We start from the raw sequence: 127,148 nt of genomic DNA on the forward strand, positions 1-127,148 counted from the left end.
GAATTCCCCTATCTCCTTTCATTTGCCCCACAATCCCCCTAATTCTCAGAGCAAATGACATTGCAAGGCATACTCAATTCTTCCATTTTTTATGCATTCCATTACCAGTAATTATACACCTCCATGTGAAAAAATAAGGTCAATAACACCACTCTAAATCCTCTATCCCATATGAAAACAATGAGGTTAAAAACACAAATCTAAAGCTCACAACACATATAGCATTCACAGAGCAATAATTGTTCCAAAACTACATCAATTCTCAACGAAATTCGCTTCCAACCCTCTTTATAACTATTCGGTATTAAAACTTTGCTATTTAGAGTTCAAACTTTACAACTATCAATACAATAAAAATAAAAAAAAGATTTTATAATCGATATAATTTAAGAACAAAACCAGCTCAGTTTTGCTCAAACAAATCGATTAACGGCACAATGCTCCTGATCCAAGAAATTTGGAAGGAGTAAAATAGTTGAGAAATTTAACTTAGATATGTGCCCAAAAACGAACATCAAGATTGGAGCGTTGGATTTTTATTTCTCTTGGCTAATTTTCTCGGAAACCAAACGGAGTATAAGAAAAGGGGAGTTAGGGCAGAGGATAAACTCACGAGCTGTCTGGCGCGGAGAGCCTGGAGAGATTTCCGAGCTAGGATCGCAGCCATTGCCGGTGACGGCTGAGTCGATGGGTCTTCTTCGACGCGACTGGGGTTCGATTTGGGGACGTTGGGAAGGAGCAGGCCAGTGCCGATCAGATGGAAATGGGAATTTGATGTCCGGGTTATGGTACCAAACGGTGCGTTTTGCAAGGGAATGAGCACTGTGCTCTGCGACCCGACCACTCAAAGTAGTCCAATGAGGCGAGGGCAGAGAATAACTTGACCCGGCCCATCGGGCCAAATTTGGCCCAATACCGAAATTAGATGAAGAGCCCAAATCAAGAAAATGGTGCCTTGAGAAACGAGTAGGGTTGAGGCTCTCGGCTGCCTCTCTCTGCTTCCTCGACCTGCGGATTCGTTCAAACTCCATATCCTCCGAACAAGAAATGGCTTCCTTCTGCAGATCAGCTCTAATGGCGGGCTCAAGGTCCATAGCTCGCTCAAGAGCCCTCACCCAAACCTCCCTTAACTCCTTAAACCCCGCAGCCATGGCGTCCCCGTTTGCTTCCGCCACCAGAACAATTCCTTGCGCTACAAGGTACAGTCTTCTCAAATCCCTCCCACTCATTCAATTTTCACAATTACTATGGCTTCTGAAACCCATTTTTAACAAATATCTGTTATTGTTATTGTGGTTAGATTCGTTTCGGTATTGGGATTCATGGAGTCAATGATGCCGCTTCACAGCGCCATTGCTTCTGCTCGGCTTACATCCAACATTGCCGTCGATTCCACCTGCTGGAGCTCCCTTTCTCTTGGTAACCCACTTACCCAATTTTTCTACTTTTCACTGAATTTTTTTCTTGTTGAATTGTTTTGTTAGTTGCACGTATATAGCTATATCGGTAATGAGGTATGGGGAGTGTTTTCTAGTTCTTTATTGTGTGAAATAAATTGGGATTTGTTGGCTTTTTTGAATGGTTGAGTGGACAAAATGAAGAGCTAAATCTCAACAAAGTTGTCCCTTTTCTCCATTATCCGTCTTTTCTGTCATTCATTTCGAGAATCAAAACTCGGATCGGTGTCAAATTTGGGTAATAATTTGAAGTTTCTAGTGGACAAATGTGATTAATTCATTCTGGTCATTAACAAGCAGCTCCTAAGCCAGTCGTTTCTTCTCTAGTGGCGCACTGATTACCGCTTCTATCTGCATTGGGTGCCTATTTCTGACTCATTTTTTCTACATCGTGGTATAGGTCTTGCATCACCGTTGTGACAAGGCCCACTGGCTTGTAAAAGAGGTAATCGGTGCATAGGGTTTCCCTTCCGAGTCATGTCTTGACATTTTGGACACCGTATTGCATAGCTTATGCCAGCTCATTTGGTTCAGCTATTTAGTTTCTGCTGTTAAACTTCCGTTAGATTGTTCAGCGGTACCTTTGAGAATCGTTCTTATTCTGCTCTTTTGTTTTCAAAATAAGTAATGCATGGAATTGCAGTTTCTTATTGTGGTATAAATGATCCACATGCATGCATTGATTTTTTTTTTGGCAACTAAATATTTTTTTCATGGGTGCTTATTGTGTGTATTTTGTAATGTGAATGTGAAACAACTAGATTACTGTTTAAGGCTTGAGTTATTTGATAATTGATATTTTGAGCAATATAATACACTACATATGGTTGTCAAAAAGAAAATAATACATAAATAAATGTGTAAGGCTGGTTGTAAGTCGATAGGGATGGAGAAATTTAAGCCTATTTTAGGTGACAGCGTTGTTTGTGTTCGTTCTATTTCTTATTACCTATATCCACTTACCTTTGGCTTGCATATTGGTTCCTCCATCCTTGGTTCTTTTACTTTTCCCATTGCTTTCTGGCAATTGCATAGTGTAAGACCCTAGACGTTCCTGAAAAATAGTTTCACTGTCTTGAATGTTTACATGCTAGTGTGCACATTGATATTTACTTCAATACCTTTCTAAGGTAGACGGCCAAGGACATTTTCTGTGTTTTTTGTTCAATCAGACAACTTGTGTCAGTAAGTGATTTCGGTTAGTTTGAATGACGCTAAACTTGGGATTTGCCTAACCTTCAATTTAGGACATAGGGATAGTTAAAATCAGGAGTTTACAAACAAATAGCTCTTCGTGGGTTCCAAAGTGACCAATGACTAATAGAGAGAATTGAGATAGTCCCTTGGGGATCACCCTGATGTCTAGGAAATCGGTTTTCTTCAAGGTGGTTCTAACTTCTAGCCACATTAGTGGCTCTTGTACTCTCTGGTTGTTGCCAGTTATTTATAAGTACAAAATGTCCCCACCGATGATGGTTGGACGAGAATATCTTATTGTGCTGTCTGTTTTGAATGATGCAAATTGCTTAATTACCTTATTCTTTCTGCTATTACTGCATGGTATGATCACTTGTGAAGTTTATGTTCAAATACTCTCCAATAAAACCAAACGACGGGGTTAAAGCACCTCCACCCAAACTACTCAAACTTTTGATACTTCAATTGTGTGATCTTTTACCTGTGCTTATTTGGTAAATAGCAATAGCATGATTTCTGTTAAATGAGTTCAAGCTCGGCTAATCATAAATTATTCTTGGATAGGGCTTCTCGACCGAAGCTGAGTATGACCCAAATTTAACCAGGCAACCTCATCCCGGCTTGTTCAAGTTGTACTGTACTGCTCTCCTCCAACTCCAATGGCATATAAGTTTCTATTTGATAAACGATATCAGTGACCAATTTTGTTTTTGCTTAAACTGTGGTATACATTGATTGTGATGGCGTACAATGTAATGCTTGGCCTGAAGAATCAATGGACTATCAACCTAGAACAATAGGAATGATACATGTGATGCATGAGCTTATTAATTATTTGGGTTGAGGGCCTTCTATTTGGTCATTGGAAGTGTGACGGCAGAGTTATTTTCATTAAGTGCCGTTAAGGCGGAAAGAGTGGCCTTCGAGCATATATATTACACCACCGCATCTATTGCTCATAGAGAAATTGTGTTGATATAATTGCTGGTAACAAAACGGAGTGGCATGTCATTTATAGACCTATTTTTTACAATATTGGTGATCTTCCTTATTGTTCTGCACATAATTTATGTTTCTCAATTAAGTGATCAAGTGCACGGCATAGAGTAGTGTGATATAATGTGAGTATTCAATCCGTTTCAATCGAGCACAAAATAAGAACGAGAAAAGGGAGCCTCGTTCTTCTAGTAAAAAAATTTAAAATTACTTACGGCTGGATTTGATATCAAGGATTGTGACTAAAACGTTAAAGACACATTGATTTATTTGTCATCCTTGATATCAAATCAAAGAGTAAATGACTGAATATTATGTTCATCGTGTCACCTAGAGAACTTTTTCTTTTTCCTTTTTTTGGGAAAAAAGAATGAAACATATGAGCCAAGCAACATGTCATGGAAGGCTGGCCACGAGAAATATGGTTGGAGCCCACAGGTAAAGGCAATACTTATCACGAAATCGTAGTCCATGGCGATGGGTGGGTTTGTAATTTGACAAGATAGATGTACAATTAGCAAGTGGGCAATTTTTGACCATTGATTAGATTCGAGCCAAATGTTTGAAAAGAAAGGTTTGATCACTACATCCACCAACCTTAATGCATAAATTCACTCTATGTACTTGGGAAAATGTTCTTCGTCGGTTTATAAGTTTGACAAGTAAACATTTTTCTATGATAGACAATGTAACTAGTGCAGCTTTGCAAGAAATGAGCGCGCAAAAATTTGTATAATACCTGAAAATGCTATTTTCATTGTGAGATAGTCAGAACTCGATAGCTCATTCGTATGATAAAACTTGCATTTATATCAAAGAAATGTATAGTGTAACACCACTCTCATAGAGGAGATCTTCTTGTATTGACGAGTCATGTTTTTATTAGATGAGAGCTATTTGTATTGGTGCAATACTATAGTATGCCTAGCAGCCTCGTTTATTAGACGTCGAATATGAATATATAGGGCGAGATAAATGTTTAATGCGTTTTTGTACTAAACAATCGCCGATTTAATTGAATGGATTGAAGCCACTTAAAGCTTCCAAGAAAAAGATGAGGAAATCCAAGTAACGTATGGTTGTATTTTTTCATCATTTGGATATAACAAGATCCTCTAACAGATTCACAAATCAAAAAATAGTTTTGGACGTCCTTTTCATCACGGTAGCACTTGTGAACCAGCGTGCATGCTTTCTCTCTCCCTCTTTTCTCCCAGGATAAGATCTCATCATCTGAGGAAATATCGAATACGTACCGACCCCACTTCTGATAAACAAACACTGATCTTCTCAATCCCAAATCCCCAATTTACAAAACCAAAACTAAAATTAAGAGAAACCCATTGTTCTTTCTCAAATTTGACAACTTGGGTTGGCCTTAATTTCCGTTCAACAATTTTTTTTTTGTTTTATTTTTTGAAGTAGAAGGAAGGGAATAAATCTTCCACTTGTAGCAAGCTTTTAGCTTTATTTCTCTGCTGCTACTGCTTGTAAGTTTCAAAGTTCAATCCTTTGGCTTTGTCTGCATCTCTTTGTATGAACCTCGTTTTGATTTCGATGTGATTTTTGACTAACCTGAGACCCAAAGAATTTCTCAATTTTCTCCAATATTTTAGGGCTTCTGGTTTTTTTCCTTTTTTTTTTTTTTTTTTTGCAATTTTTTTTGCCCATCTTATCCTTTTGTTTTTGCTTTCGTTTGTTTACTTCTTCCTGCTCCTCTTGCTCTGTCATCAATAGCTTTTGGTTCCTCAGTTGAGTTCTTACAGAAAAACTTGCTTATAGGTTGGTTCTGTGCTTCTGTTACTATAAAAAAAATCAATCTCTTTGTTTTAATGATTTCTTGCAGAAAAAAATAGCTTTTATGGTGAGTTTTTGCGGAACAAAAACTTGTTTTTTTTCTTTTTTGCTTCCTCTATATCCTTCTGGAAAATGATTTTGTTCTTGGGAATTGGGTTCTTCTATGTCACTGGTTTTGCTCTTCTCTTCTCTCACAAACAGAAACTTTTTTCGTTTCGAGTAAATTTCTCTTTTCACTTGTCAGTCAGGTTTCTGTTGTTTCCATGTTGCATATATTGCTTTACTTTGATTTCGTTATACCTTTCTCGGCCTTTTCGCTAATTTGATTTTGTTGATATAGATGCAGGTTCTTTATGCTCAGAGGGTTTACATCTACATGGGCTATCTTCATTCATCTGCTCAACTGAGGCAGTGAGGTGGAAGGAGGATTTGGCTGTGGAAAATTGAAACGTTGATGATCATGGGAAATTTGTATGAGGCATCAAATGGCCACATGGTTGTGAGACAATCCAAGGTCTCACTGCCCTGGCTTGATGTAAGAGTCTTTTATGTCAGAATTAGCAAATGTGAGATTGATGATTCCGCTCCGGAGTTCCTCACAGTAGATCACATTCCATTGGATCCTGATACCCTTCTTGAAGTCAATGGTGTTAGAACTAGCATCTATTCAGATGGGGCGACAACCCTTCTTCGAAGGGATAGGTTAGATAAGAAGTCCGAAGAAGCTACATTTGTGAGCACTGACAGTATAAGGATGACTGGAAGGGTGAAGTTTGAGGTTTTTGACAAAGATGTTGTGGTCTTATCTGGCGTTCTAGAACTGTGTAATAGTAATGGTTTCGTTGCGGAAACAGATCATCATGGTCAGAGATGGAGCATGAGTTGTGAATCAGATATAGTTGCAGGCACTGGCTTCTTTAAAGGAAGGCAATTTATGGGGCCAGAGTCTGCTTCACCTTCGATTGAGGTATACATCGCCGGGTCCTTCTCGGGCACTCCAATAATTTTAACGAAGACTTTACAGCTCGGTCTTTGGAAGAAGCATGTGAGGAAAGGGTTGCTGGATTCCATACCAGAGTATGAGGCAACTGAAGACCAGAAAAACAATCCTCCTAGGTTCGCTTTTCAGGTACCTTCTTTCGACTGAGTGTTTTTCATGCTCTTTGTATTTCATGTTTGAGTTTGAGTTGCCTTGCTCTCTGTTATAATAGTGTTTCTTTACCCACGGCCATGTCTGATGCCAATGCCACTCTGCTTATTGCTCGGTGATCCTGCGATTCACCTGTGAAACTTTCTTATTGCATAAGCGCCGAAAAAGTATGTAAATTGTTGCGTGTTAGATCCGCTGGCTAGATAATGAATTGTTGTAGTGGCACAGGCTCATGTTGTGAAGCTAAAGGTCAACAGAACAAAACTCATTTGATCATCTTATATGTTCTCGAGTTGTTTATGTTAGAGATATATGATATTCCTGTGCTTTTTGCTGTCAGCGGATTCTTCGAACTCAAAATTTGCTGATCAATCAATAATCTAACAAGGGGAACGGCTACTATGTTAGGTGATAAGACAATGCTAATCTAGTACCTCAAAGTACACTGAAATTCTCTCTTTCGAGGTCATATTGCGTATCATGCATACCTGCAGTACTGAATTCATTGGTTCTTTTTGAAACCCTTCTGTGCAGCACGGTGGTTAGTTTCTACTAAAAGAAATTCATTCCGTCTCTGTTAAAGATCTTTGTAACGTGCTCTCGTTTTAAGGCCTCCTTTGGTGTCTAGGATTCGACTGGAATGGATTACTAACCAGATTTAGCGTATGTTAAGTAAGAAATGGATTCCAACTTAGAAATGTTGTCTGCGTTGAAGGTAAAAGATGGATTAGTTATACATAGAATAGAATGCATCCATTTTCTCATTCAGCATACATTGAATGTGCGATCCAATCGTTGGCACCAAACGAGCCTTGAGGGTTTTTTATGACGGTCTAATTAAATCTGAATCTTTTCTTACTGTTGTTAACGAGATAGTAGCATTTTATAGAACCTTTCTTCTCTTCAATTACTAGGTACTCTGGTTATTTAGTTCTAGCTGTCAATCTGGTTGGTTATTCATTTCAACTTTTCTTGATCCGAGCATTTCGTTTTGTTTGAACTTGGCAGGAGTCGGAGTACTCGGACTACAAACCGGACAACGGAGAAAACCACTTGTACTCCGGGACCTACTTAGAAGGTGAAGATGGTGAGCTTTCTTGGTTCAATGCCGGTGTGAGAGTGGGTGTTGGGATCGGATTGAGCATCTGCGTTGGAGTAGGGCTAGGAGTCGGGTTGCTCGTACGAACTTACCAAGGCACCACCCGCAACTTTAGACGCCGGCTACCGTAATTCTACTGCAATATTTCATTTCCCCTGGTTGTATTTTTAGCCTCAGTGTTGAACTCCCTAACAATCCCATGTCAGTGGTTTTCTTGTCATATCCCAATACCCTTCTAAAAGTAATGAAGAAGTACGATATTGTTACAAGCCGTCCAGCCTTTCCAGGTTTTATCTCGCGTGCATATTTCCGGCGTATATGACATTGTGACACAGAGCAGGCCCTGAATACACATCAGAATGTAGTAGGTTCATAACAACCAGATTCGGTTCGAAGTTAGCGAACTAACGAGTGCAACACGAAATGTCATTCACACATTATTTGTACGAAAGTGATAATCAGCCTAACAGATGAGAAATTTTCCTACGAGATCAGATATTTTTCCAGGATCCAGTTTTCCATCCACTCGAACTCTGATCATCGTTAATCTATCGAAAGCAAGTTATATATACCTAGTGCAAGTTTTGGCTCTCCACGACAAGCTAATATGCGCAAGTGATTCTTACAAAAGATTCTGAGCTTGTGGGTGAAGCGACTTTGCCACGCGATTTTAACAAAGATTCTCAAGTTGAGGGGAATGAGTCGCACGGCGGAACCAGGTGTTGAACGCAGTGACCAGGTGAGGACAGTCCACATTCCGGGTAGAGAAGCTGAGGCACTGCTGCAGCAACTCCTGTGAATCGGACATGGGCAGTGTCGAGATTATTCTGAGGAATGTCTCTTCCAGATCCAAGTACAGTGGTTTGTTACTAGATGTCAGAGGGGAAGCATTGGTATCTTTACAAACAATCAGAACTGGAAGCCAATCTTTGACAAGCTTCTTCCGAACCTGAAAAAAAACATTATAAACAATCAGCCCTAAGTTAGGACCGTTAGGTTCATCTGTCTGGGCCACGGGTTTTGAAACAGAAAAGGAAAAGAAAACATTTGACCATACAAACGGAAAAGAAAACATTTCAAGCATCCCTCCACACCTTTCTTCTTCCTTTCTATTTCCCTCAATCCAAACATACTAAAACGTAACCCTTTAAAGACTATAGTGTCTGCTGGTTCTGTCAATGCCATAAGATTCACAGTTGAGGTGTTCAGCAGAAATGTAAACAGCCCATTAAGATTTCACTCAATAATCCCACTTTTGAAATGTTTGAAGAAACCCAACATCAAAGTGTATTAGCTCCCGCCTGCCGTGAAAACACAATTTGAAAACTACCGTTCTGCTCCCTTTCCGTCCTCAAACTCAAATGTTGTTCAACTTACCATTAATTTGAAAACTACCCCAAGAACATAAACAGAAAAGTTCCTATGTTGAACAGGTCCCATCAAAATTGAGCAATACACATCAAAATTGCGGCTTCCACGAGTCTAACCGAGCAATGCACCACATGAACAAATCAATGGCCAAACGTAGAACTAACAGAACGACCTCTGTATTCCAACAAAGAACTTCAATTACATGATATTCAGCTACTCTAGCAAGAAAGATGACATGGGAATAATACCTGAGCAGCAACCAAAATGGCTCCAGAAGCGACGGCATTGGCAAGCCTTGAAGTGCAGCGAAGCAAGACGCTAGGTAGCCCCGGCACAATATTCCTCCACGCATCGTCCTGAAAAGCCCTCTGCAAATCGGCAGTGAAAGCAGGCTGCTCGCTCCACTCCTTGACTGCCGAGTCAGCCACTCGGAGCTCGATCATCCTCTCCACGAGCCACACCAGGTGCTTCCCATGGGTCAATGCGGTGTGGAGGTTGAGCCTCTGGATGGCCTCGGTCTCGTCATGGTCGCCACGGACTCCGGGACTCATGTACTCCTCCATGGACTCCTTGACGACCTTGAAGGTGGTCTGAAACGCCCGATCCAGAACCCGCTCGACCAGGTCTCTGGACCCGAAATCCCGGAGCAGCTTCGCGACGAAGGCCTTGACGTACGCCATGTTCGGGTTGTGGGTCACGGCGAGGATGAGACCGTACAGCATCTCCTCGCTCGAATCGGGGCTTCCAGAAACCCTAGCGATGAGGTCTTTGGATTCGTCTTCGCTCAGATGAGGGATTAGAGCGAGCACTCGAGCTTCATCGTCTTGGGTCCAAGGGACGGCCTCCAGGAATCGAAGGCAGAATCGAACGCAATCATCGAAGATGAGCTCCGAAGCCACGGGGAGAAGGTCGAGCGCCGTCGACACAGTGGTTATGGCGGAGGCAAGGTCTGGGGTGTAGAGGAGTTGGAGGAGGGAAATGCGGGCGTCCATGGCGCCGGGGGTCGGTGGGACACGGAGGTTGATCTTGCGAACGGCGTCGTCTTGGGAGTCGGGGTGCTGCCATCGGTCGGACAAGAGGGCGGCGAAGTACTTGCAGCGGAAGAGGGCGTGGGTGTGGAGGTGGAGAACGACGTCATCCTGAGGCTGGGTGGTGGCGGGGGATAGAGACAATGACGTCGCGGAGGGGTCGACGAAGAGGCGGAGAATGACGTCGGCGGAGGAAGGGTCGTCGAAGGAGTAGGGGTTGGTGGGGTCGGGTTTCAGAGTCGAGCTCGGGATTGGGTCGGGATGGGTGGGTCTTTTGGCAGCGGAGCCGCTGATGACGGCTGCGCAAGGGCGGCTGGAACTGCTGCCGGCGGCTGAGCTGGCGGGGTGTACGGCGCGATGCCGCTTTTTGGAGCCGGTACCTGTGACCATACTGGGATTTGGGTGATCCGAGAATCGGGAGCTTTTTGGGGCGAAGGAAATGAAAGAGGCCTATTCTTTCCATAGATTTTAATTCTTTTAAAAAGTATTTGATCGGAATTTTAAATTTTTAAAATTTAATATATATTTAATCAGAATTTTAAAATAGTTTAAAATTTTACGAAATCTAGATGCACTTAATTAAAATTTTAAAGAAATTTATAATATTACAGATCTATTCAATTAGAATTTGGAAAAGTTAAAGAATTAAAAGGAATTTGAGAGATTTTATAGTATATTTTAGAAAATATTAGAATTCTTTACAATTTTTTTATATAATTTAGATTAAACATACGTACCTTTTTAAAATTTGATTAAAGTCTTTCAACCATTAACCACCTCAAGCTAAATTACATGGCATTATTATATTTTTTTAAAATTAAAATAATTTTTGAATTTATTTTTTTATCTGCACGATACACTTAAACTATATTTTCTCTTATTCAAGATATGTTTTTTCGATCACAGTTTTTTTTTTTTTTTTCAATTAGTTGGTGATCAACATAAAAGCTCCCTGTAATTTTTTCAATTTTTTTTGTGATTTTTTTTTTTTTTTTTTTGCTGTTTTTTAAGTATAGTTGTTGACGAATTATTATTAAGTACAATACATTATTTATGTATTATCTGCTAGTACGTTTGAATTTACAAAAATCATTAATTGGTACGTTTATTTGTAATTTTGATACATTTGTTTTAATACATATTATTAATGTCATGCCCCGAACTCGGGGTTGGTGGGACCCCACACCTAGTGCGCGAGTAAAAGTAAAAGTAAAACTATAAACGTAAAACAAAAGTTCTCTTATACAAGTAATTATTACAAAATTCTTACAGAGTGCACAAAAATAAGAAAACTCTTAAATCCCTTGTCTAACCCAAACTTAGCTCGTTTAGCAGCCGTCTTGTCAAATAACTCATCTGAAAAATAAAAGGGTGAGGGGTGAGCAACAACCACGTCGCTCAGTGAGTAGAATATGTAATATGTTAGTCAAGCAATGCCTTTTTAGTCACTATAGAAAATACAATAATAATATCAAATCATTATGCACATAGTGCCATATCACATTATCCCTTTATGTGTTCATTATATCCTTCATAAATAGTAACTCACCACGTGATTCCTATTGGCTATTCTGCCTTAATGTCTCCGTGTGCAGTTTACATTTATATCTCGGATTAATGCAACACTAAAGTTCTCATGCTCCATGAACAATTCCAAATATCCACATATCACAATATTAATAATTCTGAAAGCATTTTTACAAATCCAACATGCTTGACTTCAAATAGAGGTATTTGTAAATAAGTATAATTTGCAACACATTAAATAAATCACTCACCTTGATATTCCTAGCTTTGACAAGATAACCCATCTAACAATCTCCACACACCAAACCCCTAATTTTATCGGATGTTCCTAGATGCTTGCAAAGGATCTTCATTTTCTAATCTTAAAACTTCACAGAAACCTAACCAAAAATGGATTCTCACAGTTAATATTGGTACATTATTTTTATTTTGGTACATTTTATTTTGTACACATTGTGTATTGGTACGTTTACGTTATTCTCAATCCTATTTTCTCTTAACATACTAAAAGAAAAACTTATTTCGGTATGTTTGATTTTGTGGGATTTAAAAAAAATTTAAACTATTTTGGAAAGAAAATATCTTAAATCGTAGATAATTATTGCTAAATTGTAGCATTATTGTGAAAATAAATTGAATCTAACTTTTTTTTTTTAATTACAATTATCTCTAACGGATGAGAGTGTAATTAAAATGCTAGATTATAGGAAATTTGTTACAATATAATGTGCATATAGCACCAAAATTATGACAAAAACAAGTTTAATCAAATCACTAAAAGGCATGGATGTTTGATCTAAAAGATTTAAAACTGAGGCGCCTATATCAAAAGATCCCTATATTTTAAGCATCCACAAATCTCACCTCTCCCCATAAGATTTCGAGGGAATTGAATCAAAATTTTACATGGAATCTCTACAAATCAGTTAAACTCCATAAAAACTCATCAATTTATAAATCCACTAAAATCTCTCAAATTCCTAATTGAATACACCATTCGAAGGATCGGTGTGGGATTTTCAGTACTCTATCACGAGGACTACCCAAGTGTGAAATTTATTTTTTAATCAGGATTTTTATTTAAAGTAGTCTTTTGAGTTGACTATCAGTAAATTTGGATAAAGAAATTTAAAGTTATTACATTATGTTTGGATGAAGAAATTTAAGGTTATTATGGAATTTCAAAATGACAAAAATTGAAATGATGAGATTTTATTTTCTAGAATTTGTGAATTTTCGTGTTTTGTAAACCTAAAAGAACAATGGAATTGAATAAAGAATTTGTTATATTTAAGCTCTCCATCATAGAAATTAGTAAATGACACCTATTTACATGGAATTTAAACTTGGGATTTGGAGGTCCCAAATTTCAAGTTTTTTTCCACGCGGAAATTCTAAATTTCTATGTTTGTGAATCCAAACAAGGGAATTAGTGCATGTCAATTTACAAATTCTAACTTTTATCCAAATTTCAAGTTTATTTCCCTTGCCCAAACATAGTGTAAAAGAACAATGGAATTGAATACGGAATTTGTTATTTTTAAATTCTCAATCATAGAAATTGGGAAATGACACCTATTTACATGGAATTTAAACTTGAGAATTTGACGTCCCAAATTCTAAGTTTTTTTCCACGTAGAAATTCTAAATTTCTATGTTTATGAATAACAAACAAGGGAATTGGTGCATGTCAATTTATAAATTCTAAATTTTACCCAAATTCCAAGTCTATTTCCCTCATCCAAACATAGTGTTAAGGAATTTTAAAATGACGAAAAATTGAAATGACAGAATTTTATTTTTTAAAATTTGTGAATTTTCTTGTTTGGTTAACCTAAAAAAACAAAGCAATTGAATATGAAATTTGTTCTTTTTAAACTCTCAATCATAGAATTTGGAAAATGACACCTATTTACATAGAATTTAAACTTCAGAATTGGAGATTCCAAATTCCAAGGGTTTTTTTCACGTAGAAATTCAAAATTTTTATATTTATAAATCCAAATAAGGGAATTTGTGCATATCAATTTATAAATTGTGACTTTTATCCAAAATCCAAGTTTATTTCTCTCATCCAAACATAGTGTCATTTTGATCATTAAGTTTGAAAAGCAATCAATTTGTTTCGTGACTCGCAGTGAAACATTAATGTAGTTATGTTTTTAGAATTTTTATCGATAACTTTGTTAGTGTGTTAATATGGCACACATACAAGACTCACAAATTCAATAATATGTATGTCATTTAATTTTCCCTCTAAAATGTAGTTATTTTTGTACATGTCACATTTACCATTAATTTGCAATGCATGTTCTTGTTGTTGTTGTGATGTCCCACCAGGGACGGTTCTGAGTTTTCAAATTCAAGGGCAAAATTTCAAATGGTTCTATTTGTAGATTGATTAACAAACATTTATTTACAAACTAATTAATTTTAAAAACAGTGATAAAATGACAGGATTATAATTAAGATAATATAAGTGGACAAAAAGAGGATTACAGCCGAAGGGGAGGAAATCTTGGCGATCTAGAGAACACACCTGAATACATAAATGATGCCAAGATTAAACATCAGAACAAAATAAATTAGAGAACTGTAACTTTACTTGAGAGAACCTTCTAACACTCAAAACCCTAAAATTATACAAAAAATATATTGGGCATTAGATTATCGAAGTTCAATTGTATATTGGGTTTGAGATGGTCTAATACGGATTTCTTATCCAAATAGGATTAAGATTAGTAGTGGGAATATAATAGCACTGAAAAGTTGTGTGTAATGCTCCCACAAAATTGCTGAATTTAGGCTGTCTAATTGCAAAATGTCAAAAATATTTAATAAATTATCTAACCACACTTGAACAGTTTAAACTATATAGGTGATACTAGGAAGGTTATCTACTTAAACATATTTTGTAGACCACACGATAGTTGTGAAATCCTGTCCCCAGAATTTCACTATTCATTACATATCTCGTTATTTAAATTCGTATTTCATGTTTACGTTATCTTTTCTAGTTAATTTTAATTCCATTAATTTTAGGAATTAAATCGATTAGTTATCGGTTTTGAATTTTCGTAATTAATCTTTAAAATTTGTTGACCTTTCGAGGTCACAATTAATGTTTTCAAATAGATCTTGAAACCACGAGCACATAAGCGAAAGCCGTTTGCGAATTTGAGTTTTAACAGTATAATTATGGACATTTGAAGTCGTTTTATTAAACTATAGATTTTAAATTAATTAAAACGCCCACCATGTGGGAATGGTAACCAATCAAAGGTGAGGACCGGCCCAATCAGGTACAAGTTTAAGGGGCCAATCAGAAGTGAGGGAGGGAAATAAGGACCAATTAGGAAGAGAGAGCATTTCCTGTCGACCCGTACACCCACCACCAACCCGATTTGATTCCTGTGATTTTCATCATTTTTTTCCATTGAAATTCATGCATCCACCACCTGCAACCTCTTCCACAATCCCCCATCTACCTTATTCGTCCAAATTTGAGGATTGTTAAGTCCAAAATCGTGTAAAACCGTGCAGGTGATCCGTGGAGTTTTGACAACTATTTCGCTATTCCGTGCAATTACACCACCCATCACCACCCTTAATCTAACCCCCTTAGACCCAGGAACAAAACCCAACTAGTTGTAGGGGCGGCGGAACACCGAGGAAAGAGAATTGAAGCTCACCCATTCTACGGTTTCTGATAGGTGTGAGCCAATTTGGGGTCTTTCCAGGCCAAATTGGACTTGGTCACAGGTATAAAACTTACTCTACTCATCGAGATCTTCATTCTGGTAAAATTTGGTAATTTTTGGAAAAAGTCAAATTTTCCCGCGAATCAGGGCGGCCAACCACTGCTTGCGGCGGCGTTGTCACATCCCAGTCTCGACTCCGCCGTAGCAAGATATTGTCCACTTTGGATCCTGGCCACGGCCTCATAGTTTTGTTTCTAGGAACTCACATGAGAACTTCCCAGTGGATCACCCATCCTAGGACTGCTCTCACCTGAACTCGCTTAACTTCGGAGCTGAGACCCCACCTGACCACCCTAAGCTAAATTTGATGCTCGATGCCATATTTGACATCCAATTAACAAAATTCCATCGTTTGAGTATATTTTTGTTAAGGTCCGCCACTTGAATATTTTGACAAACGACGTTCCGACCATTGGATCGCCACCAAACTTTGAAACGTTATTGTACGTAATATTTAAGGACCTTAGGAACTTACGAATAAAAAAATCTAGTGGTTAGATCTTACAGAGCGAGTGGCGTAGGATCATAGACCCAACCTTTGAGCGAAAGTTCAACTTGTCATAAAATGTTATTGTGAGGAACCTATTAAAGTTGTGGTCATATGAATTATCGAAGAAATTCTAATTGTAGGTTTGTACATTGTTTTAGGCGATGATAGTACATGACATCTTGATTATCGCGCTAGGGTGCATTAGTGCGGACTCCAGGTGAGTGACTTAATATATGTGATATTGTTATTACCTAGAAATCCTCCCATTCTAGTATACTTTGTGGATACATCATGGATTTCTAAATTATGTTTTATGCTAAATAATTATTTTTTAAAGTTTGCCACCGATCTACTTTATGAAATGTTATGTGATTTGCCTATTTGAATTGTTTATGAATTGTGTTTTCAAATTTATATTTAAATGGTTTATTAAACGTGAAGGCAAGTAGAGGACCATGGTCCAGCTTGGTTAATCCGTGATAGGCGATCCTTATATCTTAGGTATGGCCATACGTACTTAAGGATGATAATGCTTAATTAATCCGTGATGGGTGATCACTGCCTAACAGATACGTATGAGTGACTCTACTTGGTTAATCCGCAATCTACTTTATGAAATGTTATGTGATTTGCCTATTTGAATTGTTTATGAATTGTGTTTTCAAATTTATATTTAAATGGTTTATTAAACGTGAAGGCAAGTAGGGGACCATGGTCCAGCTTGGTTAATCTGTGATAGGCGATCCTTATATCTTAGGTATGGCCATACGTACTTAAGGATGATAATGCTTAATTAATCCGTGATGGGTGATCACTGCCTAACAGATACGTATGAGTGACTCTACTTGGTTAATCCGCAATGCGGGGGTCACTACCTACATGGTTTCTCAATGGTGGCTTTGTTTAGTTAATCCGATATGGGAGCCACTTTTTGTTTGGTTACTTATGTAGGCTTCGGCCGAATTGCATCACTCTAACCCTAATTTTTAGTGTTTTTCGTGAACTATAGTTTTGAAACACTGTGTTTTGACTTAGAAAAGCCATTGGATGTCTGGGTGACTCATTCAGAGTTTTCAGCGACTTGATTATGATTTCACAAAGCATGATTCTATACTTGATGTTTATAGATTGTGATTAATGGTCTGTTTTTATTGATTTTCACATACGTTGTATTATTGTCACTCACATGAGCTTTACAGCTTATCCGCATTCTTATTTGCCCAATGCACCATTCCAATGGTGTAGGCACTGATCATACAGGTGACAGGTTTTAGTAGATTTCAAGAAGTCCGTGGGTGGGGTAGCAGTGCAGTTATCAGAGACTCGGAGTGTTAGGTTACCCTTTTATCCTTTCTTGTACTTTATCTTTTGAGACCTTCTTTTGAGCACCTCAGACTTGTTCCTAGTCTAGCGAGGGTTATGCTTCTTTTTGGAATGTACATATTTGTAAATATCTGGTGGATGACCTGGCCACCCTTATAATTATTTTGGTTTATTAATTAAAGTATTTCATTTCGTAACTTATGTCGTATTCAACGAACATTACTTCCCCTTGTCACGTGTCGATTCTCAACGTATGTCGAGATCGGGGCATGACAAGTCTGAGGTTTCCATACCTTAACCTTAAAGTGATGAAGCCTTAGGTGGTGGACCTTAGTTAAGTCGTGTGAATTCGTTTCTTGGATCTCATTTATATGCTTACGCTAAATTCTTCTATGCTCCAGACATGCTATGATGACCCCATATGGAACTACTTAGTCGCTTAGGGATGATGTCCCCAACGAGGGCATTCATGCTTCTGATCAGGAGGCTAGCCACGATTATAATGGACCCGATGATGCTTTTTGGGTCATCGAGGATTTGACACAGTTGATGCAGGCTCATGTTCATGCGACTTATAGTAGAGAGAATCCTTTGTATGAGGAGTTCTATACTCATAAGCCACCTTCATTCGATGGTAGTACTAATATATAGGCAACTGAGTCCTGGATCAATCAGATTGCCAGAGTTTTCACCGTCATGCGATGCTCATCTGAAGAGCAAGTGGATTTTGCGACGTATATGTTAACAAACGAGGCCTATGAGTGGTGGTAGATCAGTCGTCCATTAATAGTAGTTAGGGGACCTCTGACTTGGGAGTGGTTTTAGACAACATTCTTTAAGCAGTGTTTTCCAAAGTCATTCTGAGATGAGTTGGAGGTAAAGTTCGCCACTATTGAGCAAGGTACAGACACATTTGTTGATTATGTGGCCCGTTTTACTCAACTTTACCGTTTCTCTCAGCCTTTTCCTAAGGGTAAGAAAACGAAGAAACTTATATGGGGATTCAAGCCTAGTATTAGGAATCTGTTATCAATCAAGGGATTGCGTTCATTCGCCCAGGTGATCAATCGTGCACGCATAATAGAGATTAATGCATAACTCAATACACAATTAAGTGGAGAGCAGAGGAAAATGACTCGGTCTGAAGGTCATGTATCTGATGCGTTTTCGAGTGGATCCCGAAAGTGCCAGGGATTCTCGTATAGGAGTTCTCTGGGATCATCACATGGAGGACAACAAGGTACTTCTCGTGGAGACTTTCAGGCTATTTCTAGAGGAGGCTCTCAGCTTTCTGCTTGGGCGAGTCATCAGAGTCGTTTTCGAGGAGGTACTCAGAGCGCGTTCAAGCGTGGATCCCAGACTTCTTCTAGGGGACGTTCATAGAGTTTTTCTAAGGGATCTAGTAACCAACCACATAAGACATTTCCACGGATCTACGCTCACTGCGGACGCCAACAATATGACGTATGTAGAGACGGTTCTAAGACTTGTTACCAGTGCGGCGAGATTGGTCACTTCTTTCGTGATTGCCCTTAGACTACTGCTAGTGGCACTGGCAGACTTGCTGCTAGTGTTAGGGGTTCAGTAACATATTCGGTGCAGAGTAGGCCTGTTAGAGCATCTTCAGGCTTAGGCTAGTAGATAACTGGGCAGCAGAGGACATGACAGTAGAGTGGTAGGCAGTTAGGTGAAGGTTCTCAGCGTGTTGAGGCTCAGAGCAGTGGAGCCGGGGCATCTCAGGTAGGTACTCAGCAGGTTGACAGAGTCTGTGCATTATCTACTTTGGAGGCCAAGGCGAAGCCGAACACAGTCACAAGTACTATTCATCTTGATTCACTCCCTGCTAGAGCGTTATTTGACCTTGGGGCTGAGAGCTTATTTATATCAAGTAATTTTGTGAAGTTTTTGGGTAGACCTATAGAGATGATGGATGTGACGTACTCTATTTCCTCACTTTTTTCGGGACCTTATGTTGTTAATCAAGTAGTTCAATCTTGTGAGGCTCGCGTGGGTCAGGGTGAGATGACAGTAGATTTAATGATTCTTTCGATACGATATTTAGATGTTATTATTGGCATAGATTACTTATCCATATATTGCGCGAATTTCGATTGCTTTGAGAAAGTGGTAACCTTTCGACCACCTGGTGGACCTTAGTTTCAATTTAAGAGAGTTCGTAAACCCATTCCAATACCAGTGATGGTATCACCCACTAAGGCTAGACGACTCATGAGACACGAATGTCAGGGTTATCTGGCTCATGTCATAGCCGTTGATCAAGGAAATAGTAAGATTGACGTCATTCTAGTAGTTAAGGAATTCCCCGATATATTACCTGTAAGGTTACCTGGCTTGCCCTCAGTGAGGGAGATTGAGTTCACTATTAACCTTATGCCAGAAACAACACATATTTCTAAGGCTCTATATCAAATGGCACCCTTGGAACTTAGGGAGCTCAAAACGCAGTTACAGGAGTTGTTGGATAAAGTTTTGATTCGACCTAGTGTTTCACCTTGGGGTGCTTCTGTTTTCTTTGTGAAAAATGGATCTATGTGTTTGTGCATCGATTATCATTAGCTTAACAAGGTGACATTATGGAATAAGTGTCCTCTACTGAGGATTGATGACTTGTTTAACTAGCTTCAAAGTGCTCAGTATTTCGGTAAGTTAGATTTGCAAACTGGTTATCATCAGTTAAGGATCCGGGATGAGAACATAGCGAAGACAGCTTTTCGGACTCACTATGTTCATTATGAGTTCTTGGTTCTACTGTCTAGCCTAACTAATGCACCTGCTATGTTCATGGACTTGATGAATCGGGTGTTCCGACCGTTCATTGATCTGTTCGTGGTGGTGTTTATTGATGATATCTTGATTTATTCACAGAGTGCAACTGAACATGAGGAACATCTAACGCTTGTTTTGCAGACTATTAAAGATCAGTAGCTATATGCTAAGCTTAGCAAGTGTGAATTTTGGTTAGATCGTGTTAGATTTCTTAGCCATGTGATTTCACGGGATAGTATCATGGCGGACCCTGCAAAGGTAAAGGCAGTTGTTAGTTGGAGTTGACCTACCACATTGATTGAGATTCGGAGTTTTCTGGGCTTAGCTGGATATTATCGTAGATTTATTGAAGGGTACTCATCATTGGCGTTTATTCTGACGAAACTGACAAGGAAGGATATTGCTTTTGTTTAGGATGACAAGTGTGAAGCTAGTTTTGATAAGCTGAAGAGGAGACTCGTTTCTACACCTATACTTATGCTTCCATCTGGTTCTGGAGGTTTTGTAGTATACACTGATGCGTCCTGTAAGGGATTGGGTTGCGTTCTGACACATCACGGCAAGGTAGTAGCTTATGGTTCTCGCCAACTTAAGCCGCATGAACTTAATTATCCAATCCATGATTTGGAACTAGCTGCTATGGTTTATGCATTAAAGCTTTGGCTACATTATCTTTATGGGGAGTCTTGTGAAATTTACACCGATCATAAGAGCCTCAAGTATATTTTCAGTCAGCGAGAGCTAAATTTGCGACAGAGATATTGGTTAGAGCTGGTGAAAGATTATGACTATCAGATTCTCTATCATCCTGGCAAGGTGAATGTAGTTGTTGATGCCTTGAGTCGGAAACACTTAGCTAGTGTAGCAGCTTTATCACTTCAGGTTGGTCAGTTAACGGAGGATCTTAGGAGAATGGAGATTGAACTGATTGATCAAAGTGGTGATAATCTTCTCACAGATTTTACTGTGCAACTTACGTTGATTGAACGGATTCAAGCATCCCAGATTGAGAGCCCAGAGTTCGTTCGAATCATGGATGATGTACAAGCAGGTACACGGCCCAAGTTTACCATTTCTGACAACGGTGTGCTTCATTTTGAAACTCGACTTTGTGTTTCGAATGTCAGAGATTTACGGAGAGAGGTTATGGAAGAGGCTCATACTTCCACTTTTTCTGTTCACCCTGGAATACAAAGATGTATCGAGATCTTTGTGAGAGTTTTTGGTAGGGAAATATGAAGAAAGAGGTTACTGAGTTCGTCGCACATTATTTGATTTGTCAACAAGTTAAGGCAAAGCATCAATAGCCTGTGAGCTTACTTCAGTCACTCCCTATTCCCGAGTGGAAATAGGAGCATATTACTATGGATTTTGTGACAGGTTTACCGAGGACCTGAGATGGGCATGATTCCATATGGGTTATTGTCGTCCGATTCATGAAGTCCGCTCACTTTCTTGCTGTTAAGAATACATATTCTCTTGAACGACTTGCAAGACTCTTTTTAGATGTGATTGTTAAGTTGCATGGAGTCCTAGTGTCTATTATTTCCAATCGTGACCCCCGTTTCACTTCTCGTTTTTGGGTAGCCTTCATAATGCTATGAAGACTAAGTTGAGTTTCAGCACAGCTTTTCATCCTCAAACCAATCGTCAGTTAGAGCGCACTATTCAAATTTTGGAAGATATGCTTCGAGCATGTGTACTTGATTTGAAAGGTAGCTGGGACTGACATCTATCGTTGATTGAGTTAACGTATAATAACAACTATTAGGCGAGTATTCAGATAGCACCATACGAGGCACTTTATGGGAGAATGTGCAAATCTCCTTTATACTAGGACGAGGTAGAAGAGTTTTGATTACTGGGACCAGAGTTAATACTGATTGTTGCAGAAAAGATTTCCATGATTCGTGCACGTTTATTAGCAACTTAGAGTCGACAACAGAGTTATGCCGATCCCCACAGACGTGAGGTGACATTCGACGTTGGAGAATATGCTTTTCTAAGAGTTTCCTCTATGAAAGGCTTTCTTAGATTCAGACGTAAAGGAAAGCTTAGTCTAAGGTACATTGAGCCGTTTAAGGTCTTGGAAAGAGTGGGCAAGGTTGCATGTCGCCTTGCGCTACGGCCAGAGCTGTCACACATTCACCCAATGTTCCACGTATCTTCACTTCAGTGGTATCGTAGTGACCCGTCTCACGTCATTTCTTATGAGCCTATTCAGGTCAAGGAGAATCTCACTTATGAAGAGTACACCGTTGAAATTATCGATCAGAGAGAGAAAGCTCTCAGCACCAAGACTATTTCATTGGTGCACGTGTTATGGAACAATCATGGTGTGGAGGAGTCGACTTGGGAACTAGAGGATGAGATGTGCCAACACTATCCACATTTGTTTGACTGAGGTGCATTGAGTTTAGGGGACTAAACTTTTTTTAATAAGGGAAAAACGTGAAATCCCGTCCCCAGAATTTCATTATTCATTACGTATCTCATTATTTAAATTCGTGTTTCACGTTTACGTTATCTTTATTAGTTAATTTTAATTCCATTAATTTTAGGAATTAAATCGATTAGTTATCAGGTTTGAATTTTCGTAATTAATCTTTAAAATTCGTTGACCTTTCGAGGTCACAATTAATGTTTTCGAATATATTAAGATTAGTAGTGGGAATATAATAGCATTGAAAAGTTGTCTATAATGCTCCCACAAAATTGCTGAATTTAGGTTGTCTAACTGCAAAATGTCAAAAATATTTAGTAGAATATCTAACCGCACTTGAACAGTTTAAACTATATAAGTGATGCTAGAGAGATTATCTACTTAAACATATTTTGTAGACCACATGATAGTTGTGAAATCCTGTCCCCGAAATTTCACTATTCATTACGTATCTCGTTATTTAAATTCGTATTTCATGTTTACGTTATCTTTATTAGTTAATTTTAATTCCATTAATTTTAAGAATTAAATCGATTAGTTATCGATTTTGAATTTTTTGTAATTACTCTTTAAAATTCGTTGACCTTCCGAGGTCACAATTAATGTTTTCGAATAGATTTCAAAACCACGAGCACATAAGTGAAAGCTATTTGCGAATCTGGGTTTTAACAGTATAGTTATGGACATTTGAAGTCATTTTACTAAACTATAGATTTTAAATTAATTAAAACTCCCACCATGTGGGAATGGTAACCAATCAAAGGTGAGGACCGGCCCAATCAGGCACAAGTTTAAGGGGCCAATCAGAAGTGAGGGAGGGGAATAAGGACCAATTAGGAAGAAAGAGCCATTCCTGTCGACTCGTACACCCACCACTAACCTGGTTTGATTCCAGCGATTTTTGCCATTTTTTCGTTGAAATTCATACATCCACCACCTGCAACCTCTTCCATAATCCCCCATCTACCTTATTCGCCCAGATTTGAGGATTTTTAAGTCCAAAACCGTGTAAATTTGTGCGGGTGACCCATGGAGTTTTAATAGCGATTTCGCCGTTTCGACGAATTACACCACCCATCACCACCCCTAATCTAATCCTCTTGGACCCAGGAACAAGACCCAACCAATTGTACGGGCAGTGGAACACCAAGGAAGGAGAATCGAAACACACCCATTCTAGGGTTTTCGATGGGTGCGAGGCTTTTCCTGGCCAAATTGGACTTGGCCACATGTATAAAACTTACTCTACTCATTGAGATTTTCATTCTGGTAAAATTTGGTAATTTTTGGAAAAAGTCGAACTTTCTGGCTTATTGAGGCGTCAGGCTGCTGCATGCAGCAACACATGGGCCAAGACCCCACCTGACCACCCTAAGCTAAATTTGATGCCCAATTCCATATTTAACATCCAATTAACAAAATTCCATCGTTTAAGTATATTTTTGTTAAGATTCGCCACTTGAATATTTTGACAAACGACGATCCAACCATTGAATCGCCAGCAAACTTTGAAATGTTATTTTATGTAATATTTAAGGACCTTGGGAACTTACGAATAAAAAGTCTAGTGGTTGGATTTTACAAAGCAAGTGGCGTAGGATCAAAGACCCTACCTTTGAGAGACGGTTCAACTTCTCTTAAAATGTTATTGTGAAGAACCTATTGAAGTTGTGGTTATATGAGTTATCAAAGAAATTCTAATTGTAGACTTGTACCTTGTTTTAGGCAATGATAGTATGTGACATCTTGATTATCGTGATAGGGTGCGTTAGCGCGGACTCCAGGTGAGTGACTTTAATATATGTGATATTGTTATTACCTAGAAATCCTCCCATGCTAATATACTTTGTGGATACAACATGGATTTCTAAATTATGTTTTATGCTAAATAATTGTTTTTATAAAGTTTGCCATCAATCTACTTTATGAAATGTTATGTGATTTGCCTATTTGAATTGTTTATGAATTGTGTTTTAAAATATATATTTGAATGGTTTATTAAACACGAGGGCTAGTAGGGGACCATGGTCCTACTTGGTTAATCCGCGAAGGGGGGGTCACCACCTACATGGCTTCTGAGGGGTGGCTTTGCTTGGTTAATCCGCTATGGGGGGCCACTTCCTGTTTGGTTACTTATGTAGGCTTTGGGCGAACTGCGTCACTCTAGCCCTAGTTTTTAGTGTTTTTCGTGAACTATAGTTTTGAGAACCTTGTGTTTTGACTTAGAAAAGTCGTTGGATGTCTAGGTGACTCATTCAGAGTTTTCAGCGACTTGATTATGATTTCATAAAGCATGATTCTATACTTGATGTTTATAGATTGTGATCGATGGTTTGTTTTTATTGATTTTCACATACGTTGTATTATTGTCACTCACATGAGCTTTGCAACTTATCCGGGTTCTTGTTTGCCCGGTGCACCATTCCGATGGTATAGGCACTAATCATACAGGTGACAAATCTTAGTAGATTTTGAGAAGTCCGTGGGTGGGGTAGCAGTGCAGTTATTAGAGACTCGGAGTGTTAGGTTACCCCTTTATCCTCTCTTGTTCCTAGTCTAGCAAGAGTTGTGCTTCTTTTTGGAGTGTACATATTTGTAAAAATCTGGTGGAGGACCTAGCCACCCTCATAATTATTTTGGTTTATCAGTTAAAGTACTTCATTCCGTAACTTATGCCATATTCAACGAACGTTACTTCCCCTTGTCATGTGTTGATTTTCGATGTATGTCGGGATTGAGGCGTGACAATAGTGGTGACTGTTGTTACATTAATCATCATCCGCCACGTGAAGGATGGATCTGCACTTCATCAATTCCCGGACAGCTTAAGCTTTTTCGGGTAAAGATTGGCTAACAATGTCTAGTACTGTTGCCACTGGCCAGCCCCCTCATGGGTACCCTTCTTCCTTTCTTGCAACGCAATAACATCCTATTAGAGTTTGCTCCCTTGTTCCTTTGTGGACACTGATCCGTCGGTAGGTAAATAATGCAACAAACACTGACATGAACGGCAAGTCATGGTACCAATAATTATGCATGGAACCAACAGAGGGACTGCCTTGCAATGTTGGTGACAGCAGATAGCACTCATAGCAGCAGGGAGCAACAATATTTGGGTTGTCTTTCTGAGTACTTCTGAATCCACAGGGATGCTAAATGGAGAGACTCGAAATCCCCGAAGTCCGTCTCAAAAGCTACTTTACTCAAACTACATTTAGTAAAAAGTAGTCGGATTTCATCCGAAACTGATAAGGAAATGAAGATTCTTAACAGACCTTACATATTAAAATACCACATAAGCACGTATTTACAAGCTCATCTATAAGTATGGTGCTGAACATATCAACAGAATCTATCAGACCAGGAAAGAGAAATTAGAAATTTATATACGCACACATTCAATGCTTGTAAGTTCTTTTCTGTAGTTACTAACGGAGGATCATGGTGTGCATGGCGCCTCAGAACTGCCATTTATCGGCCAAAAAATTTATCATCTCCACCTCAATCTTCGTTACTAAAACACACCCCACCCCCCCCCCCCCCCCGCCGGGCGGCGGCGGGGCATACTTGGCTGTATATTGAACATTACTGGATGCAGCTGCACGGGAAAGGGAGAGGATTTTTATCGAGCTGATCGTGTTTCCTGCAAACATAAACGGAAAACTGAGGAAGCTGAAATTGCAGAAAACATAAATTGAGGGGATGATGGTGCTTCCGTGGTCTTAATGTTGAACAAATAACAATCTGGCAAGAAACTTGTCAAAAATAGTACGCGAGTTATCTGCAGTGCATCTATAAAGTACCAAACACAAGGACTTACTGAACGAAAAGGGAAGTCATCTGCCTCAAGCATATGAACAATTTGCCCCATTTTCGGTCGCTTATGGACATCTAGATCTATACATCGGAGACAAACCAGCAATACTCGCTTCATGGCTCTTGGAGGGGGCTGAACTCCAATCAGAGGATCAACAACATCCTCTCCACGGCGACTTTGGATCATTCCTTTAAACCAATCAACCAGGTTCATCTGATATACAGCAACTGTAAACAGTTATGATACTGATGCAATGCTTCTATAGGAAGAACTGAAGAAGAGGAGAAATTAGTTTTACCTCTCCTGCTGGTTTGGAATAGTCAATTGGGTTTCTTCCTGTAATTATCTCCATTAGTAGAACTCCGAAACTATATACATCACTCCCCTCGTTAAGCATACCTGTGCTTGCATATTCTGGAGCTACATATCTACAGAAAATTATAGCAAAGAATCACTATAACAAAGCCTTGATAATGCATCATGGTAGTTATCATTAGGATTTGAGAATAAACTAACCCAAATGTCCCCATAACGCGTGTAGTCACATAGCTTGCCTCCGATCCTAAGAGCTTGGCCAGACCAAAATCTGATACTTTTGCGTTCCACTTTCTATCCAGAAGAATGTTACTGGATTTTATATCACGGTGCACCACCTTGGGTTCTAACCCTTCATGCAAATAGGCCAGCCTGCCAGAGAAACAAGGATCATAAGTTGATCTGAAGCAGACGGATGAAAAGTATTCTCGTAGCGATATAAAGGAAATCATGAGAATGACAAATCTTTTACACGTTTTCGTTGTACGACTGCTAGACTAATTAACCCTCACGTTGGATTCACTTTCTTTTATTTAAAAAGAAGGGAAGAACAAGTGAAATGAACAAGGAGAAGCAAAATTATCTCACCCTTTTGCTGTCCCGATGGCGATTTTCATACGAATATCCCAGGTCAGAGGGCTGACAGGCCCAACATCGCCGTGCAACCATTGCTCCAAGTTGCCGTTGTCAATGTACTCGTACACAAGCATCCTGCAGATCAATAAAAGTCCCCATGGGCATGTTAGAGGAGAAAAGAGGTTCATCGATCTCAGTTCCCTAAAGGATAAGATAATGAAGTTCTACCTTTGAGCACCTTCTGCACAATAACCAATTAGACCCACCAAGTTCTTATGCTTTACTTTCCCAATGGCTTCGACTTCCACCTTAAACTCGTTCTCTGCCTGACCCCTATGCATCAGATGACAAGCAGCGATGAGTTTCGAGTTGACAAAAATATAATACGAATACGGAATTCAAATCAGCAGACGAGATATATAATTTTACAGGCAACTGTTTTTCCTCTTGCTCCTAGTAGCTTTCTTCGGTATATGCATTAACATCAGCATATGTTTTTACCAAGCAATATTCTAACCTAATTCTAACTTACGAAGACATAAATTCGAATTTGAATGCAAAAGTGCAGACACTACCTAAGCAAATTGCTCTAATCCACAAATATAACACTAGGGATTTGGATCCTCTCCGGATTCTCATTATAAGGATCTTAGAGATCAAATCATCGCAGCCGCTCACCAAACTTCCTATGGTCACAAATCATTATGCAATGTAGATAGGATTAAAAATTCAAATGATTTATTGCCGCATATATGTGGTGAACGAGTACAATGAATTAATCTTAGGATCCTCACAACGATAGGGATCCAAATCACAACGATGACAAAGTAATGTTTGGTCAATCAAAAGTGAAAACAAATTTCGTGTGAAGATCAGACAAAGTAATGAGACATTGGAAGTCCAGAAAGCAAGAGGTAACAGGTCATAATTTGTTTTGGAATATAACTAATAAAAATAAAAAAAGAAAGGAAGAATAAAATTGAGAAAAGCACAAAGGGCGTCTCTTTTACTTTATTTTATTTTATCAAAAGATAAGCATGTCAGTCAAACTCTGGTCTACAAACTGTGACTATTAATATTATTTTACAAGTTCAAAAAGTATATTATACAACGTCTATATCATTGATGTGACATAATACATAGAGAATAATTAAAAAATAAAATATTATGTACACCAGAACTCCCACGTAATAAGAAAAAGAAAAGCAAATCAACGCAATTGTTTCCGTTTCTCCTTTTTTAACAAATTTAGTTTATGACAAAAAAAAGACAACAAATTTAGTTAATAAAATGTTATTGTGACTATATTTTAAATCAATCATACATTCTTATACAACAATATAAAATAGATATTAGTGTTCAATTAGCTTGAAATACCACTATAAGAGCATATCTAAGGAGATATCAAAATGTCTAACTCAGCAATAATGGTAAAAAAAGACAACAGTAATGTTTTGCAACCGAGAAGTCAAATTTGATGTAGCATAACATAGAATAACATATTTCCTCCCTTGCTACCAAATTTGACAGTAGCTTCAAATTTATTTAAGTTTTATTGGTTCAAGGTTTGCCATTTTGTTTCTTTCCATTACCAATGCAATGTTTAAATATCTTTATACATTTTCTTTCATTATCAACGCAAAGAAAATAAATATGAATTTTTAGTTTATATCTAAGATTTGACATGTTGAGTGGAGAATAAAATTTAAAATATATCAAAATGTCACATAAGTTGTCAAATTTAAATTTTATACTTAAAATTTGACATGTCTAAAAGAGATGTTCTAATAACTTCCTGTTATGATTTTGTCTCCATCAGCACGAAACTTACATAGAACAAGCTACACACGTACTCTTGTGCAACAGACATAAATAAACACATCTTTAGACGTAAGTTTTAAGCCACAAGGACCACCACCGCTCCTTAGTCCCACTTTGGAGATTTTAAATTAAATATATTAAAAAAAACAAATATACCATAAAATAATTATTAACTGTTGACCACGAAAAACATGAATGAGGATCCCAGGATCCTTTTTGTAAGGATTCTCAAGTCCGTTCATTGTATATCATGCGATCAGTTTTGATCAGTTTATGTATAATTTTAAATAAAAATATTTTTACTGCACGATGTACGATAAACAAACACGATTTGAGATTTCTCAAGATTTTCGTAAGGTTCGAAAAACATTATTGAGTAGAGAGCTTAGAAGGCACTTGGATTGGATCTTAATCCTAATCACAATAATAACCAGACACATGTGTATCATTTTCCTTAAGTAATCCCCTATTTATTTAATTGTTTGCACAGAAAATAGTTTCATGAAATAAAAAAAAATGGAAATAATAGTTTTTACACTGAGTAATAAAATTCACGTACTTGTTGTTCAGAAGGTTCTTGACGGCCACGACAGATCCGTCCTGCAGCTCGCCGCTGTAGACGATGCCGTATCCTCCTTCTCCAATTACGTTCTCTGGAGAAAACCCGCGTGTCGCGATATCCAGCTCCTTCAAGCTGTACCACCGGCCCCACCCGATGTTATGCGGGCCCGACCCGTCACTTTCCAACCCGCTCCGGTTCCCTTTCCCTCTTTCGATGTCAACGATCTCCGTCACCTCCAGCGGAGCCTCCTTCAACTTTTCATTTCCGATTTTTCTCTCGCCATTGTAGGCGGCGCGTGGACTCGGTTCCTTGATCTCGGCGATCTCCTTGGAGACGAGGGGGATTGAGCCGGAGCTGTGCTTCACGCGCATCTTGCGTTTTCGGGAGGCTCGAGTTATACGGAGGCAGAGGAAGATGAGAAGGGCGGCTGCGAGGAGGCAGAGGACGAGGATGGCTATAACAGCGTAGAGTTTGAGGTTGAATAATGGGGTTTTAGCGGTGATCTTGTGGGAGAGGGAGTTGTTTGAGGCTTCGGTTGTCTCTCCGAGAACCGCCATTGTTACCGGCAAGCGAGGTTGATGGAGAATTTGAGGTGTGAATTTTATCCACAGAGAGAGGTGGTGGGAGTGTTTGTTGGGCTTGATGGGAAATATCTTGAAGTTAAAGTTCAGTCAGCAATTTAGACGTTGGAGGATTTTGCATTGAGAGAGAGACAGAGAGAGAGAGGAGAGAAGGAGAGCGGTTTCAACGGAAACAAAAGCGAAAGCAAAAGGTTGAGGGGAAGGGAAGAAAGTAAAAGATTAGAGAGACAAAAAAAAAGCATAAAAAAAGAGAAAGAGGAAGAAGGAGTAGTTAGATTTTGGGTTTGGTATGTGAGGTTACTACAGAACTGCCACAGCAGTTGTGGGGTACAGGCAGCCAATTCACAATGAGTTTTAGGCCCGATTGTTAGGAGTACATGATTCCATTCCCTTCTAATCTCTCGTATTTTTCTCTCTTTTATTTAAATGATTATGATTAAATAATGTTAGTATTTTATACTGATTATTTTATAAAGAAATAAAGATAAAAAGGAAAGTGTGAAAGGAGGGAAGGGAAGGAGAGGAGAGAGTAATGCTAGGGAAACAAAATTTATAGACTAAAATTGTAAACTAAATGATGTGTCACCAATAAGATTTGAGCACGTTTATCAACGTTTACGTAATGATCTAATCATCAACTTTTATATTATTTAGTTTACAAAACTTAGTCTACAAATTTAGTCTCTCTAACATTACTCGGGGAGAAAACTATGAAGAGAGAGAATCCTACTCCTATTTGTTAAGCGGACTATGTTAAACTGGATTAGTTTTAAAAATTAAATTGAATTAACTTGATATAAATTAAGCAATGTAAGAATAATTAAGCGTTTTACACAAAACCGAACTAAAGACACAAACTAAACAGTAAATTGTTAATCCCCAAAAAAGAAACATTCAAAGTGCCCTCCTAATCCTTTAATTATTTTATCAAATATACTATTTCCATTTCTATTAGAGAAATCGTACAAATAGATAGTATGTATAACATTACTTTTTTATTATTTTTTAAACAGTTATTGATATGTTCAACAATGACATCACGATACTATATCGACCCTTCTTTCTTTAATAAAATTAAGGACAAGGATTGTCTGCCCTCCCGTGCCTTCCTGTTTTGTCTAGTCATGGTTAAGCTACGTCAACATTTTTTTTTTTATATAGATAATAAGACAATAATGAATAGTAATATAAAATGTTGACGTGACTTAACCGTGACCACACAAACAGGAGGGCATGGAAGGGCACCGAAAGTGGGAGGGCACCGAAAGTGGGAGGGCAAAGAATCCTTGCCCTAAAATTAAACCCCCCATCAACTACAGGTTGGTCAAGCGTATAGCCAAAAAGGTTTGAAATTCCCAATCAAAGCTCAAGCTTTCACGGATGCATCTCTTGTAGCTCCGGCTTTGGTTTAGGATACCATTTGACTCAAAAGTTAAAAATACGATGTCATTTTATGTGGTATTAAATTTGCATGAGGAGGAAAATTAGTCTGGCACCAACATCTTACGGAATACCTCTTACGTTAAAATAATAATAGACATCGTATCCTTGGAAAACTATATGTGCATACATGTGTGGTATGTGCATTATATATGTACGCAAGCTTGACTAAAAACAATGTGGGGCTAACTAACCTTGAACTTAAAGGGCAGGTCAATGGCTTACTAATAATGAAACGTTTAGATTTCAATATTTTAATTTGGAAGTTAAATAAGGATTAAGCTTTACAGATCTAGCTTGATCTAATTTCGAACCAATCTTATCACAAATGTTTAGTAGTTATAAACTTTTCCAACCAATCTTAGGCTTTGTTTATTAGCTTTAAGTAGTTTTTGCTTGAAAGCTTGACTTTTTCATTTGATGGGTCTGAGTTTGAATTAAATTTGCAGACATGAGTTCAACTTGTAAATTATGGTAATTTGTGAAACTTTGTCGGTAGTATGGTTGATCATCAGTATCATTGATATTGTTCAAATTTAATCACCTATTACTAGGTGTTGGATTTTATCACACAAGATGCCTCACTGATATTATTAATTGTATATTATTGTCATATCACCGATGTGAGATCCTATTCTCCGACATGTTCCTCACGAGTGGCCTCACATGGGGTCATAAGGGAAACGAATCCCCACAACGGGAACTGGTCGAGTCATTACATCAAAGCTAACATAACTTTTCGAGAGCTCAGTCATCATGATAAAGTTTTAGAGAGATAGGTCGTGATCTACCACTAATGGCATCCATACTGTCCACTCTTAATCACACGTACAATCAATATGTGTGGTATTTTTATGCAAAAGGCCTTAGTGCAATTAGAAATTTAGAAGTGGAGCCAATTGATATTAAATGTTATTTGTTTTGTGAAATGGTTGATGTGGAACTTTTTGCTTTATTCAATATGCCCCCTCAAGTCGGACCACTTTGGAGTGGACCAAACGTAAAGCTACATCTCTCATGTTTGTAAGAGAACCCAATAATTTGGACTCAAATCTGAAAACTCGCTCTGATACCATGTTAAAGTTTCAAAGAGTCAGGACGCAATCCACCACTAATAGCATCAATATTGTCTCCACATAATCACCCATGCAATCAATAGGTATGAGATTTTTATGCAAAAGGGCTTGACACAATCAGAAGTGGAACCATTTGATATAAGTTGCGATTTGTTTTGTAAGATGGCCGACACGAGACTTTTTGCTTTTTTGAACACATCATTCATAGACTATAACCAACACAACTTGACAAGTGCCCAGTCATTCAATATCCTTAAACTAGAGATAATGCAAATTTTTTGAAAGCTCAACTTAAAGAGACAAATTCGAGCCTAGTAGATTGGGACCATGATTTACCGAAAGAATAGGCTGCTATGATACCATGATAAACTTTATAGGCTTAGCGTGGTCCATGAACAATATTATTGATATTGTTCTCTAACTTAACTACTTATTATTAGGTCACAATTTTATCACAAAATGCTTCAATGATATTAGGGGTGGAAACTCCTATATATTTATTATATATTATTTTGTCATATGATAGCGTTGTGAGATTCTATTCTCCAACTATGTCTCCACTTGCTTACATTCAATTTTGAATCTCTCTCCTCGTAAGTTAAAGCTAGTTTTCTCTAATTAATTTTAAACCCTTATATACCCTAATGATATATAAAATAAACAAAAAAAAAGGCAAATGGTCACTTGTAAACTTTCACATCCACAGTTACTTAGAAAGCATAAAGATATTTATATACCGATAGATGCGCATGGTATTCTGCATAGGAGTATAATATCCATACATTCCATTTTACTTTTCACACACCTTTCTAATTTTTTATCATCGGATCGGATGAATTAAGATCAACGGACAAAAATTAACAATGGGTGTGTGAGAAGTAATTTGGAGTGTGTGGATAGCACACCCCTTCTGCATACTGCAGATTTGGGTAGGTCTGTTTTGCACTTTGGAAGGCACACAAGACCAACTACTTGGGTTCTCTTTGTGGGATATGTTCATCAAGGTTTTCATATATTCTTAGGCATTACTTTTATATTAAAAGAAATAAATAAATAAATAAGAAATATATTATTTGAGGGAGGGTAACATCTCTTTGTCATTTCTCTACTTGGAAACCAAATATGCCAAAGTTTCAACTACTATATATTATATAGGTCACGACCAATGAACCCTATTTCGTGGCTTCGGTGGGTTGAGGTCGAACGTGACTGTCTAATGTAACTCACCACCTAAATTTATGTACATATATGTATGGCAAAGAGTAAAATCTTTAAGTTGTGAAGAAAAAAGAGCACTAGTTAGTTGGAGCTCTGAGTATTATATCACAGTTTGAAGAATATTAATTTGTCTTAAGCCATAGTCGAACTCAAATTATAGTTTTCTTCTTTGGCTAAAATCTTAAGGAATCTATTTGATCATTCTCCCAACACCACAAATTGTCAAATGGATGATATTATTAAAATCAAAGCTTAGCTTTTAGTCTAATAGTATTTTTCTTCTAAGTATTCGAAATGGTTTTAGGTTTGATGAATTTTTTCAATATAGGATGAGTATTGCGAGTGTTGGCCAATCAATAGTTGTACTTGTTTGGAAATACTTTTGAAATAATTAAAAGGCTTTCAGAATACCAAAAGGTGTTTCTAATCATGTTTGATAGAAAAAGTTAGAAGTGTTTTTTAGTTACGCACTCAAATGCTTTAAGGAGCACTTTTTGTTGGAAAATAAGATCTCATAATTGTCATATGACAAAATAATATACCATTAATCTATGTGAGTTTTTACATATAATTTCATCGATTTTTTTTGTGAAAAAACTCAATACCTAGTAAGTTATGACAATATTGGAGATGTTGGTGGTGGACCATGTTGGGCTTACAAAGTTTATCACTTTCATTTTTAGTAAAAAGTTCAGTCCACTTCTGATAGAAGCATTTTTACTGAAATGCATTTCAGTAGAAGCGGTTTTTTTTTTTTTTTTTAAAAGACAGTTCCAAACGAACCCTATTGAACAACCCAACACTCACATCCCGCAACTGTCCTGTAAATATTCTGTCTACATACTAGAAAAACTCAGTAAGGGCCATGGAGGGCAGAATAGGATCTAATGTTTCAATTACCAATTCAATCAACATTTATAAGTCTTTAAAAATGGGAAAAGTGCGCGGGCTTGTTGTAAATATTGTGGGAAATAGAGGTGATTTTAGGTCCGGGGTTTGAGTTTTCTGCCTCAAAGGAGCGTGGGTAGGGCCTTATAACTTATAAGCATTCAATATGTCATTTGAAAATTTCGTGAGTTGGAACAACTGAGATGTGAATGTGTTGGAAAAGTACTTCCTTTTAAAGGAGATCACGAGGGAACTGCTCATAATTGGTCGCGTGCTCATTCGTAAGACCATCTCCAACCAAAAGGTTCAGAGGGCCGAAAATAGTCTGAAAATCGTCTCTAATAGAAGGTTAGGCCAAAGGGCTCGTGGGCCCCACGGAATCTGAAAGGGCTAAAGGACCAGAGGGCTGGCCAGAATTTTTGCTTAAAACTGTCGGATTTCCTGTCGAATATAACCGACAGGAATAATTTTGTTTATCGCAATAGTGTCGATTGTAACTGACACAAATAGTAACGGTTACACAGGAATAATTTTGATTAATTGCAATCATGTCGGTTATAACCGACACGAATGGTATGAAAATTTTGAATACAACGGCTAGCTGAGTCAACTAGCCGTTGTATTGAATTTTTTTTTTCCCCTATCACTTCTATTTTACAAAACTAGGTGATTTCGGCGGAAGAGCTGGAAGAAAGCAATTAGGATTAGGTTTTGGGTTGTTTATGTTGTGGGCCAAAACTATGTTTTGGACTTTTGGGTTACTTTTGAGGTCCATTATTTTGTTTGCGTGGATAATGTTTTTGGACGTCTAATTATTTACTATGTTAGTTTTGCTAATGAAGTAACCTTCGATAAAAGAAATTAAAAAAAAAGTTTCGTAGGCTTTCATTTGATTTGCATGGTAATATAATCCATAGAACATTCAGCTAGTAATGTTTTTATTTATTTACTCTTTTAAATAATTGTTTCAGCATTTTAATTTAACAAAGAAAAATCGAATCAGGCATCCTTTATCTTGTTAATAGTTTTTAAAATAGTTTTGTTTATGGTAGTTTAATTTATTTTTACAACATTTTAGTTTAAAAAAAATCCAGTTTAGACAACAAAAATTTTGTTTATAAAGTTAATTTGTGCAAGTGGTGCATTGATGGTCTTTCTCTCCCACTCATTTTGTCCCTTTTGCGTAGATGATAGCTTGGACTAAGAAAATAGTTAATTAGATATGGAATTGGATCCTCTCTTGAACTCAGGATGGGTGACACATCCCGATCAAAATCAGGGCATGCTGGCTATCACGTGGAAGTGACGTAACCATGTGCTCGAAAACCTAATGCAATCCGGGAGAAAATAACGCTACAAAAACACACCCGAAGGTGGTCCTACGCTGGTAATAATCTGTCAGATATGCCGGGGAAATCCTCAGGGAAGCCATCAAAAGTGCTAGCCAACTAGAACCTAGAGGGGCGCAAAACAGAAAGTGTGAGTGGGCAAAAACAAAGCTTTTCAAAAACCATTTCATAAACAAGATTCTAACCCCTCGTCGTAAGACCTGTATACTTCCTAGAAAATATAATATAAATATATATAAATCATGCTCCGAAATATGCCATGTCAAATGTCTCTAAATAGAATTCAAGTGCTCAAGAATGTCAAATCAATGCCATGTAATCTGTCAGCCAGAGTCACATAACGTGACCTGTACGGCTGAATCTAGAGCTCAAATCTCCATCTCACTAACTATACCTGCACACGAGTCGGAACCACCTAAAGTGGTATGTACGACAGGACTGGGTGTAATATAAGTACGCTCAAGTGTTACGATCACGTGAAGGCTGGGCGAATAATCGCGGGTCACCTACGAGTCGGAACCACCTAAAGTGGTCTGTACGACATGACTGTGCTCCTAACTTGGATCCAAGATGAGCGTGTGGTGCGGGAGGTGAACATCACGTGAATGACTGAGCCCAACTCTGGGCAGGAGCACTAACACCGGGGTGCAGGTTATGAGCTCTCTATGCATCTCAACCACTACTGAATATAAACATAAACCATAACTTACCTGGTACTTACCTGTGCGTCCACAGCACCAATACACATATATATGCAACTAATAATGTGTAATTAAATGGCAAACAATAAGCATGGCGTATAAACGAATAAACGTTCCATTTCACTTTCTGGGAAAAGTATAAGTATATAGGTATATACGGAAAACCAAAAGCCCACTCACTGGTATGTAGAAGGGTCGTAAACCCCTTGCCTCGAGTGACCGCGCTCGTCCTCGGGATAGGTCTCACCTATATTCGAAACAACTATAAAAACGTTAATTTTAAAGCACATAACCAACCTTATGAAATAACTTCTCATACAATGCTCAAATGGGGTGTATGAATACACCAACGTGATCTACTCAACCTCAGGAACATCCCTATATTTTTAGAAAAAATTTCCACCGTCGCACTCGCCCCTACGCACAGGTACATGCTTGGCACACTGACGGCGTCAGTTAACGCCGTCAGGAATATTCCGTTAACTTTAATGGGTTCCGTTAACGCCGTTAGGAATATTTTGTCGTCTTCTCCGGCGAGGCTCCGGTGCTGGAAAACCGGGTAATTTTCAAAACCTTGTAACTTCTTCGTTTTTCAACCAAATTTCACAAAATTAGTACCAAAATGAAGCTTACAATGAGAGGAACAAATCCATACCACTTTCAAGTGCTAAAACACACGGAATCTCATTGGGAAAACACCACCAACTCCGGCCAACCTTGTAACTCACGATCCCGACGTCCAAAACCTTCAAACGAACCACCCCGAGCCTCCTAAGGACCTCACCAAGCTTCCTACAAGCTTGAAATTCCTAAAAACACAAGAATTAACGTGTGCATGAACAGTGACCAAATCGGGGTATCTCGAGTTTGACGTGAAAACGAAGGTATCCTTACCTGAAATGGGTATGGTTGAACTCCTACGGACCTCACGAGCACGAATATGTAATTAATTTCCTCGATCTGTGAAGGTTTGGTGTGTTTTTGGGTGTGTCCGTACGTGTGGGAATGGAAATGGGAGAGAGAGGGAAAGGGACAGGGCACGGGATAGGGAAAGGGTGAGGGGGTGTGGGGAAGTGTGTGCGATCCACAACCAGCCAAACCAAGCTCAAAAACAACCACACAACGAAACAAACATACTAAGGGCAAAACCGTCATTTCACCCCTACGGTTCGAAAATCCGGAACTGGCTGTCACAATAGGGATCCTCCTGAGCAGCTCATTCAGGCCGTTGAAATTTGATCTAATGGCTCCAAATAAGGGGCCCCTCTAAAAGTTATAATAATTGCAGCCGTTGAATCAAGTTTGAACGCCCCGAATGGGCTGCTCATGAGCATCCCCATCCGGAGCTTAGGAGAGGATCCAGTTCCATTAGATATATCAAACAAAAATGGCATGCATGACATTTTTCTCTAGGCCCACTAAGGTCTTTTTACCACCTACAAAAGTAAGAATAAAAACATTTACAAGAGAACAAGGTTGTTATAGTAAGAATGCTCATGCAAGGTTGTTCCACACAAGAATTGTTATAACAATTTATATTTAAAACAAATCCTTAATTAATTATTTAAAACAAAGTTTTGAAAAGATTGATTTTATGATTTAAAATATTAAAAACGAATTTAACAAAAACAATTTAAAAGATCGGCAAAAGAAAAATAACTAGGAAACCGTTTTGAAAATCAATTTATAAAAAAACAAAAAAAAAAACACTAGGGTTCCGTCAGCACCTTGACAATCCTACATAGTTCTCTCAATTACTTATGAGTTACCCAAAATATACATAGTTCTCTCAATTACTTATGAGTTACCCATGCATATTTTGATGGTTAGGTTTTCCTAAAATATGCTCTACTTAAACCTCCAATCTAAAATGTATATCATATATGCAACCTATCCAGACGTTCAAATCGAATGTGAACATGAAACACTCATTAAGTTTTATGAAAATCCTTTGAAAATTTATGCAACCCTTAAGACGTGGTGTTATTCATGCAACCACGTGGTGTTTATCCTAAGTGAAATTACACTTGTGGCGTCACCTTAGAAAAAGGGACTAGTTATGTATAATCATTATAAAAAATAAAAATATTACTGAAAAATTATTGAAAACACCTTGAAACATGAAAGCCTACCCAAGTTCTCCAAATTGATGTGTTGAGAACCCTAATGGCTAGTTAATTATTTATACTACTACACAATAAAATCCTTTTTAGAAAATGCCTTCTAAAAACTAGGAAACAAAATATGTTAAAGTAAACTAGGAAACGTAATCCTTAGTTGGAAAGGAGAATCTGCCAGCAGACAAAAAGCCTAAAAAGACACCATCTTGGACCCCAAAAAGCCCAAATAAGCCTAAAACATCACTTTGACAGCTTTGCCTGGTGCTCCCTTATTTCATTGCCATGAATAAATTGCTTGGTACAAAATTCTGAAAATGTGACACAAACAAGTTGAAAACTCACAAACGCCCTCCAATTGGAATCATTTCAAAATTCAACTGTTTGACCACTTTTTGCTTAAAAGGAAGTCACAAGTCCTACATTGGAAATATGCTTTAAAGTATCAAAATTTACACAAAATAATCAGTAAACTAATAATAAAATTTGGGTAAAGAAAAAAAAAATACCAACTTACCAACTCATCAAGAAGTTAGTATAGTTGATTTTCTCTTTCTTAATTTGAAATTGTTATAGAATTTAAAAAATTAAGTAAAATCTCTTAAGTTGCTTGTACAAATTGGATTTCTCACTTGCCACGTCAGCATGCCCATGCATACCACTCATACGTAGTCGCATCTCAACATAAACAGATACAAACCGATTAGCGTACACATATTACACTGAAATTGAAGTTTTTTAGAGCATATATATATATATATATATATATGAGTTTTGCATTAGTTTAACATGATTTCCTTTACGGCTTTACTATTCATGCTTTGTTCATTTACCTATTTGTTTAAGCAACTCATGTCTATATATGTTCACACGCACACACCAAAAGCGCTTAAGCACTGACAAGTTAGTAAAATGTTGTGTTTAATTTATTCATTGCAATTGAAAGGTGTGTAAAAGTGCAACTTCTAGATGAAACAGTAACAAAATTAAATGAATGTGTACTGTAATTGGCCTAGACCAATAAAATTTTGAAAAGAGAAACATAAGATGCTATTGAGGTTAGGCCTAAACTGCTAAACTCCACCAGCCAAGACACCCAATATGGATTGGATTGCTTTGATTTTTCTCAAACACCGCTGCTTACCGATTGTGTTGTGAGTAAGAAATAGATTCAAACCAGATAACGTCCAATTTCCCCCAACATTTTCAACTCTATTCATTCTTTTTTGGACTTTGATCATAAATGGTTTCTGAAATAACCTAATTCCTTATTTTGGCATTTGAAATTGAAAACTGATCAATGTCGTCCTTGAAATTTGGCATTCATGTCGTCCTTGTCATCTAATTTCGTTAATTATACTATTAGTTTATGACGTGGTATACATGGGGTCCCATACAACTAGTGATGAGGAGTCAAATTTCAGGGACGATATTAATCGATTTTCAATTTCAATGACCAAAGTGAGAAGTTAGGATAATTTTAAGAATCATTGGTGATTAAAAAAAATAAAAAATAAAGCTTCTTTTATAATTTTATCATTTTTAATCGATCTTTATTATATTTATATCCCAGTACTTTTGAATCTATTTTGCAGATTCTATTTTCCGAGATTGAAAATGGAAGGACAAAGTTATGTTTAGTGAAGTCAGCATTGTGCTCCACCTATATTTGAATCTCTCTTTGTGCAATTTAATTAAGTTTAATGTATTCTGATGTAAAACAAAATAAAAAAGGAAGACCAAACCCTACCTGGAACCCCGTGCCTTCTTCTCTCGCCCAAAAAACTAGAATTGGAAACCTCATCGCTGCCGCCCCTTGCTCCGGCTTGGGGTTGGCATCAACCTGCCTCTCATCATTTTCTAACCCTTCCTTTTCTTCCCCTTCCATTTTCACCCTCTGAATCTTTTCTCTTCCCACACCATCCCTGTCTTTTCTCCCTCATTTTTATTCCATTTCCAGTCTGCTCCCCTCCCCCCTTCTCTCTCATCCCTCCCTCCTGCTACCTCCTCTTATCCACCACTTCTCTCCCGTTTTCCCCTCCCTTCCCCCTTCTCTCTTCCTTTTATTTTCCCTTCCCTCCCCTTTTATTTTCCCTTATTGCTTCCTGTATTTTGGTCCATCTCGTTCAAGATGGTAGCTTGCCCTATCTCCCCAAACATGGTGGCCTGCCCCATCCCTTACTTCCACCTGTAACACAAATGTGCCAGCACCCAGTACATTTATCCACTAAGTGAACAATGATAGACCCCAGTAAACAGTAATAGACCAAATGTATATCCACCCCTAAATAAAAAATAGCCTAATCAATTTTATTAAAATATTATTATTGTTATTATAAAATAATAAAAATAATAAATTTATTTAAAAAAAAAAAGATAAGTCAAGAACATCCACTGTTCCACTAGAACCCTCTATACTCTCCCTCTACATCCCCAACCGGCTCTCTTGCTCTCTCTCTCTTTTCCTCTCTCTATCTATTTTCTCTCCCTATCTCTCTCTTTTCCAGTTCACTCCCGTGAGCTCTCCTTCTCCTTCCTCTTCAAAACCTTCAACAAATCAAACACAAAATATTATTTTTGTAATCCCTAGAGCTCAAGGAACCCAACCATGCCCTTGCATGTGGCATCGGTGCATGGTGCAAGTTCCTACCATTGAAGCCGAGAGCTTGAGCTCTCAATCTCTAACCCAGGTGATGCTTCTATCACTGTATTGTGTTCTTGAGCTTTAAATCATGTTGTGTTGCAATTTTTGTGGTTAATTCGAGGGCTTAGTTCCCTGCATGTGATTTCAACAAAGGAAAACGGACAACTCTGACGAGTTCAAGGTCCAATCTCGGTGAAATCTCTTGCATTTCACCTGGGTAAGTTCTCAATCCTATTCTTATGGTTTCTAACATATAAATCATGTTGGAAACCTTTGTATTGATGCAAACATGATGTCGGTGCATTTTTTTAAATTTTCTGGCGAACTTGGGCCATCACTTTCAGGCCATTTGCCTTTTCCCTCCATGGCTCCTTCCATCCTTAACGTTAGCATGGAGTCATACAGGCCGGTCCCAAGGTTTGTCAAGGCTGGGTGCCAGGCAATCCCGTGGGCTGGAGAGACTTCCCTAAGTGCCGGGCCATTTTTTTGGTTGTGTGCCGGCCTATCCCACCCCCGGTGGAAGTGCTCTCATATGGTGGTGTGCTTCAATATCTAAGTATCGATCTTTGTGGGCTTTAGAAACTTTTCAATACGGAAACTTTATTTGCCATATTTTGGTTATCTTTTAATTTCTCCCTTTTTATGTAACAAATTTTCATTAGCCCCAAATAAACCTCAAATCCCTAATCCAAACTACAGATCCAACCCTCTATCTTTTGTCATCAATTTGCCCACTTTCGATTGAGGAGTCCAATTGTGCTTATGTGTCGCTGCACATCTTAAGGGGGAATCGTTGCTCATTCAGGTGAAGGCGTGCAAAACCAAGACCTTGATTTTGGAGCTAAGCTCTGCGCCGCCTCCTTCGATGGTTTTGAATTCATGTCCTACTTTGTTGATGTTGAACTATGTTCTTGCTGGTCCCAGACGATGAATATAGTTGTGATTTGGCTGCTTCTTTCGGTTTGGATGTTAATTAGTGATAAATTTCAATTTTGCTTGAGGAATTTGGATGGTGTATGTTGGTGGTTTAGCTTTGTTTATTATTTAGGCTATTGAAGGTCCTTGTATGGCATGATGTAGTGATGAACAAGTGTTACTTTATGGTGCAGAATTGGTGGTGTGATTTGTCGGTTACTTCTGGTTCCCAGGTAGCTGTGGCGGGTCATCTAGCACCTAGGCTTTTCTTACTAGCCAACTTTGGCTTTAGGTCGAGGACTAATCTTCTTGGGCTTCATGTACTATTTTGTCATGCTTTGTTTGCATAAGTGGCGTCTTCTTTCTGTATGTCGATTCCTTCTAAGGCTATGTACGATGTAATTCATCTATCTGGACTTCATTTTAATGATTATTACGCACCCTTGACCTCAAAAAAAAAAAAAAAAAAAAAAACTTGTACCGAAATCAAAAGTAGAAGAAAGAAAACCTTCTCTTTCCTAAAAACTTTTTCCAATTTTGTTTTCTAGTCAAAGCATTGTCATTTGAACAAAAACTATTGAGTTGCTGAAGAAAAATTTAGAGAGTGAAAGTAGGAGAGGGACGGCAAGAGATAGAGAAAAGAGAGAGCTTAGCGTTTCTATTCACTCATGCTCCTTGTTAGCTTTATATCTTTGTTTACACTAGTTAGGTGGGCTTTACTTGTCTCACAAGTAATGCAAGTCATAAAGGGATTAGATATCCTTTATTCCTATTGAAATCTATTTTTATATTTACATAATCACATTCTTAAACAATATTAACTACAACACGCCCCCTTGAGTGTGTAAAGCTTAAAAATTAGTCGCATCGGGTATTCTCGGATGATTGTTGAAGTCTTCGATTGGCATATACAATTACACACACGAATCTAGATTAAGATTGCATTAAGGAAACATAAACTCAAAAACTATTGATAAAGGTTAAACCTAAAGCGGGACAAACCAAAGTCTCAGATAAAAAGCTGAGAAGTGCAAGGTCTAAGTTTGAGGAAATCAAACGACGCTCAACGTTACCAACCTAGGTTAGGTGCCCAACTAAATCTTCTCAGGTTAGCAAAACTCAGTGGGATAAATGCTCCTCAACTAAGGGAACTAAAGTATATTAAGCTTAACTTGGTATCTACTAGATATTCCCCCTAAGTTCGACAAAACTCCTTAATTAGGCTGCAATCAGTATAAATCGGACGAGTTAGGCATTCTAGTTCCTCGAGCAAGTATCTGAAAACTGGATCTCTGTAATGACTAGGTGAAGAGACCGACGAGATTGTCTTAGGAATAGAAATTTCTTGATAAAGAATCTATAAAGAATCCCACTTTAAATTTTGTATTGAAATTGATGATGGGATGAGAATGTCGAGTGCCTACCGAGTCTTTCTAACTCGCTTTGCAATCGAATTCTCTCCCTAACAATGTTAACAACAACAAAAAGTAATTAGAGGTGATCCACAACAACGCACGAACAAACGGCCATGATTCGCTCCACTTCCGCCACGTGTCCCCACGTCTCACTTGAACTTGAAGGCTTGAAGCCCCAAAGAATCGGGAAGGTTGGATTAACACCCGCCAAATCAAAATTCCCCCTTCACCCTTCACCCTTCACCCTTCAGCGTCAGAAAATAAGAAAAATCCCAAAAAATTCCGAAAATAAAGAAAAAAGCGCCAAATAATCGCATCTAATCTAACCGTAGAGAGAGAAAGACAGGGAGTGTGGAAGAGAGAGTGCGGTTGAGGTTTGTGGCTATGGAGGAGAAGCTGATACTGAGGCTGGAATCGGCTGTGTCGCGCTTAGAGGAGCTGTCGCTGTCCGGTGGTGGACGGTCGGCGACAGCCCGGGGTTTCGAGGATGCGCCGCTGGATCCGTCGATTGTGGCTTATGAGGATCTGATTGGGCAGTACCTGGGTAGGGTTTCGGCCGCAGCTGAGAAGATTGGGGGGCAGGTGCTGGACATCACCAAGGTTCTCCAGCAAGCTTTTTCTACTCAGAAGGACCTGCTTATCCAGGTTAAGCAAACTCAGGTCAGTCTCGCTTGTGATGCCCTTGTGTTTTTGGGATTTTCTTTTTCGTTTTTTATTGTTTGGTTTCATTGGGTGTTGAAAGTTTCGGATTTATAAATGTAAAATGAGATGAGGTTAAGAAACAGTGTATTTGATGCTAGATGTTGTTAATCGGGTCGTAAATGTGATTGATTTTGTAAAGGACATTGAATGAGATGTGCTGTCTTGTTGGGTTTGGATCCGATGTTTATGTACTTTTTTCAATATCAAATAAGAATAATTAAAAGTTACAAGCTTTTGAAAGATGGAATCAACATTTGGTTGCCTTACCATAGCAAATTAACAATGAAATGTTAGCGGAAAATCACGAAAAGATCAACCGGTAAAGGAATCTGTAAGGGTATATCGCACTCGTGCTTTCCTTTTCTCTTTCTCAAAATACTTTTGCACAATGAAATTTTCTGTTCAGAATTTAGTGTTGCTATCTTTTGGGGGTAGTTTGAAGGATTGATGATGCTATTCTGTAGATATTTTTAGTGTTGATAGTAGCAGGAGTGAGAGAGTTTACTTAGTTTAACCGCACCATATCTTGTAAGTTTGCTGGTGAAATGAAATAATTATGTTAATTGGATTGTTCTGTGTTTTGCAGAAACCTGACAATGCAGGGTTAGCTGAGTTTCTGAAACCACTGAACGAGGCCATCACAAAGGCAAATTCTTTGACCGAAGGGCGGCGATCTGATTTTTTTAATCACTTGAAGACTGCTGCTGACAGTCTCTCAGCTTTGGTATGGATTGCATATACAGGGAAGGAATGTGGTAAGGAAAATAAATCGGTGCTATATTGCATTACTAACAGATGAAAATTCATTTATGTTTCCAATGCCTTATTGTGCTTTGTCTCTTTCAAGGTATGAGCATGCCTATTGCACATGTCGAAGAAAGTTGGCAGATGGCTGAATTCTACTGCAACAAGGTACTATGCACGTCTGTAAGAATCGGGTAATATATATAAAAGGAACTGCATGTCCTGGAATCACATGTTCTAATTGCACACAGGTCCTTTTTCTTGCAGTACTTATCAATTATCTCCAATTGTGTAATGATTGCATCAAAGTAAAGTTTTACAGTGAATGGGTGTTGACTCAGTAATTCATGATTATACAGATTCTTGTGGAGTATAAAACCAAAGACCCAAATCATTTAGAGTGGGCCAAAGCTCTCAAGGAACTGTATTTGCCTGGTTTAAGAGATTATGTTAAGAGTTTCTATCCGTTGGGTCCAGTTTGGAGTTCAACCGGAAAAGCTGTAACTGCTGCTTCTTCAAAACCAAAAGCTCCTGCACCAGGTGCCCCTGCTCCTCCACCTCCTCCATCAGCATCACTCTTTAGCTCCGAAACTTCACAGGCTTCATCATCTCGCCCCAAAGAAGGGATGGCAGCTGTTTTCCAAGAGATTAATTCTGGAAAGCCAGTGACTTCAGGTAATTTTTATTCTTGTCATTCAATTGTACATGTTGGACAGTGCTGATTTGGTTTTTGTGTCCCCTAGGTCTGAGAAAGGTGACAGCTGATATGAAGACAAAGAATCGTGCTGACAGAAGTGGCGTTGTTGGTACCCATGAGAAGGAAAGTCGTACGAGTTCACCTGCTGTTGCTAAAGTAGGACCACCAAAGTTTGAGCTCCAAATGGGTCGCAAGTGAGTACATATGATCATTCTACTATGTTTAAAACTTCATGTGAGGGAGTAAAAGCAGTAAGTGATTTTGTTTTTTGTCATGTTATGCCCTGGCAGGTGGGTTGTTGAGAATCAGATTGTGAAGAAAGATTTGGTTATTAGTGAATGTGATTCAAAACAGTCTGTATATATTTTTGGGTGCAAAGATTCTGTTCTTCAAATTCAAGGTACTTTAACAGTAAGAAAAACTTTATTTTCAATTGTATAAACATATTAAACGTTAAATTGCCTTTCCTTACAAACTTTTATGTCATATGTAAATAGGTAGCTGTCAGGTTTAAGAAAGTAGTAGGGTCATTGTACGAAAATCATGTGAACTTACAATTATTTGCACAATGTGCAGGGAAAGTAAACAACATTACCATTGACAAATGTGCTAACATGGGAGTCCTGTTTACGGTTAGTGTAAGATTAGTAATGAAGCAATTCATATTGATGTGTCTGTGCTAATTGTGTGTTCTCTTGTGAACAAAGGATGTTGTGGCTGCTTGTGAGATCGTAAATTGCAACCGTGTTGAGGTGCAATGCCAGGTTAGAATTCATCTCATGAAACTTTCAGCGATTTTAAGACATGAAGGTGGATGTTTCCAGGGTTGCCAATCATAATTCTATGCGGTAGCTTCATTTATAATGCTATATAAAACCACTGTATGATCTTAGCTATAAAGCCTATATGCAATTTGACTCTAGGACATGAAAATTGAATTTTGGCAACATTTATCATCCCAAATATCACCATTCAGTGGCTTCTTATATGGTGATATATAAAATCATCTTGTGATCTTTGTTATATTCATTCATCGTATGCTATTCCAGGGCTCCGCTCCTACAGTTTCAGTGGACAACACAACTGGCTGTCAATTTTATTTGAGCAAAGATGCTCTGGGGGCATCTATAACAACTGCTAAGTCCAGTGAGGTCAATATATTGGTACCCAGTTCTGGAGCTGATGGTGATTGGGTATGCTCCATGTTTGTCTTTTATTTTATATTTATTTGATTCTTTTCAAGACTTGCTTGATTGTTCTTCCCTGCAACTTCCAAGTTATCTTGGAATGCAAGCTAGGTGTTTAGATGGTTCTATGATAAATAATTGGCCTACGACACAGTAAACTTGTTAGGTCTGGGGAGCATATCCACATGTTATTTGTAGAGATGGTTCAAATTTTACGTTTACTAAATGCATTGCTGAAGTAGCTTGTTAATCCATTACTGACTATATTACCCAGGTTGTACACGATTCTGCTTGAAATTAATTTTTGTTTTTCTTCTAAACGAATACGATATTGAGATTTTTTTCCGGGGCGCGATTGGTTTCTAAGATCGTTTCCGGCTCTAGGCTTTTTACTAGTTGGTCCCGGTAAAGCCCCCAGACCACAGATTTTTCTGAAACAAGGCCCTCTGTAACGTGACATAAAGACTCCTTATTTTTTATGAAATTTCATAAAACAAAATTAAAACTAAACGAAAATATGATAAATTAATCGAAATTTACTGAAGTATTGTATTACAAAGAATAATTAGAGGAATTGTATCAATATCCGGACCTTATTGTATATAAATAATACACGATTCTGCTTGAAATGTAAGCTACCTTTTTATATTCAATGTAAAAAGCGGAGTATGCAACAGTTGGACAGTTGTCCTTTAGTTGCCTGAAAGCTTTTTTCATCGCTTATGTAGAATGTAGATGCTCAATATTTGAAGTACTAGTGTTTTTCAAATCCTGTTTAAATATTTCCAGCCACTTCGCCAGTAACTTAGATGGGAACATGGGATTTAGGGTTAGTTGGTTCACGTAATTAATGCTAGGAATACTATGTTCTTTTAGTTGGATGATGATATTGGTTTGCAATGCCTTGTTGTATGAGCAATGGCAGGCTTGTACAGAAGAGCCTTAAGACGCAAGCCTATCTGTTGGTACCCTATGATATTTAGGTTTAGGTTTTGTAGGTTAGTATTTGTTGCCTATGATATTTTAACTTACCAGTACACCAAAAGCTTTTGGGTACATACTCTCGTTATCTCTTATCTTGCTCCCATGAAGCTGATACTTCCTTTCACTCCATTAAATCTATTTTTTCACTTTCTACTCTCTTTATTTGGAGTATGATATAATAAGGGGTTGCAACCGTTGCATGTACTTTCTGACTGTTAGGATCCTTCCTAAATTCATGCATTACTAAACGTTACGTGATTTCTTGAGTTTATCACTTTTTATCTTGCAGGCGGAGCATGCTTTGCCGGAACAGTTTATTCATATGTTTAAGGACGGTCGCTTTGAAACTACTCCAGTCTCTCACTCAGCCGGAGGGTAATTTGGACTCTTTTTATACCAATTATCTCGTACTTGAAGAAGAAAATACTAGGATGGATTGAGGATTGGCTTTTTTATTATTCTTCTTTCTACTTTCTCCTTTGTTCAATTGCTTTCATTTTATAAGGGTGACACATTCCCAGCCTTGTGGGTTATGCTCTTATCAATCTCACCGGTGGTTTGTCGGATTATCAAACCAGGTGATTGATTTACATGTCTCATGGAAAATGAGATTCTTTTGCATGATTGTTTTTGGAAGATTGTTTCTAGATGAGTGTTGTAGCGATGTTTTTTCGCAATTGCGAGTGAGCTGGAATTAGCACTTTTGCTCTTGTAATACATTATCTCAATCTTTTTGTTCTTGATCATATATTTGTAGTCACTTTCTACATTATTTTGAGATGTGTTTGGCTGTACTTTCTAAATAGTTACGTTTCTTTAAGCTTAAATTGCACTAGTTGTCCTATGGATGACAATTCTAACCGTTAAACCCAATAACTGTAGATAACCGTCCGAATGGATTAAATTTGGATATGAAAATTCGGGTTTGGTATGGATATGGGGAAAAACCGTGAACTTTATTTGGTTATGGTTTTGGATATCGTTATAGGGGTTTTCAATCCATATCCGTCTCCGAATCCGACCCAAATATATATATAATATAATTTTATTCAATTTATCGAACTCTCCCTATACTAATTCATTATGCATGCATCAAACCCTATACTATCTTTATTATGCACCAAACATCATGCATGGGGCATACCAACAACCTCATCAATTCAATACTCTTATTGTTATACTCAACTAAATTAATTCATTGAATCATTTTATATATCAATTATCAAATATTACAAGTTTATCAGATTCATTTCTCTTCAAGAGCCTCACTGTCAAGAAATTGGTGCATGTTATCATGAACAACTTCAAATATATTGTTAGTTTTTTGTAATTGGATGTTACTATTTAATGACGGAATTAGTATCTACTAAAATTTATAATGCGTCAATTGGATAAATATAATTTTTTTTTTTTGTTTTTTGACGAAGATGGATATAACCGATAGCCGATTGAAAATCCGTTACCCGGTGGATATGGTTATGGATAATCCCCGATGGTTAATTTGTGATTATGAATATGGTTAATTTTCATGGTTATGAGGATGAATATAGCATTTCCATCTCCAAACCGAACCGTTGCCATCTCTCCTTGTAATAAACTAGGATTTTAACTTTCATCTCTACAGTTTTGTCCTTTCAGTTTCGTTCTGATTTCACTTTCGTCCAATTCATTAGGTAAGTTCACGTTTCCCATTTGTGGACATATTCACATTTGAAAAATCTAAGCTGGATGAAATTTTTATTCATCTAACAGACTAGAGATTGCATAAAGTCCTCAAGTTTTTACGTGGCCTTGTCCATAACCATCCATTAGTGCAGACGTATTACAGCTACCAACTCACTGCAGTGCACTTCAAAGTCCTTCACCAAGTCTTCCATCAAGTCTTCCTTGAGCAAAGCTCAAAGTCCTTCACCAAGTCTTCCTTGAGCAAAGCTCAAAGTCCTTCACCAAGTCTTCCACCAAGTCTTCCTTGAGCAAAGCTCAAAGTCCTTCACCAAGTCTTCCTTGAGCAAAGCAAACCCCACAAGTTTGGGAGGTCCACTCGTTACACGTTACATCCAAGTTTGGGAGGTCCCCTCGTTACACGTTACATCCTTCCATTTCATCATATAACACACACAAACCTGAAACTCACTCTGTGTGTGTATCTGTCGGTTATACTCATCTAGGTTTGGTTCGTAGTATCTTAACACAGATAAACGTATTTTCATATGTCCATAAGTTTTTTTTTTTATATAGTGTATTCCAAAAAGCAGTTAGAAGAACAACCATCATTCTATCCATCGCCACCACTGGACATCAATGAGTTGGAAATGATTTAAATATACACTTTGAATTCTTTATTAAAAATCTACAAGTGCTTTAGTGTTTCTTGAAGAAGCATTTGGCAAATTCTTCTCCTAAAACCACTTGTATAAAGTACAGTTCTTCTACAAATTTCTATCAAACGCAATCATCATTTTTGGTTGCAGAAAACGCATTTAACCATTTTAAAAACAATCTCAAACATGTCCCTTTAGAGCACTTCCACCGAAGGCACATTAGGCCGGCACCCAGTTCAAGCAATATGGGGTCGTCATACTTTCGGTTACATTTTTATGAAATACTTCAATTTTAATATCTAATATCCTAGTGGACAAAGTATTGAGTTTCTACTTATGTGTTCCGGGTTCGAAACTCCCCTCACGCCTAAATTATCGCAATTCCAACAAAAATGTTTATGAACACAAGTCATGTAATTCAAATAGGGTTATATAAATGATAATATGTTTGCTGTTGTCCTGAATTTAAACACAAGAACTTTGCGGGTCTGCTAGTGCTAGTGCTAGTTTACCCCTCGGGGAAGTTTCTTTTTTCAGAAAGTTCCTTTGCATATTCGCGGCAAGTGTGAAAGAATGACTTTCTCGGCGACCAAAAAGTCCCTTTGCACTTGGAATTCCATGTTTCCACCGTCAGAGTAGGTGGGTTGATGACGATGAGATTCTCCAAAGGCAAGACCGACGAACACCCAGCCAAATCTGAAAGTCTAAACGCAACCGCGTGCGAAAACTCTAGTAATCTAAGGGCTGGTTGGTATTGTTGTGCTTTGAAAAAAAACTACTTCTGCTGTTCTGTGAGAATAAGCAGCTGTGAAATAAAGCAGCAGAGTGTTTGGTAAACTTTTTTGTAAAAGTGCTTTTGAAAAAAAAAAAGCAGTATTATAGTGTTTGGTAAACTTTTATGTAAAACAAATGTGAAAAAAAGCCGGTTTTTCAAAGCTGGGTTTTGCAGCTTCTTGTTTTTGGCTTTTTTTCACCCAAAACTGTGAAAAAAAGCTGAAGCTGAATGTTTACCAAACACAAAAACAGCTCTCAGCTTTTTTTGATACCAGTTTTTTTCAAAATCACTTCAGTACCAAACCAGACCTAATCCAACTACTTTCCAACATTTACTTTTTTAGAAACTTTTTTACAACGATCACTTAAAATGAAATTGTTATAAAAAAAACTCCGATAGTTAATTTTATAGAATCACTACTATTATTCCCAATTACCTAAATACAAGTATTGTCAATGAGCACAACACTAGTTTACCCACTCCTTAAACAAAAAAATTGCCAAACTCAAATCTAGAGATGGTCACCATATCTTGCCACATCAACAAACTAACAGAAAATCTAACAAAACTAGATGGCATGGATCAAGTTAATATTTTAGGTCAATTTTAAGGACGAAATTGATTGATTTTCAAAGTAAGTCCAGTGATGAGTTAGGTTAATTTTAGAGATTATTTGTGATAAAAACTCAAAATAAAGTAAAAACCTCATGTACTTACGGTTGAGAATGAATCTCACATTGATAGGAGGAATGATCTTGCATGGGCTTATAAGTAAGTTGGGTTAATGCCCATATTACCAATTGGTTTTATAGTGGAATCCCAACTTTCTTCTCTTACCCCGATGTCCTATCTCTCATTAGAAACGACTTCACCCAAGTACACCTTTATCTAGTTCAAGGGTTTGCTAAAATTGTTTCATTGAGTGAAGGTTTTAGCTTACACAATTTGACCTTATTCGATAAAAAAATTTAGTCAAGGTGGAAGTTGAGAGTTCCAGCCCTGTCAATCCCAAGAGAATATAATACTAATACCTAGTTTGGAATTGTTATGCTTTTTTCAAAATTGCTTCTGGTGTGCTATGATAATAAATAATTGTGAAAAAAGGTAAGTGTTTGATATACTATAGTAATAAAAGTGTTTTTAGCTAAAAAAAAAAAAAGTGTTAGAGATGGGGGTAGCATTGTCGATATGAAAGTTGCATTAATTGGTATTTGTTCACCCGCCTCCAATAGAACCCCAAAAAAAAAAAAAAAAAAAAAAAAGCTAAGGAGGAGTGCACAACGATTTTTTGGGAACGATAATAACAAACTCCCATGTTTTTATTCCAATGAGAATTTAAGGTTTTAACATTGAATCTAAATACAAGAATTTGGTTAAACATTTAGGCAGACCAAATATTTTAAACTAAATTTGCAAATTAAATACTATGGTTGTCAATAATTGGATTATTAATTAAATGTCAATTAACGTGCTTATTTCTTATTACTAACATATCATTTAACTTACAAATTTAAATTTAAATTTTAATGTTCCTAGCATTATCTTTATTCAGATATCAGCTATCAAAGTCGATTTCTTCTTGGAGTTAATAGTCATTAACCTTTTTTAGCCATTAAATTGAAGAAATAAACTTAGAAAGACAAGTTTAAAATTAAATAGAAAAGGCCAACAGAGAATGGTAGTGAGTTAAAACGAATTGCGAAAAGAGAAATATTAAGGAGATTTTTTAAAAAATAGGACTGTCCAAAGGTTATCCGTTACCTTATGTTTTTTACATAATATTTTATAATATTAGAATGAAAATTAACATTAACCATAAAGTATCAAAAAAATTTTATTTTAAGAGTATTTCCTTAACATTTCTGATGTGAAAAAACATTTGTTACTAAAAATTAACACGCTTTAACAAATATTTGGCATGCGTCAACGAGAAGACCGAGAGACAGGTGGGGTCCCATCGCACGTGAGCACTTGAGTGCAGCGTCAGCTTGCTTACTTTCTTACCGTTACCTCATCTGGTTTGTTTTGGGGTCTGAAGTCCGGTCCTTATATATTCCTCCGTCGTCTTCCACACTCTGCACAAAAGCAGCACACCGCTTCTCACCATTATCCATTCTGTCGACAGACCTGTCATCGTCCATGGCGTCGTCGCTTTCGCACTTCCCCATCCTCCTTGTCTTCCTCTTATTCACCGCTTTCCTTTCTGCAGGTACGTAATTACTTCTACTTTCCCGGAAAATAAAGGAAAAAGTGTCACTTTCCCGAGAAAATTATAAAAATTTGTTAAAGTTTTGCGTAATGAATTGATGAGAGCACAGTTATTAGCCGCTCGAATTCCACCTAACTTTCCCTTACTTACCTCATCTCGTAAGTAGGGAAAAACCCCACTGAAACGATTTGCTTTGATTGCAGACTCACAGTCCTTCATCGGCGTCAACTACGGCCAGGTCGCTGACAACCTCCCGCCGCCCTCCGATACGGCTAAACTCCTCCAGTCCACCGCCATCAAGCGCGTCCGTCTCTATGGCGCCGATCCGGCCATCATCAAGGCCCTCGCCGGCTCCGGCATCGCTATCGCCATTGGCACCTCGAACGGCGACCTCCCGGCCCTTGCCTCCGATCCCAACGCGGCGGCGCAGTGGGTGAATTCCAACGTCCTCCCCTTCTACCCCGCCAGTAAAATCGACCTCATCAATGTCGGCAACGAGGTCCTCCTATCCAACGACCAGGGACTCATCTCCCAGCTCCTTCCCGCCATGCGAAATGTCCAATCTGCCCTCTCCGCCGCCTCTCTCGGCGGAAAGGTCCGGGTCTCCACGGTGCACTCCATGGCCGTTTTGACCCAGTCCGACCCCCCATCTTCCGGTCTGTTCAACCCGGGATTCCAGGACGTTCTCAAGGGACTTCTCGCCTTCCAGAGGGACAATGGATCACCGTTTGCGGTCAACCCGTACCCATTTTTTGCTTACCAGAGCGACCCGAGGCCCGAAACGCTGGCGTTTTGCTTATTCCAACCCAACGCGGGACGAGTCGACTCGGGGAGCGGAGTCAAGTACATGAACATGTTCGATGCTCAGGTGAGCGTGTTTTACACGTTAGTGGGCCGGATTTGGGCTTTTTATTAAATGGATCTAGGCCCAGTTGAAAAATTGACCTGTGGGTCAACCGTCAACGGACTACAATTTGCGTCATATATTCACACGTTAGTCTTTAAATCATTAGTCCACGACATTGACGTAAGAGTTTAGAACTAATGGTTTTTTTTGGTAATTGGCGTTTGCCTTGCGGTTTGTTTGAGAAGCACTCATGCACATAAGCACTTTTGTTAGAAGCTAAAATCAATAGAAGGGTTTCATGTAGGTGCTTCTATGGAAAGCACGGATAAAGTTTTAAAAGTACTTTTATTATTTAGATGAGATTTTTTGTTATCTAAAAGACGTCGGTTGTTGTAGCCATTTCTAAATGCACTTCCAACCAAACACTTGGCAAATATGCACCCTTGCATGTGTTTAGAGTCAAGAGTAGATTAGAGAAAATTAGACAACGTGGGGTGTGAGGATTAGTTGAAAAAGAAGATGAAAGAAAATGTAGAATAAAGCAATTAATATAATATTACTATATCTTTAACTTTTAGCGATTTTACTTGAACATCTACGAGATTTCTAATTATAAACATAAAATTTAAATTTGACAGTTTATGTTGCACTTTGACTTTTTTTTTTAATTTTCCATCCAATATGTCAAATTAAATTATTATTTTATTACATTAAGCTATTATAATAAATGTTTTAAAACAATAAAATGCATTTTATAATCAATTCAAAAAAAAAAAAAAATGAAGTTGCAGTCAATTTTGGTAGCAGGGATGTGGGCTGTCAATCCATGTCATATCACATCAGATTTGGCTTTTTGATTTAAATACATTGTTGTTGCCTTTTTTTTTTATATTAATGCTGATTTGGATATTTTAACATCTCATTTGGAAATGCTCTTAGATTAATAAAAAGCATGGATAATAAGGTTTAGGTGTAGGAAATGAGGGTTTTTCGAAACCCCAATTTCAACGGTCATTTAATTAGCGTCATCCATGTTACACTTGTATTATTGTCCTTTGCTTTATCAAGGAAATGATGGGATCTTTGAAGTTACCTTCTATATGCAATTGATGCATGGTGACAATGTGACAGGCTGGCTAGTTGGCCCATCACAATAATTTTAGATGAGGCCATGATTTCTATTGGCTTTGGATTTAGTACAACGTATTTGAAAAAAAACCTAGACAAATTTTGTTGTTTCATAGAACCAAAATTTAATTTGGGACCACCATATAAAAGTATAAACCTCCTATTTCTTACTATAGGAGAAAATGTTAGTGAAACTTTAGTAGCAATGGGTTTTTCTCCCCGTAGATCCTTGAGATAGCATTCGAATCTTTTGCGGTCGGATGATCCTGTAAGACCTCAATCTTTTACCATTGTATCGCAATATCATAGGTCCTACCCATGTGAAAGATTTGGAAAGAAAATTGGAAAATGAAATTGAGTTTTGAACTATTTTCCTTTTGTTATCGTTAATCGAACGGAGTTTTTTTCTCTGTAGCTTAGTAAATGCATAACTTGTTTGAACTATGCGCATTGTTTTCTTTTCTTGCAATGATAATTTTAATGACAAGCTAACTAATTAAAGAGTTCCAATGGTTTAACCCTTATGCTTTTGAAGTCATTGATTGATGCAATAATATAAATGACGAAGTTTTACCATCTCTAGGTTGATGCTGTGCGGTCAGCCTTGAATGCAGTTGGATTCAAGGACATTGACATTTTGATCGCTGAGACTGGATGGCCATACCATGGAGATAGCAACGAAGTTGGAACTAGTGTGGAGAATGCAAAGGCGTATAATGGCAATTTGATTGCACACCTTAGATCCATGGTTGGGACTCCGTTGATGCCTGGAAAATCTGTGGAGACTTATATCTTCGCGCTCTATGATGAGGATTTGAAACCTGGTCCAGCCTTTGAGCGATCCTTTGGTCTGTTCAAGCCTGATCTAACTGCGACATATGAAGTTGGTCTCACAAAGAGTAGCCAGGTGACATATTTAAAACCTTCTAGCAAAATGTTCTCTTACCGCATCACTTTTATGTGTTATATTGTTGACTGCAAATCTAGATAATTCGTTATGTGGACCGTTCAATACGTATGAGAACATAACATGTCCTGTATTTGGCCGGACCTTATAATGCCTAATATTCTATGCTTTATAATACGCATGATTAGTTATAACCCTTGGATTTCTATCCTTCAGACTCCATCAACACCAACGGTGTCTCCTTCACCCAAGCCTACTTCAGCACAATGGTGTGTGCCCAAATCCGGCGTTTCTGATGCTCAATTGCAGGCAAATCTTGACTATGCTTGCGGCCATGGTATTGATTGCAGCGCAATCCAACCAGGAGGCGCCTGTTTCGACCCAAACACTGTTGCATCGCACGCTGCCTATGCCATGAATCTGTATTATCATACTGTTGGCACAGTTCCTCTGAATTGCGATTTCTCACAAACAGCGATGCTCACATCCTCAAATCCGAGTAAGTTTTCTTTAACATGAGCACATATCGAAATGGCCCATGTTTTCCATGATTAGGACACACTCAACATAAAAGGGTGATTTACTTTTTGGGATAATAATTCATTAAGTGACCGATTAGAAACATAAAAGTGTATAATCTTTTGACTTTTGTGGTGATAACCATTCTCTTTATAATCCAACACCTTTTGTAATGATTGCACTGCTAACTGTGGCATTTTTCTTTTCACGCTGTGAAAAAATGTCTACTTGATTTGTTTCGGAACTCTTGCTAATTAAGTCTGTGAATTGATTGCAGGTTATAATGCTTGCAGTTACACGGGTGGAAGTACATGACTACCTGTGGAAGCAGGGAAAGTTAATATTATATCGAATAACGGATTTGTTAAGGTTAGAAATCAATTGGATACAAGGAATAAGCTGTTGGTGTGCTTTTTTGTTGTTTTTAATTTATATATGTAGCCGTTTTGATTGTAAAGGTTCCTAGTTTTATTTGGGATATATATATTAAGTGTAAGAACTCTACCATAAGTGGGAATGCGAATGAACTAGTTCTTTCTCCAGATATTTGTTCCTAAACCTTGGTAAGAAGGTTTTGTTTTCTTGTATGTATTTGGTACAAAAGTGGAAATTTTGTGGGGTTTGTACCACTGGTCGACTCTCGGTATTCTCTTCTCTAGGCCTTATTTCGAATACAAATTTACGAGAATTTTCAAGTATTGATTGGATTGAGTGAGAGCTTTGTTCATGTTGAAGACTGCATCCGACTTTAGCAAACAATGTGGCTAGTGAAATCTTTGCGGGTGCCTTATTGAACTAGAAGTTGCCTAGTGGTAATGTTTTTCGGTCGCGTTGCTTACCTCTAACCGATAATTATTTAGCGGTATTTAAACTTTACTTTGTTGGAGGAGATCATGAGCTGAATTTCATAAAGAACAATCTTTTTCCTTGCTGAACAAGAAAGAAGCACACGACATGCAATGAAACTTCAATTCCCGATCCCAAAGTTATACTGCCATCGTTTATGCGCTTGAGTGAACGTCAACCGTTTTTTAACATCTTTAAGCAACTGTCAGCTGCCACAACCCCAAAATTTTACCCTCCTATTCAACCGAAATGATTGTGTGGCTATGCGCGCTCTCCCTCTCTCCAATCATTTTTAACGAGAGTGGGCAACATTTTTGTTATTGTTCAATTGATGGGCACCTGGCATTGTCAGCAGCAATGGTAGCCCAAGTAGCAATAGGAACTAGATTCCAACCTTTGATCGATGGACGTATCATATTTGCTTTTGCATTGTGAAGCAATTGCTCAAAAAACATGGGATGGGGCAGGGAAGTGGAGTATATATTTTTTTAATGCCTTACATAAAAATATATTTCGTTGAAAACTATTTTTAAAATAACTGAAAACGTTTTTATTAAAAATGTTTTTAAAATAGATTCGTAGTAAAAATTCAAGTGATCTTGGAAAAATAGTCAAGTGTTTTTTTTGCAAAAAACACATATCTTATGGTTATTCTAAAATCTATTTTACCAAAAGCACCTTAAATCATTTTAAAAGCAATTTCAAATGAACCATACAAGTGTTTCTTTGAAAGCGCTAGTATAACTCAGAAACACTAAAACTTGTTTTTGCTAAACGTAGTAATAAAATGATGTTAGTTATCAAAATGTACTTTTAACCATTACATAAGCAATCACAAACATGCTACAAGCAATTACTAACTAACTAGGAAGAAAATTATAAAGTTCTCTTGTTGACCTCACCGTCCTTCAACCAAAAGGTAGAAATGAAAATCATACATAGACAATTGATTCAATTACACTTTGTTCATGTTTGGTGTCTAGGATTGGATTAGATTGAATAACTCACTAAATTCAAGCTACATTGAAGGATGAAATTATGGAGTCCGACTTCCAAAAGAAGTTAGTCATGAAAGAAACTTATATTATTTTTTTAATGATAAATGATATGCTAATATACCCTAAATTTAACTAAACTAGGGGAATGAGGGATAGTTTGAACTCAAAAGGAGTAGGTTGAAGAGGAAGATTCAAACCAACACTTGCAAAATTTCTAATTGTCACGCTAAACATTTCTTAATTTGACAGGTTAACAATGCCTATGATTGATTTTTTATTTTATTTTCTATCTTATAAATGATATCATTATTGGGCTAAAATCCTCAATTATTAGGAATTCCGCACCAAGATGTACAAGTATTATTATTTTCAGTTACTATGGTAAACCGCCATTGCACCTATGGTTGAAAATTGGTTCATCTATATATACTTATTAACTCTGGGCAACATAATTGATCTAGTTCGTCGACGGATTTAGTGAAAAAAAAACCCAGGTTATGAACTACTTTGTAAAAATATATTTAATAAAAAAATTGCGAGACCAATGAGCAAGTAATCCATTGTCGTCCAGCGGTTAGGATATCTGGCTTTCACCCAGGAGACCCGGGTTCGATTCCCGGCAATGGAACTTTTTGTCATTTTATTTCATTTTACACTTTCACTTATATGCCACTATATTTTATTAGGAAAACTAATGAAAAATGTTTGAAAATTTTGAGTTTTAATGATAAGGACAAAATAAAGGGTAAAGTGAATAGTATCAGGATTGATTTTTCAGTGTAAAAATATGGTTTTTCGTTAAAGTGAACAATACTGTCGGTTTTTCGTTAAAATTCCCTATTTTATTTTCTTTGGAAAAAGACGTATATGATCTGTGGTCTATTTGGGATGATTTTTATGTTTATTTTTCCTTTTATACAAGTGATACTGAAGGCTTTAAATGCAAAAATAAATATTCTAAACAAGTATTGTACTATCGTATGAATGAATTGATGCATATTGACATTCAAATCCAAACCCATACAGCTATTCGACTCCCAAACCCATGCTGCTGCCACCACTCGGGCCCCTTCTCCCCACTTCCCAACCACCACAACAACAAACCCACTATTTGATATATTTTTTTTTGAACAAAAAATATTATCTCTAGTAAGTAAGTGAGAAGTCGAGCAATAATGTGGTTCAAATTCGCTTTTGATGAAAATCGAATCTAAGAACTTTCACTTATAAGTGAAAAATACGACTAGATCGAAATATTAAGTGACATCTCTCCTTACTTCTTGTACCAATTTTATTTCACTTTTTTTTACGAGGTAGAACACCTCATTTGCTCGTATATTTAGTCAAAAAAATATAACAGATTTAATGGCAAGACCAATAGTGCAAGAACTAAAAACGAATTAAATGACAAACATGTAACTCGCGAAGGAATTCAGGACCGTTGCTTCAAATTATCCTATTGTTTGCATCAAATGAGAGATTTGTCAGTGTGTTGGGCACCCAGTACAACCAATGTCGTAATATAAGAAAATAATTTTTTTTTTCAAGGGCCCATCCATCTACAGATGACTCTTCATTGCAGTAGTGAAAAATAATCATACATATGCACTATGGTGCGAGTTTCATATTCATTGGTTCTCATCTTCCTAACAAATAACAATTTAACTTACTAACACTATTATTTATAAAAAAAAAACAAATTGTTCATCCACTTGTATTATATTTAATTAGTTTATTTCCATTCCAATTGCCTAGTTTTCATTTCCATTTATGTATTTTGTGAAATTGATATTGTCACCCAATGTGTCTATTCACATATTTTGAGCTCACAAAATGTGCTAATTAAAAAAGGAATAGGATCCTATTTGTGGAGATCCAAATGATCAATCAATTATGTCCGTTCATCGTACATCGTGTGATTAAAAATTATTTATTTAAAAATTAAATATAAATAGGATCTAACGAAAATTGACCGCACGATGCATGATGAACGGACACAATTGATTGATCATCCGGATCTCCACAAAGAGAATCCATTAAAAAAATAAAGTTTGAACCGGTCCCTCGCTCCTTGAGAAATCAACACATAAAAATATAAAATAGGGAGTTTTAACAAAACACTTCCGATATTGTTCACTTTTAACGAAAATCCACATTTTTACCTTTCCTTGATACCACTCACTACACATTTATTTGTAATTTTTCATTAAAACTAAATTTTTTTTTGAATTTTTCATTAGTTTTCCTTATAAAATAATTAGAAACAAATTAATTGTGATGTGACGTTTGACAAAATAATAACATGTTAATTTAAAAAGAATTTAACACAAGACATGACATTACTCGAACAATAAGCTTTAATAACAATAAATCTGTTCCATAAAATTGCTATACTAGATAATTTTAGACTTAAAGATTTATGAATCGAACATAATGACAATAAATAGATTCCGTACAAATTGCCATACTAAATGGACTTTGAGTTCAAAAATTTATATCTAAACGAAAAAAGAGAATAATAATAAATCTGTTTCATACAAATTGTTATATTTATATTCAAAGCGGAATGTGAATAACAATAAATCTACTTTATACAAGTTGCTATACTAGATGGACTTTGGGGTTCAAATCCCAAATTCGCATCTAAGCAAAAGTTGTAGCATTCACATGAATCGTGTGGCATGTGAGTTTATGACATATGACTCCACATGACACGGTGTTTCACATCCACAACATCTTCCGAAGAAAAATTGCCAAGTGGACCAACGCGGGACCCGGAGCCGCCAGTGGAAATTACACCTGTACCCTCACGACTCGCACGCAAAGCCCCATAACGTCTTCACAGGTCACACGGCTCTCTCCCTCTCTCTCTCTCTCTCTCTCTCTCTCAGCCAAAGTCCCAGAGACTCGTTCAGACACGAGACCAGAAGCCAACAACCGTCTTCCGCCTTTTCACCTTTCACACACGTACATTCAGAGCTTCCCTTCCTTCCTCGCGAGTTTTAGCTTCCCGTTGGATTTGCAGAAGCAGGAATGGAAACCCTAATTTCGCTCTGAACCGGAGGACTCTTTCGACTTCTGCTCCATGACCGAATCCTGAGCTCGAATTCCGAGCAATGTCAGTTGCGGAGCTTAAAGAGCGCCACGTGGCGGCGAGCGACACCGTCAACTCGCTCAGAGAGCGGTTGAAGCAGAAGCGCGCCTCCTTGCTCGACACTGATGGTATGGCGGTGGTGGGTTTGCTGGTTTGTTAATTATTACTGAATATTATTCTACTGGATTGTAATTTTTGGGGGTTTTAAATCTAATTGGTTGTGCTGGTGGAATTTTTGCAGTGGCTGGGTATGCAAGGTCTCAGGGGAAGACTCCGCTCACATTTGGCCCCACCGATCTTGTGTGCTGCAGAACCTTGCAAGGTCATACAGGGAAGGTATGATTGCCCACATGTAATTCTGTGTGTTTTTGTGCCTGTGTGGTCTCTGGTATGTTTTGTTTTTAAAAGTGAGCATCTTTCGGTTCTTTCGAATGCACATTCATATGGGTTAGTGGAATTGTTGGGCATTGGTTGTTTGAAGCGTGCTGTTCAGATTACAAAGCTAGTTTCTTTTATGTTTTGGATATGTGAAATTGTAATTTTTGGGTTTGACTAGTCGGGAGAGTGTGAGTAATTTTTGCGAGTGAAATCATACCAAAGAAAAAGGGCACGAATCGTATCGCAGGTTAGGTATAAAAGACGTGAAAAGGCATCTACAAACTAGCCAAAAAAATGGGTAGGTTGATTAGGAATATGGACCAAGTTAAATGTCTAGAACACAGTAATTGGAGTTAAATGCATTCAAGACAATGGTCGAAAGTATTAATAGGTAGTGGCATTTCAGGCAGCAAGCCCAATCAATACTAGGAGATTGACCTGTAGTAAGTGGAAGATTTTAAATTTGACATCATATAAAGGATAGTCCTACTGACACCATAAAAGAAATCCTATTTCTTAGCTGAACATTTGTATCCACCTACATAGTTCCAAAAAAAAAAAAAAAAACTAAAACAATAATTTGTTTGAAAATAAGTCATGTCCGGGGGCTCTCGGCCTAGCCATGTCTTCTTTCATTTTCTTTTGAGACTGTGGGTATAGAATGGTAGAATTGTCCAGCTAAGAAACTTTCAGGTCTAAGAGAGCTACCACCCGCGATTAAATTGCTATAGAGTTTGTGGGAGGTGAGTAGCTAACAAAATGTTCAATGGAAAATTAGTGGAGAAAGAGCACAGTGGTTTTGAGGTTTATTAAAAAATAAATTGGATATACAAAACTATGCAAAATTATATAGGAACTAAATTGATTCACATTTTGACATTATGGAGGAAAAGAAGTAATAGAACAAGATTTGTGTTACTCTTCACCCTTACAAATAATTACAAATCAGTTTATGTCTAGTTAAAGTATTTGTGATGCCAGTTTGAATATGAGAAGGTTCTATAAGATTTATGCTCACTGAGACTGCTGTAGGTGTATTCGTTAGATTGGACCTCTGAAAAGAATCGAATTGTCAGTGCATCTCAAGACGGTCGTTTGATAGTGTGGAATGCACTAACAAGCCAGAAGACTCATGCTATAAAATTACCTTGTGCATGGGTCATGACTTGTGCTTTCTCACCAACTGGTCAATCTGTTGCTTGTGGTGGCCTTGATAGTGCTTGCTCTATTTTCAACCTGAATTCTCTGTGCGACAAGGATGGGAATCTACCTGTATCAAGAACACTTAATGGGCATAAGGGTTATGTTTCCTCCTGTCAATACGTTCCAGATGAGGACGCCCACCTGATTACTGGATCTGGAGATCATACATGTGTTTTGTGGGATATTACTACTGGACTCAGGACTTCAGTTTTTGGAGGTGAATTTCAGTCTGGACGACACACTGCAGATGTACTGAGGTATACTGGCTCGTTTTAAATGGCTGTATGTGTAACATTTATTGCATCTGGTTCTGGTGGTCGTGTTCAATAAGCACCTGCAAATTTTATTTTTTACCCTTACATATTGTGAAGCAGAAATAAAGAATTTTGTATTTTAACTGAACAATAGTGATTAAACTTGATACTTTTGTAAACCATAGCTCATGAAAATTTGTTCTTTTAATTCATCTGCTGAAATACTTTGATTTAGCTGTTCTCGGTTGGATACCGGCAGGAAGTCTGGTCCATATTCATGCCCATGAATTTACGATGTAATGGAACTGTTTGCTCTAAAATACTGAATGCTGTTAGAAATTGTGTCTAGGCTTGCCATTCATTCCTAACTTTGACTGGAAAGTGATGTCTTTTTTTAGTTATCCCAATATATGGTTTTCTGTTCTGTATTTGAGTTTAAAAGAATCTTCCTTAATCCTTAATGTTGCCTCCTGTACCTTTACCGTTTGCTTTTACTTTTGCTTTTCCATCATGAGCACTGTATTTGTCACACAAACCTCAGTGTTTACGAAAGGATACTATTTCTCATGGAATTCTAAGTAAATTGTTTTGCATTCTTTCAGTGTATCCATCAATCAAAGCAACTCAAGATTGTTTGTCTCTGGTTCTTGTGATACAACTGCTCGATTGTGGGACACTCGTGTTGCAAGTCGAGCAGTGCGAACATTTCATGGTCATGAGGGGGATGTTAATGTGGTAAAGTTCTTTCCAGATGGAAATAGATTTGGAACTGGCTCAGATGATGGAACTTGCAGATTATTTGACATTAGAACTGGGCACCAACTCCAAGTATACCATCAGCCACACAGTGATAATGATGTGCCACCTGTGAAAACAATTGCATTCTCAATATCAGGAAGGCTTCTCTTCGCTGGATACACAAATGGGGATTGCTATGTATGGGATACTTTGTTGGCAAAGGTAAAGCCAATTTAGTTGGCCATATTCGACCAAATATGAATACGCTTTTGCATCTTCAATTGATCCCCCTTCTTGTATTTAATAAGTTATTCTGCTGATGCCGTACAATCATGTTGTCTTGTACTTTAGATTCTAGTTTTGGTCTATAAGCATTTGATTCAACATGTTTATTGGCAACATCTTGCATGGGTGGTACGTCACATTTACATACATTTGATTTATAAGTTATTTTTTCTATTCTCAAATATGACTTGTAAATATAAGCATTTTATGAATGTTTTGTTTTTAAGCTAAACACAGCAGAATGTCTTGTTCACAATGTAAAGTCATCCTACCCAACTGGTTCCATTTAGCAGGGTAACTTGAAATTCCGTAGCTGAGCTCTTTTTCTCCCTTGATTGTGTTTCTCATAGGTTCTAGCACTTGATATAATCTTGATATAAGTCTCACTTCCTTGGTTGAAAATACAGTTAAGGTTTTCATTTGTGATAGTTATTCTTAAAACAAGAAAATGCATCTTGGATTGTCAAGGTTTCTTGGTAAGGTCTATTGCCATGTGCCCTGCCTATACCATGATCAATCATAATGTCAAAATAACATCTATAGCATTGCATGCAATTTGAGGAATAAAGTTTGTTTAGTAAACCTCCTTCAATACCTAGGGTGGGGGGAAGGAGGAGTAGCTGTTGGGTCCCACCTTGGGAGGTTATGGTTGTCCATGCTGCAACGTAGAAATGTCAATATTTTGTAAATAAAAATGTCAGAGTCATAAATTAATCCTGCCAAATGAGACGTTATGGTGCAAAATTTTCATGAATACAATTGTAACACTTTTAGAATGCCTAGTCATAAACGAGTCCTGTAAATCTTGCATTTTGATTTTGTTCCATCATTTTATTAATATTGGTTTGTGGCCATGGATTTTATGGCAACGCCTGTAAATGGATGAATTGGCTCTAATTGCTCTCTCATTTTGTGACAGGTGGTTTTGAACTTGGGATCCCTCCAAACCTCACACGAGGCACAAATTAGCTGTTTGGGTTTGTCGGCTGATGGAAGTGCCTTGTGTACAGGAAGTTGGGATACAAATTTAAAGGTTGTTTCCTTGGCCCTGTATCTGTTATTCCACTGCATGCAACATGCATGGGAGACATCATTTTTACTATTATTCATTGATTTATCTTCTTAATGCGTTTCTTTCTGCAATCATGAATGCAAATAAAAGTAGAGGAAAAGGAATATAAAATAAGGCAGTGTAATTTGATGTTTATGTTACAAGTTAGTACCCTTTTTATGCTCATATCACCAATTCAAGACATGTCAATAGACAATTAGACTGTGAGTGCACTTTTTTAACACATGGCAAGCATTTATTGGACGGTGGCACCACTAGGACAGGACTAAATCTTGGTTGCACGAGAGAATCTCTCCTTCCTATGACACTTCAACATGCAAAAGCATTCTTGTGTGCATAATCTACCACGGGACTAAATTATCTTTGTTCTAGTTATCCTATATCTCTTAGTCTGATATTCATGGAGATATGCTGGTTTTCTTCTTTAAGTTCTCAATCAGTCTACTATGCATCATTCATTAGAAAAAGTGCCATATTGCTTATTATGAAATATGACTTTGCTTCGTGTTTATTGCAGATATGGGCTTTCGGAGGGCATAGGAAAATAATTTGATCCAACCGGGAAGCAGATACCTCCATCTTCTGTGTCCTTAATTTCCGCTTTTCTCAGACCCACGGTTCAGGTTCTCAATGCCTCGCATAGTATGTCCTCTGTAGCTTTCTGTATTGTTGATGAAGATACTGGGTTTGAGAAACTAAAAGATCCTCTAATGTGTTGCTGCTTGTTGTAACCCCATATGGAAAAACAGTCGATTTTAACAGTGGGAGAAAAAAGAGAGATACATTTCACGAAAACTCCGGCTTGAGAAACCATCCCATCTGCTCACTGCCTGAATACATTTCCTCTGTAGCTACCGTCTCCCACACGTCCATGTACCTTCCATTAGAATGTTGTAAATGACTTATCTCTCTGTTTTTTCTTACTCTCCTTGCCCCTTGTGTTTTTCTATTTGCTTGCTCTTGTTTTTGGGTATTTGTTGTTTTGAAAATTAATAGAGGGAGAAAAGAAATGGAAGTAAAGAACCGTTGCGTGTTTACTTACGAGGAATGAATTTGCAAAGAAGTATTTGTTGTTTTAAATCTTTTCCTGCACCAGTCATCGGCATCGCCAATAGCTATGTTCCTTTGCAAATACACTTATGTAGCTAGACGCGGCAGAAGGCTGTAGCTATATGTTCCTTAGCTTTTAGTTGTTAGAGTCAATGACTGAGTAGAGTGGCTGTCGAGGATTGGTTGGGGTGGAGTGGTTTTTTGGTTGTTTGAGTTTTTTCTTTTTGGATTAGTTTTATTTTTCTTATAATTATAATTAAACCTTTTATTGTTAGGTTAGAGAGATATGTGGTTGGACGTGTGTTGAAATATAAGAAGGCTAGTACTTATTGGGTGTGTTTGTTTCTCTTCATTAGGTTTTACTGGACTAGAATGGACTAACAATTAGTCCAATCTTTTGTTTGTTATTTGTGTGGACCAACTTAAGTGGGACTAAGTTTCGCTCGCTATGATTGGAGGCCTCACTAATCGGTCTTAGCTAGCGAGACCCCCGAGACCCCCGAACCTTTTGGTTGTTCTCGTCCTCGCCTTTCGAAGCTACTCAACGTCGTCGTCTTGCTAGCGTCCTCAACCATTTTCGACTGCGATGACGACGACATCCAATAAATCAGAAACGCCTCTCTCTCAACGCACCTCCCCTCCACGATCTAGCAACCATCAAATACCCTAAATCCCCAAATCAGATAATCCTTCGAATTCCCACTCAATCCCTATCAGACCCTAACCGAATGGTCGAGAGCTAATGTTCAGACGGAATGGCCTCCGCTGGAATATCTGAATCTGCAATTGGAGAAAAACTGATTTGCATCCAAACCAGAGTAGGAGGGAGAAGAGGAGGGAGAGGGTTGATGGGCTCGAATCGGTGGTCGGGTAGACAAAAACGGATTGAAGTTTGGATTTATGAATTGAAAATTAGAAGAAAAAAAAGGCTTGGAGGAGGAGAGGGGAGTAGCAACTCTCCTTTGTTGCTGATGCTTCTAATTTCCAACGAAGAAGAGAGAGTCCTGTTTGTTGCTGATGCTTCTAATTTCCAACGAAGAAGAGAGAGTCCTGCTTGATTTTGTTGTAAAATTTTGGATTTGATTGTGGGTCAGTCATGTTGTTATATTTTCATTATAGTGCTTGGTTTTGTGGTTAAATTTCTTCTAGGTTCCTTGATTATTGTAGTTTTGTTGCTAAATTTGAAGACCCACTTCTTGTTTTTAGTTCATGGGTTTTCTGTAGCTCCGTGAAGAAGCAATGTGGAAAAGGTTCTGGGTTTTGCTTTAAAGCTTGAATACTTGTAGTTGGGGTAGTCTTTACAGAGCCACATTCGTGTGATTTACTGCTTTGAGCCATGTAGTATGAAATGGTGAAATAATTTTTGCTTTTCTTTGAGAAGGAGAATCTCGGTCTTTGAAGCTCTTCAAAGTTTAAAGATTTTGCCTTTTGTGTTGGAATTTTTTTTGTTGTTGTGATGAACGTTTGGGGTTCTGGATGCATGTTTGATTTCAGTTGTGGTTGCAGAAGGTCCTCCATTCTTCGTTCGACACTGCACCAAACATTTCACTAAGTTTGTCCAGCTTAGTCCCAGAAGCTAGTTCAGTCCGAAATAGTTCGGTACAACAAATGCACCATTTTGGTACAAATATTTGGTACCGAAGATTTGAAGCGTTATTTGAATTTGGTACAAGATTATGAACGTGTTTTGGAGGTTTATTGAGAACTGCATGTCATATTAGTTCATGCATTTCCAAATTACAAAAGTGAATGAAACGTGGCGCGGTGGCCTTGTATTCAGTTCTAGTTCTAGTGTAATGGCCGAGGCACAGGCAATCGGGGGCTATTACGGGCTGTCCGCATGTTTGGAGTTGATTTGAGGTGGTGGAGGACATCCTAGCTTCTCAACTGGAGTCGACTAATTACGTCAATTAAGTTGAAATTCTGTGATTTAAATTCCGATAAATTGGGAGGAAAAAAAATATGAGGAAATGTAAGGTTATTTCTATCCGATTGGGCTAAACATAGCCCTGTACAGCTTTGTAAAAAAAATTATTTTTAAATGAACAATGTCAAATCATACTCATATACTGTCTCTAACCGAATGAGCTAAATATAACATTTTAATAATTTTTTAGTTTTAAGTTTATATTTTAATTTATTGCTTAATTTAATTAAACTACCATTGAATGTTTTCAAATTTAAACGTTGAATTTGAATAAATTATTGCAACTAAATAGTTGACTTAAAAAAAATAAGTTTAGAAGGGGTCTACATTTGGCTAGTCTGATGTCCCTTTGACCAAATAATAGTTTGATGAACTTCTTAGAATTATAATCCAACCATCGGTTAATGAGGAATTTTTGAATAAATCAGATCATTTTTTACTTTGGACCTGTAGCCATTTCCATTAGAGTTGCCTTAACAACCACTAACTATTATTTTTGAGTGGAAGGGTAAATTAGAAATTCAACTCCTACTAAAACCACCGGCCACATGACGTGGCGCACTACCATTCGGCCGATACTTCACCACGACCAGATCCTCACGCACAGCGGAACCCAACTCCATCGTCTAGTTCACCATCTGATCTGAAGCCCTCTGTGCGGTTGTTTTTAGAAAGAAACCCTCATTTTTCTCTTGTTATTCTCCTTCAAACTACCTCACTCGCGAAGCGAACCAACGAACAACACACAGAGAGAAGAGAGAGGGAGGTTTTTGTCCTACAGTTTTTGCACATCTCAGAGATTCACTTCGTTCTGCGATGGCTCAGCCTCTCGTGAAGAAGGACGACGATCGCGATGACGAAGGTATGTCCCTTCGCTCACAGACCTCTCAATTGTTTTCGCTCTCCAGTTCGATCTGGTTTTTTTTTCTCCCAATTCGTTCGACTTCGGCTCTCTGTGTTGCGACTCATCATTCGGCGATTCGTGTTCCCAGATCTCTTTGTTGTAGCGGTTTTGTTTCTCGATTTACGTACCGTGAAGCATTTGAATCGGATTTCAGTGAATTAGGGTTTAATTATTGTTGATCTGCTTCAATTTGTCCTGATCTGGATATTTTCTAAGTTTTGTTGAGGTTATGTCGCAATGCGGTTAGTAAAATTGTGGCAAATCTACTCGGTTTGTCTTGATTTAATGCCAGTGGGATAGTGATAGGGATCTTGTAGCCTCGTTTAATTAGGTCCGAGTTTCACGGTATTAGAAATGTTAATGGTGTGATTTTTGTAGTAATTGTTTTAATGTTGATTTTCTGCAGAGTATTCTCCGTTTCTGGGGATTGAGAAGGGTGCTGTTCTTCAGGAAGCGAGGGTTTTTAATGATCCTCAACTCGACGCTAGAAGATGCTCCCAGGTTATTGCTTTGCACCACCAAATTATCCATCTAATTGCCTTTTTTCTGTCTTCTTTGCTCAGCAGAAACTGATTTTGTATATTTGTCATTGTCATCAATTTTCAGGTTATCACAAAGCTTTTGTATCTACTGAACCAGGGGGAAACCTTTACAAAGGTCAGGTTTCTTCTGTACCGAATGGTTCTGTTGCTCCCTTGACATTGATCAATATCTTATCGTCAATTTTAGTGATCTAGTGGCATCATTTTGTTATTGTATACTTTGGCCATCAATTGATTCTTGTTACTTTGTATTAAATTATTAGGTTGAAGCTACAGAAGTTTTCTTTTCTGTGACCAAGCTTTTCCAATCGAGAGATATAGGATTGAGGAGAATGGTTTATCTGATCATAAAAGAGTTGTCCCCCTCTGCAGATGAGGTGACTCAACTTTATATCATTTAATTTCCTTCGTACATTTGCATGCTCAAAAATTGGGACTGACTTCTGAAATTTTTCTCATAACAAGGTTATTATTGTGACAAGCTCCCTGATGAAGGATATGAATAGTAAAACAGACATGTATCGGGCAAATGCCATCCGTGTCCTCTGTCGGATTACAGATGGAACCCTTCTTACCCAGATTGAGCGATATCTGAAACAAGCCATTGTTGATAAGAATCCAGTGGTTGCAAGTGCAGCTCTAGTCAGTGGGATCCATCTGCTCCAGGTACTGTTTCTGCTGTACATAAGTCTTGGGTTTTATTTATTTGTTGCCTTTGTACCCTTATCTTTCTCTTTTGACAGACTAACCCAGAGATTGTCAAAAGATGGAGCAATGAGGTTCAGGAAGCTGTCCAGTCAAGAGCAGCCCTTGTACAGTTCCATGCACTGGCTTTACTTCATCAGGTATGTGCCATAGTTGGTTTGGTTTTCAGACTTTACATTCAAGATTTTTTCTTTCCCGAAACATAGAGGAAGCTTTTAGTCAAAATCCATTGCATATGGTTATTTACCATTTAATTATTAACTAATTACTTGCATTTATAGAAAAATGTTTGGTTGATGTGAGCAAGTGGGCTAGGTGTGCAGTGATTTTTCGTTTTGCAGACTGGTTCAGCTTTTAATTCTCAATCATGGGGCCTAGTTTCCTTTTTTAGCATTCATTCCATATAATGTGATTCTTGTAGGTGAACCTTCATTTTTTAAGTTTTAAAGTGGAATACAAAGAAAGATTCTGCATCAACTCAACAATTTTCGTTAGAATAATTATGAATTATCCTTTTTACAATTGAAAGGTGTTGATAATCTTGTACTTTTGAAATTGCAGATACGACAGAATGACCGTCTTGCTGTTAGCAAGTTGGTTACCAGCTTGACAAAGGGGAATGTCCGCTCTCCATTGGCCCAGTGCCTTTTGATTCGTTATACTAGTCAGGTGCTTATTCTTATGGACCTTTTATTTTAGCTTCGTTGGTGTTTTGATGCTTTATTTTAATAAATTGTTTGTCTAAAGGTTATCCGCGAGTCTGGAAATGCACAAGCGGGCGACCGTCCCTTTTACGATTATCTTGAGGCTTGTCTTCGCCACAAAGCAGAGATGGTGATTTTGGAGGCTGCTAGAGCAATTACAGAGCTCCATGGTGTGACCCCCAGAGAACTTACTCCAGCAATCACTGTTCTGCAGCTATTCCTAAGCTCTTCGAAACCAGTTCTAAGATTTGCTGCTGTCCGCACCTTGAACAAGGCATCCCTCTTCTCCTTTTACTCTACTACATACACATTATGTTTGAAATTTATTATAATAAAGTGACCTGCTGTCCTGAGTTCTGCTTTTGTAGTTTTGAGATAGATGAGAAATCCTATATGAAAAGAGTTTTGAGTGTAATCTTGAGGCAATTACTGATAGTATGTAGATTTTAGTTCTGTTTCTTTATTCTGCGTGTGAAACAAGGCTTGTTAGACTAAATTATTTTGATTGTAGTTATTTTCTTGCTTTCCAGTGAATAATATTCCTGATAATCACTTTGATCTTTCTTCCAGGTGGCAATGACACATCCAGTGCCTGTCACAAACTGCAACATTGATATGGAGAGTTTGATTTCTGACCAGAACAGGAGCATTGCCACACTTGCAATCACAACACTTCTGAAGACAGGAAATGAATCAAGTGTGGATCGCTTGATGAAGCAGATAACTAATTTCATGTCTGATATCGCTGACGAGTTCAAAATTGTTGTTGTGGAAGCCATAAGATCGTTGTGTTTGAAATTTCCTTTGAAGTTCAGAGCTCTGTGAGTGATCTACCACATACTCAAAATTTTGTTTGAGAACGTTTGGTTTCATTTTGTTCATCTTTCAGTGCACATATTCTTATTTGTCTCCGTTGTTTTCAAAGTAATGGTCACTGCTTTTTGTTTTCTACAGGATGAACTTTTTGAGCAACATTCTCAGAGAAGAAGGTGGGTTTGAGTACAAAAAGGCAATTGTTGATTCAATTGTGATTCTCATTAGAGATATTCCTGATGCAAAAGAAAGTGGCTTGCTTCATCTCTGCGAGTTCATCGAAGATTGTGAATTCACATATCTTTCTACACAGGTGGGATTTATCTATCATAAACTTGGTGAAGAATCTATTCCTCTTAATTTTCTTTTGGCTGATTGAGATATTTTATTATTAGATACTCCACTTTTTGGGCATTGAAGGGCCAAAAACCTCTGATCCAAGCAAATATATAAGGTACATATATAATCGAGTACATCTTGAGAATGCCACTGTTCGCGCGAGTGCAGTTAGTACATTGGCAAAATTTGGTGCTATGGTTGATTCATTGAAGGTAACATCTTTTTCAATGAATTATGGCTTAATCTGATCCCCCTCCCCCTCTATACAAAGAAGATATGTTTCTGTCTATGGTTACTGATGACAATGAACTATAATTATTTTTTTCTATGCATCAGCCGCGAGTGTTTATTCTGCTGCGACGATGTCTCTTTGACAGTGATGATGAGGTACCCTATATGTACATTCAAGGCCTTAAATTTAGGTTATATATAACATGTATGAACACTCACCTAAAATGAGGTATCTGGCTCTGTACAAATCTGCTTCTGAGTTTATGTGCCATTTCTTTCATGATTTATTTGTTTTAGATTCAGTATATAGTTATATACTGAATTTCTTTTTGGTACTCTCTCAGGTTCGTGATAGGGCAACACTCTATCTAAATACGCTTGGAGGAGATGGTTCAGTTGTTGAGACTGACAATGATGTAAAGGACTTCCTTTTTGGATCTCTGGATGTCCCACTTGTCAATCTGGAGACAAGTTTGAAGAATTATGTGAGTAACATAACCTCCATTTGCTTATTTTTTTTCTACCCTTAAGATCCTTATCTCATGTTTTGACTTTTGATGATTGTTTTAATGTGATTATAGGAGGCTTCGGAAGAACCATTTGACATTAATTCTGTACCCAAGGAGGTTAAGTCACAGCCACTTGCTGAGAAGAAAGCTCAAAGTAAAAAGCCAACTGGTCTGGGTGCTCCTCCAACTGGCCCTGCATCCACAGTTGCTGCTTATGAGGCGTTGCTTTCCTCTATTCCGGAGTTTTCAAACTTTGGGAAACTATTCAAGGTTCTGCGACGTGAATATTTTCTCATACTTTATGTGCTCGTTACAGCTCATGTTTTTTTGTCTTAGGAATTGATTGTGTACTTTTTTCACATGCCAGTCCTCAGCACCTGTGGAGTTAACAGAGCCAGAAACTGAATATGCAGTTAATGTTGTCAAGCACATTTTTGATAGCCATGTTGTGTTCCAGTACAACTGCACCAATACCATTCCTGAGCAATTACTGGAAGATGTAAAGCCCTTTTTATATTAAAAAAGCACTTTTACTTTTGTAGTTATGCTTCAGAATTTCCTTACAACTCTCTGCCTGTAGGTCATTGTCGTGGTTGATGCTTCAGAAGCTGAGGAATTTTCTGAAGTGGCATCCAGGTCTCTCAGGTCTCTTCCATATGATACACCTGGACAAACCTTTTTGGCATTTGAGAAGCCAGAAGGTGTCCCTGCAGTTGGAAAATTTACAAACTTGTTGAGGTTCATTGTTAAAGAGGTATCAAGTTCTTCCCTTTAGCCCTGTTTATAGACCGAGTTTCTTGACAATATTAAGAAGCCAACCCTTAGAACTTTTGAGCTTTGTCTGAATCCCTTTTCTCATGAGCTGGGGGTGTGCCACTAGGTTGATCCAACCACTGGTGAGGCAGAGGAAGATGGTGTGGAAGATGAATACCAGCTGGAAGATCTTGAGGTTGTCGCTGCAGATTACATTTTGAAGGTTCCAGTCTTCAATTTCAAGAATGCTTGGGATAGCATGGGTGCTGATTTTGAGCGGGTAGATGAATATGGCCTGGGGCCAAGGGAGAACTTGACTGAAGCTGTTAATGCTGTCATTAACCTCCTTGGAATGCAGCCCTGTGAGGTAATTTTGTTTTAAGATTAAACGTCTATGATTTGTCTTTATGCAAGTACTTGTAGAATCAGTTGATCTGGATGTTAAAAAGTCTGTGAGGCCTTTTTATCGCGTGCGCTTCAACAACGCAAGTGCATAATGGATATGATACCTCTATAAATCTGCATTAGATACTTAACAATGCATTATGTTCTGTTCCTGCTTGAAGTTTTCAGTGGTAACATTTTATAGCGATAACATATATTGTGTGCATGGCTCAGGGCACAGAGGTCGTTGCCAGCAACTCAAGGTCACACACATGTGTATTGTCCGGTGTGTACATAGGCAATGTGAAGGTTCTTGTGCGGTTGTTATTTGGAATTGACAGTTCATCGAAGGAGGTTGCGATGAAACTTACTGTCAGATCAGAGGATGGAGCTGTCAGTGATGCCATTCATGAGATTGTGGCCAGCGGCTAGTTGGTTAATGCTGTCATTGAACAACAGCCTTTTCACTTTTCTATAATGAGAGCAGTGGCGGGGGATACGGCTGCATACAGAACAAAATATTTTGTAGAAAGAAATGAACATTACTAGTTCGAGGTCGAGGGGCTTGCGAGAAGTCAATTTGCATTTTCGATTGAGCGTTTGGCTGCTCATCTGCTTAATTAGTAATAATTTAGTCGGAATTGTATCGTGTCAAGATATCATTGGATTGATATACCAGTTACCCTATTTTTCTTCTTGTTTCAGGTGTAGTTTTTCTTTCCAATTACATTTGTTGTGGACTTGTGGTAGACCTGGATGTTGACACTCCGAATTACAAAGAAGCAAATTGTATTACTGTTTGGTTCCTCTGGTTTTCCTTTTCTTCCTTCCCTTGCAACTTTATACCCTTGTTCGCATCTGTTGTCCCAAATCTTAACCATCGTGACTGTAAAGTTGAAAATTGTGATGCATCAACAATAAATACAGCCATCAAGTGTCCGTTTGTGATTACATCCGTACTAAACACTGTCATAAGCACTTTTGTTAGATCTGCTTTTATTTGAAACAAGTTTGAATTTTATATAACAATTATGCTTTCTATTTTTGCTATGCCTCTTAGACTATCCCTAATCCTTGGAGATAAAAGCTTAAAAATTTAAGCCATAACCTAGAAATTGTTTTTCTCTTTCAATTCTTATGACTTAAAATTTTAGCACGAGATTATTAAATAATGGTTTTAGCCTTTTATTTTTTGGGTAATTTTTTTTTTTTGAAAATGAAATATATGTAGATTATCCTTAATTTTTTTTTTTAATGAACATTTTAATATAAAAATATTTGAATTCCAATAAGTAATTAAAAATCATGCAAATACATAGGTATTTTAAAGTTTTAATTTAAAGTTGATTTAAATAATTTTCTTAAATACTTTTAGACGGTAGATTTAATTTTGAGCTGTTAAATCTTTTTTTTACCATTAGATTTGATCTCATTTGATCATAGCCGTTAGATTATAAGTAACAAACAAAAAAATGTTTGAAATATGATAGTTTGGTGAGTCCAGAATAATTTAAGTCAAGCTTAAATTCTAGGGGGAATTTAGCCCATATATATATATTTTCTCCTTGGGGCTTATTTTAGCCCAATCGTTGGATATGGTTTGGGGGGTTTTAAAGTTTTATCCCATGGGTTGGAGATGATCTTATAACTCAACCTTAATTTTGCTCTCCCCTAATATTAAAATTGATAGTGCTATCCACATATACATTTTTACTTCTCACACACCTCTCTTAATTTTCGACCATCGGATCACATAATTAAAGAAGATGAATGGCAAAAACTTTAACACGGGTGTGGGAATAGCAATTTCCAACTATAATATCACCATGTCGCACCTTGGACCTCAATATTCCCTTCACTTTGGTGAGATTTTGTCAAAAGGCCATCAAATGTTCTGGCCTGAAAGGGTAATTTAGTCATTTAAACCATTGTGGCATTTAAAAAAATTATTTTGTGTTGACGTGACCCTATGTGAAAAACAAAAACAGAAAAAGAAAAAAAGAAAACTAGAAAAAATTCCGCCCCAAATCTACCTTCACCAGTGACAGTACAATAATGTCCTACCCTCTCTCATCACAAGTAAACTTTGTGTGCACTTTACGTTTATAATATTATCTGTAAACATAAACCCGTGACATGACATCCTTGCATCATATCTGCTCATTATATTGTGATATGCATTAGTATCTATTATTTATTGTACTGGTCTGGGCATAGGACAAGCCCACGTGTATGCTCACATTGCAATGCTTACATTCGCTTTGGATCTAGAGTTAGGTGTTAGCTTATTCCTCTTAGGGTTGTGGTAGATCCCTTAGGGTGATAGACATGTATGTGATGCGTTTTGCTCAACTTCATGTGGTGTAGTACTAGAATATAAACCTTAACACCCAACCTGTTCATGTAGCTACTTTCTACATGACTCGTGTGCCATCATTAGTTAATGAGCATTGATTTTCTTATTTGACGGTGATTTGAGATTTGATGATGAGATATTTTTTTAGTAGCACCTTATATCCTTTGACTCACTCGTGCTAAAGGGTAACTACTATATACTAGTATTATATTATCATTTTTAGGATGCTATATACTTGATTTACAACATGGGGTTACATGTTTTCGAAAAAGTTTTCAAAACTTTATTTTTATAAACCCAGTCACCATTGTTTTTTCGCCCTCCATGATTTAGTGGTAGAGCTCTAGTGATGATGAGAATTTCTAGAAAAAGATGAGACGAAGGAAGTTTCTTTGTATGGTATAAATTTTCTTTACTCCTACTGCAACTTACTTATGCTTAGACATCACTTGTGTGATAAGGGTTCAACCCTGTTGACATGCGCATTCTAGCGTTAGTTATTTTAGGGTTTAAATTAGGAGCAGTTTACACATCACCATCATTGTATGGCTTCGTCACCTTCGAGGTCTCGACTAGCACAACTCGATTCGAGTGTCCAGATGAACATTTCTGAGTCGAGGTGTGTCAGTTCTTTAGGTTTGGAAGATGGATTTTTCCTTTCGTAATTTTTTCTTTGTCAGCGAATATAGGTTTGGAAGATGGACTTTTCCTTTCGTAATTTTATTTTTTCTTTGTCAGCGAATATAGGTTTGGAAGATGGACTTTTCCTTTCGTAATTTTTTCTTTGTCAGCGATTAAAATGCCCATGTCACCATGAATATGTGGGCAATTCCTTCGAAAAATATCAGCATACTACTGCAGACGACAATATTACTCTTTGCAGTTTACTCTCAGGCATGTTGGTTTTGCAGTTTGGTTCCATTACATTGTAAATTATTGTAGCCAAAATTTCCATCTATTCTCAAAACTCACCAATTTTCAACAGTAATAATATTAGATATTAAAGTTAGAAAATACAAACACATAAGGTACTGATCAAATATTCTTCCAAATGCATGTGTTTGTTTCATAACAGTAGCAAATCCAAACACACATAGCTATGTCCAAAAGAAAGAAGAAAAAAAACAGAAAAACAGAAGAAAGAAATCACAACTCCTCCTTCAATGGTGCCCTTGTCTAACGCAACGCCGCAATTACGCTTCTACCGCCATTTTCGACCTACCTGAAATCAATCAGACGTATATTTGTTAAGCTTCTGCTGGTGCAGGGTGAATACAAAAACGTCTGCAGGGAACGGAGAGTGACACACAAACACACAGGCCTACCACTTTTTCGACACGATACATACAACTATAGCATCATCATCCATCTTAGTGTGTTAGTTACCACTAATTAACCTGAAGAGTCTTTAATTTTAAGGCTCTATACTTATTAATTACTCCCAAAGGATGTCCAAGTTTGAGGTACTATCGCTTGCTCAAACTGGACCGTGTGGCCGGTTGATCCCTTAATTTGGTATTCATCTCTTATAAGTTACTACTGCTAGAGGTTGCAGAGGGATTGAGGCCATACTCGCTTGTAGCACCGTACTCGCTGCTTGGATAGTCTGTGCTGTCCATCAACGCCGGCTTCCTAAGCCCTTTCATTTTCGCGTTATACGAATCAGCTTCAAACTCGGAGGAAGCCATACTAGGAGAGCCAGACGACCCCAATTGTCCTTTAATCCCCTCGTGCAAGTCTTCCATTGAGACGTCGCCTTCCAATGCACGAACAATCTGCGTAAAATTTCAAATATTGCTTTAGATATATTTAAAAGGTTGTACATTATGCACAATATCAGCAACAAAAATGGCAGTAGCGGATCTCATTTCTACATAGGAGTGGTCCTTCTTACCTGGCTCATTTTCGGACGCTTCTTCGCAGAGTGTCGAACACTCGCAGCCGCACAAGCCACCATGCGTGCTACCTGTTCCTGGTTGTAATTGTTCTCTAGTCGTCGATCCAACAATTCAGAATAGTCCCCAGTATCTATTGCTTTCATGCAGAGAGGTCTTGCCTGTACTTGTTCATGCATAATGCGGAGAATACATAACTCATCATCATATTAAACTTGTTGTATATAAGCAATTGAGATATCCACACTACCACAAGTAAAAATACGAATTCATCAAATCGATACTGGATATTGACAGTCTATTAACTTAACATGTGTTTCAGTCTGTCAAGAGAACATAATTCATGTGTAATTGCAAGTTAATTTACTAGGGAGGGAGAGTTCGAACCCAGTCTACTAAGGTATCTTCCTCATATTCCCCAGACAAGTCCACAGGGCGGCGTCCGGTAATGAGCTCCAGGAGCATAATACCAAAAGAGAAGACGTCAGACTTCTCGGTCAGCTTACCACTCGACGCGTACTCAGGAGCCAAGTACCTGCATCATCAGTTTGCCATTCTGTGGTTAGTTTGTAACTTAAAGGTTTATATATATCTTGCAAGTTAAATTAAGGAGCTGATGAGGAAGTTCGTTACCCAAATGTTCCCATGACACGAGTTGATACATGGGTGACATTTTCCTGGTTTAGCTTTGCTAGTCCAAAATCTGCCACCTGAACATATCATGCATATAAATTAGCAAATAAAAACATTAGTCATCTTTTAATATGTTAAGCTATTCCTAGATTTCATTAACAAATTTGGGTTACATACCTTAGCTTCGAAACTATAGTCAATCAGAATATTTGCAGCTTTAATGTCACGGTGGATAATCTTTGGGTGACCTGAAAGAATCCAAATACAGTATGAGAACGAAGGTATAAGAGAGCAATGGATCAAGGGAATATACATAGTTGTAGTAATTTCACGAACTACTTACAGTCTTCATGCAAGTAAGCAAGCCCTTTAGCCGATCCCAACGCGATTTTGACCCTGTTGGCCCATTCCAAGGGCGGCCGATCCGCGCCTGTCAAATGATGAACAGTGAAGTATTATCACATCAGTTGAGATCTAACAAGTCGATAGATGATATAGTTAGTATATAAGGTATTGATGACGTAGAGTTAACTAGAATGCATACTGTGAAGGTGGAACTCGAGGTTGTTATTAGCAATAAATTCATATACCAACAGCTTTCGCTCTCCTGAAAGGCAGTACCCAACAAGCGACACAAGGTGGCGATGATGAACACGGCTAATGATCTCAACCTCGGCTGCAAATTCACGGTCACCTTGTCCGCTACCCGCTTTGAGGCTCTTAACGGCAATTTCCTTTCCATTCGGCAACACCCCTTTGTGCACGTACCCAAAGCCACCTTGGCCTATTAGCTTGGCTTGCGCAAACCCTGAGGTTGCAGCCGCCAGCTCTTCATAGGTGAAGGTGCTCTTGTTGAACCCGAATGCCACATTAGGGTGTGGAGGTGGCAGAGGGGGACCGTGTGGACCGGAGAAGTTGGATGAGCTCATATCGCCGCTCATCATGGGGGGTGCTCCACCGGATGTCATAGTCCAACCTCCATTGGGCGCACGGCCAGAAGGAGGCATATTAAGAACGTGCTCGGAGCTTTTAGGTCCACCTTGCCAATATTCACCACTTCCTGCCCATGCACAGTACCCATATTATTACATAAATATTACTACACACACATATATATGAAATTTTTTAAGGAGATCATATTTTTTACCATAATTTTGTAATATTTTATGTGGCAAGTAATGTATACATAACACGTCAATTAATGATTATATCTTATTGGATGTTGATTGTATGCTTCACTTGCCATATGAAATGCGGATGCACTAATGTGGTATAATAATGTGGTCTCCCTAGCATTACTTTGTATATACTGTTATAAAATTACTATGGAGACCATGTTTTTAGACCATATTTTGTATATTACTTGATGTGGCAGTTGATTGTTAGATTCTTTCTTTAGTGATTTAAAGAAAAAAAAAAATCTAAATCACCACATCATATAATTTACAAAATATGATTTAAGTAGATAGTTTATTTAGCATCTGTTATCTAGAATTCAATCAATTTAAAAGTTCCATAAATGTTAATTAAACCATAAAGCAAATCAAAAGTTGTACAAGTGCGAGGAGAACAAAAAGACTTTGGAGAATTACCATTTGGACGATATGGATCAGGGTTCTCCATGAGGTGGGAAGTAGTCTGTCTCTTCTTCCTTCTCTTAGAACAAGCCAAGAAGAGCAAAACAAAGACAAGCAACAACACCCCTGCTGCAGCTACAACTCCTACAATTATAGGCATGGAGCTTCCTGAGCGTGAAGTTGGCGGCGATCCATCATTGTCCGACGATGATGAGTGATGTGACTTGCTTGATGATCCAAGTGCTGGGGGTGACCAATTCTCAGACGATTTCGGTGACCAATTCCCTTGGGATGATTTGGGTGGAGATTGAGAGTCATTTTGCCCTCCATTATTTTGGGAAGAGGGAGATTTTTGGGAGTTGGAGTTTTGTGGGGGAGATTTATGGGAATTGGAGTTATTGTTCGAGTTGTTGTTTGAGTTGTTATTTTTGTTGTCTGAGCTGTTTGAGTTGTTGTTATTTTTGTTGTCTGAGTCGTTTGAGCTGTTATTTTTGTTGTCTGAGCCGTTTGAGCTGTTATTTTTGTTGTCTGAGCCGTTTGAGTTGGAATTGCCGCTTGAGTTTCCGTTTGAATTGTTGGAGTTGTTGTTGGAATTGTTGGAATTATTGGAGTTGTTGTTGGAATTGTTGGAGTTGTCGTTGGAATTGTTCGAGTTGTTGTTGGAAGGTGGCGAGTTTTTCGAGTTGTTGGAAGACGATGAATTATTCGATGAGTTATCCGAGTTGTTTGAGCTATTGGAAGACGATGAGTTACTCGAGTTGTTGTTTGAATTGTTGGACGAATTGCTGTCGGAGGGAGGCGATGAGTTGTTCGAATTATTGGATGGTGGTGGCGAGCTGTTTGACGAGCCGTTTGATGGCGATGAGTCACCTGAGGAGGATGAGTCACCTGAAGACGATGAGTCCTTTGGAGGAGATGGTGGGGGTGATGAACTTGAACCTGAACCTGAATCCGAATTACCTGAATCAGATGATGGTGGAGAAGGGGATGATGATGACGACGATGATGACGATGGCGATGACGATGACGATGATGGGGGAGTTAGCGATGAAGATGATGAAGAGTCAGACGGTGGAGAATCTGATGACGAGTTCTGGTCGTCAGAGGACCCCATTTTGGGAGGAGTTTTCGACCAATATTATCGTGGGTCTGTGCCGGAGAAAACCCCCGCTCCTTTGTTAGGTGTGCCTATTGATGACCCCTATTCCTAACATTAGTCAAACGTATAAACAAGCAAACAAAATGTAGTCATGATTTTAAAAACAAAACAATCCAATACAACAGAAAAAAAATGTTCGAATCATGCATGCATGCCATATGCAAAGAATAATACAGAACCTGCTAAGTTATTCAATGCATGCATGCATGCACGTAATTATGTTGTTGTTTGCATGGTGTACCTAGTTAATTAGCTACGTACATAGGGTTGTGTGTGAGAGAGACAAAGAGATAGTTAAGGAGATTGTACCTAAAGGAGGAGGGCATGCAACCGGGGAGGATTCTCAGAGGGAGAGGAAAACAAGTGGTATGATAATAATTCGAGGAAACAAATGTTCCTCCGACAAATGAGGAAGATTTCTCCACCCAACTTCTATTTTTTTTGCAGATATTTCTCCTATTTGCTATTTTTGATTTGCACTTTTAATTCTTTGGTAAAAAACTGGCCTAAGGAAGTTCAAATTGTTGTCCCTCATTGACCATGTCCTCCTATCTGTCCCCTAATCTATTTTAACGACACACGTACACATTAAAAGATATTGGCAATCCAAAATTAGTTATTAGAAAAACAAAAATTGTTTCATCCCTTCGAGTTGGATGGTCTCTTGTCTTTCCTTGAAATTTGGTGGACCTTAGTCTCAATTAATAACTGATCACGTAGTCTAACATGTGAGAGTTTGAATGTAGTCTCCCCTCCCCTCATCTATTTCCATATCTGCCATCTAGAAGACAAGCTAGCTAGCAGAAAGTTGATATGATTTTTATTTTTTTTTCTCAATTTTATTTTTCAAGTAATTCCAAATATGATCAGTTATAAATATATATATTTTAAAACAATGATAACATACATGATAAAGTTTATTATTTTCGTTATACAACAAAATTGTTTTACCCCTACGAGTTGCAAGCTTAGATCTAAATTCAAAATGCATCAGGGTTTACTAGGAATAATTTCATTTTTTAATTTTTTTGTCTTAATTTAGATTTTTATTCCTACAATAACTGTGGAAGGGGGAAACAACCCATTGATTGATTAGGTACATTTTTGTTATTATTATTTACATTGGTAAAACATTATAGGTAGATTAATATTCATATTTTTTTCATGTAAGTTAGCTCGATACAAACTAAGAAGGTTTTCAAGAGTAGTCCTATTGGTTAGAACAATATTCTACACTAGAAGTTATATAATTTCCAATTAGAGATAAAAAGTAACTTCAAACATTTTAGAATTATTAAATTATGCTAGAAATTCTTCTTTAGTAGAAAATTAAAGTATTGCACATTAGTAAAAATTAGCAGTAAAGCACATTAAGACTAGCAAGACAAGTAAAAGTTATTTTAATAGGGAAGTATGCCACCGATGTCTTTTAACTCAACATCCAAAGTCCATCAATAAGAGGTGGTATCTGCACTAGTGCCTTTTAAAATATAACTCCATATCTAAAATCTGTTGCTAATAGGTGGTTAAGTTAAAGGTGTACGATATCATTCATGGTTCAACTTTACTTTAACAAACTGAGAAATCAAGCTTTAGAGAGCAAGAAGAAAGAGAATGCAGAAAAGAGAGAGAGAGAGAGAGAGATGAATGTAACGGTATTTTCGATAGGAATGTTTCATTACACAAAGCTTACTTACAATTGTAAGGACTAAATGGCTATATATAGAAACCATTCATAGTCCACAATTACATGAATACCCTTCAAACTAACTCACACAATTACACTCTTATCCTTCTTAACAAACTCAATCCTTATACCTACCTTAACTGCTTTATAACAACCTTGACACACAAGATGATGCCACATGTCACTTCCACATATCATTGGTTATTACTCCCTCTTCAAACAAAGCTAGGTGTAAAGCTGAGTTTGCTAAGATGTTGAACTTGAGTCTTGAACTGAAGTGGAATTATGAATTGAGAATTTTTGTAATGAAGAAGGCACTGATTTCTGCAATGAAGAATGCACTACTCCCAAATTCAAGTTATTACAATGTTTGACAAATGTTAGACTGTGAAGTCCCTTAGTAAACACATATGCAACCTGTTCCTCTGTAGGTATATACTGAACTACAAGATGTCCCTGTTGAACTTTCTCTCTGACAAAGTGGAAATTAGTGTCAAGATGTTTAATTTTGAAATGGAATACTAGATTAGAGCACAATGCTAGAGCAAACAAGTTATCACAGTGCAATTTTGGTGGTATAGCAATAGACTGATGAATATCTTTGAGTAAAGATTGAATCCAATATACATTAGCTCCACAGTTTGCAAGAGCCTTCTATTCCGCCTCTATTAAACCCCGTGAGACTGTAGATTGTTTCTTGGATTGCCATGACACTGGATTAGAACCTAAATATACAACAAAACCAGTAATGGATCTCATTGTATTAATGTGTGTTGCCTAATCAGAATCTGAATAAGCTTTAACATTGAAATTAGTTAACTTAGTATACTTGAAACCACATTATGTTGGTCCCTGCAAATATCTCATGATGAGTAGATATTGGTTTACATGTCTCCATTCCTGCTTTCTTCAAGAACACCTTTGCCTACTTAGATTGATTGTCCAATAATGAACCATCAGGTTGATACTGAATTTGCAACCCCAAAAATATGTTAATTTATCTTTGAGGTCAAATACTGAAGCAAGATCTGTGATTACAGATTGAATCTTTGATGTACTTGAACCAGTTAGAATAATGTTATCTATATATAACAAAAGTAGAATAACATCTTCACCATCACTCTTCACAAATAAATTGGAGTTTGATAATGCAGCTCTAAAACCAAGTGTTGGGAGAAAACTTGTAAACTTTGAATGCCATGCCCTTGGTGCTTGTTTTAGGCCATATAAGGATTTGATAAGTCTATTTAGATGTGTTGGACCTACAAAACCATTTGGTTGCTTCATATACACCTTCATATACACTCTTTCCTCTAGATCACCATGAAGAAATGCATTTTTAATGTCCAATTGTCTCAAGTCCCAATTAAATTGAGCTGCCAAAGTAAGAATAATCCTCACTGTTGTATGCCTAACCACAAAACTAAAAGTCTCATAGTAGTCTAAACCTTCTTGTTAACTAAAGCCTTGTGCCACTAGCCTTACTTTATACCTTGACACATTACCATCTGGGTTTCTTTTGAATTTATATACCCACTTACTCTCTATTACATTTCTGTTGGATGGAGAAAGAACTAATTTCCATGTTCCTTGAGTTTGTAATGTATCATATTCCTCTTGCATTGCCTGTTGCCATTGAACTATTCTGGATGCAGGCTTGAAATGTTTTGGTTCCAACTTCACTTATATCAGCCAAGAAGGAAAAACCACATGTATTGATTCCCATATCATATTCAACACAATTGTCAAAGTGCAAGGATGATAACTTAGGTAAAGTTGTTAAGAAAGAAGAATAATCTTTCCTTGATATAGCTTATGTCTATAATCTAGAATGAATGCAATTATCTTGAGCATTAGACTGATCAATGATTGTAGTACTTGCAGAAAATAGGAGGATTACCTGTAGTTGTGATGAATCTAGGACATAAAGCAAATGAGATGTATCACTAGGATTGGAAAGAGTATGACTTGTTGATGGAAGTGTTTCAAATTCCTGAATTCTTAAAGTTGATGTTGGAGAATTCTCTGTATTAGCCTGAATCCCATATGATGTTCTAGATACTACTGATATCTGTCTTGAACCCCAGATGATGCTAAACTATTTACAACTCTGTTACTAGACTAAGGAAATGAAAATACTGTATCAACATAAGGGCTTTGATGTCTTGTGGTATCATTAACCAAAGACCTTACTAGAATTGGAACTGGAATGACCATTGTCCTTGCACTAGAAACACCAATATCACATTTTTGTGTTTGACCTTGACAATAATACTTTGTATAAGGAAATATAGTCTCATAAAAAACAATATGTCCAGATATAATTGGCTTTCTGGATTTGAAATTGTACAAATAACTCCCTTGTAACCCATAGAATACCCTAAGAATATACACATTTCAAAGCTTGATTGCAATTTGAATTGTATGGTCTTAACCAAGGATAGATTGTACAACCAAAGATTTTCAAAGACTTCGACTCTGGTGGCTTTGCATACAGTTTGTGATATGGCGACATTATTGAGAGTGTCTTACATGGCATTCTATTGATTAAAAAACTGAGTGAGCACAAGCATAGTACTAAAACTCAATTGGTAATCCAGCAATTGCAAGTAAGGTAATGATTGTCTTTACTATATGTCTATGTTTTCTTTCAATTAAACCATTCCGTTGTGGGGTGTAAAGACAACTGATCATCTGAACTATTCTTTTTGCAGCAAGAAATGACTTAAAAGAATGACTGACATATTCCCCTCCACCATCAGAGATTGTATGCACTTAGTAGAGATGCCAAATTGATTCAATACAAAATTGTAAAATTGCACAAACACAGCAAATGTATCAGACTTATTGATCAATAGGAAGATCCAACAATATCTTGTGTATTCATCTACAAAAGTTAATAATATCTATGCCCTTCCAAGGACTTTACAGGATACGGTCCCCAAATGTCAGTATGAACCGTCTCAAAAGGTAAACTACATTTATCACTCCTAATTGTAAAAGGAAGTCTAGACATTTTTCCCTTGATACATTGACCACTCATACAATGTTTATTGTTTAACTCAACATATATACCAGATTTTTTCAACATTGCAACAATTATTTCATTTGTTGGATGACCCATTCTTTGATGCCAGAGATTCGATTTTACCAACTATCTAAGATAGCCTGATGAACCTTATACTGAAGATTGCAAACCCTTTGAATTCTTGAACACAGGAATTTGAAACAGTTGTCTTGGACTACTCTTTTCTTGATACAAAATCTCCTTTGTCTTTTTGTCTTGCACAAAGAATACATTTTAATCACAAATGAACCAGCTATGATTATCATCACATAATTGTTGCATAGATAATAAACTCCTTGAAATGTTTGGTACATGTAGCACATTTTTAAGAAGAAGTTCATTAGACTTAGTCTCAAGAGTAGTTGAACTATTTTTAGTAATGGGTAGCCCAATGCCATTGCTAATTGTTATTGTTTATGAACCTTCAAAATGTGTCACTTGATTGAGAGAATTGACATCTACAGTGATGTGATGTGGTGCTCCAGAATCAAGAATCCAAGCATCATGAGGAATAAATTCAGTTGATTGCTGTGCTGCCATAACATTGAATGATTGTGGTGGTGGCTGTCCTTGATATGTATAGTTGCCTCTATGATAACACTCCAAAGTTGAATGTCTTTTTTTCCCACAAATTTGGCATTCCACAACAAATCCAGAAGATGAAGTGTTTGTGTTCCTTCTGAAGTAGTTCACAGCTGTGTGACCTCTTTTATTACAAATTTGGCATTCAATCACCACTGTTGATCCAGTTTCAGTATTACTATACCACACTTTTGATTTATTTTGCCTTGAATTCCCAATTGAAAGCTAGATGATCATCTAGAGTTATAATTATTTCCTTTGAAACCAATACTTGATCTAAAGTTTTTCCCTTTGTAATTAGAACCACCATTGAAAGGCTGTGACCCAAACTGAGGTCTTGGACTAGCATTGTTTCCCATAAACCCATAACCATAAGGAGGTGGATAAAATGAAATAGAATCTGGTGGATATGATTGAGGGTATGAACTTGGTGGAGCAGATGGATACGGCTGTGGATGACCATTATAAGGAACTTAAATTATAGTACCTCCAGTGGTTGATGAAATGTGACTATGTCCTATAGGTTGGATGTAGAACCTGAACATGAACCAGAAGATGTTCTTGAGACAGAATTGGAACCATTCACATACATGGTAGAGAAGCTTTAAGAAATCATATTTGCTTCTCCTTCAATTTCCTTCTCAGCACCAAGAAGTTGTGCTTGAAATTCTTTTAAAGTAATGGATGTCTCTCTTGCCAATATTATAGTTCTAATAATTGCATACTCTTTTGGTAGTCCAGCAAGACCTACAATGATAATGTCATTGTCAGAAACACTTTCTCTTGCAACATTCAATTATTCCCTGATACTCTTCAATCTTAAGAAATATCTGTCAATTGAATCAACTGTTTTTTGGAATGCATGAAGCTCAGTCTTGAGATGATTAACTTGAGATTTAGAAACAGATTCATATCTATCGACAAGATTCGACCATGCTTCTGCAATAGTTTTGCAACCAAGAACATATTTTATAGCTTCTTCTGATAAGGTAGTAAGCAATAAGCTAAGTAGTGCCAAATCAGTAGATTCCTAAGCAACATAAGCAGCAGTTAATTCATAAGTCACCCCTAGTATCAATATGAATAAAAAATCTTGGAGGACACACATTACTACCATTAAAATGATCACATAATTTGTATCCCTTCATAACTGACTTGAATTGAAATAACTATTTAGCAAAGTTATCATCTCTCAACTTTATAGTAAGCATTCCTAGCAAACTTTCAATTTTAACATTTGTAACAGCCATGATTAAAACTTCTGATATCACAGACAAATTCTTGAACTAGTACTTTCTTGATCAATAAAGAATGATACTTTCTTGACACAGTGAGAATAACACTCAACAATTAAATCGTAACTTATTGATACTTGAAAGAGTGATACTTTCACCCAGAATATGAGAGAACGACACTCTCTTGACAAGAACTCACAAATGAACTTTTTAAGAAAACTGATAACAGCAACCGATCAACAATTCTCGAAAGAATGATACTTTCGCACAAATTATGAGAGAATGATACTCTTTTGAAAGAAAATCACAAAGAAGACTGCATACTAGTTTATAATAACCAATTGAATCACAGAAGATCCCTAAATTTCAATTAGCAAACTCGATATCTTGAATTCTTTAATACTACAACAATCAATTCAGAAATCAAAACACTGTCACCTGAGAGAAATCCAATTCATACGATGAACACCAATCAACTAACACCAACCTTGATTCTGTAATCTGGAACCTCTAAACTTGAAAACCTAGAACTTTCATGCGATAAGAACGTCAGAAATTGATTAGCAGTGAAAGAAACTTAGAGATCAGTGGCGATAACAAGCCTTCCCAACTTTGACACCATATGAACAACTTTAACAAACTAAGAAATCAAGCTTTAGAGAGCAAGAAGAAAGAGAAATGTAGAAGAGAGAGAAAGAGATGAATGTAACAGTATTTTCGATAGGAATGTTTCATTACACAAAGCTTACTTACAATAGTAAGAACTAAATGGCTATATCTAGAAACCACTCACAGTCCACAATTACATGAATACCCTTCTAACTAACTCATACAATTACACTTTTATCCTTCTTAACAAACTCAATCCTTATACCTATCTTAACTACTTTATAACAACATTGACACACCAGATCATGCCACATGTCACTTCCACATATCATTGGTTATTATAGTACACGACATTTGGTATCAAATCTTGGTTTTGGCTAAGGTACACATGCTCAAGGTGTGGAAGACACATGGTGAAAAAGACTCTAATGCTCAATGTAAACTCAAGCAAATTCTTGATCAGTGTAAAACGGTGGATCAATCTTATGGAGCAGCGCTCAAGGAAATCTTAAGGTTAGAATACTAAGTTTCTAGTGGAGCATGGTTTAAAGACATCCTAGAGGTGGAATACTAGGTGCAACAAGGGGTTCAAACATGAACTTGTTTTAAATGATGGCACCTTGGCTTGGGTGTTGGTGCAAGTTGGCTTAATACAAATAAAAAAAAAGATGTGCAAAGTAGTTCCACATCAAAGGACACAATAGTCTACACTTGAAAATAGGGGTCACATTGCAAATTACTGCCTTTTAAGATAAAATTTCACACTTAAAATTGACTAGTTTTCATACCACTAGTGGCTCATTTACTAATTTGTAATCAGATTTGGAGGAATTGAATTGAGGAGGAATAGGAATGAGGTGGAATCATTAGAATCACATTCTTGTTGAAATTGTCTACTAAAACTGTCTGGAATCAAAGTATGAATGCTATTGAACAATATAACCTGTTTACTAACTTACAAGCATCAAAACGAAAACTAATGTTATTACTAAAACATCCCTTATTAAATAATCTATTTTATGTGCTAATTATTTTTTAGTTTTAATAAAAAATTTATTCTTTTATTTTTATTACTTTGTGTTTGTGAGAAGTACTCGTCTCTAACCTTATCTCCCCAACTATTAAACCTTTTTATTCTTTTTTATTTTATGTGCTAATCCTTTTTAATCAAGTTTGTGACCACGTCTTTGGACTTGACCCCGGCTTTATCTTCCCTACCCCTTTTTAATCCAATCTAATCGCGGCTATCAGAGTAGAGATTGATGAGATCAAGAAGTAGATTTTGAAGTGGGAGGCAATGGAATTGATGAGGAGGGATACCAAGGAGTGGTTGAAGGTGAACAAGACACTGATGAACTTGTTATTGAAGTTGGATTCGATGAAGGCGTTGTTACAGAGAGTGGACCGCACACTGTTGTAGAGAGGAAAAAGGGGTTGTAAGTGACAGCGAGTCCTCTGGATCCTCTTGTGATGATTCGCCGAATCCGATGGAGGAGGATGTGGAGGATTTTGAGGATGTGGAGGATTGTCACTTCCAATTAAATTATTAGTAAATTGGTATTACTATGGAAACTTTTCCTTTGACACCGAAATACATTTATTATACAATTTGTATTCACTTAACATGAACTTTTTTATGAACGTATTCATTCTAACAACAAACAAATTTATTTATTTTCCTTCTTTTAAAATTTCCATACGCACACATTTAATAGGAGTGGGCATCGGCACGTGTGTGGAGGCTAGGGCATGTAAGTTCACGTAAGGGTCTTATAAAATTTTCCACCATTTGTCATTACTTGTAAAATAAAATATAACTTAAATTAAAATTTATTCCTTTTTTTAGTCAATTTACTAAAAAAAGATTTTTTTTAAGATCGTTTAGATACTCCAACTCTAAACCGATGAAGGTTTATCCCAATGTATGAGTTCGTGTGTTGTAACATGGGAAAATCATAGAAAGCACAACTTATTTGAATAACCTGGTGACCTACCAATTGTAAAAGTAGGATCTTTCTTTTAGAGATTTATTCGGTACTGCTTCCTTGAGTACAACAACAATAACATCACCAATATGAGCATACCTTTGATTACTAACTCTTATGTGTCAATTGTAGTTAGCTGCTGCCACATCATCTAAAGTCTACTAGAATTTTGTTATTATTGTAGTTAAATATGTTAAGGTTGTTAGAAGCTGTTAAACTTGCTGAGGAGCTATGAAAGCTTTCAAGCACTATATAATTGTATAGAGTCATCATCAATTGAAATAACAAAAGCGTAGTTTCTCATTTCTTCTTTTTGCTTCTTCCTCTTCTTCTTCCATAGCTTTTTTGCTTCTCGATTCCGCAATTTTGATACATGTTATCATGGTATCACTCGCCGACAGTCGATTCTCAGTGTCAATCTTTTCTATGTGTTTTCTTTGATGTCAAGATGGTTTGACAGTGTAGTTTCTCAAAGGTTTGAGGATTTGGGTTCTTGATTAAGAAGTATTTCTTAGGTTCTATCATAATTTATGCATTAAGGTGTTTGATTAAATGTAGTAGTGAATATTTCATGCTATGTTTTCTTAATTTTAAGGTCAATTCCACCATTGATCGTTTGTTCTTGAAAGATTTTATGGCCTATGCCATTTCTTTTTGTTATTTCTTGAGGATTTTGTTAAGGTTTCTGTCTTGATTCACACATTGTTAAGGCTGAAGCCAGAAATGTGAACATTGAATTTCTTGATGTGATTTTTGAACTATAATTGATTGTGTTGTGAAGATTTTCTCTGAGTCATTTGTTTCTTATACAAGACATCTCTTTAATCAAATTTTTGTCAGAGTTGTTGTCATTATGGCTTCTAATACTGTTAAGATTGAAAGTTTGTTGGGTATGATCACCTTTAAGTTGCAAAATGTTAACTTTGTTAAATGGAATTATCAGTTCCAATCCACGCTTAGAGATTATAATCATTTTTATTTTTTTAATGGTGAGTCACAAAGTCCACCAAAGTACTACATTAGTCTCAATTTTGGAATAACTAGAGAGATCATTGCTGCTTATAAAGTAGGGTAAAGTACCAAAACCTACCTCAACTATTGTGTCACGACATTTTCATACCTTATCTTTTAAAATTGACAATGTCATACCTCATCTTTAGAATTTGGTCCAATGTTATACCAAATGCTGACGTGGCTTGATTCGGGACCCACTTTCTATTAAAAAAATCATTAAAATATTATTAAAAACTAAAAAAAATTATTTAATATTTTTTTAAATATTAAAATAATAATAAAAAGTAAAAAAAAAAACAAAAACAAAAAAAACAAAATAACCTTCCCTTCCCCCCTCCTCTCTCTTCTCCTCATCGTCATCTTCTTCCTCCCCCCCCCCCAACCTGCAAACCCCAAAAAAAAAAATAAAAAAACTCAAATCCCGTCGACGGGAAGATGAGTGTGCAGAGAAGGTGGATGATGGGTGCGAAAGAGGATGTGGAGAATGGATGAGAGTGGTGAATTTGGGGTTGGTAGGGGGTTGGGTTTGGGGGGGGGGGGGGGGGTGGGGACCGAAATGGTTTCACTTTAAATTTGTTTTTTTTCTTTTTTCTTTTTCTTCTCTTTCTTCTTCTTTCTGGGTTGCCGCGGGGGGCACCGGGGGGGGGGGGGGGTGTCGGGTACACGAACTCGGTTGGGTTGAGTTTATTTTTATTTTTTTTCTTATTCTTCTTCTTCCTCTTCTTCCTCTTCCTTCTTCTTTCTGGGTTGCAGGGGGTTGTGGGGGCAGGGGGTGGGGAACTGGGTTGGTTAGATTTTTTTTTTTTTTTTCTCCTCTTCTTCTTCTTCCTCCTTCTCCTTCTTGGTTTTGGGGGGGGGGGGGGGGGATGGGTTCTTCCTCCTTCTCCTTCTTGGTTTTGGGGGGGGGGGGGGGATGGGTGGGTTTTCAAATTTCCTCTTCTTCTTCCTCCTTCTCCTTCTCCTTCTTCTTATTCCGACCCCCGGGGGAGGGGGGGGTTGATGGGTTTTCAATTTTTTTTTTTCTTCCTCCTTTTTTTCCTCTTCTTCTTCTTCCTCCTTCTCCTTCTCCTTCTCCTTCTGAGTATGACATTGTCAATTTTAAAAGATGAAGTATGAAAGTATCGTGACACCAATAGTTGAGGTAATTTTTTGTACTTTACACTATAAAGTATGAGTTAAAAAATACTTAGCATTGTAGAGTTTGTTGATCGCTACACACTCGAATGAAGCAATGGATCGTGTCATTGGGTGCAAGACTTCTTAAGAAGCTTGGAACTGTTTACAAGAGAGGTTTGTATCTATGTCAATATTTCGACTAAATCAACTAAAGACTTAATTTCACACTGCTCCTAAAGAAGCTGATTTAGTACACAAATTCTTTTCTCTTTCTCTTTCTCAAACGTTTTCGACCGCATCTTCCTTCGTTTTAACTTCCGTTTTCGTTTTCGTTTTGCTTTGTGCTCTCTCGCTTTTAAACGGTGTTCTCTTTTTTGTGAGAGTCGTCATCCCAAAACGTTGTTGTCTAAAAAATTTCCAAATATTTGTCTCTCTTTCTGTGTCTAAGTCTAGGATTTGGGTCTATTTGGAAGGCTTCTTCGCGTCTATGAAGGTGAGGAGTAACATTTGAGTGTAGTTTGAGATTGTTGTGTCGGGTCCTGTGATAAAACAGGTTCATTTTCTTCTTCAGCAATTTTTACACTTGGTTCATAATCCAATTGTACAAAGATTTGTCTGTGTTTCAGCGGTGCCAAAAATCGAGCGGCTTGCACTTGCAATTTTACTTTCGGACAACGCATTGAAGCACTTCAAATTGTGGTTTATAATATTCTATCAATGGAAAAGTGAATCACTCGCCCAAGCCTCTGTCAGTTCCAGAGATCTCAGCATGTATCTAAAATTTGCATAAGACATTGGTGGAAAAATGTCCTTAACGATTTATGTTCATATGCATAGGCTTAACTTCTGAAAATGTATCCTGCAAAGCTATGGTTCATAAGTCTACAACATCGATAAGGATAATACTTGTATATCACATAAAAAAGATTAGATCAAACTTAATTATCTTTCAATGAATTACGAGATATATCTAATTCAATCAACAATTTGAGTTGACCAATACTTTCTGGAAGAGTTCTATTAAACTGGGATGAGACCTGATATTGAACTTCCAAAAAGATAAAGGTGGTTTAAATTTCTAAACTTTCTAACATGATCATCTATAAAATGGCATGAAAGATTATTAAACCCCAAAGACAATGACTCTATTCTCTCCGAACTACATACAGACAAACTCTCAAAGATACCGGGTGTATCTCCATTTCAATTTTTGTTTGATAGATCAAGATCCTTCAACTTCACCTCACTAATCCCAGATTTCAGCAAGATTTCCACCTTTCTGATTGGGATTTCTACAACAGTAATACTTGGCTGGGTGGTAAGATATGTTGTGCCTTGGCTGATTATCTTCACCAACATACAAACCCACAGTTGAATAGTTTAAAATACAAGAAATAAAGACACCGAGAAATTTACGAGGTTCGGCAAAAAACCTGTCTACGTCCTCGGAGAGATATTACTCTTCACTATGAGAAAAAACAGTACAAGTTACACATGAGTTAAATCGACATAACCCAATCCCATATCCCTTGTACACCCACTCACAGAATTTTCCCAAGAACCTCACTCTACCCCAAGAGTTCTTTCACAAGAGACCTTTCACTCTAACTCTCTTGATTTCTCTCTGCAACTCTCTCTCACCCGTGCCCTTATTTTGCCAAATGCTCTCACCATCTCTTTTTATGCTTTTCTTAATCCAAGCCTTCTCCCACCCGAAAGCCAAATAATTATGGCTTTGAAAAAGCCACAAAACATGGCTTTGATTTGGAACTAATTTGGCCACTATCCAACAAGATAAACCTTTTTTTTCTTTCTTTTGCTCCATTTGAAGCATCTTAACTACTTGGGCTTGAATTACAACAATTTCCAAGGATTGCAGGTTCTCCAAAAACCCATCATATTGTTTACACATCTATCTTGATGCCATGTTGTAGAATCCAATAGTTTATTCCAAGTTTACTATCTGATGTGCTATTGGATACTTTTTTGTGAAATTTTTTCTTTACAATTTAGTAATTTAATTGCTCCTTTAGCTATATGAACTCAGTAAAAATTTCAGGTTGTGGACGCTGAACTGTTGAATCATTACGACTTCTTCTGTTTGTCCAATTGTTGCCATTATTCCAATTAGGTAATTTTGGTTTTTTTACTATGTTTATTTGTTTACTGATAAAGTAGTGGGTCTAGACTCTTAATTACAGGTGAGGAAAACAGAGAGCCAGCAAGCTTCATAGACAGGATGCACGAGTTTCCTGGGATGGTATGTTTATTCCTTCATTTGGGCAACACAAACACCTAAAAACGTAAATTTGTCTTCCACTTCTTCCAAATGTAATTTTTCATATTTTTTTTTCTGTTCTTATTTTTTCAATTTTTTGAATTTTGAAATCACTTAATGAAATAAAATTTCCGAAACATGTTAAGAATGTAATTTTACGCGGTCGATTTGAGTTTAAAAACAACATTTACATTCATAGTGTATCTTTTGTTCAGTGGATAAACAAGTGTAGATGGGCTCAATTATGTTGAATTGAATGCTTTAGTGCCCACCACCTGCTTGATAAAAGATGCCAGAGAAGCATGGCTGCACACATCGGTTTTATGGGTAATTTTTCTTTGTTTTGCGTTTTTGTGTTTATAGATTTGGAATTTTATGGGTGAAACATTGAAGAATCAAACGTTTATGAACTCTGGTAACGATAACTATTATGCATCGATTTGAATAGTGGAAAATAGCACAATATTTCATAATTTTTTGTATGTAAGTGTACTAATGTCGATCCAAAACCACATGGTCTACCTGTGGTCAAATTTTGATATAACAATCTACTCAACTTTTTCAATGTAAATATCATTAATCTTTTGTAACACCATTTTTATATATTTTAAACATAATCTTTCATATAATTTTCAATCCCGTAACAATGCACGGACATAATTTCTAGTATCAACTATAAATCTCCAATGTTTCCTGTATGTCAATCATGTTCCAAAAGGGGCCATATAACACTAAATTATTTACGAAAATGGTAGTCATTCTCCTGGTAGCTATGTGGTTGTCGAATATTTGAAAGGAAGGTCACATTATTCTAGAATGTTATCACAGAAATAACTACCCATACCAAGGTTCTGCTCCACCTACATCTCCAGTTGGAATGGCTGCTCGCAATTCGAATGGTGTTAATACTGCTAAAAATGTCTCTAAATTTATTTCTAATATTCATGGTTTTTCAACTGCTGATACTTGGGTAGTCGACACAAGTGCAACTGACCATATGATAGCAAACGTTAATGTCCTGATTTAAGTTGCACTTTATAGTGGTGATGTCAAAATAACTGTTGGTAGTGAGGAAGGTTTCACTTTCTTTTATTACACAAAGTTTAACATGTGCCAATCAATATGAATCTCTTATTTGTTAAGACATTATGCAAAGATAATGAATTATGGTTTATTTGTGATGATGTGATGTTTTTCATACAAGACAAGGCAACTTGAGTGATTTTGAACCAAAGAATGAGTGATGATGGGGAGCTGTTCAAAATTCTAGTTAATATCTTTTCCAATTCATTGGCTGCAAATTTGGGTAGATGTGTTGCCTTTGTTAGAAGGAAGGTCAACGCTTCAGTTTGGCACAAAAAAGGTGGGACATCCATCTGAAGAAGTGTTGAAGGCAGTGTTGCAGACTGCACAATTAGTTCGCATAAATTCTTATCCTTCGATTTGTTCTGCTTGTATTCATGGAAAACTGAGTAGATTACATGCCATTTTCTGTAAGACAACAAAAGTAAATTTTTTTGTTGATCTATTCAAATGTGTGGGGTCATTCTCATAGAAATCTATAGAGGGATATAGATACTAAATGAGCTTTATAGGTGAACATTCTCGATTTGTATGGATTTTTCAATGGTTTGTAAATCAAATGTTTTTAAGATCTTTGTCAAGTTCTATGCATTTATTGTTAATCATTTCAATGCTTCCATTAGATGTTTTTAGTCTTCTCCTCAGCAAAATGGTCTAGCTAAAAAGAAACATGAACATTTGGTTGAAACAATTCTCAGTTTAATGTCAGAGGCACATTTATTTCAAATGTTTTGTACACATGCTACATTTTTTATAAATAGAATGCCTTGTAAAAATTTAGGAATGAGATCCATATCAGGTTATATTTTGTCAAAATCCTTATGTTCATAATTTGAAAAGATTAATCTAAACGTTGCTATGAAAAGTTGACCATAACTTTGTTTCCATTTACTATTTCACCTTACCTCATTCTGAGTCAAAGGATTTTAATACTCCTAATGTGTCACCAAGATGAGGCTTCTTTATCAGTCTGAATTCTGTGTCCATCTCTAGTGAATCTTAAACAAAAGTTCGTTAGGAACTTGGTCGCTTGCATGTGGATCGGAAACACCCTTGAAATCCTTTTGTCAAACCATATGCGTTGGACATGAGCGTTTTAGATGAATCTATTGCATAAGGCACGACAATACTTAACACATTTACGTGTTAATATTATAAAAGAATTAGTGATACTATGTGGCGTTGTGTTGATGCACTAAAAAATTGTCACTCAAATTGAACATGCACCAATATAGTTATTAAAATAAAGTATTTTATGCGGGATTTACCTTTGGAGTTTTGTAAGCAATTGTCAATTTCCACCCTAAACTTTTATTTTAACCAATTAACTTTGTTAATTTTCATAAATTGCTAACTCTTCCCTCTTCACAATTTCAAGTTTCTATCCATTTTTTTTATGGGTAAATTACATTTTCATACCTAAGGTTTGGGGACTATTTCAATTCCTTACAACATCTTCAAAACATTTTACTTTCATACCTTAAGTACTATTTTATTTCAAAATAATACCTCCGTTACATTTTCTATCCATTGATCCGTTAGTGCTGATGTGGCTGCCAAATGTCTGCCACGTGGCAAATTTTTTTTTTATTTTTAATAAACCTAAATCTTCTAAATATTTAAAAAAAAAAAAAAAAAAAAAAACCTGAACCCCATTCCCTCTTCCCTGTTCACTTCCCCGACCCACTTCGTCTTCTCCACCCTAGCACCCCCCTTCTCCCATCCCCCATCATCACCCACCCCTTCTCTCGTCACCAACCCTATTTATCAGCCCCCGGATCTTCTTTGCCTTCACCTTTGACAACACACTGCAACCACCACGAAGCCTCGAGCTTCAGCAATCCCCGAGTTCAACAACACATTAAAGCCCCACGAAGCCCCGAAATCAACAACTTTGCTGCCGTTCTTCCTCCTTACTACCTCGCCAAGATTGAACTTCTTCCCTACCATGACCAACATTGAACTTCTTCCTTATTTACAAAACCCAGATCCCCTTCCTCCCCCCTCACCTCTCTGCAACTCCTATTTACAAAATCCCTTCCCCTAGAAGAAGAAGAAGAAACCAAACCCGTCCGTTCCTTCCCCCCCCGCCCCCCCCCCTCGATGACCCACTTTCCCCTCCCCTGGGCGATGGTTGCAAGTATTTGGGTTGTCGTTTTGCAGGTATTGTGTTGCAGGTATTTGGGTTGCAGGGGTTTTTAAGAAAACCAGTGAAAACAAAAGGCAGAGAAATGATTAAAGGTGGGGGCTTTGAGGTGGGGGAGGTGGAGAGGGGTATGGGTTTTGGGGGAAGGAGACGCATGGAGGAGGGAGACGGAGGGTGGCGGGGGAAGAGGCGGGAGAGGGTTGGAATTCGAAACTCAAACCCTAGAGAGGGAAAGGGAAAGAGGGAATTGAAAAAAGGGAGTCAGGGAGTGTGTTGGGGTTGGTGTGGAGGAAGAAGAAGAGTGGGAGAGATGGGTAATGGGGTGGGGACGGATGGACCGGAAAGAAGAGATGGGTAAGGGGGTGGGGGTGGGATGTGGGGTTGCGGGGAAGGGGATCTGGGTTTAGGTTTTTCTGGTTTTTTTTATTTTTTTTATTTTTATTTTAGGGTTAATATTATAATATTGTTAATGCACAAAAAATTATTTTTTTTGCCACGTGACAGCCACATCAGCACAAATGTGGCAGCCACGTCAGTATTTAACAGACCATTGGATGGAAAATCTAACGGAGGTATTATTTTGAAATAAAATAGTAGTTAAGGTATGAAAGTGAAATGTTTTAAAGATGTTGTAAGGAATTGAAATAGACTCCAAACCTGAGGTATGAAAGTGTAATTTACCTTTTTTTATTCATATTTATCTCGTGAGCAACATAAGAATACAATACGTCATTTTTGCCACAGTTAAATGAGTTCTCACCAGGGTGAAACACTAAACTGAGTTTGCAACAATAAATTTTAATAAGGTGAAAGATCTTATTTCCCTCGACAACTGAGTGAGAATTTATTTATAAAAATTTGGTTGAACTAACCGTTCAAGTTTTTCTTTGTCAAAGGTAAATAAAAATAAGAAAAATCCTTCAATGGCACATAGTATTGAATGACGAGGAAAGTGAATAGTTAAACTTGAAAATAAAAAATCTAATAATTGTGAAAATTAAATCTAACAACTAAAACATTTGTAGTATTAGGCCAGATCCAAAAAGAATACAACTAAACTCACCTCATTGTTTTCTTTCTCCACACATATAATTTCACTAACCATAAAAAGAAAAAAAAAATTGAAATTCTATTTCCTTACCCACTTTTACTTCTTAAATAACCTCTAAGAGAGAGAAATGGGAGGGGAGGAAGAGAGAAATAAGAGGAAGAGAGAGAAACAGGGACGAGGAGAGCAAGAGTGTGGGGGTATGGGATTGGGAAGTCCAGTCTATTTTTCAGTTTGTGGGCCATCTCTTCCATCAAACACGCACTCATCCCTTCCTTCGACCTTTTCGTCGATTCTAGCACGAATGTTTTCACCCAACTCTCTCCAGTCGAACCTCTCCTCCGCCAAAACCTCCATCCCCCTCCTCCTTCCTTTCTCCTCCGTCAGATTCGTCATTGACCCCACTCCTCCGAGGAATCAGATCAATCATTTCACCTAATCAACCAAACTTGACTTTTTAAATAAACTAGAAGCAACAATACACATGGGTTTCAAAGATTAGATATCAAAATGTCATATTTTCTAAAAATTCATTTATCAAAATTATATTTGGAAAGCCCAGATTGATGGCTGGTCGCTAGGGATGACTCATGTCTATGGGATTTTTGTGTTCGTTTAGAAGTGCTTTTAAAATTGTTAAAAGCGGTTTTGGTAAAAATGTTTTTGGTATCAATCTTTAATAAGAATACAAGCTAATCGAGAAAAAATACCTGAAATGTTTCGTGCAATAAACCCATAACCGGTACTTCTTGCAGGAAGTACTTCAAATGTTTTTGGAACTCAAAAACGTTTTTTTTAGAAAAAAAAAAAAAAAAACACTTTCAACTATTTTAAAACCGTTTCCAAACAAGCCACTTTTTGTTGTTGGATCATGTATGGATATTTGGCAAGAGAGGAGGGTGTTTGGTTGCATGTGAAAAGAAAAGCAAGGTCTAAAAGTCTTTTTTTAGAAGGATAAATATGTCATTAATATTTTCATGAAAAAGTAGGTGAAAAAGTAGAACAATAGAGTGGGTAATAGTTTTAAGTTGAAAATTGACTAAGTTGTACCGGCTTACCACAGTAAAGTGATGATATTGCTGACTACCTTATTGATTACTGTTGGATGAATTTGATTTAATCTATCTACAACATAAATCTCGAAACTTAAATAATCTAACTGTAACTAATAGAGTGTTGAGCCTCACTATTACTTTAAAATGGTGCGCAAAAATACACTCAGGCCTTGTCTAGTGAGCTGATTGTGATAGGTTGTGATCAATTAAAATGAATTTAAGTCTTGTACTTTATATATTGTGTCAAAATATGTGAGGACAAAATTAAACAAGATGAGTTATGACCTGGTTAAGTCGGCTAAAAGTTTAAAACCCCTAAAACAAAATTCCGAAAAAGAGAATAATAAATATGAAAATAAACGATCGCTCACAAAGAAGTACAGGTCAGCTCCAGGTTTGTATGACCAGGGAAGTCTAACAAGACTTGCACGCTCCGACCATCTTCTCTTTTCTTCTGTGACGGAGAGAAACATCTAGAACCATCCCAACTCCTCAGTTCGTTCCAAATTCTTTTCTCAAAACGATGCCGTCCCGGAGAAGAACGCTCTTGAAGGTCATCATCCTCGGCGACAGCGGGTCAGTGTCCCTCCGTCTCCCTCTCTTTTTGCTTGAATTATTTGTGCGTTTTAGGGTTTTATGTTTTGAAATTGGGCGGATCTTTCTGGATCTTACTTTATGCACTGTGATCTCAAACCCTAATTTTGGTCTCTTAGTACAATTTAGGAATTGAGTAATTTGTTTTTTCTAAACTGGGAAATTGGATGGTGTGTAGGGAAATTGAATTGTGAATTCTAGTTAGGATAAAAATTACCTTTTGTTTTTGTGGTAAAGTAAAGGGGTTTGTTTGATTTGTGATTTGCAGGGTGGGGAAGACTTCTTTGATGAATCAGTATCCTTTGGCAGCTTGGATGTTGAATTTGAGTATTTGGTTATCTAATTTTGTGCAAGATGCTTCTGTTGTTTAGTTGAAGTAATTTTGCTTTAGTGGATTTTGGGTTTGCCTTTAACACGATTCGTATAGATATGTAAACAAGAAGTTTAGCAATCAGTACAAGGCGACAATCGGAGCTGATTTTTTGACCAAAGAAGTGCAGTTTGAAGACAGGCTTTTCACCTTACAGGTTTTCTTTAGTTCTAATGCCTTTAGATGCCTATCTGAAAGTAAAATCCAAAACTTTCTCTACTGCTACTGTAGAGAAGGATTCGCTAAAACTGCTTTTTATTCTTCCGTCCTTAAAAGACTAGAAATTGCATTAATTATTAATCTGCACTCACTATTGAGGAAGCTGAACTTTCACCCCTATTTTTAATATAGCAAGCTGAACTGTCACCATGCCTTCATTCTCTCCCCTCTAACTGTTACCATGGTTAAGATTTTCACACTTATTAAAATGTGTTAGCCTTCCTGATAATTGTTGACTGCCATGTATTGTTCAATTATTCCTTTTCCTATAAAATTTTCGCGTGTTTATATGTGCTGGCATATCCTAACTTCAGTTTTAGGTTGGCAATATTATGGTTTTTTTTACATCAAAAGACGGAGTCTGGTTTGGTTTTTATCTATTGACCAAATTAAGTTTATGTATAGACCGGTTAATTGTAAATTGATACCTCTCTCTGTCTTCTCCTCCCTCCCTCCCTTCTGCTTGCTCTCTTCCTCTAGTACATTGATTTGAACATTAGAAAAAGGGTTTCAAGCTGTTCGTTGATGGAAATCAGATTATCAGAGAGATGAATTGTTTGTTAATTTCTTGAAATCACTGTGAAATGAGTGGTCTTGTATGGCTATTGGGTGAAGACTGTAATCTAGGTATTAAGTTTGTTTTTAGCATAACCAAGTAGAATTCATGTAAAGAATACATGTTTTCAGCACTTAGTTGATTATCCTAATCATGATTTTATCCCGGGAGTGTCTGTTAAGCCCTTAACCTCATAGGTACTGTAGAAAATATTTTAGCTAATCACTTCTTCCACTATGTTCTCCAGCACTCTTTTTTATGTTTTTATATTCTTGGATCAGTTGGCGGCTAATTGCGTCCTAACAGTCAGACCATATTCTGTTGTTTTGTCAGATCTGGGATACAGCTGGCCAGGAACGATTCCAAAGCCTTGGTGTAGCATTTTACCGTGGTGCTGATTGCTGTGTTCTTGTGTATGATGTGAATTCAATGAAGTCATTTGATAACCTTAACAACTGGAGGGAAGAATTTCTCATTCAGGTGTGTCTGGTTTTTTCACTCTTTTCTTCCTTAAGAATTGCATTACTTTCAAATTCTTCCTGTTAATGTCATTTTTTTGGATAACTTACATTTCCATTCAGTAATAAAAATATAGGAATTGAACTTATGATGATGACGTCTTTTGCAGGCAAGTCCTTCAGATCCAGAAAACTTCCCATTTGTTGTTATTGGAAACAAAATTGATGTAGATGGTGGAAATAGTAGAGTGGTATGCATCCCTAATTGGAAAAGAAAATTCATCTTCTCTTTCTCTTACACACACACACACGTAGCTCTCATGAACATCTGATTAACTATCCCATGTGCTTCAAGTCTACATGTCATTTATTTGTTTATTTTCCAGGTTTCAGAGAAAAAGGCTCGAGCTTGGTGTGCATCAAAAGGAAATATTCCATACTATGAAACCTCTGCTAAGGAAGGCCTTAATGTGGAAGAAGCTTTCCAGTGCATAGCAACGGATGCTCTAAAGAGTGGGGAAGAGGAAGAAATGTAAGTTGAACTAGGAACTCTATGCTAATTCACCTGAACATGCCCCTTGTGTTTTGATTGTTCATTTCATTTACTTGCATCACAAATTGAATCATCGAATACTAGGCAATTATTTTCCCACGGAATTGAACATAGGGCAATGTGCCGGTTAGTTTTTACAGATAACCTTTTTGATTTGGTTGGTTTCCTTTAAACTTAGTTTAACATTCTCAAATATAACAGCTGTCCCACTGACATATAAAATGTTTCAAATAATCAAAATTGGTGTTGCATGATGTCCTTTCGTTTAATCTTATAGTTCTGTGAGTGCTATATTCTGGAAAACTTATGGTTAGTGTATATAGTAATGTACTTCATTCGCTAAATATTGGTATTAGCAAGTGTGAGGGTAGATATTCTGATTAATTCAACCCTTGAGAGTTATAATTTTTCCAGTGCTCATATGTTGATATTCTTTTATTTTGCTTCATTTAGATACTTGCCGGATACGATTGACGTTGGAAGCAGCAATCAGCCAAGGTCAAGCGGATGCGAATGTTAAATATTGTACCCGAATTCTTTTCCAGTAAAAAATAAGTCATCTTTGGAAGTATATTTATTGGTATGCATGGGGTGACACTGTACATTTGTGTTTGTGTGGGAAACAAATTGGTCTCCTCGTCAGTGCTCTTTCAGCTAGGTTGTATGGTGCCTTTCCTTCCAAGTTATGTTTGATTTCAGCCCGTTGATATCCAATTATTGTTAGAACTGGTACGGTGTTGCAACATGTATTTTCAGGAGAATAATGCAGTTTTCATTAATCGTAATGAGTTTCGTGGATTGATTACACGTTTCTGGTTTGATGCCTATAATCTTAAATAGTTGATGACAGGCTTCTCTATTCCAAGAAAAACTGAATGGCTGTCGGATCCTCTTAATGAAAAGTTCCGGCGTTATGATACGAACTCTGGCCGGAATTTGAGAAAATTTCCGGCTAGTCTGCAACGCCCATCTCCCTGCCCAAACTAAATCTCTCATGTGGAATGGTTTACTTTTCGGTCATGATAGCGTGAATGGAACCCATTTTCCAATCCACCTTCACCACTTGGGCTAGCAAAAGGGGTTGTGCCAATTTTTATTTTTTCACGAGAAGTTGCTTTTGTACATGGCTTTTATTGGTGTAATGTTCACATGGATTTTTCCAAGGCTAAATAGCCAGAATGATCATTGAGATTTGCATAACACATCACTTTGGTCCGTGAGATTGAAAATCAATAGAAATGGTCCATGAGATTGTCCACCATCCATCATTTTGGTCCTTCCGCTAAGTGTTTCGAAGCTCTTGGCTGGAAGTTTGGGCAATTTTCAAAGCTTCGTAACTCAATCGTTTCTTAATCAAATTTGACCCATAATATATCAAAATGACGATAGGAAAGTGTAGAACAAGATTATAACATTTAGAAGCCCAATGGTTGCTGGAGATGGCCGGAAAATAGCCTCAAAGTTGACTGGTCAGCGGGAAAACTAGAAAACTCGCCGGAAACTGGGTAAATTTTAAGCGTTCATAACTTCTTCAATGCTCAACGAAATCGAGTGATTCAAAAACGAAAATCATAATTCTCAATGAGACGAAGATAATGGTACCTTTCTCAACGGTTAACTCTCCGTGTTTTGGCTGAAAAACGGCTCGAAAGTGGCTAACTCGAAAATAGTTAGCCACTTTCGAGCCTTTTTCCGGCCAAAATACGGTGAATTAGCAATCATGAAAGCTACCATTCTCTTCATCTCGCCGAGAAGTATGACTTTCGTTTTGAGTCACTCAATTTCGTTTAGTATTGAAGAAGTTATGAACGTTTAAAGTTTATCCAGTTTCTGGCGAGTTTTCTAGTTTTCCCACGGATCAGTCACATTTGAGGCTATTTTACGGCCATCTTCGGCAGCCATTGGGCTTCCAAATAGATATAATCTTGTTCTACACTTTTCTATCTTCATTTTGATATATTATGGGTCGAATTTGGTTAAGAAACGATTGAGTTACAAAACTTTGAAAATTGCTCAAACTTCCGGCCAAGAACTCGGGGACACTTCACGGAGTTTTTAACGAAAAGACCAAAATGATGGATGGTGGACAATCTCAAGGACCAAAGTGATGTGTTCTACAAATCTCAGGAACCATTTTAGCTATTTAGCCTTTTTCTAATTTTCGTATCAACGTTTCGTGACCCATTCAATACTAGCCTGATCTTAATCTCTTGGAACTTTGGAAATTCATCAATCTCCTTAAACTTTGAAAATTCATCATCCAAAGTTCCAAACAGAGCTTTGGGATTCTAACCACTTTGAGGAAATTCGAGCACGGCTCTAGAGGTTCCAAAAAAATTGTCTTCCGCAATAAGTCATATTTTGAGTATTGTACACGTAGAAACCGCTCCAAAGCCAGGTAACTATGGTATCCCCTATAGGTTACTTAAGGGAGCTTTGGGGCAAACTAGTAGCCATAACAACTTTAGTGGATGACAAGAATGCAACAATGCTATAGGTAAAGCCAATAGTCAATTGCAGCAACGATTTTTCTTGAGTACCTACAGGCTTTGAGTATCTACTACATGCACTGAGGAGCATAGTTAACCGGATTTGATCCAAGTGGCCGAGGACCCATTGGATCAAATCCGACCGTCAATTGTGTTGGCACTGAAAGCCCGTAGAAGTCAAGAAGAAATCCAAGAACAGCATTTAACTTGAATGAAAGCTTACATAGGGTAGATAACAAACTCTAAATGCATATTTTGGTCTCCATATTACAATAAACAAGTCAATGGTGCCAAGCCATAAAGAGAGAAAAACTTTGCAACACATTCCCTAAATCATTAGAAACTCAATTACACAAACCTCACTGATACCTAAAGCAAATTAGGGTGGTCGGTGGACATACATAAAAAATGAGATACTTTTCCTCCCCAACTTACCCTTCCTTTTCCCTTTGCTTAGCTTGTCACCTCATAAGGTTTACATGGTTAGAAATGAAATATCCAAAACAGAGCAAAGTGGATTGTTGAGGATTGCCCCGAAAAGCCCTTGTCTGTTTTCTAAATGGCAATGTCAGCAACGTGGGCAAAGGCTGTTTCAGTGTAGCAGCAGAGCAACCACAAGTCCACCCATCTCTAACTCACTCTTGGTACAAAATATAATTGATGACGGCTGCAGGAGAATAATTAATATCTATTCATATGGCCTCAGGTGTTTACTTGGACCCAACTGACTAAAGTTTGTCCTGGCTAGGAGGCCGTAGTGAACTTCCTGCCAATGTTGTGGCTGAAAACTGGTTCGAAGTCAGGGCTACTGCCCCTGTGGGTCTTGACATAGGTGGCCTGTGGGAAGTTATGCCTAGCGGGGGCCTTGGACTTGAGTTTGCCATATTCATGGCCATTCTATTGGCAGGCATTGATGATGGCATGCCTCTAGATGAACCTGGTAAGCCAAGGCGGGATGCAATTATCTGGGCTCGTTCATGGTAGAGCTTCTGTCTTGACCTATCCAATTGCTCTCTTACCCTCATTACAACATGTTCCATCTCGTTGAAGAAACCTAATTTGGCTTCCAATTTATGCAACTGCAGTTAAACAGAAACCTTCAAAAAGTTAAACTTCTATAATTAATAGCAAACAAACAATAGGTAGGTTTGGCATTTTAGATGACCTGCTTCTCCACCAACATTGCTGCAAGTTGTCGGATTTGATCTTCTTCCTGTTCTGCTAGAAGCTTTGCCTTCACTGCGGCCGCTGACACTGCAGAAACTGCAGCAAGCTTTAATTTATCAATTTTCTGACCCACTTTTGTCTCCGTACTGTCATGTTTTTCTATTTTACCATCTTTAGTTTGATCCTCACCTGGAAAGTATAAACAAACTGGAGATCATTATATCACGGGCATTGAACTTGGAATTCATGAAACTCAACTTGTTGAACAAACTGTTTCCTTTTTTCAGCTCATGTGTTACACAGTATTAATTATCCAACCATAACTGGCATGCAAAAAAACCATTCCCAGATATTAAAATAATAAAAAATAATTCAGGATACAAGAGTAGACAGGAACGTACTTGCTCCCTTTTCAACTACCGAATTTGATGCAACTGGTTGCTGAGGCTCGTCCTTTTGTGGGGTCTGAGAATCACACACCATATCTACATCCTTTGGTACCACTGTACGTTCAGGGGGTTCTTGTGATTTGGCAGTAACCAGTGGCTGAGGCTCATTTATTTCTGTAGCAAGAGAATTAGATACATCTACATCTTTTGATGCTTCTTCAGATTGAAGAGGTTCCTCGACTGAATTTGATGTAACTGGCTGTTGAGTCTCATTTTTTGTAGAGGGAACTGCATCAGACATATCCACATCCCTTACTGCCTCGGTAGGTTCAGAAGGCTTTCCTGCTCCTTCTCCTGATTCCTTCTCAGAACTTGTTTGATGCCCTGTCTCCACTTTTGAGTCAGTTGACTCCCCCGCAGTAGTTGGCGATTCATCCTTTGGTAACTCTAAATTGTCCGATTTCTTCAAATTATCATTTCCTACTTCCTCATGAGAAACTATGTCATCTTGTTCTTTTGCAGACTGCGACTTTTCTTCAGTAGAAGGTTTTTCAAGTTTCTTGTCACTGTTATCAATTGATAAATCTTTATCTTCCAAACCTGAGGTGGAGTTATCCGCTTTCTGGCTTTTGTCTTCATGAACTTTGTCTTTTTGCGTCTCCCCTTCAGCAGAAACACTGCAATTCCATCACGGACATCAGATACAATATACAAAGACTGGTAGAGGATAAATTCTCCACACCAAATCGCATACCTATCAGGACCAGCCTGTTCCTTACTGTCATTCGGCGGATCTTCCAAAATAAAGCAATGCCTTGCAGCCAGCTCAGTTCCAGGAGAACTGGCAGATATAGATTTCAAAGAATTATGTGCTGAAGCAATAGCAGCATCAGGTCCCACCAAACGTGCTAAGAATGCTGCCTGTAAAAGAGTGGAACCTATAAGTAGTGACACATTAGCAATACCTGAACGCCAAAGTATTAGTTATATTTTTGCTTATTGCAAGGTGATTCAACCCCAAGATATGAGAGCAGGTTCAGTAAACTGTAAAAGACATCACAAGCATGCATGCACACATACAATATACATCCAATTAAACATGCCTGGATGAAAAGGAATAATGCAATAGCAGATCAAGTCAAATGCTTCTACAGAAAAGGGTGAGCAGTTACAAATTACATTTCAGTCATATCGCAACTTTTGCCAATACGCAAAAAATTTCTCAATGTACCTGAAGTCGCTAATCTGAAATATAATATGGAAAGCAATTGCAAATCACTAGGCACTTTCAAGTTACTTATTAATTAATTTATTTATTTCTTTGTGGGACAAGTTCAACACACTTACTCGAGTCACTAACTACCCACATATGCACCATATATCCTCACATAAGCAATCAACTTACCAATGCCATGGCAGGGTTGCCCACTTCTGTAAATGAAAGGTCGCCTTCAGACATTGGAGGATAACCAACAACTTCGAATGCTTCTTTAAGCGCCTTCAGTGCAAAGTTCTCATCTGTTTCCTGATCAACTTTCAATTCACAGGTATCTTCCAATTTTGAAGTTTCCTCACCGTCTTTGACTTCATTCAAATCTTCTGGCTTTGAAGTATCCTCTCCAACGTTTACTTCAGTCCCTTGTTTTGAAGTTTCCATCGGGGAAGTTTGGGGGTCACTCTCATTAACAGCAGTCTTATTCTCTGTTGTTTCAGGGGCATCTTTGGGGGCCGATAAATCATTTCCAGTTGAAGTTGGATCTGCAGTCTCTTTGGCACTACCCTCCAAACCATCCTCATAATCAAGAAAAGTGTCCTCAATTGGCATTTGAACAAAGTGCAGTATACATTGAGCTTTTGTTTTTGTTGCAACATGTTCAGCAATCTCATTCCAGTTTTCTTTATAAAGTTCTAATGCTTCAAGGAGAAGGAGAGTCTCCTGATCTGTCCAGTTCCCACCACTAACCCCAGGAGCTTCAGCAGGCTCCATAAGAATGAAATCTGATGAAGACATGCCAGAGTCGAATTTCCCATTATTAAAGCAATCAGTGCATAGATCAAAATCTGCCTGTTAAAATGAATGTAATCAGCAAACGCAATAAAAGTAAATAGGGAATGGAAATAAGAAGAAGATAATTTATATATAATGATGACATCCACTTCATCAAACAGAAACTTCCATCACCCTGACATGAAAACTATTCTAGATAGGCTTCTCGAGGTGGAATGCCTTATAAATAACAGAAAGTTACTTTAAAACAATAGCAAAAAGCAATCACCAGGGAGTATTAACAATCTAATGTCAGCAGGTGATAGCTGCAAACCTCCCCGAGATGAAAATAATCACAGACCTAACAACTCTGATCTTAACAGATATAGCTTCATAATAAACAAAAGTTTGACCGCATACTAACCACACATTTTGGGCATAACAAATACGAATCATTGAAAGGTTTGGCAAAATGACTTGCTTTTCTAACTAAACAATAATCTTCATGTTTAGGACCAACAGGAATATTGCACAATTAAAAATTAAAGAGAGCAACAGTCAGAAAAAATGGTCAGCAAGGTGTATCCTTCCATAACCAAGCACCACTACAAAATTCATTATAAAATCAACAATAGTTCTAAAAGAACCAACCTGCTTCTGGCAATGGTATCGCTTACGTGAGCAATCAGCTGAACAAGAGTTGCAATGGTACTCAACAGATGGCCCCTCAGGCCACACCAACTCTTCAGCAATTGCAGACTCGGGAAACAACCCAGATGGCAATGTTGGGGTTGTTATATTAGTCTTGGGAACAACTGATGAACGTGATTGTAATTCTTCAAAGTGATACAACTTATCAACCAAAGAATCCTTTTCCGCCACCCCATCACTATTGGCACTGGCCACAGCAGAACATGTTGGTGGGAATGGGTGGAAATTAATCAAACCCCAGTGGTCCAAAAATTCCAGTACTTCTTGTCTAGCATCAAATTCTCCAACTTCAAGCTCCAACAAGTCCTTTAATTCAATAAATGTGCCCGGATTTGCATGGAATTTCTTCATGATGCAATTACGTATCTCCAAGTATACATCAGGAGTCCGAGTCTCAGACTTCCCATTAAAGAAAGACGCCAACATTTGCTCCTCAATGGAGTGAACCTTTGTCCATGAAAACCAACCTAGAAGCCAGAACAATAATCCAATCAAGATGCAAGTTTAAAAACACCAAAAAGGCTTCCGCTCCACAGATTGAAAACAATGCTTTTAAGAACACATAGTTTCAACACTAATGTTTTCTTAGCTCCATCAAATAATGCCTGCAGACTAAATTCATCTTAACGACTTTCGCCCAATGTATTTTCCCTAAGTCCTTTCATTTAAGCAACATTTCAATGTGAAGCTTCAAACAAGTTGAGCAAATGGAAATTTAGCTCTGCCTCTCACTTTCACTAAACACAAACTACACACTACACCGAATCGCAACCAAAACCGACACAAAAGATTCAAACTTTCACTCAATTCTAATCAAAATGTGCATAAAAAGGAAGAATTTTCACAATAGACAAAGAGTCTCACCGCAATGACTAGGAACAACATGAGCATTGGCACCGCGAGATCTAATGGCTTCAAACTCAGCCTCCATAGAAGCCTCCAGAGCCTCCAACTCGCTCTCCCGTTTCACCAGCTCAGCCACAGCCTCCCCCACCGGGTCAGGCCGCTTGGCTTGCGCCGCCGGCTTCACAGCAGCCCCAGCTGCTGAAGCCGAAGCCGAAGCGAGGCTGCTAGGGCCCTGACGGGCCCGGGTCAACGGGCCGTTGTGGATCGGAGTGTGAGAAAGCAAAGGCTTCTCGCGAGCGAAACGTTTGGACGGCGTGGATGAAGAGGTTGAGCCGCCGAGACTGCTTGCCTTTCGCTTTTGTGCTCCGCCGCGGCGCCGAGTAGAAGATGGCTCGGCGGCCGGAGAGTCGGCATTTGAAGCCGGCTGAGTTCCGGCGGCGTCACGTCGTTTTTCTTCCATGGATTATTGTTCGTGTTGATTGGGAGGGTTTGGTATGCCAATTTGGGCTTTTTTTATGCGCTCCTGCGCGGCACTCTACACAGATTCGCACTGTTGCTGTTGATTGATACTGCCACTCTTACACGTCATGCTTCTTCCAACTTGAGAAAAGGTATTTACCTTTGGTTTCTCTTCGACCCCGTTTGGATTATGGAAAAGAGTAACTTTGATAGATTAATTTTTCAGATAAATTATATGATGTGTTATTATTGATATAATTAATAAGTACGTTAATAAAAAATTACGTTATATAATTTATAAAATAAGGTTTAAACAAATGATTTCTCTAGCACTTCAAGCAAAAATGCTTTTACCAATAGTATTAATTCTTCTATCAATTATTGTATTAGGGAGGGATAATATTTGCATTCTTTACGGGAATAATGTATCTTGACCATACAAATTTCATAATTGAAACCGTTGAATTTTTTAATCTTTATTTGAAAGTAACATCCTACAAAAAAATATTTTAATATGAAATTATTTAGTTATTTAAATGTATAAAACAAATTAATGGTGTAACTACCAAGTGTTATATTCACGATGAACCATTCATTTATTTGATATGTTTGGATAATTAAACAATCTCCAATTCGAATGATTTTTTAGGAGTGATCTCCAAATGAAGATTATAAATTACGAATTGCATACAAGTATAGAATTACTCTGGTATCGTGCAACTAAGAAAGAAAAGACAGAGGAAACCTTGGTTGTGGTGTAAGCCAGAGTTAGACTTGACTGTACTAAAGAACAATTACCTTTTCATAGAAATGAACATGTCTTCATATAGGTTCATGCATAGGCTTGGAGATGATCCAATAGGGCATGCGTGGCACGCCCTAAGTGGTTTACTTGAACCTCATGTAATCCCGCTCATTTAGCCAGTAACAATTGACTGTGGGAGAAGTGATGAGAGGCACCAATTAGAAATCCTGTTTGCGAATGACTCTTAACAACAACGGTGGTCATGACCTATGTCTGAGCACGATTATAAGGATAGCTAATGCTTTGAGATCATGCACGATCTTGCCTTATCCAACCTTTCCGAGCTAACCTTGTTTGTGAGTCCTTCTAGGCTCATGATATCGTTTTTTGACCTTGCATGACCAACTAAACCCACAAACTCTGTAGAGTGGTGTGCCCTAGCATATTTGATTATGCGAGTCCATCAAATGAAGCGTGAAGAACATGTTTACCTGGTAGAGGTGTCTATCTCCGTTGGGCGTGATTCACGGGAAGACATCCCATTTTAGCATTAACTCTCAAACTATGCAAGGGGTACATGTTAATGTAACCTTATGGGTAATTTTGCCATATTGGCTTGCTTTAGTACACATGGCGTCCTCTTTGGGGCCGGTAAAATTTGGTTACCAAATTGACATAAACCAATTTCCTTGTTTGAATTCATAATTATAGAACTTTCTTAGTGAAAATAATAAATAAATAAATAACCCGTAAAATTTCGAGGTATCAATTCCTAACTTTAAATTATATGTAAATAGTTGTCACGAGTGACAACATTTAAAGCACAAAAATAAAATAAAATAAAATAAAACAAAACAAAACCATGTGCTCCATTACCACCTTGACTCTTGCATACCCACCACCATTGCCACTGCCTAGCAACATCATCGTCGTTGTTATCATAGCCACCACCACTACCACCACCTCACCACCATCAGAGTCATCACAACAACCATTACCACCACCCCCACCACCTTGTAATCATCATGACATTTCCATGACCATCAACCCACTCACACCAACTAGCCATTACAAACACATCTACTACTATGTCACCACCACCACTCTCGTTCCCACCACCATTTTCGTTGTTGCAATAGTTACCCCCACCAACCGCTGACATGTCACCACCATGATATTTTAATAACCATCACCTCCACTTCGACCACCATGTTGTCACCACCCCCATTCACACCCACCATCATTGCAACCAACACCACCCCACCACCAACACTACCGTCGCTTCACCCACCACCAACATCCATGCCGGCATTGCCACTAGCACATTTGCCAACTACTACCTATCAATTATTGCTTGACACATTAAATTCCATATTTAACTTTTATTATACTTTTATGTTAGCCAAACAAGAAATTTCACAAATTTTATTAATTTCGTCATTTTGAAATCCATCATTTTCTTTGAAGTCTTAAATTACGTCCTTCAAATGTAGTGTAAGGGATGGTGGATTCACGCTAAGTCACACAATAAGACAACCATTGTAGATTGGTTATGAACTTGCCAACCACGGAAGTAAAACCTTAAACTTCCCACTTACAATTGAAGAGGATTCTTTCACAACGTTGTGGGAGTTGAAGAATTTTTCTCTTCTAATCAATTTTAGAATTTTGATCTCATTTTTCGACATAGTGAATTATTCAAAGGACTTAGTCCATAATAAAACTTAAAATTAAGAAAAGAAAAAGCCGATAACCAATTCGAGACTATAATCCTAAACCTAAAGTATAAGCTCTAAATAGTGATTCTATATCCTATAACATTGAACCATGTCAAGAAATAGAATCAAAGTTGACAACGTACAAAGTTGTTGGTACGAGACGAGATCCAAATGCCCCTACTTGATAATGGGAATTTCTAGGAGCCATAGAGAACGCATATATATAACAAAAACCATGGATTGAGTGGTTCACTCAATCATGGGTGACATCCATTATCGAATGCTATTCTAATAAATGGAAGTGTTTGTTTGTACGCGATTTTACATTATCGGCCTGAGTAATCGAGGCCATTGAATGAGCAGAATTCCAGGCCGTTGAATGAGTAAAATTGTAGGCCGTTGAATGACTTTGAATGTTAAGAGGCCGTGATTTTGCAAGCACTCGATCCTGTATACTTTAAGTCGTTCGATGAAAGATGCCATATTTGATATTACCATTTTATTAGGAATTTATTAAAATGGTAATTATCTTATAGTTGCATTGTATAAAGGACTCTGTGTGATAATGGATGGTTTGCATTTAGTTGGAAAGAAAGATGGGATAAAGCAAGTAAACATTGATGCAATTAAATTGCAATTCATTTTGCATGCATGGTTGCACCTGGACAGACTTGGTCGAAAGATCAAGATGATTTGATTGTCATGATGCCTTGGTTGAAATGCATGGCTAGAAGATAAATTTGCATGCTTTGGTTCCAGCACGTGGTATTAGGAGGCCATCAATGCATATTGATTTCCGTAGTGAGGAGATAAAGATGGCTTCCGCATGGATATGGTTGCTTTGAAATACAATATTCTCAAGAATATTATAGTAGATATAGGATTCAAGTCAAAAATTTGCTATGTGGCTATCGAAGTCCTAGTCTTATAAATACAAGACTTTGTGCAACATAAAGACCTCTCTAAATCAACACACAAATTTACCTAGCGCAAACTCTCACTCTAAGGAAATCTCTCAAACATCTTGAGTTATTTTTATTTTACCCTTTTTTCCACCAACACATCTTTAGTTTGGATAAACAACACAGTGAAGGCAACCGGCAACATCTTCAATTTGGATAAACAACACTGAAGCCGTAGAACCAGCTGACCGATGAGTATCTTCAATTTGGATAAACAGCACTGCTTTGAGACCGATTGGTTATCTATTTAAGTCTCGTTCAGCAAGGAATTCTGAGTGTTTGTTGGAAGAGGTCATCTCATCAGCCTTATTGGCGAAGTGAAGTGTTACCAGGTCACGACGTTCGACACATTAAAAGTCAAACTTATTTTATGATTGGATATTCACAAGTGTATTTCAGAATTTGGCATTCAGATGATGAACCATATTTACAATCAAGACACACATCTCTTTTGAGTATTTGGGTCCATATAGCTAAGTACTGATTTAGCCCTCTTATATTCTCACGATTATAACTGCAGTTGCCAAACCTGGTGCTGATGATTTGTGAACTTCGTAGAAACTAGCAGCTTTGTCTTCAGGCTTTAGAACTTGAAGGCCAAGACGTGTTCCTTCCTTAGCCATAATCGCATGATTTAAAATCATCAGCGTGCCCGATACCATATCAACATTCATTCAGTCACTGGCCAAGCTCGGTCGATGAGTTGGCACACCCCGCATAGTTAGCTTATTAGCTATTCAGCATGTCTGCCACGTACGCTAAGTAGTTTTTAAGGTCAACAGTGTCACAATTAATTGAAATATATAATATTTTAAAAAGGCCAAGTATTTTGAGCTGGATGTGAATGATGATGATCTTGAGCCCAAAACTACTCCTAGAGTAGATAGAATCATGTCCAAGACTATATCATCCATCCCTACTTTTGCAAGTCAAGTCAGCGTAGAGAACCCCCATTCGACTGTCGGCGAAGGTGTGCGAGACTAATCAGGAGATCATCCAAAAATATCAAGGGGCTTTAGATTCAGGCTACAAAAAAATTGTGTGCTCAGAATTGTTGGCTCAGCCAACAAGAGTGACAATGTTCTTAAGTTTTCAAAGACAAAGTTTTAACTTATGTTTGTAAAATTTAAGTACTTTTGGAGAAGGGCACACTTTCGTGGGGAAATTAATTAGAGATTTTTTTTTCCATGAATTCCTTTCCGCATACAAAACACATCCTAATAAAAAGTGATAAGGTTGATGACTGTTGGGGCCCAAAAATGTCAATCACCAACCGAACTAAGTCTTAAGGCCTAATTGTCATGTAAAGCCTACATAAAAACCAAACACACGCCAGGCATAGGATCGACGATGAATATATTTACAAGCATGTCATGCCACACTATGCTCATGCCTATTCATCATGCCATGCTTCCTTAGCCACAAATCATGTTAAGCCCAAGTTACTTATTTGGGGCTTGTCAAGTGGATTGTGGTGTGGATGGTTATGGAAGGTTATCGGGCCTACATGGAATCGGGGTCATGGAAGACTTTGGGCTGCTTGGGAGACCAAAGATCTAAGCCCATACCTTTTGTATTTCATGCAAGCATCATTGACAGAGAATTAGCCTAGTTTATCCCTTTCCCTAGCAAGCCAACCCTCTTAGTTACCATTAAACTAGATTCTTGCATTAAATGCATGTTAAGCCTAGCAAGCCAACCCTCTTAGTTAGGATTAAACTAGATTCTTGCATGAAATGCATGAAGACATCATTCAAAACTTTGGCCCTGGTCAAGGTCGCGAACTAGTTAGCAAAGCTGAGCTCAATATCCACCAAATCTGCCTAGCCAGTGGCCTCACCACAGGAGAACTCTAAATGGATCGACATGGCGGGAAACAACCCACTCTCGATACAACACCAAGAAATATGTCTGGGATTAATAGGAGAGACCGAATCTAAGGAAGGCTTTTCCTCCTTAAAAGCCTTGCTTTGAGAACCAAGAGGAGGCCGTGGCTTGCCTCGTCGAAGTCTGTCCTTAGTAGTGAAGGACCTATCAATCGCAATTAGGTACTTTGGTAATTCCGCATCCATAATGCATATATGGAAAGCAAGCGTCAAACCATAGATATCACAAGCCAGTGTAGCATGCAAGAATTAGAAACGTGTAAGTATGCAAGGTGAAACACGATAAGGAATTTACCCAAGGAAAGCAAACAAATGCACCCTGGGAAAGCAAATGGGTATGTTCATAAAATTCTAAGCCTTTCATGCAAAAGTCTGAGACTTTAACATGAGACTATTTTCCCTACATGCTATCACGCAAAACACATACATCTTTCCTTACATATGCCATGCTATCAAAGCCCTGAAAGATCTAGCCAGTGAAAGCATGCAATACTTGTACCTAAGAAAAAATACATGTTATATATGCAGTTAAGCTAAGCATGCCAAGCAGATCAATGCAACTAATCAATCGATCTCGTTCAAATACGCATCAACATGCAAAAAGGCTAGGCTAAATGACAATTGCACAATATACATGGAAAACAGGAAAGAATTTGCAGAGGGCAAACACATATGATTTCGAAGCAGCAAGATTACCCCAGGACTGGAGTTCGATTTCCCAAAGGAATGGCCCGCAACCCTTATGCGTCTATGCTAAAACCCCAAATCTTTGAAACACATGATCAAAAGGAGAGATGCATGCCTAATTTCATCACCATGGAAAATAGAGAAGACAAAAGCAAAAGAAAAATTCAAAAAAGGGTCAAGGGAAAATTTTCCTTACCTGAAGAAAACCTTGTCACAGAGCACGGAGAAGCACAAATGGGATGACACTACCCAGTGCAAAGAGCAGAGAAAAGTTTGGAGAGAAAAGCAGTTATGAAAAAATTGAAGAAGGAAGCACGAATGGGATGACACAACGGCATGGAGTGATCATCTGCCACGTGGGAAGAAAAAGAGTCCCATTAGGAAGCCTACATTTCAAAAAATAAAAAATAAAATAAAATAAAATAAAAATTGAAGAAATCTTTTGGGCCTGGGGTTGATTATTTAGCCCACTCAAAGTATCTTATAGCCCAAATAATCAAGGGGGCTAATGTTGGAGCCCAAAATGTTACACACCAACCCAACCAAGTCTCAAGGCCCAATTGCCATGCAAAGCCTACATTTAAGCCCAAACACACACTAAGACATAGGATCGACAAGGAATATATTTACAAGCATGCCATGCCACGCCATGCTCATGCATATTCATCATGCCATGCTTCCTTAGCCACAAATCATGCTAAGTCCAAGTCACATATTCGAGGCTTGCCAAGTGGATGATGGTGTGGATGGTTCCGAAAGGTTATTGGGCCTACGTGGTATCGGGGTCATGGAAGACTTTGGGCTGCTTAGGATCCCAAAGATCCAAGCCCATACCTTTTGTATTTCACGCAGGCTTCATTGAGAAAGAACTAGCCTAGTTTATCTATTTCCCTAGCAAGCCAACCCCTTTAGTTAGGATTAAATTAAATTCTTGCATTAAATGCATGTTAAGCCCAACAAGTTAAGCATTTAATGTTGACTTTCCCTTCCCAGTTTGCATAGACAGCTAACGTTCAAAACCCATGAAACGTGCTACCAGATTTAGCACATGCGAACTGCTGTCCTAGGAAAGCCGCGCCTTTGGAAGTAGCAATTTGTAGGTCTCAACAGTGTAGCTAGTTTACACCAAAAGGGAATAATAAGATAGCTAGGGAGAAAGGAGGGGAAGAACAAGCCATAAAGGGATATTCCCTTGAAACCTAGAGAATAATCCTTCACTTACCAAATGAGGGAGCTAAGCCATTAGAAGGGGATGAGAAGAACACAGAAAGGGAGATAGAGAAAGTGTAGTGAGAAAGAACCACCCAGGAAGAAGCTCAGAGAGTTCCACTTAGCTCAGAAGCATACTCCAAGCCCTAAGCATCATTATCCATGCAACCTTAGTAACTTCCATAGCATTGCATCAACATCTCAGTCATTAGAAACCTTACTATCACCCTAGGAAAGCCCAGATTATCCAGCAAAGAATGCCATGCAACCATGCAAATCCCTTCTCTCGCATGTAAACTGATAATCTCCTAGCTTCCACACCACGCTTCACTCGAGCAAGTCATTATCTTGATCTTTCATGCTATCTTCGAGTCATTGATGTTACTGGGGTGTTTCCTAAGACAAGCTATCTCTTTTGAGATATCGCGAGACTTGTTGCAAATCTGCACCAAGGGAGACAAGAGGACGTTTTTAAAGCCCAAGTCCACCTCGACCTAAAAGTCCCCTAACCATGACTATGGGTTAGTTTGATATTGTTGTGCTTTGAAAAAAAATCTATTTCTGCTGTACTTTGAGAATAAGCAGTTGTGTAATAAGGAGGTAACGTGTATGGTAAACTATATTTGTAAAAGTGCTTTTACCAAAAAAAGCAATGTTATAGTATTTGGTAATTTTTTATGTAAAACAGCTATGATTGCGTGAAATGACCAAAAAAGATATGATGTTAAATATTATTATGACATTTATAATATTTATATAAACTATTTACTAAACAACTCTACTTACTTTTTTTTATTTATTATATGATATTTAAGATATTTATAATTTTTTATTTTATTCTTTTCTCCAAGGGGTCATTTCTTCTTTACCTTATCCCTATTTTTGTTTTTTTTTTTTGCAGAACCTCTGAATATTTTATTTTTTGCAGAACCTCTGAATATTTTATCTTGCACCACTCACTCCCTCTCCCCCATTCTCTCTCTATCTCTCTCTGCTAGATCCTAAGGAAGGTTGGGTCGTGGGGAAAAGAAGACTGGTTGCATCAACTGATTCACGGAGGAAGGATGGACTCTGATTTCGGGATAGTTAACACGGACGACGTCGAGGCCGTTCTATTGAGATTTTGGGTGTCAAGCAGAAGGGTGCAAATCTGGCATTCTTTGTGCAACCTAGATTTTGACAAAGCCCAGAAATCTGACAAAGAGGCCTCGAAATTCGACAAAGCCTAGAAATCTGACGAACCTCCCGTCTTTGTTGTCCCAAAAATCCAAAGAAGCTTAGAAATTCAATGATGGAGAGCAAAGCTGGAAGAAAGAGGAACAGAGGGCAAGATTGCCATTTGAAAAATTCATTGAATGTTACTGTTCACCTGCCTCTTGGGATTAAAAACCGGTTTTTTGAAAGCTGGGATTTGCAGCTTCCTGTTTTTGGCTTCTTCTTCTTTTTTTTTTTCCACCCAAAATTGTGAGGGGGAAAAAAACTGAATTTGAATGTATACAAAACACAAAAAAGCTCCTCGCCTTTTTCAATACCTTTTTATTTTATTTTATTTATTTATTTATAATTTAAGCGGTACCAAACTTGTCACATCCGAACCCGCCGTTACCAAGATATTGTCCGCTTTGGCATTCCCTGGCCCGAAGGCAGGGCTACCGCACGGCTTTGTTCCTGTGGAACCGGTACCTCCAGCCGAAGCCAGCGCCGTCGCCACAAAACGCGTCTTGGTAACCAACAAGGTTGCGAATGGATATATAAGGCCCAAGGTCAGCCCTCGTGTGGCCGATGTGGGATACTACAATCCACCCCCCTTAGGGAGCCGACGTCCCCGTCGGCCATAGCCAACGACAACGTCACACACCGAACCAGCACGAGTCCGGCTCTGATACCAAATTGTCACATCCGAACCCGCCGTTACCAAGATATTGTCCGCTTTGGCATTCCCTGGCCCGAAGGCAGGGCTACCGCACGGCTTTGTTCCTGTGGAACCGGTACCTCCAGCCGAAGCCAGCGCCGTCGCCACAAAACGCGTCTTGGTAACCAACAAGGTTGCGAATGGATATATAAGGCCCAAGGTCAGCCCTCGTGTGGCCGATGTGGGATACTACAAAACTGGTACTTCGTGCCACACCTAATAATAGGAGAGTGTTCTCCAAGTATTTATTTAAGCTAAATCTCAATTAGATTAGTTTAACTTACTATATTACACTAGGTTACTAATAGTTCCTATTGGTTCCAAATCTCTCCACTCGGTACAAGAATTCTATTACTTATGTTTAGACCCAAAATGACAGTTTTGGGCCGAGGATGATCATGGGCTCGACCCAGTATGTAAGATGTTGGGCATCCCAAAATACTCCCAGAGAAAGCCCAACCTAGTGAGGTTTGGCCAAATCCTATCAGAAAACAATCTTATCTGGATATGAGGGCTGATTGAGTCTTGATATAACAAGGAGTCCTCGGATGCCAATTATGCTTTGAGTAAAGAAATATGCTGAGAATTAAGGGTTGAATTTGAAGGATAATAGGGTTGGATTCACAGTCCTACATGAACTAGGACTGGCCGAAGCCCATTCAGATTTGAACAAGGAATTATAGTCAGAGTGAAACTCTACTTCGGTCATGTGGGAATTACTACTATAAATATAAGGGAAGTGCATCATTCAAAGCCCATCTACTTCGGTCATGTGGGAATTACAAGAATATTTTTGTAAATTATTCTTCTTCGAATAATGGAGTTGTTGGAATGAAGAATTAGTACTATATTTTATTCCTTCACGTGGGCTGTCTGTTATCATGGTCTACATGAGCGAGATCTCTAATCCAATCTTCAAGGTTGGCGACAAACTTGGTGTGCATATTTGGCCAAAGGAAAGAAGAAAACTGGTGACTTGATCAAGTTCTTAACCTCTTTAATTCAAATATTGATGACTTCGTAAGCAACCAGGAAGGGGATACATATACTTACCAAAAGGAAAGATCGAACAGAGCGAAGACATCACAAAAGGAGAGATTCTCTCTTAACTACAAATCATAATTATGTATATTAAAATAGGCTTTCTACGTTAAAAATGTCCATAACTTTCTTAAGTTGTGGAAATTCTTCTTAAGGCTACCCTCTAATAGATTTCAACGACCAAAATCTTCTATATCTTTAGTACTCGTTTAAGAGTCACCTTGTAAAAAATCATTCAAATTCAAAATAGTTGGTCATCAAAAATGACAAATAAACGCAGTTCATTAGATAAAACTGATATATAAATTTTGATAATAAAAAAACCAAGCAATTGCGGATTTAGTCCATTTTTTTATATAAATAATCCTTAAAAAGAAATCGAAAAACTGAACGATTTCTATCATTAAAAATTCAAATTGTAGTCTGTAAGCAGATCTCCTTTTCGACAGAGATCTGCTTTTCTATCAAGCAAGTCCCACACATATTTTTCACGCACAATATAATTCAGCCCCTTACAATGTTCTTAACGACCATAATCCAAAAACATCCACATCGTTCTTTACAGCAAACAATCCAAAACAAGGGAATTCCGTTTGTGAATACATTTTTTTGTCCTATAAGCCAATGGCCATTCTATACGGTGAGAATTAACTTTGCATGAAAAGGGATACTCTCACGTTGTATTATAAACTACTACCTATTGTAGAACAATTAAATTGCCTGAATATTGTATCACTAAATCATTAGACGTCACATTGAACATCATACATGTTCTATAAACTTTGCTATCGTAGGTAAAATGATAAGCCATGATGTTTAGATTATGAATTCCATATTGAAGAAAGAAGGAATTTTGCATGTGTTTATAAGTAATTAGGGCTAGTTCCTATTTTGCTAATTGGTTTTATGGTGGAACCTCAACTTTCTTCATGGTATCATAGCAGATTGTCTCATGTGTGAAGCCTAACGGCTATACGTGCTCCAAGTCACCTGATTTGTGTTGTTCACGTGTTAGATTGGAAGATTCGCCACATGTGAGGAGGCGTACTAAGATTATGAATCTTACATCGAAGAAAAAAGAGATCTTACATGTGCTTATAAGTAATTGGACTGAACATCAATTTCTTCATATGAACATCAACAATCTAGCTAATAATTATATGATTATGTCAACTAACGAGTCTTAAAAAAGCATTTGTAATCGTCTTGAAAGTGTCATGTCTCTCACAAGGAGAAACAGAAGTCTTGGATATATGTGGCAGGGTTAGGATTTTTAAATAATAGGGTCATAATATCAACTAAAAAAGCTTGATTGGGCCATTTCGTCGAGCACCTAGTATGCACCTGCCAATTCTTGCTAACATATGCTGAAAGCTTATACCAACATATGTCGACAACCACTATTATTTGTAGAGGCTTGTCAAGGGTGGATGCACGATATTGTGGAGTAATGTCGAAGACTGTCAAGGCTTGTCAACTAAGGTATTTCATCGAGCACATGATGCACACAATAGAGTCACACACAAGAAAAGGAAAAAAAGAAGACAAATATGAAGAAGAAAATAGAATAAGCATAAGGATGAGGTGGTAAGTCTTAGCTGTTTATAGGAGTCAAATACAAAACACAACAAATATAAATGATTTTTTTAAGTTGTTGGGGTCAAGGGCAAACAATGACCCCATGTTGTCTCCACCGCTGTATATACTAGGGGGGCGTTTGTTTGCCCTCACTAAACTTCCTTGGATTGGACTGGCTTAGCTGGGATTGCTAGCCAGTGTTTGATGCAAACATGGACTACCGTTAATGAGACTAAGTCGGATTCGCACCGACTAAGTCTTTCACTAGGTCGTCTTAGCGGGGATCCCCGATAGGTATGGGATTGCTAATCCCGTCCCCAAATCTGTTTCGTTTGCCCGTTGCATCATCTACATACTGCATCGTCTGCAAGCGTTCTTCTCTACAACACCGTTTGCCCACCCCCCAGATCTGAAACAAAAGCCTCATCCGCTGCCAAAATCTCAAAATCCAACCACAAAATTAAAAACAAAAAACAATAACAACCAAATCCAACCACCAAATTCCAAGTCAACCGCGTGCCAGAAAATTCCGAGATGGCTTTGCAGGCGGAAAAGCCAACGCATGTATCAAATCCGAAAATTTTAGAAAGAAAAAAGGATGAGCAAGGTGGAGATGCTTAATGGTGGCAAGAGGGTGAAGATGATGAGCTTGTTTTTGAAGGATTTGTGATGAGCTTCACACCTGCGTTGTGCAGGAAAATGAGGGAGAAAAGAAGAAATGGACGGAGCCAGAAGGAGAAAAGAAGAGATGATTCCAGAGTGATAGTTTTCCAGGAGAAAAAAAGTTAAAAGGTTGAATAAATAATAAAATATTATTATGTATGCATCAAATAATATAAAATATTACAATATATACATTAAATAATATAAAATATTATAATATATGCATTAAATAATATAATATTATAGTTTGTTTATTATTCAGTTTTATAGTCCAACACTGCTCCAAACACTTCACTAAACTAGTCCAACTTAGTCTAGTTTAAGCCAATCCACCTTAATCCCAACAACTAGTCCAGTCCGAGATAGTTCGATGCAACAAACACACCTAAAGGTTTTCAGCTGGATAGCCATTACCATTTAGTTTTTTGTTGAATCCTCTCACCCCGTCCATAAATTATTTTGATTATTCCTTTGGAGGGGACACTATATCACAGTGAATTGCACCCAAAGCTATTTATTTCTTAATTTTGGGGCAAATTACATTCATGACTTAGCTAGCTTGACACATAAACACCAAACCACACATATCTTACAGTCATAAAACCACTTCTCTCAGGACCAATGGCCTTTTTATTTTCTGATACAAAGAAGCTGTGGGAAAGATTTCCAGCATAAACTTAACATACATTACAGTGCTCGCTATCACTAACCACAAGCTTATTATATTTTTAAAAAAGGACCAGATTTTGCACGAATTCACTTCATGTTCCTCTTACTCATTGTAAACAGAAATATTTGGCCTTGGCTCAAAATCTTCATCAAATGATGACTGCTTCTCTTCTTTTGCTACAAATGGCTTCTTGTCATGGAAAGCCTGAGACTTGGGGAGAGAGTCAGTGTCTTTGGTAGAGTTCTCTGCTTTGCTTTCACCATCATGGTACGATGAAATATTGGGCCTTGGCTCAAATTCCTCAGTCCCAACGAATGGTTTTTTCATGTTTTCATGGCAGTCGTCGGCTTTCTTTTTTGGTGTTGAATCAGGAACATCACCAAGTAGGCCTCCAATTGCTTGGGGCATAGATTGCTCATTCATAACAGTTTTCCAGTATTCTCCTACACCTCCTCTTGATTCAATTGTTTTAGCAAACTGATCCAAAGAGAGAGAGAGAGAGAGAGAGAGAGAGAGAGAGAGAGAGAGAGGAAACAAAAGTTATTTTAATTTCCCACGCTTTTGAATGATTGTATCCTGTTTAAATAATAATAAGGCTTGTTCTATCTGCCGCATGACACACATACAACACAATTAGAGTATGAAAGATGTTATTAGTGTTCTAAAATGTTGATTCAAATCTCTAGATATATAGAAATTTAATGGAGAAATATTTGGTTCTTCTGTTAAGAAATTATAACATATATAAAATGCTTATGTTCTCAAATTGTGACTGTTGATTATTTTGATTCTTATTATAATTTATATATAGATTTATAGTTAAACAATATAAGTTAGCAAGAAAACATTACACAATTTTGTAGTAAAAGAACATTTTCGACGTAAATATGATAGAAGAGTTCAATTTGTCATTCCAACCTGTCAAGTTCTTGGCTTAAAAAATTTGGTACGTAACATATTTTAAGCAACAACATTAAGGATAATACAAATGCTTACCAAAAGAATAGAGAAGAGAGCTAAGGTGGCACAAAGGGACTTCATGTTTGAATTGTATTCAAAAGAAATGCTTGTAGTCGTATGTTTAATGTGATGAAAGCTCAGACTACTTATAGATAATTTGGGAGGAGAGTAATCTCTCCACGCAGAACATGGTAATTTTCAGTTGGGGTTGGTGATGACAACGATTCTGAATAAAATATCAGAAAGGATTCTCTCCTAATCTTTTTCTTTTAATTTATTAAATCAGTAAATTCGTGTTATTAAAATTTAATCTAACAATTAAAGTTATTATAACTTTTAAAGTGAGATCCATATTTATTGCTATTGAATCAAATTTTAATAATATTAATCCACTAATTTGATAAATTAGAAGGAAGAGGATCCCTTTTCTAATATATCATGGCAATTCCCACCAGACAAATGATTTTCATACTTACAAGAAACTGACGGTGAAGTACGACTAGGGGCCCTAAGATTTTTGAAGGCTTCCAATAGATAGGTTTCTCAATTAAGTAGAGTCTGACAGAGTCATTTATTTTGGAATCCGGATTCTTGCTGGGTTTTTTATGTAAGCATCTTGAAGATCTGTCAATTCTATTATTTAATCGTATATCATACGTTTATAAATTATTTTTATTTAAAATTAAATATAAAAAATATTTGATAAATACTGATTGTACGATGCACGATAAACAAATATGATTTACGAATCCTCAAAATCATCTCTAAAAGGATGCGCAGAGGATCTAATTGGTTTATTTATTAGGATGTGTTATCCACACATTCTATGTTACTTTTCACACACTTTTGATAATTTTTATCAGTTGATATTCTTCAATTCATCTGATCCGACGACCGAAAATTAAAAAGGTGTGTGGGAAGTAAAATGAGATGTATGGATATCACACCCCTATTTATTTTGTGGGAAAAGGATCCTCACCGGATCATTTTCCTAAGATCCTAGTAATCATGTGATCGTAACTGTTCATTATACATCGTGCAGTCAGTTTTTATTAAGTACTATTTATATTTAATTTTAAATTTTAAATAATTTCTCATCGATATACGGTATACTATGATCACGAAATCCTAAAAAAAACATCCTAGCACTATTTTGTGCATGCATTTGATAGGTTTTCGCATGT

General features: G+C 37.6%; 13 protein-coding genes, 1 long non-coding RNA gene and 1 other non-coding gene across 29 annotated transcripts in view; 9 read left to right on the plus strand and 6 right to left on the minus strand.

Annotated features, from left to right (window-relative positions):
- The window catches only part of LOC137728660 (NADH dehydrogenase [ubiquinone] iron-sulfur protein 8, mitochondrial), a 3,666-nt gene extending 2,851 nt beyond the window's left edge, over positions 1 to 815 (minus strand). Inside the window, exon 1 of the mRNA XM_068467386.2 lies at positions 614 to 815. Coding sequence (XP_068323487.2) covers positions 614 to 667 — 54 coding nt within the window. The 5' untranslated portion in view covers positions 668 to 815. The remainder of the gene's footprint in view (positions 1 to 613) is intronic.
- Positions 816 to 950: 135 nt separating this feature from the next.
- On the plus strand, positions 951 to 3,516 carry LOC137729548 (uncharacterized). 2 transcript variants are annotated; one of them, XM_068468523.2, is made up of 4 exons: positions 951 to 1,199; positions 1,301 to 1,419; positions 1,858 to 1,902; positions 3,219 to 3,516. In XM_068468523.2, exons 1-3 carry the CDS (start codon positions 1,048 to 1,050, stop codon positions 1,875 to 1,877), a joined length of 291 nt encoding a protein of 96 aa, XP_068324624.2. In that variant the 5' UTR covers positions 951 to 1,047; the 3' UTR covers positions 1,878 to 1,902; positions 3,219 to 3,516. The 2 variants fall into 2 exon arrangements, with proteins under 2 accessions (XP_068324624.2, XP_068324625.2); XM_068468524.2 differs by lacking the exon at positions 1,858 to 1,902 and having other exon boundaries at positions 952 to 1,199.
- Positions 3,517 to 4,716: 1,200 nt separating this feature from the next.
- On the plus strand, positions 4,717 to 7,965 carry LOC137727897 (uncharacterized protein At1g01500). 6 transcript variants are annotated; one of them, XM_088677908.1, is made up of 4 exons: positions 4,886 to 5,140; positions 5,788 to 6,576; positions 6,938 to 7,005; positions 7,606 to 7,965. In XM_088677908.1, the coding sequence occupies exons 2-3, from the start codon at positions 5,902 to 5,904 to the stop codon at positions 6,974 to 6,976; spliced, it is 714 nt and encodes a 237-aa protein (XP_088534034.1). In that variant the 5' UTR covers positions 4,886 to 5,140; positions 5,788 to 5,901; the 3' UTR covers positions 6,977 to 7,005; positions 7,606 to 7,965. The 6 variants fall into 6 exon arrangements, with proteins under 6 accessions (XP_068322860.2, XP_068322862.2, XP_088534034.1 ...); XM_088677910.1 differs by lacking the exon at positions 7,606 to 7,965 and adding an exon at positions 7,132 to 7,312 and having other exon boundaries at positions 4,901 to 5,140; XM_088677909.1 differs by having other exon boundaries at positions 4,993 to 5,432; positions 7,132 to 7,965.
- A 143-nt stretch (positions 7,966 to 8,108) lies between these two features.
- LOC137727896 (BTB/POZ domain-containing protein At1g63850) lies at positions 8,109 to 10,589 on the minus strand. Of its 2 annotated transcripts, XR_015952356.1 has the most exons (3): positions 9,316 to 10,568; positions 9,074 to 9,241; positions 8,239 to 8,645 (listed from the first exon to the last, which is right to left on the minus strand). XR_015952356.1 is itself a non-coding variant. In XM_068466758.2 (2 exons), the coding sequence occupies exons 1-2, from the start codon at positions 10,483 to 10,485 to the stop codon at positions 8,367 to 8,369; spliced, it is 1,449 nt and encodes a 482-aa protein (XP_068322859.2). In that variant the 5' UTR covers positions 10,486 to 10,589; the 3' UTR covers positions 8,109 to 8,366. The 2 variants fall into 2 exon arrangements, 1 of the variants encoding a protein (XP_068322859.2); XM_068466758.2 differs by lacking the exon at positions 9,074 to 9,241 and having other exon boundaries at positions 8,109 to 8,645; positions 9,316 to 10,589.
- A 15,050-nt stretch (positions 10,590 to 25,639) lies between these two features.
- On the minus strand, positions 25,640 to 30,367 carry LOC137729792 (putative receptor-like serine/threonine-protein kinase At4g34500). The gene is made up of 7 exons (XM_068468813.2): positions 29,515 to 30,367; positions 27,363 to 27,467; positions 27,147 to 27,269; positions 26,760 to 26,930; positions 26,542 to 26,671; positions 26,247 to 26,456; positions 25,640 to 26,069 (listed from the first exon to the last, which is right to left on the minus strand). Exons 1-7 carry the CDS (start codon positions 30,072 to 30,074, stop codon positions 26,049 to 26,051), a joined length of 1,320 nt encoding a protein of 439 aa, XP_068324914.2. The 5' UTR covers positions 30,075 to 30,367; the 3' UTR covers positions 25,640 to 26,048.
- A 13,679-nt stretch (positions 30,368 to 44,046) lies between these two features.
- On the plus strand, positions 44,047 to 48,947 carry LOC137728080 (cyclase-associated protein 1). Its single transcript, XM_068466967.2, has 10 exons — positions 44,047 to 44,521; positions 45,150 to 45,318; positions 45,411 to 45,475; positions 45,667 to 45,982; positions 46,051 to 46,198; positions 46,295 to 46,404; positions 46,581 to 46,636; positions 46,712 to 46,768; positions 47,054 to 47,197; positions 48,465 to 48,947. Exons 1-10 carry the CDS (start codon positions 44,246 to 44,248, stop codon positions 48,552 to 48,554), a joined length of 1,431 nt encoding a protein of 476 aa, XP_068323068.1. The 5' UTR covers positions 44,047 to 44,245; the 3' UTR covers positions 48,555 to 48,947.
- Positions 48,948 to 53,140: 4,193 nt separating this feature from the next.
- Positions 53,141 to 57,423, plus strand: LOC137729037 (glucan endo-1,3-beta-glucosidase 7). Its single transcript, XM_068467858.2, has 5 exons — positions 53,141 to 53,480; positions 53,684 to 54,348; positions 56,039 to 56,362; positions 56,579 to 56,861; positions 57,159 to 57,423. The coding sequence occupies exons 1-5, from the start codon at positions 53,411 to 53,413 to the stop codon at positions 57,194 to 57,196; spliced, it is 1,380 nt and encodes a 459-aa protein (XP_068323959.2). The 5' UTR covers positions 53,141 to 53,410; the 3' UTR covers positions 57,197 to 57,423.
- A 1,858-nt stretch (positions 57,424 to 59,281) lies between these two features.
- Positions 59,282 to 59,353, plus strand: TRNAE-UUC (transfer RNA glutamic acid (anticodon UUC)). Its single transcript has one exon. It is a non-coding gene; the product is annotated as a tRNA-Glu (tRNA).
- A 2,190-nt stretch (positions 59,354 to 61,543) lies between these two features.
- On the plus strand, positions 61,544 to 66,829 carry LOC137729038 (guanine nucleotide-binding protein subunit beta). Its single transcript, XM_068467859.2, has 6 exons — positions 61,544 to 61,947; positions 62,061 to 62,155; positions 63,230 to 63,657; positions 64,257 to 64,614; positions 65,597 to 65,710; positions 66,267 to 66,829. The coding sequence occupies exons 1-6, from the start codon at positions 61,842 to 61,844 to the stop codon at positions 66,300 to 66,302; spliced, it is 1,137 nt and encodes a 378-aa protein (XP_068323960.2). The 5' UTR covers positions 61,544 to 61,841; the 3' UTR covers positions 66,303 to 66,829.
- Positions 66,830 to 69,331: 2,502 nt separating this feature from the next.
- LOC137727811 (coatomer subunit gamma) lies at positions 69,332 to 75,416 on the plus strand. The gene is made up of 18 exons (XM_068466641.2): positions 69,332 to 69,588; positions 70,037 to 70,131; positions 70,237 to 70,287; positions 70,436 to 70,549; positions 70,638 to 70,838; positions 70,916 to 71,017; positions 71,439 to 71,546; positions 71,625 to 71,855; positions 72,152 to 72,402; positions 72,536 to 72,707; positions 72,790 to 72,945; positions 73,070 to 73,120; positions 73,309 to 73,449; positions 73,546 to 73,743; positions 73,841 to 73,972; positions 74,054 to 74,227; positions 74,354 to 74,593; positions 74,845 to 75,416. The coding sequence occupies exons 1-18, from the start codon at positions 69,543 to 69,545 to the stop codon at positions 75,040 to 75,042; spliced, it is 2,661 nt and encodes an 886-aa protein (XP_068322742.2). The 5' UTR covers positions 69,332 to 69,542; the 3' UTR covers positions 75,043 to 75,416.
- Positions 75,417 to 77,941: 2,525 nt separating this feature from the next.
- Positions 77,942 to 82,663, minus strand: LOC137729463 (proline-rich receptor-like protein kinase PERK5). 3 transcript variants are annotated; one of them, XM_088677054.1, is made up of 11 exons: positions 82,540 to 82,663; positions 82,032 to 82,278; positions 81,087 to 81,959; positions 80,039 to 80,554; positions 79,838 to 79,924; positions 79,672 to 79,742; positions 79,495 to 79,571; positions 79,249 to 79,396; positions 78,861 to 79,022; positions 78,539 to 78,741; positions 77,942 to 78,188 (listed from the first exon to the last, which is right to left on the minus strand). In XM_088677054.1, exons 2-11 carry the CDS (start codon positions 82,183 to 82,185, stop codon positions 78,185 to 78,187), a joined length of 2,295 nt encoding a protein of 764 aa, XP_088533180.1. In that variant the 5' UTR covers positions 82,186 to 82,278; positions 82,540 to 82,663; the 3' UTR covers positions 77,942 to 78,184. The 3 variants fall into 3 exon arrangements, with proteins under 3 accessions (XP_088533180.1, XP_068324523.2, XP_068324522.2); XM_068468422.2 differs by having other exon boundaries at positions 81,087 to 81,941; positions 82,540 to 82,657; XM_068468421.2 differs by having other exon boundaries at positions 81,087 to 82,278; positions 82,540 to 82,628.
- An 11,950-nt stretch (positions 82,664 to 94,613) lies between these two features.
- LOC148693446 (uncharacterized) lies at positions 94,614 to 97,467 on the plus strand. Of its 2 annotated transcripts, none has more exons than XR_015952104.1 (4): positions 94,614 to 94,843; positions 95,585 to 95,785; positions 96,019 to 96,130; positions 97,008 to 97,467. It is a non-coding gene; the product is annotated as an uncharacterized LOC148693446 (long non-coding RNA). The 2 variants fall into 2 exon arrangements; XR_015952105.1 differs by lacking the exon at positions 94,614 to 94,843 and adding an exon at positions 95,322 to 95,404.
- A 3,983-nt stretch (positions 97,468 to 101,450) lies between these two features.
- On the plus strand, positions 101,451 to 104,690 carry LOC137728070 (ras-related protein Rab7). Its single transcript, XM_068466958.2, has 7 exons — positions 101,451 to 101,711; positions 101,998 to 102,024; positions 102,157 to 102,256; positions 103,208 to 103,354; positions 103,503 to 103,583; positions 103,719 to 103,864; positions 104,339 to 104,690. The coding sequence occupies exons 1-7, from the start codon at positions 101,659 to 101,661 to the stop codon at positions 104,403 to 104,405; spliced, it is 621 nt and encodes a 206-aa protein (XP_068323059.2). The 5' UTR covers positions 101,451 to 101,658; the 3' UTR covers positions 104,406 to 104,690.
- Positions 104,691 to 106,603: 1,913 nt separating this feature from the next.
- Positions 106,604 to 112,056, minus strand: LOC137729325 (SWI/SNF complex subunit SWI3D). Of its 5 annotated transcripts, none has more exons than XM_088677675.1 (8): positions 111,493 to 112,023; positions 110,569 to 111,095; positions 109,336 to 109,995; positions 108,685 to 108,851; positions 107,943 to 108,607; positions 107,731 to 107,818; positions 107,540 to 107,637; positions 106,604 to 107,453 (listed from the first exon to the last, which is right to left on the minus strand). In XM_088677675.1, the coding sequence occupies exons 1-8, from the start codon at positions 111,932 to 111,934 to the stop codon at positions 107,446 to 107,448; spliced, it is 2,655 nt and encodes an 884-aa protein (XP_088533801.1). In that variant the 5' UTR covers positions 111,935 to 112,023; the 3' UTR covers positions 106,604 to 107,445. The 5 variants fall into 5 exon arrangements, with proteins under 5 accessions (XP_088533801.1, XP_068324345.2, XP_068324344.2 ...); XM_068468244.2 differs by having other exon boundaries at positions 107,731 to 107,748; positions 111,493 to 112,020; XM_068468243.2 differs by lacking the exon at positions 107,731 to 107,818 and having other exon boundaries at positions 107,540 to 107,730; positions 111,493 to 112,056.
- A 12,766-nt stretch (positions 112,057 to 124,822) lies between these two features.
- LOC137727790 (organ-specific protein P4-like) lies at positions 124,823 to 126,160 on the minus strand. Its single transcript, XM_088677837.1, has 2 exons — positions 126,001 to 126,160; positions 124,823 to 125,481 (listed from the first exon to the last, which is right to left on the minus strand). Exons 1-2 carry the CDS (start codon positions 126,043 to 126,045, stop codon positions 125,107 to 125,109), a joined length of 420 nt encoding a protein of 139 aa, XP_088533963.1. The 5' UTR covers positions 126,046 to 126,160; the 3' UTR covers positions 124,823 to 125,106.
- Between the last annotated feature and the right edge of the window lie 988 nt (positions 126,161 to 127,148).

Source organism: Pyrus communis, chromosome 10 (assembly GCF_041283825.1).
Source record: "Pyrus communis isolate YQ-2024b chromosome 10, ASM4128382v1, whole genome shotgun sequence".
Lineage (NCBI taxonomy): Eukaryota > Viridiplantae > Streptophyta > Magnoliopsida > Rosales > Rosaceae > Pyrus > Pyrus communis.

Bases quoted from the DNA above. Each gene is read 5' to 3' on its own strand.
- LOC137729463 (XM_068468421.2), bottom strand. From the start codon at position 82,185: ATGGGGTCCTCTGACGACCAGAACTCGTCATCAGATTCTCCACCGTCT. The intron at 79,572-79,671 runs GTATGTAACCCA...TGATATGTTCAG, and splicing joins ACTATAGTTTCGAAGCTAAG to GTGGCAGATTTTGGACTAGC. The intron at 79,023-79,248 runs GTTCGAACTCTC...GAACAAGTACAG, and splicing joins AAGATACCTTAGTAGACTGG to GCAAGACCTCTCTGCATGAA.
- LOC137727896 (XM_068466758.2), bottom strand. From the start codon at position 10,485: ATGGTCACAGGTACCGGCTCCAAAAAGCGGCATCGCGCCGTACACCCC. The intron at 8,646-9,315 runs GTATTATTCCCA...GTTTTTTTTCAG, and splicing joins CCATTTTGGTTGCTGCTCAG to GTTCGGAAGAAGCTTGTCAA.
- LOC137729548 (XM_068468523.2), top strand. From the start codon at position 1,048: ATGGCTTCCTTCTGCAGATCAGCTCTAATGGCGGGCTCAAGGTCCATA. The intron at 1,200-1,300 runs GTACAGTCTTCT...TATTGTGGTTAG, and splicing joins ACAATTCCTTGCGCTACAAG to ATTCGTTTCGGTATTGGGAT. The intron at 1,420-1,857 runs GTAACCCACTTA...ATCGTGGTATAG, and splicing joins CTGGAGCTCCCTTTCTCTTG to GTCTTGCATCACCGTTGTGA.
- LOC137728080 (XM_068466967.2), top strand. From the start codon at position 44,246: ATGGAGGAGAAGCTGATACTGAGGCTGGAATCGGCTGTGTCGCGCTTA. The intron at 44,522-45,149 runs GTCAGTCTCGCT...TGTGTTTTGCAG, and splicing joins TCCAGGTTAAGCAAACTCAG to AAACCTGACAATGCAGGGTT. The intron at 45,319-45,410 runs GTAAGGAAAATA...GTCTCTTTCAAG, and splicing joins ATATACAGGGAAGGAATGTG to GTATGAGCATGCCTATTGCA.
- LOC137729038 (XM_068467859.2), top strand. From the start codon at position 61,842: ATGTCAGTTGCGGAGCTTAAAGAGCGCCACGTGGCGGCGAGCGACACC. The intron at 63,658-64,256 runs GTATACTGGCTC...GCATTCTTTCAG, and splicing joins CACACTGCAGATGTACTGAG to TGTATCCATCAATCAAAGCA. The intron at 65,711-66,266 runs GTTGTTTCCTTG...TGTTTATTGCAG, and splicing joins GTTGGGATACAAATTTAAAG to ATATGGGCTTTCGGAGGGCA.
- LOC137727790 (XM_088677837.1), bottom strand. From the start codon at position 126,045: ATGAAGTCCCTTTGTGCCACCTTAGCTCTCTTCTCTATTCTTTTG. The intron at 125,482-126,000 runs GTAAGCATTTGT...TCTTTGGATCAG, and splicing joins CTCTCTTCTCTATTCTTTTG to TTTGCTAAAACAATTGAATC.
- LOC137729792 (XM_068468813.2), bottom strand. From the start codon at position 30,074: ATGGCGGTTCTCGGAGAGACAACCGAAGCCTCAAACAACTCCCTCTCC. The intron at 27,468-29,514 runs GTACGTGAATTT...TCTGATGCATAG, and splicing joins AAGAACCTTCTGAACAACAA to GGGTCAGGCAGAGAACGAGT. The intron at 26,070-26,246 runs GTAAGTCCTTGT...TTATGTTTGCAG, and splicing joins ATGACTTCCCTTTTCGTTCA to GAAACACGATCAGCTCGATA.
- LOC137728070 (XM_068466958.2), top strand. From the start codon at position 101,659: ATGCCGTCCCGGAGAAGAACGCTCTTGAAGGTCATCATCCTCGGCGAC. The intron at 101,712-101,997 runs GTCAGTGTCCCT...TGTGATTTGCAG, and splicing joins ATCATCCTCGGCGACAGCGG to GGTGGGGAAGACTTCTTTGA. The intron at 102,025-102,156 runs GTATCCTTTGGC...CGATTCGTATAG, and splicing joins AAGACTTCTTTGATGAATCA to ATATGTAAACAAGAAGTTTA.
- LOC137729325 (XM_068468242.2), bottom strand. From the start codon at position 111,934: ATGGAAGAAAAACGACGTGACGCCGCCGGAACTCAGCCGGCTTCAAAT. The intron at 108,852-109,335 runs GTAAGTTGATTG...ACTCTTTTACAG, and splicing joins GCAACCCTGCCATGGCATTG to GCAGCATTCTTAGCACGTTT. The intron at 108,608-108,684 runs GTATGCGATTTG...ATGGAATTGCAG, and splicing joins GAACAGGCTGGTCCTGATAG to TGTTTCTGCTGAAGGGGAGA.
- LOC137727897 (XM_068466759.2), top strand. From the start codon at position 5,902: ATGATCATGGGAAATTTGTATGAGGCATCAAATGGCCACATGGTTGTG. The intron at 6,577-7,605 runs GTACCTTCTTTC...TGAACTTGGCAG, and splicing joins CTCCTAGGTTCGCTTTTCAG to GAGTCGGAGTACTCGGACTA.
- LOC137727811 (XM_068466641.2), top strand. From the start codon at position 69,543: ATGGCTCAGCCTCTCGTGAAGAAGGACGACGATCGCGATGACGAAG. The intron at 72,403-72,535 runs GTGAGTGATCTA...TGTTTTCTACAG, and splicing joins CCTTTGAAGTTCAGAGCTCT to GATGAACTTTTTGAGCAACA. The intron at 74,594-74,844 runs GTAATTTTGTTT...TGCATGGCTCAG, and splicing joins TTGGAATGCAGCCCTGTGAG to GGCACAGAGGTCGTTGCCAG.
- LOC137729037 (XM_068467858.2), top strand. From the start codon at position 53,411: ATGGCGTCGTCGCTTTCGCACTTCCCCATCCTCCTTGTCTTCCTCTTA. The intron at 54,349-56,038 runs GTGAGCGTGTTT...TACCATCTCTAG, and splicing joins TGAACATGTTCGATGCTCAG to GTTGATGCTGTGCGGTCAGC. The intron at 56,862-57,158 runs GTAAGTTTTCTT...AATTGATTGCAG, and splicing joins GCTCACATCCTCAAATCCGA to GTTATAATGCTTGCAGTTAC.